This window comes from Coregonus lavaretus (assembly GCF_964263955.1).
Source record: "Coregonus lavaretus genome assembly, chromosome: 29".
Classification (NCBI taxonomy): Eukaryota; Metazoa; Chordata; class Actinopteri; order Salmoniformes; family Salmonidae; genus Coregonus; species Coregonus lavaretus.
The window spans coordinates 11,374,978-11,495,938 of NC_140016.1; the positions used below are offsets into that span (position 1 = coordinate 11,374,978).

General features: G+C 46.3%; 2 protein-coding genes and 1 pseudogene across 3 annotated transcripts in view; all 3 read left to right on the plus strand.

Annotated features, from left to right (window-relative positions):
* The first annotated feature begins 32,671 nt into the window (after positions 1-32,671).
* On the plus strand, positions 32,672-111,099 carry LOC311105019 (uncharacterized protein). Its single transcript, XM_084147000.1, has 26 exons — positions 32,672-32,974; positions 36,330-36,488; positions 68,464-68,522; positions 73,082-73,108; positions 73,313-73,587; positions 74,555-74,809; positions 75,582-75,983; positions 76,886-77,021; positions 77,885-78,057; positions 81,040-81,106; positions 81,772-81,822; positions 81,989-82,247; positions 82,837-82,951; positions 93,471-93,520; positions 94,160-94,452; positions 98,894-98,979; positions 99,072-99,112; positions 99,211-99,325; positions 99,553-99,681; positions 99,802-100,017; positions 101,385-102,464; positions 102,799-103,011; positions 105,942-106,052; positions 108,806-108,849; positions 109,234-109,340; positions 109,718-111,099. Exons 3-26 carry the CDS (start codon positions 68,513-68,515, stop codon positions 109,777-109,779), a joined length of 4,317 nt encoding a protein of 1,438 aa, XP_084003126.1. The 5' UTR covers positions 32,672-32,974; positions 36,330-36,488; positions 68,464-68,512; the 3' UTR covers positions 109,780-111,099.
* Positions 94,638-96,574, plus strand: LOC311104956 (sorbin and SH3 domain-containing protein 2-like; the record flags this gene model as incomplete). Its single annotated transcript, XM_084146946.1, has 3 exons — positions 94,638-94,656; positions 94,797-94,825; positions 95,030-96,574. The coding sequence occupies 3 exons, from the start codon at positions 94,638-94,640 to the stop codon at positions 96,572-96,574; spliced, it is 1,593 nt and encodes a 530-aa protein (XP_084003072.1).
* Positions 111,100-115,691: 4,592 nt separating the features above from the next.
* The window catches only part of LOC311104814 (PDZ and LIM domain protein 3-like), a 10,247-nt pseudogene continuing 4,977 nt past the window's right edge, over positions 115,692-120,961 (plus strand). The window contains exon 1 of the transcript in view: positions 115,692-115,784. The product of the transcript in view is annotated as a PDZ and LIM domain protein 3-like (transcript). The remainder of the gene's footprint in view (positions 115,785-120,961) is intronic.

Below are 120,961 nucleotides of genomic sequence, written 5' to 3' on the forward strand. Positions count from 1 at the left end.
CCCTCCCTCCGACACTCCCTCGTCAGATCACTGGATGGCTCTGATACCTTCTTACGGTCTGACCATGGTTGAAACTCCCCTCTGACGTCACTCCTCTCTTTCTCTATCCCTCCCCTCCTGTCTATCCCTCCCCTCTCCATCCCATAGCAACGTCTCTCTCTCCATTTCCTTATTTCTTTCTTTCTCCACCCCCTCTTCTCCTTTCTTCTCTCTCTTTCTCCTTGGCTCCCACAGCAACATTTGAGCCCCAGTGAGTGGAAGGTCGGTCGGTCCCACTGTGGTTCAGTAGAGCGGTCCCACCTGTGGTTCAGTAGAGCGGTCATGTGGAAAAACCACACCTTGCTAGCTTTGTCATTCTCTCCCCTTGGGCAGAGCGACTAGCAGCACAATGAGACTGCTGTCCTCATCATTTTCATTAAAATAATAAATGCACAGAGTAAAAGATGCATGTGGGGGGAAATGCTTCAAACTGAACTTGAATGTGAGGGGGGGGGGGGGGGGGGGGGCATCCTGTATACTTCCTGTAAGCACCATACACTACCACCCCCTAGTAAACGTGAACAAAATCCCTCCCGTGTGGTATGGATGGGAAAGGAAAACTAATTAGCGAGAGAGTGATGCAGGCGGCATTAACGGTTGGTGGAGGTCAAAGAGTAGGGCGAACGGCCCATCCAGGCAGCTCACATTTCCCTCACAGAGCAAATGCCAAACCAGCCGAGCACCACCCAGCCAACCTAGCCGACACAGGCTCATCAAACTTTCAGCAGCAGAATGGGTGCAGAAAGGCCCAGCTAATTGAAATGGAGTCGTTTTCTCCCAGGCCTTTGTGTGAGGCAACAATAGGACAGTGATTTCATAGGGCTTGAGCAACCCTCCCTGTGAGAATTCTGCTGCTCCATATCTGGTTTTCTGTCAATTGAGTGACCACCAAGGTTATTATAGTAAACAAAAACAAAAAACAAAAACGAATCATGAAAAACAACTTAGTAAACTGAAATAAAATGAACAAACCTGTTTGAAAAACTACAACTATACTGAAACTATTATCTTTGACTCCAAAACAACTAAAATAAAATAAAAACCAACATGAAGTATGTTCAGTTTTGTTTTGGGGGGGCAAAAATCGAATGGGGTTTTCAAGCTTCTTAATCTGGCGGGTCACATTGAGACTGACTTTATAATTTAAAGGTAGACAGCGTGATGACGTCAAAATAAACATGTATCTAACCCCCATATCACACACTCAAACTGAAATCATAATATTATGTGTGTACATTGTACAATCAATTAGTGAGAGAGCGCCTCAAATATTACATGTATTTGTATATATCCACTGTACACATAAATCCCTGCAAATGTGTTCTTGTTTCAGTCATGTATTTGGTCACGTTTGCATGGTTAAAACGAAAACACCCTAATGCTTGACAATAGAGCCTTCCACAATGCAGGTGATGGCTGCATGGTGCAGCTGGTGAGAAGCAACTGCAGACACTTGCAGTCGACTGCAGTCAAAACGTCATGACCTTTGATCACATGATTTTTGTCAAGTTCATGCAGTCGACATGTAGGTGTAAAGGATGTCACGCTGCTTGCTTAGTGAGTACCACTACCCCCTGATTCAGCTCACACCGAGGCTCGACCCCAGGACCTCTGCCTTGCTCGACCCCAGGACCTCTGCCTTGCTCGACCCCAGGACCTCTGCCTTGCTCGACCCCAGGACCTCTGCCTTGCTCGCACACGTGAACGCCCTTCTGGAGTGTCTTACCGGTCTGCGCCAGGCTAAACGCTCTTCAGGCTGAGGAGTACGTTTTTCATCCCCATGAGCTACATAGGCGTCAGTCTGACAATTCTTATCCCCAGAATGCAACACACCTTGAAAAGCGTTGATCGACGATGGTCATCGACCTGACAAAAGTGATCAGCTTGAAAGCTTGACCACTCCCGAGTGGCGCAGTGGTCTAAGGCACTGCATCGCAGTGCTAGCTGTGCCACTAGAGATCCTGGTTTGAATCCAGGCTCTGTCGTAGCCGGCCGCGACCGGGAGATCCATGGGGCGGCGCACAATTGGCCCAGCGTCGTCCAGGGTAGGGGAGGGAATTGCCGGCAGGGATGTAGCTCAGTTGGTAGAGCATGGCTTTTGCAACGCCAGGGTTGTGGGTTCGATTCCCACGGGGGGCCAGTATGAAAAATATAAAAAATAATGTATGCACTCACTAACTGTAAGTTGCTCTGGATAAACGCATCTGCTAAAATGACTAAAAAAAATCACCTTATGCATTACTTTCCAGGTAGCCTGGCGGTTAAGAGCATTGGGCCAGTAACTGAAAGGTTGCTGATTTGAATCCCTGAGCTGGCAAGGTGGAAAAATCTGCCGTTCTGCCCTTGAGCAAGGCAGTTAACCCCTCGCAACAACAACTGCTCCCCGGACGACGTCGATTAAGGCAGCGGAAGACACGTTTCGGTTGAAGGCATTCAGTTGTGCAACTGACTAGGTATCCTTCCCTTCACAGTGGCAAAACGTGACATCACAAAAACTATACAACACATAAATGGCTCCTCGCCTCTCACCCATAGGCTACTTTCTGTTAATGTGCATCATGATTTTAACCAATGATGAGTAGGCATTGCCTACTAATTGCCTTCTAATTGTCTACTAATTGGTTGATGATGTCATTGGAAACACTTATCTTCCTCTCTTTTTGATTGGGGTGTTGCTGGAGATCATGAAAATGAAGTTTTTTTAAACGTCCCTTTGAAGTTCAGAACCCTCATTCTCTGTTCTTTCCACCAGAGGTCACTAAAACACCATTTATCAAACTGCTGGAGCATCACTTTGCCAAATCCCTCTGCATTATGTTACCACACAAAATATAGCAGACATACACTACCAGGCAAAGGTTTTAGAACACCTACTCATTCAAGGGTTTTTCTTTATTTTTACTATTTTCTACATTGTACAATAATAGTGAAGACATCAAAACTATGAAATAACACATATGGAATCATGTAGTAACCAAGAAAGTGTTAAATATATTTTATATTTGAGATTCTTCAAATAGCCACCCTTTGCTTTGATAACAACTTTGCACACTCTTGGCATTCTCTCAACCAGCTTCATGAGGTAGTCACCTGGAATGAATTTCAATTAACAGGTGTGCCTTCTTAAAAGTTAATTTGTGGAATTTATTTCCTTCTTAACGCATTTGAGCCAATCAGTTGTGTTGTGACAAGGTAGGGGGGGGGGGGGGGTATACAGAAGATAGCCCTATTTGGTAAAAGACCAAGTCCATATTATGGCAAGAACAGCTCAAATAAGCAAAGAGAAACGACAGTCCATCATTACTTTAAGACATGAAGGTCAGTCAATCCAGAACATTTCAAGAACTTTGAAAGTTTCTTTAAGTGCAGTCGCAAAAACCATCAAGAGTTCAAGTAACAGACACATCTCAACATCAACTGTTCAGAGGAGACTGTGTGAATCAGGCCTTCATGGTCGAATTGCTGCAAAGAAACCACGACTAAAGGACACCAATAAGAAGAAGAGACTTGCTTGGGCCAAGAAACACGAGCAATGGACCTTAGACCAGTGGAAATTTGTCCTTTGGTCTGGAGTCCAAATTAGAGATTTTTGATTCCAACCGCCATGTCTTTGTGAGACGCGGTGTGGGTGAACGGATGATCTCCACATGTGTATTTCCCACCGTAAAGCATGGATGAGTAGGTGTTATGGTGTGGGGGTGCTTTGCTGGTGACACTGTCTGTGATTTATTTACAATTCAAGGCACACTTAACCAGCATGGCTACCACGGCATTCTGCAGCAATACGTCATCCCATCTGGTTTGGGCTTAGTGGGACTATCCTTTGTTTTTCAACAGGACAATGACCCAACACACCTCCAGGCTGTGTAAGGGCTATTTTACCAAAAAGGAGAGTGATGGAGTGCTGCATCAGATGACCTGGCCTCCACAATCCCCCAACCTCAACCTAATTGAGATGGTTTGGGATGAGTCGAACCGCAGAGTGAAGGAAAAGCAGCCAAGATGTGCTCAGCATATATGGGAACTCCTTCAAGACTGTTGGAAAAGCATGAGAATGCCAAGAGTGTTCAAAGCTGTCATCAAGGCAAAGGGTGGCTATTTGAAGAATCTCAAATATAAAATATATTTTGATTTGTTTAACACTTTTTTGGTTACTACATGATTCCATGTGTGTTATTTCATAGTTTTGACGTCTTCACTTTATTCTACAATGTAGAAAATAGTCAAAATAAAGTAAAACCCTTGAATGGGTAGGTGTTCTAAAACTTTTGACCGGTAGTGTACTACTGCCGTGATTTCCTTTAAATCCATAGTCAATGACAAAACATGTATTTTTACTGCTAATTACGTTGGTAACCAGTTTATAATAGCAATAAGGCACCTCTGTCATTTTGTGGTACATGGCCAATATACCACGGCTAAGGGCTGTATCCAGACACTCCGCATTGCGTCGTGCATAAGAACAGACCTTAGCGTGGTATACACACCCCCTCGGGCCTTATTGCTTAAATATAGCCCCACATTAACGTTCCTTTCAAATCAAATTAAGTGAATACAATAGCGGTCCCTCATCTCATTATCTGAGACAGAGAGCTACTCAGGGGGTATTTAAGCTGTAACTATGCCGTAATCATGCTATCAGGGTAGATGGCGCAATTAGATATAGTTGTGGCAAAGGAAAGACTACACCTTGATTCTCTGACATTGGCCCTGTATTAATTAGTCATATCAAGATGCCATTGAGGGAGAAAATAAATTAAATATTGAGAGCTGTAGGTCATCTCTCCCTTATTTATTATTTATTTGTCCAAAGGAATAAAACAAATCTGTAGAAAATTAAAGAATGAGTATCCTGCCTCTATTCCAATGTGTGTAAGACAACTCAACACTGAATAGATGGAGCAGATCAGTTGATGAGGAAATTAGTAAAGGGATCAGAAGATCTGCACAGTATTCCTTTTTTTCATTAACTTGACTTAGACAGGGAAGTGTCTGGCCAACGAGATAAGAAGTTCCATCAAGTTCCATCAAATACTTACACAGTGGAAGGTACGCATCAGAAAATGGTAAATAATTCCACAAAGCAAATATATTTTTAAAATTTCCAACTTTTGGTTGTGATAAATCTGGAAAAAAATGCTTAGAATTATGCATTTAGGGACAGGGGCGCAACTTTGGTTTAGAACTGGGGGGGACATTTTTTAAAAATATTATTATTTTATCCAGTCGGATAAACACCAAATAGCCTACCTGACCGCTCTGAGGCGTTTGCATGGTCCTAAAGCACACAGTTGCCCTGTTTTGTATCACATTCCAATGATAAAACTGAGGGGGCCAAAAATGCAATTTCAGAATGTCCCCCGTCCCCAGTGAAAGTTGCGCCCCTGTTTAGGGAATCTTACTTTGAACTGTCATCCTTCTGTTGCATCGGTTGCAGTCCGCTTGTGCTCGGCCTCTTCCATTGATATTGATCTCTGTCAAGCAGCAACCATTTCTCGGAGTTAGAGACATTATTTCTAACAAACACTCCATGGGCTATGGAGCCTGCAGATCCTTTTATCTGCATTGTCTGTGCCTGGACCGTCATGAAAAAGCCTAAGTTCGTGCTGGTGCCTACTTTCAACTGATCCCAGGTCGGCTTGGAGTCGGAGACGTAAACTCTGTGAATGGGAATGCGACAGCAGCCTCGCATCCTAAATGAACCGAGCCTGGCAGCGCGTGTGCCTGCCAGCTGCCAGCAGGTGGTTGCTATGCCAAACAATTATGGGGAATCTGATTGGACCAAGGAACTTGGCTACTGTATCAGTGCTTGATTTTCCTTATCTAGCCTACTACATCAAAGACTTTCACTGAATGTATTGCATACATTGCATTCAATATGTTAGTTGTAACCAAGGTTATATAGGACCATGTTGGTAGGCTATAAAGCAGACTAGTTATGTATTATTCCCATGTAGCTCAGTTGGTAGAGCATGGTGCTTGCAATGCCATGGTAGTGGGTTTGATTCCCACGGGGGACCAGTACGGAAATATATGCACTCACTATTGTAAGTCGCTCTGGAAAAGAGCGTCTGCTAAATAACTAAAATGTAAACATGTTTAGGGTAGGTCTATTTATAGGAAGTATTATATCATTTTCGTTTATATTTTACACTTCCAATGTGGGAGAATATAAGGCAGACCCAAAACCAAACAACCTCTGCTTTTACTATTAATGGTTCAAACAGTAGCCTACCTAAAATGATATGCAGCCCTCTGACCACCAGGTTGAGCTATAGACCTTTCTGTGTTTGCAAACATTGCTGCACGAGGGCGATGCGCACAAGTTGGTGGCAGAACAACGGGGAGTTCTTATAGAATCCCAGCAAAAAAAGCCTCTATTTACATGTTGCTTATGAGTGCATTTCACACTACTTTTGTATTATAATTGGATTTTAAGGCTCGTATGAATGTCCTGCATAATATAATGTTTGTGTCATCATCGCAAATCAACTGCATTATACTTAAAAAACACTTCAACTTCAACCAGTAAAATGACTATTTGGCTAGCTTTTTCTACAGCCTATATCAATGAGCGTTAGCATTCTAGCTAACAAATGTTGCATCCAAAATAGTTATTTTGCAAAGATCACAAACAAATATAACCTTAGCGACTGTTCACCCAAGAATCAAAACATAATTGTAAGCGTATGAGAACCCCCAAAAAAGTTATTTTGTTTAGAAGTAATAAAAACTTACATCTAGGCTATGTTGAATGGGTGCAGATGGCCAAACCATCACACTATGAGGTTCTTACTGTGGAATGCAGTGTTTGGTTTTCGCCAGACATAATGGGACCCATCTAGTCCAAAAAGGTAACACAAGTTTGCCAAAAAGCACCTGGAAGCACCTAGATGATCATCAAGACTCTTGGACGAATGTTCTATGGACAGATGAGTCAAAAGTATAACTTTTTGGACGACATGGGTCCCATGTCAGCAAATCAATCAATCAATCAATTTTATTTTATAAAGCCCTTTTTACATCAGCAGATGTCACAAAGTGCTATACAGAAACCCAGCCTAAAACCCCAAACAGCAAGCAATACAGATGTAGAAGCACGGTGGCAAGGAAAAACTATCTAGAAAGGCAGAGACCTAGGAAGAAACCTAGAGAGGAACCAGGCTCTGAGGGGTGGCCAGTCTCCTTCTGGCTGTGCCGGGTGGAGATTATAACAATACATGGCCATTAAGGCCAGACTTTTCTCCAAGATGTTCAAACGTTCATAGATGACCAGCAGGGTCAAATAATAATCACAGTGGTTGTAGAGGTTGCAACAGGTCAGTACATCAGGAGTAAATGTCACTTGGCTTTTCATAGCCGGGCATTTAGAGGTTGAAATAGCAGGTGCGGCAGAGAGAGAGAGTTGAAAACAGCAGGTCTGGGACAAGGTAGCACGTCCGGTGAACAAGTCAGGGTTCCATAGCCGCAGGCAGAAGAGTGGAAACTGGAGTAGCAGCACGACCAGATGGACTGGGGACAGCAAGGAGTCAACAGGCCAGGTAGTCCTGAGGCATGGTCCTAAGGCTCAGGTCCTCTGGGATGGGAGGGAGAGACAGAGAGAATTAGAGGGAGCATACTTAAATTCACACAGGACACCGGATAAGACATGAGAATAACACCAGATACAACAGACTGACCCTAACCCCCCGGCACATATTGCAGCATAGATACCGGAGGCTGAGACAGGGGGGGTCGGGAGACTGTGGCCCCGTTCGACAATACCCCCAGACAGGGCCAACCAGGCAGGATATAAACCCACCCACTTTGCCAAAGCACAGCCCCCACACCACTAGAGGGATATCAACAGACCTACTACCCTGAGACAAGGCTGAGTATAGCCCACGAAGATCTCCTCCACTGCACGAGCCCGAGGGAGATACAAACAGGACAGGAAGATCACATCAGTGACTCAACCCACTCAAGTGATGCACCCCTCATAGGGATAGCATGGAAAGCACCAGTAAGCCAGTGACTCAGCCCCCGTAATAGGGTCAGAGGCAGAGAATCCCAATGGAGAGACAGGAACCGACCAGGCAGAGACAGCAAGGGTGATTTGTCGCTCCAGTGCCTTTCCGTTCACCTTCGCACCCCTGGGCCAGACAACACTCAATCATAGGACCTACTGAGGAGATGAGTCTTCAGTAAAGATTTAAAGGTCGAGACAGAGTCTGCGTCTCTCACATGGATAGGCAGACTATTCCATAAAAATTGAGCTCTATAGGAGAAAGCCCTGCCTCCAGCTGTTTGCTTAGAAATTCTAGGGACAATAAGGAGGCTTGTGTCTTGTGACCCGTAGCGTACATGTACAGTGAGGGAAAAAAGTATTTGATCCCCTGCTGATTTTGTACGTTTGCCCACTGACAAAGACATGATCAGTCTATCATTTTAATGGTAGGTTTATTTGAACAGTGAGAGACAGAATAACAACAAAAAAATCCAGAAAAACGCATGTCAAAAATGTTATAAATTGATTTGCATTTTAATGAGGGAAATACGTTTTTGACCCCTCTGCAAAACATTACTTAGTACTTGGTGGCAAAACCCTTGTTGGCAATCACAGAGGTCAGACGTTTCTTGTAGTTGGCCACCAGGTTTGCACACATCTCAGGAGGGATTTTGTCCCACTCCTCTTTGCAGATCTTCTCCAAGTCATTAAGGTTTCGAGGCTGACGTTTGGCAACTCGAATCTTCAGCTCCCTCCACAGATTTTTTACGGGATTAAGGTCTGGAGACTGGCTAGGCCACACCAGGACCTTAATGTGATTCTTCTTGAGCCACTCCTTTGTTGCCTTGGCCGTGTGTTTTGGGTCATTGTCATTCTCACCCAAGATTTGACGGTACATGGCCCCGTCCATCGTCCCTTTGATGCAGTGAAGTTTTCCTGTCCCCTTAGCAGAAAAACACCCCCAAAGCATAATGTTTCCACCTCCATGTTTGACGGTGGGGATGGTGTTCTTGGGATCATAGGCAGCATTCCTCTTCCTCCAAACACGACGAGTTGAGTTGATGCCAAAGAGCTCCATTTTGGTCTCATCTGACCACAACACTTTCACCCAGTTCTCCTCTGAATCGTTCATTGCCAAACTTCAGACGGGCATGTATATGTGCTTTCTTGAGCAGGGGGACCTTGCGGGCGCTGCAGGATTTCAGTCCTTCACGGCATAGTGTGTTACCAATTGTTTTCTTGGTGACTATGGTCCCAGCTGCCTTGAGATCATTGACAAGATCCTCCCGTGTAGTTCTGGGCTGATTCCTCACCGTTCTCATGATCATTGCAACTCCACGAGGTGAGATCTTGCATGGAGCCCCAGGCCGAGGGAGATTGACAGTCTTTTGTGTTTCTTCCATTTGCGAATAATCGCACCAACTGTTGTCACCTTCTCACCAAGCTGCTTGGCGATGGTCTTGTAGCCCATTCCAGCCTTGTGTAGGTCTACAATCTTGTCCCTGACATCCTTGGAGAGCTCTTTGGTCTTGGCCATGGTGGAGAGTTTGGAATCTGATTGATTGCTTCTGTGGACAGGTGTCTTTTATACAGGTAACAAACTGAGATTAGGAGCACTCCCTTTAAGAGTGTGCTCCTAATCTCAGCTCGTTACCTGTATAAAAGACACCTGGGAGCCAGAAATCTTTCTGATTGAGAGGGGGTCAAATACTTATAATATAATATGCCATTTAGCAGACGCTTTTATCCAAAGCGACTTACAGTCATGCGTGCATACATTTTTGTGTATGGGTGGTCCCGGGGATCGAACCCACTACCCTGGCGTTACAAGCGCCGTGCTCTACTAGCTGAGCTACAAATCAATTGATAAAATTTTTGACATGCGTTTTTCTGGATTTCTTTTTTGTTATTCTGTCTCTCACTGTTCAAATAAACCTACCATTACAATTATAGACTGATCATTTCTTTGTCAGTGGGCAAACGTACAAAATCAGCAGGGGATCAAATACTTTTTTCCCTCACTGTAGGTATGAACGGCAGGTCCAAATCGGAGAGATAGGTAGGAGCAAGCCCATGTAATGCTTTGTAGGTTAGCAGTAAAACCTTGAAATCAGCCCTAGCCTTAACAGGAAGCCAGTGTAGAGAGGCTATCGCTCAAATTGTTTAGTTCTAGTCCAGATTCTAGCAGCCGTGTTTAGCACTAACTGGAGTTTATTTAGTGCTTTATCCGGGTAGCCGCAGAGTAGAGCATTGCAGTAGTCTAATCTAGAAGTGACAAAAGCATGGATTAGTTTTTCTGCATCATTTTTGGACAAAACGTTTCTGATTTTTGCAATGTTACGAAGATGGAAGAAAGCTGTCCTTGAAATATTCTTGATATGTTCGTCAAAAGAGAGATCAGGGTCCAGAGTATCGCAGAGGTCCTTCACAGTTTTTTTTTAGATGACTGTACAACCATCAAGATTGGCAGACCCCCTCCCCCTCCATGGTCCTTCAGAGTGCCCAAGTGACAGGCTTATTTATGTGGGCAGGTATAAATAGCGACAGAGGAGCCGTCCCAGCCAGCCGAGCCAGGCTGAAGCTAGCTGTGAATCCTGCCGGGGAGGTGGAGATGTGAGATGGATGGTGTCACCATGGAGGGGGGAGATGAGAGGTATAGAAAGGTCATGGTGAAATCAATACAGCCATAACTCAGCCCCGGGTGAGTATCCGTCCTGCTCCCTCCCTTTCAGGTGCTGTTGCCTGGCCTGAGTGGCCCCATTTTACATCTTTGTTAAGCCTATTCAGGAATTAGCATGGGAGAGACTGCTAGACTGACTCCACCCTGCACTGGGCTGATTGACACTTTGACTCCTGCTCACCTGCAGGCTCTATAATAGGTGTGTATTACATTTTTACATTTGACTTCTTATTCAGAGCAACTTATAGTAGTGAGTGCATACATTTTCATACATTTCCATACTGGTTCCCCATGGGAATCAAACCCACAACCCTGATGTTGCAGGTACCATGCTCTACCAACTGAGAAACCCAGGACATTATTCATTACTGGTCACATTCCAGGCTGATTACATTGCAGACTTTGTATTGCATCAACTATTGCTTGCGTTCCATGTCCTCGACTGCACAGTCGGGCACCAGATTGCTATAAATTATGATGTGATTAGCTGATATGTTAAACACATGTCTATCAAAGCGTTGAGAGATCTGGCATGCATCTGCAATGTAGTCCGCCTGGAACGCCACTGTTCAGGCTGTGAAACAATGAGGTGTCATCATATCAGATTCCTGTTTCACATTCAGACACTTTCTTGGTGGAATGACAAGATCAGGGGATTGACTTTGAGTGGATGAATGTGTCATGTCCAGTATACTGCTAGTGCATTGTAATAGATAGAGCCTATTATTTCACCATCACCAGTCGCCATGCGTTTCACTGAGCTGAGCACTGCCATTAGGCCTAATAACTAACCCCTCCTAATGTAGGCTATACCTCAATTATCTCGACTAGCCGGTGCCCCCGCACATTGACTCTGTACCGGTACCCCCCTGTATATAGCCTCCCTATTGTTATTTTATTTTACTGCTGCTTTTTACTTATTTGCTTTTATTTTTTACTTATGTATTTTTTACTTAACACTTTTTTTATTTTTTAAACTGCATTGTTGGTTAAGGGCTTGTAAGTAAGCATTTCACTGTAATGTCTACACCTGTTCTATTCGGCGCATGTGGCAAATACAATTTGATTTGGTTTGATTTGATATTCTACTGCCATCCCCACCTGCTTCGATTTAATTCCGGGGCAGCCAAGGCAAGAACTCTGATTGGTTTAGTGCTGGGCTAAGCCGCTGACTGCAGCTTATAGTATTTGTCAAACGTGAGACGTAAAAAGCACTTTTGTTTTGGTGCTGTGTCACGTGTCACCGCGTGTAGGCTACCTGGAGCCTCCAGAGTTTAGGCTCAGCAACCCCACACAGCCGCACCGCTCCGTGCCACAGCACTTCATAAACTAAAACAAACGTTAACTAAATGTGTGATGCGTTTTCATTTTAATTCTAGTGCACACGCCTAACATAGGGCAAACAAACTGGACATTGTGCACCCTTTTGGAGATAAACCACTGAAGGTTATAGACCTAGAAAGGAAACGCATTCCAGCGGCTGGGCGTAAAGTAGAAACCAATCAGAAGCAGCAGATTGGATTGCTATGGGACAGTGAGCGGAGCCCCCTCGTTGACCGTCGTAAGTGTTTGGGATACCATGCGCTCCCGTTCATATTAGATGACCAATGCACAATCGTTTTTTATCCATATGACTGGCTGTGTGGTATTGTTATTAGCAACGGCCAGAGGTGCTGAAATGAATCAGTGAAGCCACAGTGTTAAGGTAAGAGAATGCGCTGCTCCTGTGAAGTTAAGTCCAGCCAGCCGGGCGGCCATATAGGTAGATCCGGCTGGCCGGCCAGAAAGAAAGTTCCGGCCGGCTGGCCAGATACATAGATCCGGCAAGCCGGCCAGATAGCTAGGTCCGGCCTGCCAGACGGCCAGATAGCTAGGTCCAGCCGGACGGCCAGATAGCTAGGTCCTGCCGGCCAGAAAGAGAGAACCGGTCAGCATGTCAGATAGCTAGTTCCGGCCAGCCGGCCAGAAAGCAAGGTCCAGACGGCCGGCCAGATAGCCAGGAAAGCTATTTCCGGCCGGCCAGCCAGATAGCTAGGTCCGACCTGCCGGCCTACCAGATAGTTAGGTCCAGCCGGCCAGATAGCTAGATACGGATGGCCGGCCAGACAGCTAGGTCCAGCCAGCCTGCCAGATAGCTAGGTTCAGCCGGCCAGCCAGATAGCTGGGTCCGGCCTGCTGGCCTACCAGATAGCTTGGTCCGGCCGGACGGCCAGATAGCTAGGTCCAGCTGACCAGATAGCTAGGTCTGAACTGCCAGCCAGATACCCAGATAGCTAGGTCCGTCCGGCCAGAAAGCTAGGTCCGGCAGACCAGATAGCTAGATCCTGCTGGCTGACCGGCCAGATAAGTCCGGCCGGCCAGATTGCTAGGTCAGGCCTGCTGGCCAGATATCTAGGTTCTGCCGGTCGGCCAGAAAGCTAGGTCCGGCCTGCTGGCTGGCCAGATACTTAAGTTTATTTTAGCATTTACATTTACTTTTGATACTTAAGTATATTTAAAATCAAATACTTTTAGCCTTTTACTGAAGTAGTATTTTACTGGCTGACTTTCACTTTTACTTGAGTAACTTTCTATTAAGGTATCTATACTTTTACCAGATAGCTAAGTCTGGCCGGCCATCCAGGAAAGTAGGTCCAGCTGGCCAGATAGTTTGATCCGGCCAGATAGCTAGGTCTGGCCGACCGGCCAGAAAGCTAGGTCTGGCCTGCTGGCCAGATAGCTAGGTTCGGCCGGCCGGCCAACCAGATAGAAAAGTCTGGTCGGCCAGCCAGAAAGCTAGTCATCGGCGGGCCGGCCATACAGGTAGATTTGCCCGACCGGCCAGCCATATAAATAGATCCAGCAGGCCGGGCAGCCAGATAGGTAGGTCCGGCCGGCCAAATTGGTCCAGATTGGACCAGTTGGGCCAGCCAATTACTTAGCTCCGACTGGCCGACTGGCCAGATAGCTAGGTCCGGCCTGCCTGCCTAACAGATAGCTTGGTCAGGCCAGCCGGACGGCCAGATATCTAGGTCTGGACGGCCGGCCAAATAGGTAGGTCCGGCAAACCAGCCAGATAGCTAGGTCCAACCTGCCGGATGGCCAGATAGCTAGGTCCGGCCGGCCAGAAAGACAGAACCGACAAGCCAGTCAGATAGCTAGGTCCGGCCAGCCGGCTAGAAAGCTAGATCTGGACGGCCGGCCAGATAGCTAAGGAAGCTATTTCCGGCCGGTCAGCCAGATAGCTAGGTCCGGCCTGCCGGCTACCAGATAGCTAGACACGGCCGGCTGGCCGAACAGATAGCCGGACAGATTGCTAGGTTCGGCCGGCCGGCCAGCCAGATAGCTAGGTCCGGCCTGCAGGCCTACCAGGTAGCTTGGTCTGGCCGGCCAGATAGCTAGGTCCGGCCAGCCAGATAGCTAGGTCTGAACTGCCAGCCAGCCAGATAGCCAGATAGCTAGGTCCGTCCGGCCTGAAAGCTAAGTCCGGCCAGCCAGATTGCAAGGTCAGGCCTGCTGGCCAGATATATAGGTTCTGCCGGTCAGCCAGAAAGCTAGGTTATGCCAGCCAGCCAGATAGCTAGGTCTGGCCTGCCGGCTGGCCAGATAGCTAGGTCCAGCCGACCGGACGGCCAGATAGGTGGGTCCGGCCAGCCGGCCGGCCAGATAGCTAGGTCCAGCCGACCAGATAACTAAGTCAGGCCTGCTGGCCAGATATCTAGGTTCTGCTGGCCGGCCAGAAAGCTAGGTCCGGCCGGCCACATAGCTAGGTCCGGTCCAGAAGGCAGGCCAGATAGGTCCGGTCAGCCAGCCGGGTGGCCAAATAGGTCTGGTCGGGCGGCCAGGTAGGTCAAATAGATCCGGCTGGCCAGCCAGATAGGTAGGTCCAGCCGGCCGACAAATAGGTAGGTCCGGCAGGCTGGCAAAATAGGTAGGTCCAGCCGGCCAGGTAGGTCCGGCTGACCTGCCGGCTGGCCTGCCGGCCCGATAGGTAGGTCCGGCCAGCCAGATAGGTAGTTCCGGCCAGCCAGATAGATAGGTCTGTCCAGCCAGATAGGTCGGGTCGGGCCGGCTGGCCAGATAGGTCCGGTTCGGGTGGCCAGGTAAGTCAAATAGGTTCGGCTGGCCGGCCAGATAGGTAGGTCCAGCCAGTCGGCAGAATAGGTAGGTCCAGATAGGGTCGGTCGGCTGGCCCGATGGGACAAGTCAGAGCTGGTGTAGTAGGGTTCGATCTTAGTCCTGTATTGACGCTTTGCCTGTTTGATGGTTCGTCAGGATTTCTTATCTGCCTTATCTGGTGGATCTTTGACACTCTGTTGTTTATGGTGTATGGGGCCTTCGCGTATATCTTCTCCTCCGTGCCAAACCTCTCTGCAGCCAAGGTAACAATGATTGTTGTCATTGTCTGGAGACGTCTATCTGCTTCACCTTTTGGCTGTTGCTTCAATTAATTTGTTAGCATTTTTATCAAACTGGAGCCACTCTTTCTCCCTTTTGGCTAGAGACTACTTAACCTGCCGCTGTTCTGGTGCTCTGCATGGAGTTGAAGCTTTCAGCATTTGGAGGTTCTGGGCACTGTGGGGTGAGTTCGGGCCATGACTCCTCCTGCGTCTCAACAGGAGTGGTTCCTGTGCACTCTGTTGCATGCACCACCTACACGCATTTCATCCTGGCCTGGTGGATCTTGAGGCCACGCGGGTTCTTGCAGACCTTGCTGCAAACACATTCTGTACTCATAGTCATTATTCTTTTGCCAAGTGTCGGTGTCCTTTGGTTCGTCCGTCTGGGGTGCTCATCCTACCCCCTCTCGGGCACCCCTGGGGGTATATCTTCGTAAGTCGATCTGTAGCTTGGAGTGGGTTTCTTCCTCTCGGAAAATGCAGATCGGGCTGCCAACCCTTGCTGCCCCGGTTACCATCTTTCTGTGCTGTCTACTGTGTAAGTGTGTTTCTTTACATATATATGTATGTATCAATGTCTGAGTGTGTACAGTATGTCTGTGTGTATGCATTCTCACTGGCACCATGAACTATCAGAATCCTCCATAGTTGTTCAATTCCCTCTCCGACTGCTCTGTCTTCATCTTAATGTTGTTCTGTCTGCAGGTCAGCCTGGCTGCAGGTCATCGGTTTGACCGGGATGTTGAGCTGTTGTTGTATTACGCCCATCAGCCTACTGCTATAGTAAAGGCAGCACAGGCTTCTGCCAAGCGAGGTGAGGGGGTGGTGGGTGTACTCTGTTGTAGATTTGTGTATGTGGGATCGTCTGAAGATCTGTTGGGGCGGTATGTGAATAGGAGTGGTCCAGGGTTTCTGGGATGATGGTGTTGATGTGAACCATGACCAGCCTTTCAAAGCATTTCATGGCTACACATGTGAGTGCTATGGGATGGTAGGCATTTAGGCAGGTTACCTTGGCATTCTTGAGCACAGGGACTATGGTGGTCTGCTTGAAACATGTATGAATAACAGACTGGGACAGGGAGTGGTTGAAAATGTCAGTGAAGACACTTGCCAGCTGGTCAGCGCATGCTCTGAGTACACGTCCTGGTAATCCGTCTGGCCCTGCAGTCTTGTGAATGTTAACCTGTCTTACTCACATCGGCTACGGAGAGCGTGATCACACAGTCGTCCGGAACAGCTGGTGCTGTGTTACTTGCCTCAAAGCGAGCATAGAAGGCATTTAGCTTGTTATGTTGGCTCGCCTTACTGGGCAACTCGCGACTGGGTTTCCCTTTGTTATCCGTGATAGTTTGCAAGCCCTGTAGGATTCGATCTTAGTCCTGTGTTGACATTTTTTCTGTTTGATGGTTCATTGGAGGGTGTAGTCTGGATTAGTGTCCTGCTCACTGAAAGCGGCAGCTCTAGCCTTTAGCTCAGTGCAGATGTTGCCTGTGCGGCTGGACTTCTGATTGGGATATATACGTATGGTCACTATGGGGACGACGTCGTTGATGCGCTTATTAATGAAGCCGGTGACTGATGTGGTAAACTTGTCAATGCCATCGGATGAATCCCGGAACATATGCATGTGTGTGTGTGTGTGTAACCAATATGTGCTAGCAAAACAGTCCTGTATCTTAGCATCCGCTTCATCTGACCACTTCCGTATTGAGATGTCACTGGTACTTCCTGTTTGAGTTTTTGCTTGTACACAGGAATCAGGAGGATAGAGTGTTTGGTAAGATTTGCCAAATGGAGCTTTGTATGAGTCTGTGTAAAGGTGATCTAGAGTTTTTTTTCTCTCTAGTTGCACACTGGTAGAAATGAGGTAAAACGGATTTCAATCTTCCTGCATTAAAATCCCCAGCCACTAGGAGTATTTTCTTGTTTGTTTATGGCCCTATACAGCTCGTTGAGTGCAGTCTTAGTGCCAGCATCGGTTTGTGGTGTTAAATAGACAGCTATGAAAAATATAGATGAAAACTCTCTTGGGAAATAGTGTGGTCTACAGCTTATCATGAGGTACTCTATCTCAGGCGAGCAAAAGCTAGAGACTTCCTTAATATTAGAGATTGCTGGCCTCTCGAGTGGCGCAGCGCTCTAAGGCACTGCATTGCAGTGCTTGAGGCGTCACTACAGACCTGAGTTCGATCCCAGGCTGTGTCACAGCCGGCTGTGACCGGGAGACCCATGAGGCGGCGCACAATTGGCCCAGAATCGTCCGGGTTAGGGGAGGATTTAGCCGGCCGGGATTTCCTTGTCCCATTGCGCTCTAGCAACTCCTTGTGGCAGGCCGGGCGCCTGCAAGCTGACTTCGGTCGCCAGCTGGATGGTGTTTCTTCCGACACATTGGTGCGGCTGGCTTCCGGGTTAAGCGAGCAGTGTGTCAAGAAGCAGTGCGGCTAGGCAGGGTCATGTTCCGGAGGACGCATGACCTTCGCCTCTCCCGAGTCCGTAGGGGAGTTACAGCGATGGGACAAGACTGTAACTACCAATTGGATATCACGAAATGGGGTAAAAGTATAAAAAATACAGATCGCACAACAGCTGCTGTTGACAAAGAGACACACCCCAACCCCCGATCTTACCGGAGGCTGCTGTTCTGTCTTGCCGATGCACTGAAAACCCAGCTAACTATATATTATCCATGTTCTTCTTCAGCCACGACTTGGTGAAACATAGGATGTTACAGTTTTTAATGTCCCGTTTATAGGATAGTCTCGAATGGAGCTCATCCAGTTTACTCTCCAGTGATTGCACGTTTGCCAGTAGAACAGAGGGTAAAGGCTGATTGTCCACTCGTCAGGTATCCCGCTCACCGGCCTGTTCTTACGAAATACGTGATTTGGGCCTGGTCCGGGAACAGCAGTATGTCCTTCGCATCCGACTCATTGAAGAAAAATCCTCGTCCAGATCGAGATGATTCACTGTTCTGATGTCCAGTAAAACGGCGGCTATCCCCTCCAGCGCCATCCAGTGTTAATGTTGTTTCATGTCAATTTTCCAAAAAGAGTGTCCCAAAGGACACTGTTAATATCCTAACTTATTTGCAAGACAACTACTGTTATTCTTTAGTTACGGTCCATGTGTTTCACTCAAAACCTTGTATTTCCTCTTCTCTCTTTCTCTCTCTCAGTCTCTCTGTCTCTCTGTCTGTCTCTCTGTCTGTCTGTCTGTCTGTTGGTCTGTCTCTCTCTCTCTCTTCCTCTCTCAGAGCTCAGGGGATACAGAGAGCTTAGTGACCTGGTAAGCAGCCTGTTGAGAACCAGTTGAGCTTCAGTCTCAAGGTTGCAGGGGACACTGGATAAAATTAACTCAGTTTATACTGTTTACACTGTGCAGGCTTTGGTCAGATGCATTAAGGGAATGTGCCACCACTTACAGGCAAGAATGCCATGACACTCTAACTTAACAGAAACTGCGGCAACACTTCTAATGCATTTCAGCTATGTAGTATGATTTGATACATTTAGTAGGTATCCCCATCCCATCATCGACCCTCCTCTCCACCACTCTACCGTCTAAACCCCTCTCTCTCCCCCATCCTACCCTCTACCGATCCCTTACTCCACGTTCATCCCCTAACTTTCTCCTCTCCCCCACCCTACTCTCTATCTCGCTCCCACTCCCCCACTCCCCCACTCCACCTTCGACCTCTCTCTATCTCCTTTCTCCCACCCTACCCTCTTCCTCTCCCCTGCTCTTCTCTCTATCCCAGCGCAAATTAAGCGGTAACTGTGAGCTGCAGTTTTCCAGCTTTGCTAGTGTGTAAAATGTCCAATGTTTATCCATAAATGTGTTCTGTGGATGTACCAATGCTTTTTTCCCTTCTTTCTCACACTGTTAAATGGCAGCCCCATGCCCAGGATGATTGCATGTCGTATGGCTTTTAGTCATACGCCTAATTTTCAGTGGCAATTGACAAGACTATAACTGAGTAAATAGACCCAGAAAAACCTATAACTAAACAAAAATTATTTTTCCGTTCAGTTGACTAAAACTGGAGGAGCCTAAACTATCTCTGTGACTAAAATCTGACTACTAAGTGGACTGGACAAGAGTTTTTGGAGAGATTGAGCGCTTTTTAGCGATAAGCACAATTAATATTAGCAGCACAGATGCGCAACGCAGTTCTGTTCAGCAGTGGGAAGGACGCACCACAACCGGCACTGACAGCCTAGCCTACATCAGCTGGTGAGCTGTGGGGGAGCAAGCGATGAGAGTCAGCAGACAGGCTCCGCCTCCGCCTCCGATTATACACATGGCGATAATATTACCAGTAGCCTGTATGCAAACATTTTGTGGCACAGAAAGAAAGGAAAATGGATAGCAAACAATTTATTGACTAAATCCCTCTTGCCACTACACTATATCTTTATTTTGAGTTAAGGTGGACCCAGTGACTCAGCCTGGAGCACTTGGACCAGGACTCGAGCACGGGGACTTCAGCCATAGGGACTCGTAACTCAACTAGTGACTTGACCATTGGTGACTCCAACTTGGACTCTGACTCAAGCACAGGGGACTTGGGACTCCATTCGGACTCTAGGTTTAGTGACTCGACTACATAACTGGGCGAAACAGTCATTATCTCCCGTTCAAAGTCATTATCCTCTGTGCTACTTCTGGACATCAATGTGGCTGCGGCGTCTGTGGAACGTTGATAACAATGGCAATGACGTGACTGAGTAACGGAGGTGCAACCCATGCTACTTTGCCAATACTTTGCGACACCATCTGGTGTTGCGTTCTCCAGCAAGAAAACCAAAAATTGTTGCTCAAACAGAAAGGGGAACTAACAAAGAGTCAATGACAACAACCAAAACTAAACAAGTGGGGTTTTAGGAGGGTTTCGGAAAGACACTCATGGGGGTGTCCACTGAAAGTTGACTAGCAATAACAACTGGGAGCTAAAAGACACCCACCATGAGCACCCACTAAATTTGCCCAAGAAGAGGCGAACAAAAGAAAAACCCATTTCAAACTTAAAGACAGGAAGCAAACCAAAAAGTGGAGCAAAACAAAAACAAGGAAGATCAGATAAAGGATTGTTTGTATAGAAATCAAATAGGGAGAGCCAACTAAAGGTGTTAACCCATAAGAGTCTAAGCCCTGTCTAAGCCGGGGGAAAGGGGGGGTTCTACTAAGCTATACAGAATTGTTTTAAGTAGGTCATACTAAGGATCATTTAGCTATTTGATGTTGAATTTTAAGACCGCTTGAAGTATAAAAAATATATATATAAAAAAAAAGTATTTGATGAAAAATATTAGCCCATACAAATGGATTGAATAACAGATTCACTACATGGAACAATAGATAGTGCCCCCAAAAAATCTAAAAGAAGTTTGTTCGGAAGTGTCTGTCCTATATCTGAGAGATATAAGGAAGATCAGGAAAAAACCAATATATATATATATTTTTTTTACTGCCACCACCATGCTTCACTGTGGGGATGGTGTTCTTGGGGTGATGAGAGGTGTTGGGTTTGCGCCAGACATAGCGTTTTCCTTGATGACCAAAAAGCTCAATTTTAGTCTCATTTGACCAGTGTACCTTCTTCCATATGTTTGGGGAGTCTGCCACATGCCTTTTGGCGAACACCAAACGTGTTTGCTTATTTTTTTCTTTAAGCAATGGCTTTCTTCTGGCCACTCTTCCGTAAAGCCCAGCTCTGTGGAGTGTACGGCTTAAAGTGGTCCTATGGACAGATACTCCAATCTCCGCTGTGGAGCTTTGCAGCTCCTTCAGGGTTATCTTTGGTCTCTTTGTTGCCTCTCTGATTAATGCCCTCCTTGCCTGGTCCGTGAGTTTTGGTGGGCGGCCCTCTCTTGGCAGGTTTGTTGTGGTGCCATATTCTTTCCATTTTTTAATAATGGATTTAATGGTGCTCCGTGGGATGTTCAAAGTTTCTGATATTTTTTTATAACCCAACCTTGATCTGTACTTCTCCACAACTTTGTCCCTGACCTGTTTGGAGAGCTCCTTGGTCTTCATGGTGCCACTTGCTTGGTGGTGCTCCTTGCTTAGTCGTGTTGCAGACTCTGGGGCCTTTCAGAACAGGTGTAGATATACTGAGATCATGTGACACTTAGATTGCTCACAGGTGGACTTTATTTAACTAATTATGTGACTTCTGAAGGTAATTGGTTGCACCAGATCTTATTTAGGGACTTCATAGCAAAGGGGGTGAATACATAAGCACGCACCACTTTTCCGTTATTCATTTTTTAGAATTCTTTTAAACAAGTTATTTTTTTCATTTCACTTCACCAATTTGGATTATTTTGTGTATGTCCATTACAAGAAATCCAAATAAAAATCCATTTAAATTACAGGTTGTAATGCAACAAAATAGGAAAAATGCCAAGGGGGATGAATACTTTTGCAAGGCACTGTACTTTCCAAAGGCACTGTATATAGGCCTATACACAGTGGTTATGATTTGAAGATGGTGTGTGGGCTATATAGAGGTCCTGCTTTGGGAAGTGATTGTACAATTGAATCAAAACTCAATTCAAGATCCAAACTTGGGAACTTGTTGTGTAACCCATCAGAAAATGCACCTGTCATGATGAATGATAACAATCAGCAGGTGGACACATTGGTGTGCAGTAGTACTGGGTTAGAATGTGCTGCCCAGCTGGTGCATCCTTGGTTTAAAATGGTGCTAGTTATTTGAGGGGAGGATAACTGGCATGAAGGACATATACACTGAGTGGACAAAACATTAAGAACACCTTCTCCTCAATTCGACGGGGCATGGACATTTACAAGGTGTCGGAAGCATTCCACAGGGATGTTGGCCCATGTTGACTCCAATGCTTCCCACAGTTGTGTCAAGTTGGCCGGATGTGCTTTGGGTGGTGGACCATTTTTGATACACACAGGAAACTGTTGAACGTGGAAAACCCAGCAGCGTTGCAGTTCTTGACACAAACCGGTGCGCCTGGCACCTACTACCATACCCCATTCAAAGGCACTTAAATCTTTTGTCTAACCCATTCACCCTCTGAATGGCACACATACACAATCTATGTCTCAATTGTCTCAAGGCTTAAAAATTATTATTTAACCTGTCTCCCCCCCTTCATCTATACTGATTGAAGTGGATTTAAGAAGTGACATCAATAAGGGATCATAGCATTCACCTGGTCAGTCTATATCATGGAAAGAGTTCATAATGTTTTTACACTCGGTGTATAACTGACTTTAATATCTGTCTTCAAAACAAGGAAGAGACAGAGTGTGGCTAATTGAGTGGACATGTATCCAGGGAGAGTGATCATCCAGCCTCTTTACGTTCCTAACTTGTTTACCCTTCAGATTACTGAGCTGTCTAACATTATTACTGTCTAGATGGGCAGTGAACTGAAGTCTATAGGATGAGTGAGTGAGAGTGTTGGACGTATAGGGGGTATTACTGGGACTCTTAGGCTACATCCCAAATTTACATTTACATTTACATTTACATCATTTAGCAGACGCTCTTATCCAGAGCCACTTACAAATTGATGCATTCAACTTATGATAGCCAGTGGGACAACCACTTTTTAAAAAATTATGGGGGGGGTGGGGTATGGGCGGGGTTCGGGGGTGGATAGAAGGATTACTTTATACTATTCCAGGTATTCCTTAAAGAGGTAGGGTTGGCACCCTATTTCCCAAATGGCACCCTATTTCCTTTGTAGTGCTCTACTTTTGACCAGGGCCCATACGGTTCTGGTCAAAAGGGGTGCACTATATAGGGAAGAGGGTGCCATTTGAGACGCATTCTTACACCAAGCTGAGCCGGCTTTCGCTCCCTAAGACACGTGTCAAACTCATTCCACGGAGGGCTGAGTGTCTGCGGATTTTCGCTCCTCCCATGTACTTGATTGATGAATTAAGGTCACTAATTAGTAAAGAACTCCCCTCACCTGGTTGTCTAGATCTTGATTGAAAGGAAAAAAACAAAAACCTGCGGACACTAGGCCCTCCATGGAATGAGTTTGACACCCCTGGTCTAAGACCTGGCCAGTCTTCTGGTGCCAAGGAGGGTGAAGCTGACAACGTCATGCAATAGTTACATCTTCTTAACGCACAGTGTTAAAGTACCACTTCTTTTAAACAAATTTCATTCAATTTTTTATGTATTGTGCTTTTCTCACATAGAATTGTTGCGAATTGCAGTTTGCAAAACAAAAGTCATGAAGGTCGTTCACTGTTTTGATTGAGGTATTGTTCATATTAGCATGATTTAGTATCCTACTAACAATCGGTGATGCATTGTTAACTTTTCTAGTTGGATCTGTGATATAGCTTCCAAAATGCTCACAGTCAAGATAGGAAGACTACCTGCTAGGTATAAATGTGTCAGCCCTCAAACAGACTCTCAGCGCCCTCTCTGTTCCTCTTCCCAGAGTACAGTACATGGTGTCCATATCACAGAACATGACCTCCCTGCTGGGCTGCAGGGCTACAGGAATGAACCAGCCACCATGTCCCTATCACATAACATGACCTCCCTGCTGGGCTACAGGAATGAATCAGCCACCATGTCCCTATCACAGAACATGACCTCCCTGCTGGGCTACAGGAATGAATCAGACACCATGTCCCTATCACAGAACATGACCTTCCTGCTGGGCTGCAGGGCTACAGGAATGAATCAGACACCATGTCCCTATCACAGAACATGACCTCCCTGCTGGGCTACAGGAATGAACCAGTCACCATGTCCCTATCACAGAACATGACCTCCCTGCTGGGCTACAGGAATGAATCAGACACCATGTCCCTATCACAGAACATGACCTCCCTGTTGGGCTGCAGGAATGAACCAGTCACCATGTCCCTATCACAGAACATGACCTTCCTGCTGGGCTGCAGGAATGAACCAGTCACCATGTCCCTATCACAGAACATGACCTTCCTGCTGGGCTGCAGGAATGAACCAGTCACCATGTCCCTATCACAGAACATGACCTTCCTGCTGGGCTGCAGGAATGAACCAGTCACCATGTCCCTATCACAGAACATGAAATCTCTGCTGGGCTGCAGGGTTGCAGGAATGAACCAGCCACCATGTCCACCATGTAGTCCAGGTTGCCATTTGATTAGCTATTTAGCACACTTGTTTAGAAGTCTTATGGCTTGGGTGTAGAAGCTGTTCAGGGTCCTGTTGGTTCCAGACTTGGTGCACTGGTATGGCTTGCCGTGCGGTAGCAGAGAGAACAGTCTGTGGCTTTGGTGGCTAGAGTCCTTGACCATTTATGGGGCCTTCCTCTGACACCGCCTGGTATAGAGATCCTGGATGGCAGGGAGCTCGGCCCCAGTGATGTACTGGGCCATACGCACTACCCTCTGTAGCGCCTTGCAGTTGGATGCCAAGCAGTTGCCATACCAAGCTGTGATGCAGCCAGTCAAGATGCTCTTGATTGTGCAGCTGTATAACTTTTTGAGGATCTGAGGGCCATGCAAAATATTTTCAGATTTGGCAGATTAGCACTGGGACTAATGTAGCCTTGATGGTATGAGTCACTGTAGGCAGGTACCTGTTCAGTGGGTCATAGAGACTCGAGAAATACTCCAAACACAGACACTTCAGATTACCCTGTATAAACATAGCCATTGTGCGGAGAGGGCTGTGGAACAAAGGTATTACTTGTTTGACAAATAGCAGGTCAGATGCAGCAAGGAGAAATCAATAACCAGATTATTTGCCCCTGCTGAGATGCAGGCTTAGTTGTTGTTTTTTCTTCTATTTGATGTATTTATTTAACCTTTATTTAACCAGGAAGTCCCATTGAGGTCAGAAAGGGTGACCTGGACACAGGACACATTTAAAACGTCAAGGCGTTATGACAAACAGACATGTCTACCTGTTTAAACCTAATTAACAACTCACAGATCGATAAGACGTGTATGTTTTACGTCATTGCAATTCATTTGGTGTTTTTCATATAATCATATACAGTAATCCCATCTGAGAGACCACTCAGTGACCCTTTTCAATCACTGCAGTGAGCACAGTTAACCTCTTAAGAATCTGACAATTTTTTTCAATTTTCGCCTAAAATGACATACCCAAATCTAACTGCCTGTAGCTCAGGACCTGAAGAAAGGATATGCATATTATTGATACCATTTGAAAGGAAACACTTTGAAGTTTGTGGAAATGTGAAAGTAATGTAGGAGAATATACATGTAAAAGATAATACAAACAAAAAAACGTGTTTTCTATTTATTTTTTGGCTCCATCATCTTTGAAATGCAAGAGAAAAGCCACAATATAATATTGCAGTTTATATTTTGGCCACTAGATGGCAGCAGTGTGTGCAAAGTTTCCGATTGATCCAGTGAAGTATTGCAATACTGGACTATTTTGTATCAAGTCTGCCCAAATGTGCCGAATTGGTCAATTTATATATTTTCAAGTACATAACTATAGAGAGCATACTAAAATGATATGGTAATACAAAATGTAAGTTTACACACTCCCAGGAATGTCATACATGATGGATCATTAGCTTATACACTAACTGTGGAGCCAGAGACAGCAGGTGTTCAAACTGTAGAACAGTCATGCTAATCACATTAGCACACATTAGCTCAACCATCCCGTTTACGGGACACTGATCCCGTAGAGGTTAATGGTTAAGTGATGTCAAAGTACAGTGATATTGTACAGTATCCAACATTAGTCATGTGTAGACATACAGATGTAGGATCTTAATTTTATCACTCTTTGGTTGTTGAGGATTTTCCTGTACAGCAGGAAATGCAAACTTGTAGTGTATTCAAGGTTGAAAAAGGCTTCTAAAGTTTGTAATTTCCAGTTTTAAAAGTTTGCCCTACTAAAAATGTGCATGGATTATAATCCACATATTAATTCACATTTCCTGTTGCTGCAGGATTATTTTCCTGCTGTAGCAAACTGGCTCAAATTAAGATCCTACATCTGTAGAGTAGACATGTATTTTTTCTTTGCGCTGTGTATCTCGACTTGAACAAAACATTTAAAGGCTGATACATCGTTTTTTACCATCCTGTTTATCTAAAAACCTGGAGAACATTTTCAGATAACAGTGCAAGTATATATTCACAAGTGGGCCTCCCTAGAAACATGAGAGAGCGTGTGTCGCAATAATTTCTGAAACCCTATCCTACCAGTGAAAGGTTTCAGGAGCTTTGACTGACTTTGGTTTCCTGTGCATCCCTCCTGTGGCTCTGTATGGGGCAGGGGTGGGCATTGTGTGTGTTGATTCACATCCAGGTATGACCTATTTTCACAGCCAGTGGCTCCAAAAGTAGTGCTGCTTTCCCATTGTCATTGTGTTCTGTGTAGCCAGATTCCAATTACATTTGAAGAGACTGTGTGTGTGAGTGGTGGGGTGGACAAATGGGAGACAGCCATGACGCTGTGAGGTGGACAGAGGATTCTCTGTCCTGAGGTAAATTGATCCTCTTTTGGGGGTCCCTTGAGATTACTGAGCCCCCATTGCTCTTTCAGGACTGCACGAGGGTGGGAACCTGCCTCCCACAACATTTGCTCTGCTGGCCATACAGACACACATAAAGACTCCCACCAAAGTACAGCAGAGCAGCAGACAGTTATTACATAGACATTTGCATTCTATCTCTCCACAAATTATGTTTTATTAAATGCACAGTTTGCCCCCCGGACAGATTTATGATCAGTCGGCTCATTATTTGATAATAGACCAGAGAAAAAAAGAGAATTCTCAAAAGAGATTGTCTTCAGCTATAAAGCAGTGAGTTAATGAAGTAGATACACTTTTTGGAATGCTGACTTCAGAAGATAGATGCATATACAAACTCTAATGACTGTTATAGATTACACTTCTTACGCTGCTGACTTCAGAAGATAGATGAAACTATAATCTGCTCTTTGATAGATACAACGCTGATGACTGTTAGATATTAGACATCTCAGTGTGGATGGCCAGCAAATACACTTTTTAAAAAATGTCTACTCCTATGCTGAAAAGAATGCATAGTGCTATGGAAAAAGCTGTTATTCTCTATTTAGTTTCCCCCTTTGCCATAGATCAATAGCAATAGATAGATGAGGCTCTCTCACGGACAGGTCTTCACAGAGCTCCACAGGGCTCCACAGGGCTCCACAGGGCTCCACAGGGCTCCACAGGGCTTCACAGGGCTTCACAGAGCTCCACAGGGCTCCAAGGGCTTCACAGGGCTTCACAGAGCTCCACAGGGCTCCACAGGGCTTCACCGAGCTCCACAGGGCTCCACAGGGCTCCACAGAGCTCCACAGGGTGCCACTGGTTCAACTGCCAATATTGATTTCACTGATGGATGTTTATTCATTCTTCTTCCATAGTTTTTTTCCCTCTTGCACTGTTTAAGTCTAATTATATTTTTAAAAGTGTACATTCACATACATACAGTGGAGAGAACAAGTATTTGATACACTGCCGATTTTGCAGGTTTTCCTACTTACAAAGCATGTAGAGGTCTGTCATTTTTATCATAGGTACACTTCAACTGTGAGAGACGGAATCTAAAACAAAAATCCAGAAAATCACATTGTATGATTTTTAAGTAATTAATTTGCATTTTATTGCATGACATAAGTATTTGATCACCTACCAACCAGTAAGAATTCCAGCTCTCACAGACCTGTTAGTTTTTCTTTAAGAAGCCCTCCTGTTCTCCACTCATTACCTGTATTAACTGCACCTGTTTGAACTCGTTACCTGTATAAAAGACACCTGTCCACACACTCAATCAAACAGACTCCAACCTCTCCACAATGGCCAAGACCAGAGAGCTGTGTAAGGACATCAGGGATAAAATTGTAGACCTGCACAAGGCTGGGATGGGCTACAGGACAATAGGCAAGCAGCTTGGTGAGAATGCAACAACTGTTGGCGCAATTATTAGAAAATGGAAGAAGTTCAAGATGACGGTCAATCGACTCGGTCTGGGGCTCCATGCAAGATCTCACCTCGTGGGGCATCAATGATCATGAGGAAGGTGAGGGATCAGCCCAGAACTACACGGCAGGACCTGGTCAATGACCTGAAGAGAGCTGGGACCACAGTCTCAAAGAAAACCATTAGAAACACACTACGCCGTCATGGATTAAAATCCTGCAGCGCACGCAAGGTCCCCCTGCTCAAGCCAGCGCATGTCCAGGCCCGTCTGAAGTTTGCCAATGACCATCTGGATGATCCAGAGGAGGAATGGGAGAAGGTCATGTGGTCTGATGAGACAAAAATATAGCTTTTTGGTCTAAACTCCACTCGCCGTGTTTGGAGGAAGAAGAAGGATGAGTACAACCCCAAGAACACCATCCCAACCGTGAAGCATGGAGGTGGAAACATCATTCTTTGGGGATGCTTTTCTGCAAAGGGGACAGGACGACTGCACCGTATTGAGGGGAGGATGGATGGGGCCATGTATCGCGAGATCTTGGCCAACAACCTCCTTCCCTCAGTAAGAGCATTGAAGATGGGTCGTGGCTGGGTCTTCCAGCATGACAACGACCCAAAACACACAGCCAGGGCAACTAAGGAGTGGCTCCGTAAGAAGCATCTCAAGGTCCTGGAGTGGCCTAGCCAGTCTCCAGACCTAAACCCAATAGAAAATCTTTGGAGGGAGCTGAAAGTCCGTATTGCCCAGCAACAGCCCCGAAACCTGAAGGATCTGGAGAAGGTCTGTATGGAGGAGTGGGCCAAAATCCCTGCTGCAGTGTGTGCAAACTTGGTCAAGACCTACAGGAAACGTATGATCTCTGTAATTGCAAACAAAGGTTTCTGTACCAAATATTAAGTTCTGCTTTTCTGATGTATCAAATACTTATGTCATGCAATAAAATGCAAATTAATTACTTAAAAATCATACAATGTGATTTTCTGGATTTTTGTTTTAGATTCCGTCTCTCACAGTTGAAGTGTACCTATGATAAAAATTACAGACCTCTACATGCTTTGTAAGTAGGAAAACCTGCAAAATCGGCAGTGTATCAAATACTTGTTCTCCCCACTGTATATACATTTGTGTGATATAGCCTAGTCAATGACACTCAGTTACATACACATAAGTGTGTGTGTAAAACTGTACAGTAAATGTCTTCTCTGGCAAACAGGCAGACGGACCAACCTAGATGTCCAGCATCAGAAAAGGCAGAAAATAAATGTTTCATATCCATGTGAGAGAGATTAACACAGAAAGGATCCCCAAAACGCCCCAGAAAGATTTGGCTGCTAATCTCCACTTTTAATGTGTCTGTATAATTTACACTGTCCTTCCTATGCTTTTATGCTTTATTTCCACAGCTCACAGCTCACACTAAACAGGACGAACAAAATAAGTGCATGTACATATATCTGCCGTGGTCTGCTTTCATCAGATCTAATCTGATATAATCACAGGCGAAAGCACGAAACAGCCTTAAATCTGCTGGGACAGTGAGCGGGCTGCGGGACAGAGTGCTGTAAATCCAGGGTGGATGGATAGGATGTTGTTTGGCCAGGGGTCTGTGGCAGTCTGTGATTAACGAGAGGCCGCGTCTGCGTCCCAAATGGCACCCTATTCTCTATATAGTGCACTACTTATGCCCAGGGCCTATAGAGCTCTGGTCATAAGTAATGCACTATGTAGGGAATAGCGTGCCATTCGGGACGCATCCCTGGCTTAGCACTTCAGGGGCGGTGTGAAGTGGAGAGGAGATAACCATGGGGCGGCACTGAACCTGTCAGCTGGCCAAGGCAAGGCCGCCCGCCCAGGGCCCCGGCGCTAACTGGCACCAGCCACGTCTCTCTCAGCCTGAAGAATTCACTTTTGTGTCTGTGCCAGCCAAAGAGTTGGAGAGCTTGCTTTTGAAACTGAGAAAAGGGGGTATTTTTCAGAGATGCTCCTCCATTCTGTTTGTTGCAGTAAATAAAGATGTAGTCATTTATTTCTCTAAATTGACTCTTCGCGCCACAAGCCTTTGAAGTGTAAGTGAAAAATTGCAATAAGTCAGTAAACATTCACCCCAGAGTATTCCTGTTCTAGTTTCATTTTCTGATCTTACAGAGACGATCTCTTGGCAGGACATAGTATCCCCTCTCTGTAGACATGGTGTTGCAGGAGACACAGTTGACAGCGTGAAGGATAAATTTAGATGTGTGGTTGAATCTAATCTGATAGGCGCTGCAACAGCAGATACCAGGATACAGTATACCCAAAATGCAAATTAGCAATAAATGGGCAAATTATTTGCCCAGAGTAATAAAACAAGCAAATATTGCAGAATTATCCACCTGATGCAATCTGAAGTTCCGAATAGTCCAATTTTGTCCTCTTAGGTTCAGTAGCTATGGTTGTTGACCTCTGTATAAATTCAATAACCTGGAGTCAAGGACAATCTCTGGCAATATTGACTCCATTGTTCACTTCAGGTCATAGCCACTCACGTGCGATTCAGCAGATATGCATATTGAGTAACTTAAACTCGAACCCCATACTGACATTAAGGAGAAGAGCTCAAAGAGTTGAGCATAGCAAGACCGATTCTAACACAGCCGCCATGTTTTGATCAGTAAGCTGCTCTTTAACTGGACATTATCTCCTGTCTCAAGTGTATCACAACTGTCCGGTGCACTTTGATACATGGCTGTCCCAACATCACCCTCCCTCCACTTAACTTACTGTAGGTAGTACCGTAGGACTACCTACTTTTTCAATTGAACAATAAGGTTGGCAGTTCAATAGAATAAAGAGGAAAATGTGTGATTGACTTTAGTATTTCAGCATGATTACTCCCACTCCAAAACAAGTCTATTTAGAATTGTGATAAGGGCTGTTATCAAATGAACGTGGCAGTTAGGAGTCTGAGAAAGGCGCAGATAACAACATAGATTTTTTCCAATAGCATTTTATCAGCTAGTTACTTGTCACACGTGCAGGTTGAATAGCTCTGAAGTGGACCAGGGGAGAGGCATTATTATAGGCTGTATTTTGAAACAGGACCAGATACTGAACCACTAAATGATATGGCAGATCAGTCACCTGTCATCACAGTCACACTATGTCTTCAGTAGGACAGGCTCACCAACACTGTGGTGGGGTAGGGCTGGGAGGGCTCACCAACACTGTGGTGGGGTAGGGCTGGGAGGGCTCACCAACACTGTGGTGGGGTAGGGCTGGGAGGGCTCACCAACACTGTGGTGGGGTAGGGCTGGGAGGGCTCACCAACACTGTGGTGGGGTAGGGCTGGGAGGGCTCACCAACACTGTGGTGGGGTAGGGCTGGGAGGGCTCACCAACTCTGTGGGAGAGTGGAGAATAGACAATCCACAGAGTTACAAAAATAACATTGGGTTCTGGGCACTCGTTCATATGATACATCATCTTGTGATGTGCTTTGCAAATATCTTATTTTGTTCACGTAATCAGCAGTTGAATGGTTGTTATTCATTATTGTGGTTATTGTTAGTGGTTATTGTTATATCGGTTACTGTTATATCGGTTATTGTTATATCGGTTATTGTTATATTGGTTATTGTTATATCGGTTATTGTTATATCGGTTATTGTTATATCGGTTATTGTTATATCGGTTATTGTAAGTATTGTGAAGCCCAGCCCTACTGTTTCCAAGTATTCCCACAAATCAAAAAATTGACATATGTGATCGTGTCTCAATGTAATCAAGGTGTGAAATGATTGTTATTTTCAAATTCAATCTCTCTTTGGGCTTAGTTGTGGTCAATTTATAGTATACAAATTCATTCACTCTGACAAAAAAATGTCACATGTGGAGTTTTATTCCATGTGAACCTGCAAATTCAATTTTTTTACATTATTGAATCTCATTACATGTGGGGTTGTTTTAAATGTGAAACGGCAAATGTTATTTTCACATGTGAAAATGCAATTCAACTTGTGAAAGTGAGATTTTCAGGTGAACATTTTTCACATGTGAAACTGCATATCCGATTTTCACATGTGGACATTTTGAACATGTGAAACTGCAAATTTAGTAAGTGTAAGTGATGCTTCATGTTGTCTGGTCTATTATTATAATTATTATAATTTTGTTCTGGCCTCCCTACCATTTGCTCAGACAAAAATTGTCCCGCAGCTGAATAGTTGCCTACCCCTAGTCTATTTCAATCACATTGAAATGATTGACCTTGTCCCAAAATATGACCTTGTTCTAAAGCTCCATGAGTAAAGAATGAAAAGGTATGGGTATATGGTGCACACAAAGTAAAACTGATTGCCTGATAGGCTACTGTGCCTGTGCATGAGAGAAATTGGATTAATTAGGCCGAATTCATAGTCAGTGACAGTGATGCATGCATTAATTAGTAACACAAACACGTTGGTTTCTTGAGGGGGTGAAATGTTGAGAAAACATGCCCCTTTAAATGCCCTGAAAGGAAGTGGATTTGCTCCATTCAGGAGGACCTCGTGTTCATGATAGGCCATGCATGCCTTCCTTACAAATTGAACTGTTGGTTGTTTCCATGACTACGAAAACCCGCGCTGCACCAATGACTGATCTTGTGTTGGGCGACAGCCATTTTCGCTCTCGGGGGAATATAATATTGTACTGCGGTATTGAAACAAGGATTCTATTCTAGAAAGACACACGGGCATACAGGTTGGATAGCAATAATGTATATGGTGTGTTGCACAGTTTCCCGACCGTGCACTGCATTTACGGTTGGGGAAAACTGATTATCTTCTGTGAAGCGTTTGTGGAGCTGCGTATTGTATTGCGAGAGCTGGCTTGGGATGCTGTCGGAATAGATATCGAACTCATCCCATACTAGGCAACTGATCCAACAGCAGTGTTTGCGCTCTATGGACTGACTCTTCAAAAACAGGTGCATATAGTCTATGAATCATTTGTGGGGAAATATTTGCGCCTTTTCTTTCAGGGTCAAAAGAACACGCGGTGGCAATTATTGGTAAGTATATGTATTGTGGCAAAAGGGCACGAAGGAGGTAGGCTAAACGTTCTGTATCACACGTACTTAACTAGGCTACTGACTAATCACGCGCTGGAAAGTTATCTAATGATACATTCTTTTTGCACTGTTATTTTGTATCACTGTGCTCAAAGCTGACACAGTTGTAACGAGTTAAAATGTTGTAACATTAAGGGAAGCGTTGTTATAACTGTAGCATACGGTCATTCACGTGACGCATTGTCCCATTATACATGGGATTAAAGGGGTTCATTATGTTCAGAACAGTTGAAGCGATGTGACTTCAAATAATTAATTTTGAATTATCAAATAATAACACTGGTAGTACTGTTAAGTTGTAAACAAAGGGATTGTTATTATACCCTATCAAATGTTCATTTTAAAACGTGTTCATTTGTTATGTTCGCCCAGTGTTCTTCTGCATCAAAATAATCGAACTGCCTAAAGACTGGGTCATGCATTACATTAGACCTAGGTGATAAAGTGAAGTGACAGCTAGGCCTATGCTATAACAGTGAATCCAATTCAAATGTTTAAAATGTAAACTATGACTAGAACATGCCAGAGATGTCAAACATTGTTGCGTTCTATTTCTAATCTTCAACGATCAAGAATGAGTTGATTCCAGGTAAGATTCATATCATACATATATTATGGTATATGGTATCATACAGCACACTAGAATAACCAACATATTTTCTATGTTAAGCCCTATGAGAATAGAATACCAAGGTCATTGAATTAAACTACTATTATACTGTATACAGATGTATAGGATCAAATTAGACCAAACTTGAATTATAGCACTCACAATGTGTGAAGCTACTTCAACTCCCAAGTTACATCCCAAATGGTACACTCTTCCCTTTGTAGTGCACATCTTTCGACCAGGGCCCATAGGGCTCTTGTCGAAAGTAGTGCACTATATAGGGAATATGTGAAGCATTATTGATTACCACAGAGTCATACCTTCCATTCGTAGGTTTGGCCATACAGTGTCCTATAACACAGGCACACTCAGAACTGGATACACATCAGCCTTTGACTACCAGATATCCAACTCCTCATAGTGTTGTCATATTCCTACACATGAAATGAAAACAATTTGTAGCTTTTTTTTATTATCATCAGGAAGTGATCATCACTGTTAATGATCAATAAGTCATATAAATGATTTCTCCCTTAGGGGCTGTGTGGAATGAAACAGCTGCCACTTGATAATATATACAGTACTGTAGCTCTCCCCTGGTACTTGCTGTCAGCCAGTTACTTTGAATAGTGTGTGTGTATAGATCAGGGGTGTAGATGGACAGGGCATTAGGGGAAAGAGCAATGTCATACGCCTGTGTGCTTATTTATGTATTTTTTTCCTCCGCCATTTTGAATGCCAGTAGGTTAATTTACCTTGGCTCGAGTAGTCGAGTAGAGAAAGTTAACCTACATTTCTATGCTGTTTGAAGTCCAAACACAGATAATAATTCAATTTTTTAAAAGGGCAATGACGTTTCACATTGAGAATGTTATTCATTCATGCTGAATTCCCAAAGGTATAAACTGACAAATGCCTATACTGCTACAAAGAGCCATCCACTTGTATGGAGTCACTGGTAGGCTAGCCTACTTCTTGGCTCTGTACCTGCTTATGCCTAAAATATCAGTGTGTCCTGTGTCGTAATGGTGTAGCTATCCTCGTCAGGAGAATATGAGTGATGTTGGTTTTATTGCACAGGTTTCTTTGGAACATGTTTGTGCTGACACCTTCAGTAATGACACATTCTGTGACCTCTTGGGATGAAGGGGGAGTTCCTCTTCCAGGAGACGTCTGTCATTGCCCCGCCATGTCCAGGCTTGTCGGTGCCACTGCCTGAAGGGCTGTGTCCCAAATGGCACCCTATTCCCTACACAGTGCAAGCCTTTTCACCAGAGCCCTATGGCTATGTACCCTATTCCCTATGGGCCCCGTTCAAAAGTAGTGCACTACATAGGGAATAGGGTGCTGTTTGGGACACACACAAGATCTATCCAGGCATATTTCTATCCAGCATTGAGTTATTGGGGAGCACACTTACTTTGTGGACTGTGAGTGATACAGTATCCTTGCAATCATATTTCAAGTTGCAATACATTTAGATGTGACTTATAGATAACTGTAGGTTAGTGTCCTCACTGCCATGGAGACTATTTGGTTTAAAGCCATCAGTTTATACCTTTGGGAATTCAGTATGAATGAATAACATCCTCATTGTGAAACGTCATTGCCCTATTTTGAATTTTAATAATGATCGGTGTTTCACTTCAAACAGCAAATAAATGCCATCCGAGCCACGGCCTGTTCACCCCGCTACCGTCTAGAAGGCGTAGACAGTACAGGTGCATCAAAGCTGGCACCAAGACACTGATAAACAGCTTCTATCTCCAGGCCATCAGACTGTTAAATAGTCACCATTTCGCTGCACCTGCAATAGCATCTGCAAAATATGTGTACGCGACCAATAAAATTGTATTTTATTTGATGATTTGATACAGTGCTGGCCAACAGTCGCTTGAAAAGCTGTCAGCCTCCTGACATTTGTGTCACCTTTTTAGGGGTCTAACCTGTCTCCCTTTAGCCTGAACTGTGGTAGTCTCCCTGACGGATCGCCACTGTCATCAGTCATGAACGTCACTTGTAAAAATAGATCTGATGTAATACGGTCAGCCTTGAAGAAATACTGCATATCACCCACATATAAGTTTCCTTTTGGCTTGACAAGAAATTGCATTCCGGCATTCCTTTTAATTGCTTCATTTCCTCACTTTGTGTGTGTGTGTGCGTGTGTGTGTGTGTGTGTGCGTGTGTGTGTTTGTGTGTGTGTGCGTGTGTGTGTACGTGTGTGTGTATGTGTGTGTGTGTGGGTGTGTACATGAACTGTTGTGTGTGACTGTGTTGCCTCCGGAGGTTCAGCACCTGAATCTCAAGACCTTGAAATCCCTCTCTGTTTGTACCTGGGCTACTATCTTTCACAGGTTCCAATGGTGTTCATTTACCAAAAATGCCCCATAACCTGCATAGCTCAAATGTTTGTATACCCACACAAATGTGTTCCTGTGTATATTCTGTGGTATGCTGTGTGTCACTTTTCCCCATAGAGAGCCCCAAGAGTAACTTTCCAGCCCCTAGACGTACATGTCTGCATCTGAAAATAGCTCAAACCGCAGCAGCGCTGCTTGGACAGGCAGGGGTTGACTCTGTCACGTCTTTTGCCTCCAGAAACCAGGATCACACTTGTCGGACCTTAACCCTGCAAGTCGATGCGGTGAGATCTGCTGTGCCGCCCGTCCAGAAAACAGATATAGGGAGAGGAGCTTCATAAAACATCACGGATGTGTTTTCATTCTAACACCTGGCGTGTCTCGCTCTTCATGTCTGGTGAGATATGTTTCTTCCTTCTCTTTGAGTTATGTATTAGATACATGCTGCTGCCTCATGGCAGGTTAGCTTGCCTGGCTGGTTGTTCGCGGCAGGTAGCCTAGCGGTTAGAGCAGTGGGCCAGTAACCGCAAGGTCGCTAGTTTGAATCCCCAAGCAGACAAGATGAAACATCTGCCTACGTGCTCTTGAGCAAGGCACTTCAACCTAATCGCTCCAGGGTCACCGTTGATAATGGCAGACCCTGGCTGTGACATTACTCGCCAAGGGTGTCTCAGGGGGAGTTGGGAAATGCAAAAAACACATTTCCAATTCACTCATGCGTATTAATATACATGTGAGATATAGGACAGCTATAAGCGCCCACCTAAATATAAATTTTTATCTCAGCTGAATGAGGAGGTGATAAATTGTATATTGTACCATTAAGTCAACACAGGGGGAAAAAATAGTATGGAGTCTTCAACTCTCTTTCTTTGACCAATTAGAGTTATTAATAGTTTTTTTAAATGTATGAATTAGAATAAGCTACTAGTAATTATACTCGAGACTGTGAGAAGATTGGTGTGGTGTTATGGAATACGTAATGTAGGCTACTCACTGTACATGGCACGCTTCATTATGCTACATGGTACATGGCCTTGTACAGTCTTATATGATATAAGTATGAGTAGTCATGTTCAAGGTTTCCTTTGACCTCAAAATATGTCATTACAGATATGCCACGCTTCCGTAAATCAACTTTGTGTGACTGCTGAAGCAGTGGCTGACAAAACATGGTTACGTCCCAAATGGAATCAAAAGCAGTGGACTATATAGGAAATAGAGTTCCATTTGGGATGCCACCTCGGTTATGGATAATGGGACTCTTCACCTGGAAAGCAAAAGAGTCGCGAGGTCTGGGATGGTTTGACTGACAGGGTTGAGGTTGAGAGACCTTCGGAGAACTACCGTAGAAAGTGATGAGGGCTGAGCAGTGATGATACAGGCAGGAGAGGGGACATCATTCCATAGGGCAGGCTGGGTGTCTTCTAATGGGAAGGAGACCAGATAAGTGCAGGGTGAGTAGAGTTCATCCACTGATATAGTGTGATATATACTGAACAAAAATATAAACGCAACATGCAATTTCAACGATTTTACTGAGTTACAGTTCATATAAGGAAATCAGTCAATTGAAATAAATTAATTAGGCCCTAGTCTATGGATTTCACATGACTGGGTAGGGGCGCAGCCATGGGTGGGCCTGGGAGGGCATAGGCACACTCCCTGGGGAGCTGGCCCAGCCAATCAGAATGAGGTTTTCTCCACGAAAGGGCTTTATTACAGACATAAATACTCCTCAGTTTCATCAGCTGTCCGGGTGGCTGATCTCAGACGAACCCACAGCTGAAGAAGCCGGATGAGGAGGTCCTGGGCTGGCGTAGTTACACGTGGTCTGCGGTTGTGAGGCCGGTTGGATATACTGCCAAATTCTCTAAAATGACATTAGAGGCAGGTTATGGTAGAGAAATGAACATTTAATTATCTGGCAACAGCTCTGGTGGACATTCCTGCAGTCAGTATGCCAACTGCATGCTCCCTCAAAACTTGAGACATCTGTTGCATTGTGTTGTGTGACAAAACAGCACATTTTAGAGTGGCCTTTTATTGTCCCCAGCACAAGGTGCACCTGTGTAATGATCATGCTGTTTAATCAGCTTCATGATATGTCACACCTGTCAGATGGATGAATTATCTTGGCAAATGAGAAATGTTCACTAACAGGGATGTAAACAAATTTGTGCACAACATTTGAGTGAAATAAGCTTTTTGTGCGTTTGGAAAAGTTCTGGGATCTTTAATTTCAGCACAAGAAACTTGGGACCAACACTTTACATTGCGTTTATATTTTTGTTCAGTATAGTATGATATAGTGTGGTCTGGGCTTTAGCCCTCTGATGGTATAGTTTTGGGTTATAGCAGTGTACTTTGCCAGGTTTATATAGGGTTTGCATAACATTTTTCTCTTCGATGTTCAGTAAGGTATAGTGGATTAGTCAGTGCTTAGTTTACAGTATGGAGTGCTGCACAAGTCTGTAAAAGATAATCACTATTGACTTTCACAGTAATCATTTTTCCATTAAGTTTTCCATCTGTGGAAACTCTGCTCGCTCCACTGTTTGATTTTGGTCCTTTAGCACACGGTGTACACGACACAATAATTAAAAGGTGCAAAACATTAAATGGAGCTGCCGACAGATGCAGGCTTGCGTCAGGTGGAATGGCGGACTTATAACTCAAGTCCGTGAAACCACAAGAAGGAGCGCAAGGCTGTGTGAAAAAGGTGATTGCGCAATATGTATAAGATTGTCAATCAACAGCGGGCAGGAAAGAGTTCCTTATATGAGCATGGCAAAGCCTTTCAATACCTATTTTAATGCAGAATTCTGGTACCGATTATAAAGAGCTGGTGTTTCACATTGTAGGCATAATTATACTAAAAGTTAAACAAGACTCAAGTCCTGTATATCAGGGCAATATCTGACACTTATGCTTAATGTATGTATTTATAACTGCATAAAAGCTGGAAATCCATAATCCATCAGCAGATAGTTTTATTAAAGTAAATAGAGTATAGAAATAATATGGTAAAAATACATATAATAGCATTTAGCTTCCACCCTTCAGTGAATATTATCCTGTAGTTCATAGCCCTTGAATGCACTTTTGCATAACAATGAGTGCTATCCAGGAACAGGGACGAGTTCCATTAATTCCTGCACCATTAAAAAAGTCAGGAAGGCAGTCCTACAGTAATTCATAAGGTGGTGGACCATGTAGTCAGTGGCCTTAAAGATCAGAACCCTCCCTCCCAGGAGAAGGAGGCAGAGACTGGCAGCTAGCATCTCTCTCCAGACTATCTGGCAGCTAGCCTCTCTCTCTCTCCAGACTCTCTGGCAGCTAGCATCTCTATCTCCAGACTCTTTGGCAGCTAACCTCTCTCTCTCCAGACTCTCTGGCAGCTAGCCTCTCTCTCTCCAGACTCTATGGCAGCTAGTCTCTCTCTCCCCAGACTCTCTGGCAGCTAGCCTCTCTCTATTACCAGACTCTCTGGCAGCTAACCTCTCTCTCCCCAGACTCTCTGGCAGCTAGTCTTTCTCTCTCCCCAGACTCTCTGGCAGCTAGTCTCTCTCTCTCCCCAGACTCTCTGGCAGCTAGTCTCTCTCTCTCCCCAGACTCTATGGCAGCTAGCATCTCTCTCTCCAGACTCTATGGCAGCTAGCATCTCTCTCTCCAGACTCTATGGCAGCTAGCATCTCTCTCTCCAGACTCTCTGGCAGCTAGCCTCTCTCTCTCCAGACTCTCTGGCAGCTAGCATCTCTCTCCCCAGACTCTCTGGCAGCTAGCCTCTCTCTCTCTCCAGACTCTCTGGCAGCTAGCATCTCTCTCTCCAGACTCTTTGGCAGCTAGCATCTCTCTCCCCAGACTCTCTGGCAGCTAGCCTCTCTCTCTCTCCAGACTCTCTGGCAGCTAGCATCTCTCTCCCCAGACTCTATGGCAGCTAGCATCTCTCTCTCCAGACTCTCTGCCAGCTAGCCTCTCTCTCTCCAGACTCTCTGGCAGCTAGCATCTCTCTCTCCAGACTATCTGGCAGCTAGCATCTCTCTCCCCAGACTCTCTGGCAGCTAGCCTCTCTCTATCCCCAGACTCTCTGGCAGCTAGCCTCTCTCTCTCCAGACTCTCTGCCAGCTAGCCTCTCTCTCTCCAGACTCTCTGGCAGCTAGCCTCTCTCTCTCCAGACTCTCTGCCAGCTAGCCTCTCTCTCTCCAGACTCTCTGCCAGCTAGCCTCTCTCTCTCCAGACTCTCTGGCAGCTAGCATCTCTCTCCCCAGACTCTATGGCAGCTAGCCTCTCTCTCCCCAGACTCTCTGGCAGCTAGCATCTCTCTCTCCAGACTCTCTGGCAGCTAGCCTCTCTCTATCCCCAGACTCTCTGGCAGCTAGCCTCTCTCTCTCCAGGCTGTGCTGGAGGGCTTGAATGACCGGGGTATTTTTAACTTTGTCTTAACTTTGTACCACCGTGAAGGAGTGACTTTTCTGTGACTGTACCGCTGTTTCCTGAAACATAGCTCATGTCTCATGTGTTTTTGGTTGTATTGTGAGGAAGTGTTTGGTATCTTCTGTGGTTGTTTTTTGAGGATTAGTGTTTTTGAATTGACTATTAAATGGGTCTTAGTGCATTATAATGTGTTTCATGTTTACTACTAAATTTGAACACATCTAGGCTCTAATCATTATATCTGTCAGAGATCTCATGAGCAAGCTGTTTGAAGCTCCCAATTTGAAACTGTTATCTGAGAGATGATCTTGTGTTAGAAGCCTTCTTAGAATACTCGTCTTTCTTAGCTTATTAGTTGATGATCAGCAGGGGATTTCGCCAAAGGTTAAACACCCAATTAACAGATGCTTCTCAGACCCCAGGGACTGGCCACTACTGGAAGGAATTTAGGGTGCGTACCAAATGGCCCCCTATTCCCTTTATAGTGCACTACTTTGGACTAGGGCCCATAGGGCTCTGGTCCAAAGTAGTGCACTATATAGGGAATAGGGTGCCATCTGGGACACGTCCTTAGCCGTGCTGCCCTGCTGCAGAGCGGAGGCGGCTGTGAATCTCCTTCCCAGGGAGATATTTGTTTGGTAACATTAAGGAGAGAATTCCGGCACCATGCCTGCTATGGGATGCTTGTGTATGCATTGCCTGGCTCCCACTTAACCCTGGTTGGCACTGTGTGCGAGGGGGTAGGAACCCAACCCACTACCCTCATTGAGACAGTCTGAGAGACACTGTAGCATTTTATTACTGCCTGCTGCCTGTCTTCATCTGACTCCTCTTCATACAGTATGTGTTAGAATGTGTAGAATATAGAGCTATTGACATGGATGTGTAGAATGTAGAGCTATTGACATGGATGTGTAGAATATAGAGCTATTGACATGGATGTGTAGAATGTAGAGCTATTGACATGGATGTGTAGAATGTAGAGCTATTGACATGGATGTGTAGAATATAGAGCTATTGACATGGATGTGTAGAATGTAGAGCTATTGACATGGATGTGTAGAATGTAGAGCTATTGACATGGATGTGCAGAATGTTGAGCTATTGACATGGATGTGTAGAATGTAGAGCTATTGACATGGATGTGTAGAATATAGAGCTATTGACATGGATGTGTAGAATGTAGAGCTATTGACATGGCTGTGAGTGAGAGTGTATGTGGAAAATCTGCCAAGCTGGGAAACAGCCAATTGGAGCCAGTGCATTCCCCTTGAGGATCCATACTGAACGAGTCTTTGACGTTTTAAGGAATGCATTCTGCCAGTGCCTGCACAGCAAGAGCAGTGCAGGACTTTAACATTTACCCCCCATTGCTTGGAATGACAGGGTTCTGAAAATGCAAGGTTTTCTCCTGTGCTGAGTTCTGCATTATCCTTGTTGTACCTCTACCTACTGTAGGTAGGTGCTGTGGCAAAGAATGAAACCAGGTTAAATAGTAGTAGCAGAGGTTGGTGTAAAATAGGCGTATGCTCCATCGTCCTCTCACTCTCACAGGTACACACTTGGAGCGGTGCTGTCAAACTGTCATCTTGCCAGCTCACAATTTGTCAAGGTCGAGGTAAGGAGTAGACCAAGGCGCAGCGTGATGAACAAACATGACTTTAATTAGTTAAAGCGTCAAAACACAAAACAAAACACGACTCGTGACGTCCACGGTATCAATGACCGAACACGGAACAAAAACCCACAACCACAAAGGGAAAACATACAGTTTAAATATGGCTCCCAATCAGAGACAACCAGCCAACAGCTGACACTCGTTGCCTCTGATTGGGAGTCACTCAGGCAAACATAGAATACAACAAACTAGAATGAACACCAACATAGAAATACACACATAGAAATGAACACACCCTGGCTCAACATAAAGAGTCCCAGAGCCAGGGTGTGACAGTACCCCCCCCTAAAGGCGCGGACTGCGACCGCGCCTCAACTAAACAAACCAAGGGAGGGCTGGGCAGGCATACCTCCTCGGCGGCGGTTCTGGCTCCGGCCTTGACCACCACCCTCCAATACACCCCCCATAGTACCCCTGGTCCAGTCTGGCCCCGCCGGCTGGAGCAGGACTGGACTTAACAGGAGCGATCCTTACCAGGCTGTCGACTCGCACCCCTGGCTTGGTGCGTGGAGGAGGAACGGGCCTTACCAGGCTGACGACGCGCACCCCTGGCTTGATGCGTGGAGGAGGAACGGGCCTTACCAGGCTGACGACTCGCACCCCTGGCTTGGTGCGTGGAGAAGGAACGGGCCTTACCAGGCTGACTACTCGCACCCCTGGCTTGGTGCGTGGAAGAGGGACGGGCCTTACCAGGCTGACTTCTCGCACCCCTGGCTTAGTGCGAGTGGCAGGAACAGGCCGGACCGGGCTAGCGACGCGCACCGTAGGTTTGGTGCGAGTGGCAGGAACAGGCCGGGTCGGGCTGGCGACGCGCACCGTAGACTTGGTGCGGGTGGCAGGAACAGGCCGGACCGGGCTGGCGACGCGCACCGTAGACTTGGTGCGGGTGGCAGGAACAGGCCGGACCGGGCTGGCGACGCGCACCGTAGGTTTAGTGCGTGGAGCAGGGACAGGCCGGGCTGGGCTGTCGACGCACACCGTAGGCTTGGTGCGTGGAGCAGGGACAGGCCGGGCTGGGCTGTCGACGCACACCGTAGGCTTGGTGCGTGGAGCAGGGACAGGCCGGGCTGGGCTGTCGACGCACACCGTAGGCTTGGTGCGTGGAGCAGGGACAGGCCGGGCTGGGCTGTCGACGCACACCGTAGGCTTGGTGCGTGGAGCAGGGACAGGCCGGGCTGGGCTGTCGACGCACACCGTAGGCTTGGTGCGTGGAGCAGGGACAGGCCGGACTGGGCTGGCGACGCACACCGTAGGTTTAGTGCGTGGAGCAGGGACAGGCCGGGCTGGGCTGTCGACGCACACCGTAGGCTTGGTGCGTGGAGCAGGGACAGGCCGGGCTGGGCTGGCGACGCACACCGTAGGCTTGGTGCGTGGAGCAGGGACAGGCCGAACCGGGCTGTGGAGACGGATAGGAGGCCTGGAGTGAAGAGCGGCCACCACCCGTCCTGGCTGAATGCCTACCCTCACACACTCTGTGTGAGGCATCCGCACAGGACGGTGAACCCCTGGCCTGGTGGCCTTCTGGATCCGCCCCCTTTTCTCCTCCGTCAGCCCCGTCGTCCATGCCGTGTGCCCCCCCCTAAAAATTTTCTGGGGTTGCCTCACGACCGTCCGACGACGACCCTGATCACGCCGTAGCTCCTCTCTACGGCACGCCTCCACCGTCTCTTCTCCCGGCGCTTCCTCCCATGTCCAGCCCAAGAGCTGCCCCTGGACACGCTGCTTGGTCGTTGCATGGTGGGTTTTTCTGTCAAGGTCGAGGTAAGGAGTAGACCAAGGCGCAGCGTGATGAACAAACATGACTTTAATTAGTTAAAGCGTCAAAACACAAAACAAAACACGACTCGTGACGTCCACGGTATCAATGACCGAACACGGAACAAAAACCCACAACCACAAAGGGAAAACATACAGTTTAAATATGGCTCCCAATCAGAGACAACCAGCCAACAGCTGACACTCGTTGCCTCTGATTGGGAGTCACTCAGGCAAACATAGAATACAACAAACTAGAATGAACACCAACATAGAAATACACACATAGAAATGAACACACCCTGGCTCAACATAAAGAGTCCCAGAGCCAGGGTGTGACACAATTCAATATAACCTTTTCTCTTTCCCAACAACAATGTTCTTATAGTGACACGGAGTACCAAAACACATGGGAGCAGTTAAGTGAATTATCTCTGGTTCTTAACATATAATCCCCAGAAATGCCCTGTGTACTGTCCTCCAGAATTAATAAACAGTAGCTGAACAACACTTAAACTGGCCTGTCCTTCACTTAATGGGATTGTGGATCCAGATCCAGAAATCAATTTTTAGGTCGCATAAGACTTGTTTGTGTTCACATTCTTTGTTCACAAATATACTTTACATAAATAGCCTGAATCTAATTCAGTAATTCAGTAGGGAAGCAGAGATTTTGGATGCCTTTTTTCCAACGCTTTCTGCATTCTCTGTGCAGAGAGCAGTCTCTTCTCTCAGTCCTGCTGTAGCTCAGATGCTGTGTGATTTCAGCTGGGAGAGAAGCTTGTTGAAGATTAAGGTAGATTTTGGTTGGTTGAGAACCCCAGAGGCCTATCATAATCTGCACTTCTTCCAGCTCTCCAACTGCACTAGATTTAGACTAGACAGGTATTTTATCTAACAACCAACATCATCATCAAACAAGGCAACCCATTTACACTTTTACAACAACAGGTTCGTAATGTGTGTTCTTTGATAGCAGTTTTTGTGTATTTTGCGTAATAGGCTACTTTATATTATTATGGTTTGTTATGTTGCTTGCTGACTGTGCTGCCTATTCCAATCACACCAAGTGACAGTTTATGATGTGATTTATAGCCATGTTTATATATAGGCTCTGAACCATCTAGATGCATCTGTAGAAGAGCCTGTTCCTCTAGCTCGGTCCCAAATGGCACCCTATTCCCTATAGGGCTCTGGTCAAAAGTAGTGCACTATCAAGGGAATAGGGTGCCATTTGGGACACAGCCTCAGTGTGGAGCAGCTTGGCTCTGACTTCTGAAGGACAAGTGAAGTGCAGGTTGTTATACTACTGTATCTACACTGAACTAAAATATAAACGTGCAACAATTTCAAAGATTTTACTGAGTTACAGTTCATATAAGGAAATCAGTCAATTCACATGACTGGGAATACAGATATGCATCTGTTGGTCACAGATACCTTTAAAAAAAAGTAGGGGCGTGGATCAGAAAATCAGTCAGTATCTTGTGTGACCACCATTTGCCTCAAGCAGCATGACACATCTCTGTCAGAATGGTGTGTGTAGATGAGTGGAAGGAATCAAGCGCAGGATCCAGGATGACTTCAATAGTCTTTATAGTACGTTCAACACGTGAACAAAAATAGTCGCCAACCCAACCGGGTGGCGCAAAACAATTACGCACAAAACACAGTGCGTAAAACACAAGAAAAGCGCACGCAGTGCGAACTCTCGGGACAAGCCAAACAACGAGAGAAAATACCCTGACGAGGCAGTCTGACAATAAACAATCACGCATAACACCTGACCCAAACACACAAACTAAATAAGGGAAACAATTAAGACACAAATAAGGGACAGGTGTTATGAAACAGACAAAACCAACAGAACATGAAACATAGAACGGTGGCAGCTAGTACTCCGGAGACGACGACCGCCGAAGCCTGCCCGAACAAGGAAGAGGAGCAGCCTCGGCCGAAACCGTGACAGTACCCCCCCCTTGACGCGCGGCTCCAGCCGTGCGCCGACCCGGAGCTCGGGGACGACCCGGACGACGCGGAGCAGGGCGCGCAGGATGACCCCGATGGAAATCGGTCAGTAGGGACTGGTCTAAGACGTCCCTCCTTGGCACCCAGCACCGCTCCTCCGGGCCGTACCCCTCCCACTCCACGAGATATTGAAGACCCCCCATCCGGCGTCTAGAATCCAGGATGGACCTCACGGTGTACGCCGGAGCCCCCTCGATGTCCAACGGGGGCGGAGGAGTCTCCTCAATCTCAAAGTCCTGGAGTGGACCAGCTACCACCGGCCTGAGGAGAGACACATGGAACGAGGGGTTAATATTTTTGTAATCAACAGGTAGTTCTAACCTATAACTCACCTCGTTCAATCTCCTCAGGACTTTAAATGGCCCCACAAACCGCCGACCCAGCTTCCGGCAGGGCAGGCGGAGGGGCAGGTTTCTGGTTGAGAGCCAGACTCGATCTCCAGGTGCGTACACTGGCCCCTCACTGCGGTGTAGGTCGGCGCTCGTCTTCTGTCGACGTATGGCACGCTGCAGATGGACGTGTGCAGCGTCCCACGTCTCCTCCGAGCGCCGCACCCACTCATCCACAGCGGGGGCCTCGATCTGGCTCTCATGCCATGGTGCCAGAACCGGCTGGTACCCTAATACACACTGAAAAGGGGTTAGTTGGGTGGAGGAGTGGCGAAGAGAGTTCTGTGCCATCTCGGCCCAGGGCACATATCTCGCCCACTCCTCCGGCCGGCCCTGACAGTATGACCTCAGAAACCTACCCACATCCTGGTTGACACGTTCAACCTGCCCATTACTCTCCGGGTGGTACCCCGAGGTAAGGCTTACCGAAACCCCCAACCGTTCCATAAATGCTCTCCACACCCTAGAGGTGAACTGGGGGCCTCGGTCAGACACTATATCCTCGGGTACCCCGTAATGCCGGAAGACATGGGTGAACAGAGCCTCAGCGGTCTGTAGGGCAGTGGGTAGACCCGGCATGGGAAGGAGACGACAGGCCTTAGAGAACCGATCCACAACGACCAGGATGGTAGTATTCCCCTGTGAGGGGGGGAGGTCGGTAACAAAATCCACCGAGAGGTGGGACCAGGGTCGTTGTGGAATAGGCAGGGGTTGTAACTTACCCCTGGGCAAATGTCTGGGCGCCTTACACTGGGCACACACCGAACAGGAGGAGACATAAATCCTCACATCCCTAGCTAACGTTGGCCACCAGTACTTCGTGCTAAGGCAGTGCACTGTCCGGCCGATACCCGGATGGCCAGAGGAGGGGGACGTATGAGCCCAACAAATGAGGCGATCGCGTACCTCGAGCGGAACGTACGTCCGACCCACAGGACACTGTGGAGGACTCGGGTCGGTGCGTAACGCCCGCTCGATCTCACCATCAACCTCCCACACCACCGGAGCAACCAGACAAGACTCCGGTAGTATGGGCGTGGACTCAACTGACCTCTCCTCTGCGTCATACCGCCGAGACAGAGCATCTGCCTTCCCGTTCTGGGACCCAGGGATGTATGTGATCTTAAACACAAACCGGGCTAGGAACATAGTCCAACGAGCCTGGCGAGGATTCAGTCTCCTAGCTGCCCGGATGTACTCCAGGTTACGATGGTCAGTTAGAATGAGGAAAGGGTGTTGAGCCCCCTCGAGCCAATGCCGCCACACCTTTAGGGCCTGTACCACGGCTAACAGCTCCCTGTCTCCTACGTCATAATTCCGCTCCGCCGGACTGAGCTTCTTAGAGTAGAACGCACAGGGACGGAGTTTAGGTGGAGTGCCAGAACGCTGGGAAAGAACGGCCCCTATCCCGGCCTCTGACGCGTCCACCTCTACTTGGAACGGTAAAGAAGGATCCGGATGCGCCAACACCGGCGCCGAGGTAAACAGGTCCTTTAGTCTCCCAAATGCCCTGTCCGCCTCAGCTGACCACCGCAAGCGCACCGGACCCCCCTTTAACAGAGACGTTATGGGAGCTGCCACCTGTCCAAAACCCCGGATAAACCTCCGGTAATAATTCGCAAAACCCAAGAACCGTTGCACCTCCTTCACAGTGGTTGGGGTCTGCCAATTACGCACAGCTGACGCCCGGTCTACCTCCATCTTCACCCCTGACGCAGACAACTGGTAACCCAGAAAGGAGACCGACTTCTGGAAAAACAGACATTTCTCTGCCTTGACATATAGGTCATGCTCCAACAGCCTCCTCAATACTCGGCGCACCAGGGCTACATGCTCAGCACGGGTAGGACTATACACCAGAATGTCGTCGATGTACACAACTACTCCCTGTCCCTGCATGTCCCGGAAAATCTCATCGACGAAGGATTGGAAGACTGAGGGAGCATTCATCAACCCATATGGCATGACTAGATACTCGTAGTGTCCGGAAGTCGTGCTAAACGCTGTCTTCCATTCATCGCCCGCTCGAATGCGTACCAAGTTATATGCGCTCCTAAGATCCAATTTTGTAAAGAACTGCGCACCGTGCAGTGACTCCGTCATAGTCGCAATCAGAGGAAGTGGATAGCTGTACTTCACTGTGATCTGATTGAGACCGCGGTAATCAATACACGGGCGCAGACCTCCATCCTTTTTCTTTACAAAAAAGAAACTTGAGGAAGCGGGTGAAACGGAGGGCCGTATGTATCCCTGTCTCAGAGACTCAGAGATGTATGTCTCCATAGCCTTTCTCTCCTCTTGAGACAAGGGATACACATGGCTCCGCGGGAGAGCTGCTCCTGACTGGAGATCTATCGCACAATCCCCCCGTCTATGAGGCGGCAGCTGCGCCGCCCGAGTCTTACTGAACGCCAGTGCCAAATCCTCATACTCGGGGGGAATCTGCAGTGCTGGCATTAGATTCGGACTCTCCACCGAGGTCGCCCCTATGGAAACACCCAGACACCGCCCCTCACATCGAGCAGACCACCCTTTAAGAGCTTTCTCTCGCCACCTAATAATAGGGTCATGAGTCATCAACCAGGGAAGACCCAGCACTACCGGATACGCAGGAGAGTCAATCAGATAGAGCTGAATTCTCTCCTCATGACCCTCCTGCGCCGTCATCTGAATGGGTGCTGTGACTTCCCTAATCAACCCAGACCCTAACGGACGGCTATCTAGGGCATGGACGGGGAAAGGTTTATCCACTGGAAGGAGGGGAATCCCTAACTCTATACAGAACTGGCGATCTACAAAATTCCCAGCTGCGCCTGAATCTACCAGCGCCTTATGCTGGGAACGAGGTGCAACCTGTGGGAAACAAACAGGCAAGGTTAGGTGCACGACAGAAAGCTCTGGGTAAGCAGGGCGCCTACTCACCTGGGGGGACCCCCCAATGCGTGACCTGCCATCTCCCTCACTGGAGGACCCGCCCCAACACCTAGCCGCGGTGTGTCCTCCACGACCACAGTTGGTGCAAGGGCCAGGTCCCCTCGGGCTCCTCCTCCTCCGTTCCCTAGCGCCAGCACCTCCGAGCTCCATAGGGCTCGGCTCGGAGGTGCTGGAGAGTGGAATGGGCGAACCCCCCCCTCCGGGACGCCCACGGGTGGCGAGCAGGGTATCCAGCCGGATGGCCATGTCGACCAGCTGGTCGAACGTCAACGACGTGTCCCTGCACGCCAACTCTCGCTGGACGTCCTCCCGGAGGCTGCAGCGGAAATGGTCGATAAGGGCCCGCTCATTCCACCCTGCATCAGCCGCTAGGGTCCGGAACTCTAAGGCAAAGTCCTGGGCGCTCCTCATCCCCTGTCGGAGGTAGAACAGACGTTCCCCCGCCGCCTTCCCTTCCGGTGGATGGTCGAACACAGCACGGAAGCGGCGGGAGAACTCCGCATAGTTCGTAGTAGCGGCGTCCATTCTCCTCCACTCGGCGTTGGCCCACTCCAACGCCTTGCCGGTGAGACAGGAGATGAGGGCTGAGACGCTCTCGTGTCCCGAGGGCGCCGGGTGGACGGTGGCGAGGTAGAGCTCCACCTGCAGCAGGAATCCTTGACACCCGGCAGTGGAGCCGTCGTACGCCCTCGGGAGCGAGAGCCGAATCCTACTAGGTTCCGGAGATGAGACGGGGGGGCTGGCCGATGGGGCTGGTTCGGTTCCTGGAGGTGTGGGAACCCCGCTGGTCTCCCATCGGTGCAGAGTATTCATCACCCCCTCCAGGGCATGACAGACCTGGTTGATGCGGTCCTCCTGACCACGAAGACGTTCAGCCATCTCGGCCGTCGGCGCGGTCGCTCCTGCTGATTCCATGGTGGTGATGCGTGATTCTGTCAGAATGGTGTGTGTAGATGAGTGGAAGGAATCAAGCGCAGGATCCAGGATGACTTCAATAGTCTTTATAGTACGTTCAACACGTGAACAAAAATAGTCGCCAACCCAACCGGGTGGCGCAAAACAATTACGCACAAAACACAGTGCGTAAAACACAAGAAAAGCGCACGCAGTGCGAACTCTCGGGACAAGCCAAACAACGAGAGAAAATACCCTGACGAGGCAGTCTGACAATAAACAATCACGCATAACACCTGACCCAAACACACGAACTAAATAAGGGAAACAATTAAGACACAAATAAGGGACAGGTGTTATGAAACAGACAAAACCAACAGAACATGAAACATAGAACGGTGGCAGCTAGTACTCCGGAGACGACGACCGCCGAAGCCTGCCCGAACAAGGAAGAGGAGCAGCCTCGGCCGAAACCGTGACAATCTCCTTCACATAGAGTTGATCAGGCTGTTGATTGTGGCCTGTGGAATGTTGTCCTACTCCTCTTCAATGGCTGTGCGAAGTTGCTAGATATTGGCGGGAACTGGAACACGCTGTCGTACATGTCGATCCAGAGCATCCCAAACATGCACAATGGGTGACATGTCTGGTGAGTATGCAGGCCATGGAAGAACTGGGACATTTTCAGCTTCCATGAATTGTGTACAGATCCTTGCGACATGGGGCCGTGCATTATTATGCTGAAACACGAGGTGATGGTGGTGGATGAATGGCACAACAATGGGCCTCAGGATCTCATCACGGTATTTCTGTGCATTCAAATTGCCATCAATAAAATGCAATTGTGTTTGTTGTAGGTACAGTAGGGAAAAAAAGTATTTAGTCAGCCACCAATTGTGCAAGTTCTCCCACTTAAAAAGATGAGAGAGGCCTGTAATTTCCATCATAGGTACACGTCAACTATGACAGACAAATTGAGAATTTTTTTTCCAGAAAATCACATTGTAGGATTTTTAATGAATTTATTTGCAAATGATGGTGGAAAATAAGTATTTGGTCACCTACAAACAAGCAAGATTTCTGGATCTCACAGACCTGTAACTTCTTCTTTAAGAGGCTCCTCTGTCCTCCACTCGTTACCTGTATTAATGGCACCTGTTTGAACTTGTTATCAGTATAAAAGACACCTGTCCACTACCTCAAACAGTCACACTCCAAACTCCACTATGGCCAAGACCAAAGAGCTGTCAAAGGACACCAGAAACAAAATTGTAGACCTGCACCAGGCTGGGAAGACTGAACCTGCAATAGGTAAGCAGCTTGGTTTGAAGAAATCAACTGTGGGAGCAATTATTAGGAAATGGAAGACATACAAGACCACTGATAATCTCCCTCGATCTGGGGCTCCACGCAAGTTCTCACCCCGTGGGGTCAAAATGATCACAAGAATGGTGAGCAAAAATCCCAGAACCACACAGGGGGACCTAGTGAATGACCTGCAGAGAGCTGGGACCAAAGTAACAAAGCCTACCATCAGTAACACACTACGCCGCCAGGGACTCAAATCCTGCAGTGCCAGACGTGTCCCCCTGCTTAAGCCAGTACATGTCCAGGCCCGTCTGAAGTTTGCTAGAGTGCATTTGGATGATCCAGAAGAGGATTGGGAGAATGTCATATGGTCAGATGAAACCAAAATATAACTTTTAGGTAAAAACTCAACTCGTCGTGTTTGGAGGACAAAGAATGCTGAGTTGCACCATACCTACTGTGAAGCATGGGGGTGGAAACATCATGCTTTGGGGCTGTTTTTCTGCAAAGGGACCAGGACGACTGATCCGTGTAAAGGAAATAATGAATGGGGCCATGTATCGTGAGATTTTGAGTGAAAACCTCCTTCCATCAGCAAGGGCATTGAAGATGAAACGTGGCTGGGTCTTTCAGCATGACAATGATCCCAAACACACCGCCCGGGCAACGAAGGAGAGGCTTCGTAAGAAGCATTTCAAGGTCCTGGAGTGGCCTAGCCAGTCTCCAGATCTCAACCCCATAGAAAATCTTTGGAGGGAGTTGAAAGTCCGTGTTGCCCAGCGACAGCCCCAAAACATCACTGCTCTAGAGGAGATCTGCATGGAGGAATGGGCCAAAATACCAGCAACAGTGTGTGAAAACCTTGTGAAGACTTACAGAAAACGTTTGACCTGTGTCATTGCCAACAAAGGGTATATAACAAAGTATTGAGAAACTTTTGTCATTGACCAAATACTTATTTTCCACCATCATTTGCAAATAAATTCATTAAAAATCCTACTATGTGATTTTCTGGAATTTTATTTCTCATTTTGTCTGTCATAGTTGACATGTACCTATGATGAAAATTACAGGCCTCTCTCATCTTTTTAAGTGGGAGAACTTGCACAATTGGTGGCTGACTAAATACTTTTTTTCCCCACTGTAGCTTATGCCTGCCCATACCATAACCCACCGCAACCATGGGGCACTCTGTTCACAACGTTGACATCAGCAAACCGCGCGCCCACACAACGCCATACTCAATGTCTGCCATCTGCCCAGTACAGTTGAAACTGGGATTCATCCGTGAAGAGCACACTTCTCCAGTGTGCCAGTGGCCATCGAAGGTGAGCATTTGCCCACTGAAGTCGGATACGACGCCGAACTGCAGTCAGGTCAAGACCCTGGTGAGGACGAGGAGCACGCAGATGAGCTTCCCTGAAATGGTTTCTGACAGTTTGTGCATAAATTCTTCGGTTGTGCAAACCCACAGTTTCATCAGCTGTCCGGGTGGTTGGTCTCAGACAATCCCACAGGTGAAGAAGCCTGATGTGGAGGTCCTGGGATGGTGTGGTTACACATGGTCTCTAAAACGACATTGGAAGCGGTTTATGGTACAGAAATGAACATTTAATTCCCTGGCAACAGCTCTGGTGGACATTCCTTCAGTCAGCATGCCAATTACACACTCCCTCAAAACTTGAGACATCTGTGGTATTGTGTTGTGTGACAAAACGGCACATTTTAGAGTGGCCTTTTATTGTCCCCAGCACAAGGTGCACCTTTGTAGTGATCATGCTGTTTAATCAGCTTCTTGAGATGTCACACCTCTCAGGTGGATGGATTATCTTGGCAAAGGAGAAATGCTCACTAACAGGGATGTTAACAAAGGTGTTTGATGGGGTTGAGGTCAGGGCCCTGTGCAGGCCAGTCAAGTTCTTCCACACCAATCTCAACAAACCATTTCTGTATGGACCTCGCTTTGTGCACAGGGGCATTGTCATGTTGAAACAGGAAAGGGCCTTCCCCAAACTGTTGCCACAAAGTTAGAAGCACAGAATTGTCTAGAATGTAATTGTATGCTGTAGCGTTAAGATTTCCTTCAGTGAAACTAAGGGGCCTAGCCCGAACCATGAAAATCAGCCCCAGACAAATTATTCCTCCTCTACCAAACTTTACAGTTGGCACTATGCGTTGGGGCAGGTAGCGTTCTCCTGGCATCCGCCAAACCCAGATTTGTCCGTCAGACTGCCAGATGGTGAAGAGTGATTAATCACTCCAGAGAATGTGTTTCCACTGCTCCAGAGTCCAATGGCGGCAAGCTTTACACCACTCCAGCCGACACTTGGCATTGCGCATGGTGATCTTATGCTTGTGTGCGGCTGCTCGGCCATGGAAACCCATTTCATGAAGCTCCCGACGAACAGTTATTGTGCTGACGTTGCTTCCAGAGGCAGTTTGGAACTTGGTAGTGAGTGTTGCAACCGAGGACAGATAATTTTTACGCGCTACGTGCTTCAGCACTCGGCGGTCCCTTTCTGTGAGCTTGTGTGGCCTACCATTTGTTTGTATGTGGCTGCTATGAAAGTCAACTGTTTGAGTGTGATCAGGGTTGTATTCATTCCGCCGATTCTGTTGAAAAACGTTTCTTAAATGGAAGCAAAAGGAACAAAACGGGGATAAACATACCTGAATTTGTCCAATAGAAACTCTCGTTTGCAACTGTTCGACTAATGATTACACATAGGTCAGCTAGATGCAGGCAAGAGTGTTCAAGGCGGTATTGAATGTGTCACTGTCTGTCCATGTGTCACTGTCTTTCACCTTCAATCTTTCTCTCGACCTGTGTGCACCTACGTTGAATTCATAGGTTGTAGCAACCTCATGATGGGTATAGGTACAATTTTAGTATCATGTAGTAGCCTAAACCTATCGACGTTAAACTGGGTGAATGGAATATGAATGACAGTCATCCAATATGCTGTAATAGAAATAAGGCCATGCGCATTTAAAAAATGTATCGTCCTCCCTCATCTTAAACGGCACTGACCGCCACTGATTAGGATGGGGATATTACTAAAACAACCATATACTGTAGTAAGTAGCTATCAATCTGTGTACCATTTTATGGATGTCTGAAATTCTCATCTCTGTTAGGGCCAATGGGTAAATACATGGTTTATTGTCCTGAATGGCCACTCTGCATTGAGCAAATGTTAGTTGTTCGTGACTGGTAACCAACTTCCTATAGACATATTATACAAATGATAACGGTATTTTAAGCAACTTGCTGGAAAGAGCAGAGAAATCCCCTCCTGGAACTCCTCATTGTCATGCCTGTAGAGATAGTAGTATGTTGACTGTACTGTGAGGGAAAAAAATATTTGATCCCCTGCTGATTTTGTACAATTGCCCACTGACAAAGAAATTATCAGTCTATAATTTTAATGGTAGGTTTATTTGAACAGTGAGAGACAGAATAACAACAAAAAAATCCAGAAAAACGCATGTCAAAAATGTTATAAATTGATTTGCATTTTAATGATGGAAATAAGTATTTGACACCCTCTCAATCAGAAAGATTTCTGGCTCCTATGATTCAGAGGAAAACTGGGTGAAAGTGTTGTGGTCAGATGAGACCAAAATCAAGCTCTTTGGCATCAACTCAACTCGCCGTGTTTGGAGGAGGAGGAATGCTGCCTATGACCCCAAGAACACCATCCCCACTGTCAAACATGGAGGTGGAAACATTATGCTTTGGGGTTTTTTTTCTGCTAAGGGGACAGGACACCTTCAACGCATCAAAGGGACGATGGACGGGCCATGTACCGTCAAATCTTGGGTGAGAATCTCGTTCCCTCAGCCAGGGCATTGAAAATGGGTCGTGGATGGGTATTCCAGCATGACAATGACCCAAAACACATGGCCAAGGCAACAAAGGAGTGGCTCAAGAAGAAGCACATTAAGGTCCTGGAGTGGCCTAGCCAGTCTCCAGACCTTAATCCCATAGAAAATCTGTGGAGGGAGCTGAAGGTTCGAGTTGCCAAACGTCAGCCTCGAAACCTTAATGACTTGGAGAAGATCTGCAAAGAGGAGTGGGACAAAATCCCTTCTGAGATGTGTGCAAACCTGGTGGCCAACTACAAGAAAGGTCTGACCTCTGTGATTGCCAACAAGGGTTTTGCCACCAAGTACTAAGTAATGTTTTGCAGAGGGGTGAAATACTTATTTCCCTCATTAAAATGCAAATCAATTTATAACATTTTTGACATGCGTTTTTCTGGATTTTGTTGTTGTTATTCTGTCTCTCACTGTTCAAATAAACCTACCATTAAAATTATAGACTGATCATGTCTTTGTCAATGGGCAAACGTACAAAATCAGCAGGGGATCAAATACTTTTTTCCCTCACTGTATACCATGTTGGAACCATAGAAATAGAACCAATCTAGGCATTCTAATTCTAATCATTCTAGTCATTCTAATCATACAGTGCCTTTCAAAAGTATTCTTCCCCCTTGCCATCCCCCTTGGCGTTTTTCCTATTTTGTTGCATTACAACCTGTAATTTAAATGGATTTGTATTTGGATTTCTTGTAATGGACATACACAAAATAGTCCAAATTGGTGAAGTGAAATGAAAAAAAATATTTAAAATAAAAAACGGAAAAGTGGTGCGTGCATATGTATTCACCCCCTTTGCTATGAAGCCCCTAAATAAGATCTGGTGCAACCAATTACCTTCAGAAGTCACATAATTTGTTAAATAAAGTCCACCTGTGTGCAATCTAAGTGTCACATGATCTGTCACATGATCTCAGTATATATACACCTGTTCTGAAAGGCCCCAGAGTCTGCAACACCACTAAGCAAGGGGCACCACCAAGCAAGCGGCACCATGAAGACCAAGGAGCTCTCCAAACAGGTCAGGGACAAAGTTGTGGAGAAGTACAGATCAGGGTTGGGTTATAAAAAAACATCAGAAACTTTGAACATCCCACGGAGCACCATTAAATCCGTTATTAAAAAATGGAAAGAATATGCCACCACAACAAACCTGCCAAGAGAGGGCCGCCCACCAAAACTCACGGACCAGGCAAGGAGGGCATTAATCAGAGAGGCAACAAAGAGCCCAAAGATAACCCTGAAGGAGATGCAAAGCTCCACAGCGGAGATTGGAGTATCGGTCCATAGGACCACTTTAAGCCATACACTCCACAGAGCTGGGCTTTACAGAAGAGTGGCCAGAAAAAAGCCATTGCTTAAAGAAAAAAATAAGCGAACACATTTTGTTTTCGGCAAAAGGCATGTGGGAGACTCCCCAAACATATGGAAGAAGGTACTCTGGTCAGATGAGACTAAAATTGAGCTTTTTGGCCATCAAGGAAAACGCTATGTCTGGCGCAAAACCAACACCTCTCATCACCCCGAGAACACCATCCCCACAGTGAAGCATGGTGGTGGCAGCATCATGCTGTGGGGATGTTTTTCATCGGCAGGGACTGGGAAACTGGTCAGAATTGAAGGAATGATGGATGGCGCTAAATAAAGGGAAAGTCTTGAGGGAAACCTGTTTCAGTCTTCCAGAGATTTGAGACTGGGACAGAGGTTCACCTTCCAGCAGGACATTGACCCTAAGCATACTGCTAAAGCAACACTCGAGTGGTTTAAGGGGAAACATTTAAATGTATTGGAATGGCCTAGTCAAAGCCCAGACCTCAATCAAATTGAGAATCTGTGGTATGACTTAAACATTGCTGTACACCAGCGGAACCCATCCAACTTGAAGGAGCTGGAGCAGTTTTGCCTTGAAGAAAGGGCAAAAAACCCAGTGGCTAGATGTGCCAAGCTTATAGAGACATACCCCAAGAGACTTGCAGCTATAATTGCTGCAAAAGGTTGCTCTACAAAGTTGTGATGAGGTGTGAATGAAGGAGTCAGGCGCAGGAGGTTAAACACCGAAGTCCAGAGTTTATACCATTTACATAAATAAAACGCACAAAGCATCAAAACGAAACTATCACAAGGGAAATATTCCACCTTGGCAATAACAAATGGAAGATTAGCTCAATCGAGCTACTCGCTCTCACAATGAAACAATCACTCACAAAGACAAGGGGAACAGAGGGAACACTTATACACATACTACTTAGGGGAATGAGCAGCAGGTGTGTGTGATTGACAAGACAAGACATGACAAGTGGAGTGATGAGAATGGGATCGGAAGTAGCTAGTAAGCCGGTGATGACGAACGCCGAAACCTGCCCGAACAAGGAGGGGAGGCAGCCTTGGCGGAAGTCGTGACAGTACCCCCCCCCCTTGACGCGTGGCCAGGAGGACGCGGAGCAGGGCGAGTCGGGTGACGACAGTGGAAATCCCTCAACAGGGAGGGATCGAGGATGTCCCTCCTTGGGACCCAGCACCGTTCCTCCGGACCGTACCCCTCCCACTCCACGAGATACTGAAGGCCCGACGCCTCGAATCCAGTATGGGATCGACCGAGTATGCCGGGGCCCCCTCGATGTCCAGAGGAGGTGGAGGAACCTCCCGCTCCTCAGACTACTGGAGCGGACCAGCTACCACCGGCCTGAGGAGAGACACATGAAACGAGGGGTTAATACGGTAATCAGGGGGGAGTAACAACCTGTATGTAACCTCGTTTATCCTCCTCAGGACATTACACGGCCCCAAATACCGCGGGCTCAGCTTCCGGCAGGGCAGGCGGAGGGGTAGATTCTGGGTTAAGAGCCAGACCCGATCCCCCGGTATGAAAACCGGGGCCTTCTGCGGTGGCGGTCAGCGTTCGCCTTCTGACGACGCACGGCGCGCTGGAGGCGAACGTGGGCAGCATCCCAAGTCTCCTCCGCCCGCCGAAACCAGTCATCCACCGCAGGAGCTGGCTCTGGTGCCACGGTGCCAGGACCAGTTGGTAACCCAAAACACATTGGAAGGGTGTTCGGTTAGTGGAGGAGTGGCGGAGAGAGTTCTGAGCGTATTATGCCCATGGCAGGAACATCGACCACTCCCCCGGCCGGTCCTGACAGTAGGTCCGCAGGAACCTACCCACATCTTGATTCACCGTTTCCACCTGCCCATTACTCTTGGGGTGAAATCCAGAGGTCAGGCTGACCGAGACCCCCAGACGTTCCATGAGCGCCTTCCAGACTCTAGACGTGAACTGGGGACCTCGGTCGGACACGATATCCTCTGGTACCCCGTAGTGCCGGAAGACGTGAGTAAACAGAGTCTCCGCAGTTTGTAGGGCCGTGGAGAGAGCGGGCAGAGTTAGGAGGCGGCAGGACTTAGAAAAGCGATCCACAATGACCAGGATAGTGGTGTTACCTTGGGAGAAGGGAAGATCAGTAAGAAAATCAATACTAAGGTGAGACCATGGTCGTTATGAAACTGGTAAAGGTTGTAGCTTACCCGCTGGGAGGTGCCTAGGTGCCTTACTCTGGGCGCACACTGAGCAGGAGGAAACATACACCCTCACGTCCTTAGCTAAGTTAGGCCACCAGTACTTCTCGGTCAGGCAGCGCATTGTACGATACCTGGATGACCAGAGGAGGGTGACGTGTGTGCCCAGTAGATCAGACGATCACAGAAAAGCGCAGGCATGTACTGCAGCCCAGCTGGACACTGCGGTGGAGATGGATCTGTGCGTAATGCCTGCGCTATATCTGTGTCCATCGCCCATACTACCGGCGCCACAATGCATGAGGCCGGGAGTATGGGGGTGTTGTCTCTGGGCCTCTCCTCTGTGTCATACAGCCGAGACAGTGCGTCTGCCTTCACATTCTTCGTACCCGGAATGTATGAGAGTGTGAAATCAAACCGGGTGAAGAAGAGGGCCCACCTGGCCTGGCGAGGTTTCAGCCTCGTCGCTGCCCGAATGTACTCCAGGTTATGGTGGTCTGTCCAGACGAGGAAAGGGTGTTTCACCCCTTCAAGCCAATGCCTCCACACCGTCAAAGCTCGGACAACAGCCAGCAGCTCCCGATCACCAACGCCGTAGTTCTGCTCCGCCGAGCTGAGCTTCTTCGAAAAGAATGCACAGGGGCAGAGCTTGGGTGGCGTGCCCGAGCATTGGGACAAGACAGCGCCTATCCCTACCTCGGACGCATCCACCTCCACTACGAACGGTAGTGATGGATCGGGGTGAGCCAGTACCGGGGCGGAGGTGAACAGACCCCGCAATCTACTGAAGGCCAAATCAGCCTCAGCAGACCAGCGGCGCCGGGACGGCCCACCCTTCAACAAGGAGGTAATGGGAGCTGCGACCTTGCCAAAGCCCCGAATAAACCTCCGATAGTAGTTGGCAAAGCCAAGGAAGCACTACACCTCCTTCACCGTGGTTGGAGTCGGCCAATTACGCACGGCTGAAATGCGATCTCCCTCCATCTCCACACCTGTGGTAGTAATGCGGTATCCGAGGAAGGAGATTGACTGCTGGAAAAACTCACACTTCTCTGCCTTGGCATAAAGATCATTTTCCAGCAGTCGGACCAGTACCTTGCGAACCAGGGACACATGCTTGGCGCGCGTAGAGGAATACACCAGGATGTCATCGATGTAGACCACCACACCGCGACCAAGCACGTCCCGAAACACCTCGTTCACAAAGGACTGGAAAACGGATGGAGCATTCATCAAACCGTAGGGCATCACCAGGTATTCATAATGCCCCGAGGTATTCATAATCCTCCTGCGCTCTCTCGACCGGCGGCTCCCCCCAGCTCCATCTGCTCGGGGTCAGAGTCGTCCGGAGTGGGAACGGGCAGACCCCTACCAGGACGTCCTCTGGCTGCTAGCAGATTGTCCAGCCGGATGGCCATGTCCACCAGTTGGGAGAACAATAGCATGGCATCACGGCAGGCTAGCTCCCATCGGACATCCTCCCTTAGGTGGCACTGGAAATGGTCGATCAGGGCCCGCTCGTTCCACCCGGACCCCGCTGCCAGCATCCGGAACTCCAGCGCGTAGTCCTGTGCGGTCCTTGTCCCCTGCCTCAGATGGACCAGTCGTTCGCCCGCCTCTCGACCCTCAGGCGGGTGATCGAAAACGGCCCGAAAGAGGCGAGCAAACTCCCTGTAGTCCTCCAACGCGTCACCTCCCTCGTTCCACACCGCGTTGGCCCACTCCAGGGCTCTCCCACAAAGGCAGGAAACGAGGACAGATACCTTCTCCCGCTCCAGTGGCGCCGGCCTGATGCTGGAGAAATACAACTCTAGTTGGAGCAGAAATCCCTTACATCGCACTGCCGTCCCAGTGGCCGGGATATCTGGATCCCTCCAGGGGCTGGGGTGTAGGTGGCTGGATCCGGTTGACCAGCTGGTCTCGATAGATCAGGTCCTCTCTTCTCCAGGCGTTGTACTACCTGAAGAACCCGATCCATCGCTCCCCCCAAGCTGGCCAGCATCGAGGAATGCTCCTGGACCCTTGCCACAACTCCAGGCATGCGGTCTTCTCCTGCGGACTCCATTCAGTGGGTGAGTGATTCTGTGATGAGGTGTGAATGAAGGAGTCAAGCGCAGGAGGTAAAACACCAAAGTCCAGAGTTTATTCCATTTACATAAATAAAACGCACCAAGCGTCAAAACGAAATTATCACAAGGGAAATATTCCACCTTGGCAATAACAAATGGAAGAGTAGCTCAACCGAGCTACTCGCTCTCACAATGAAACAATCACTCACAAAGACAAGAGGAACAGAGGGAACACATATACACATACTAATTAGGGGAATGAGCACCAGGTGTGTGTGATTGACAAGACAAGACATGACAAGTGGAGTGATGAGAATGGGATCGGCAGTAGCTAGTAAGCCGGTGACGACAAACGCCGAAACCTGCTCGAACAAGGTATTGACTTTGGGGGGGTGAATAGTTATGCACGCTCAAGTTTTCTGTTTTTTTGTCTTATTTGTTTCACAATAAAACATATTTTGCATCTTCAAAGTGGTAGGCATGTTGTGTAAATCAAATTATACAAACCCCAAAAAAATCAATTCTAATTCCAGGTTGTAAGCAACAAAATAGGAAGAATGCCAAGGGGGGTGATGTCACACCCTGGCTCTGGGGACTCTATATGTTGAGCCAGGGTGTGTATATTCTATGTGTTTTTTGTTTCTATGTTCACAGTCTAGGATTGTATTTCTGTGTTGGCCAGAGTGGTTCCCAATCAGAGGCAACGAGTGTCAGCTGTTGCTGGTTGTCTCTGATTGGGAGCCATATTTATACAGGCTGTTTTCCCACAATGGTTGTGGGATCTTGTTCCAGTTGGTTTTGTGTTTGTACCGTGGACTTCACGTATCGTTTATTGTTTTGTTTATTGTGTGTACACTTAATTAAATAAGATGTACAAATCTCACGCTGCGCCTTGGTCTACTCAATTCGACGATCGTGGCAGAAGATCCCACCATACCAGGACCAAGCAGCGTGTCCAGGAGCAGGCAGCCTGGACATGGGAGGAGATATTGGACGGAAAGGGTCCTGGACTTGGAAGGAGATACAGGCCGGGATGGATCGGCATCCGTGGGAAGAGACGGTGGAGGCGCGCCGTAGAGAGGAGCAGCGGCGCCAAACGGGTCAACGTCGGACAGGCGAGAGGCAACCCCAAATAAATTTTAGGGGGGGGCACATGGCATGGACGACGGGGCTGCTGGAGGCAGATAAGGGGCGAGTTCAGAAGGCCACCAGGTTACGGGAGCCATTGGTGAGAAGAGGGAAGGAAGATGTAGAGGCACGGCGAGAGGTACTGAGGTGTATTGCCAGTCCGGTCCGGCCCGTTCCTGATCCCCGTTTAAGGCCAGTGGTGTGTGTTCCCAGTACGGTCTGTTCCTGTCCCTCGCACCAAGCATACGGTGCGCGTCGCCAGCCCAGCCCGGCCTGTTCCTGCCCCTCGCACCAAGCCTACGGTGCGCGTCGCCAGCCCGGCCTGGCCTGTTCCTGCCACTCGCACCAAGCCTACGGTGCGCGTCGCCAGCCCGGCCCGGCCTGTTCCTGCCACTCGCACCAAGCCTACGGTGCGCGTCGCCAGCCCGGCCCGGCCTGTTCCTGCCACTCGCACCAAGCCTACGGTGTGCGTCGCCAGCCCGGCCCGGCCTGTTCCTGCCACTCGCACCAAGCCTACGGTGCGCGTCGCCAGCCCGGCCCGGCCTGTTCCTGCCACTCGCACCAAGCCTACGGTGCGCGTCGCCAGCCCGGCCCGGCCTGTTCCTGCCACTCGCCCACCAAGCCTACGGTGCGCGTCGCCAGCCCGGCCCGGCCTGTTCCTGCCACTCGCACCAAGCCTACGGTGCGCGTCGCCAGCCCGGCCCGGCCTGTTCCTGCCACCCGCACCAAGCCAGGGGTGCGAGTCGCCAGCCCGGCCCGGCCTGTTCCTGCTCCACGCACCAAGCCAGGGGTGCGAGTCGTCAGCCTGGTAAGGCCCGTTCCTGCTCCACGCACCAAGCCAGGGGTGCGAGTCGTCAGCCCGGTACGGCCCGTTCCTGCTCCATGCACCAAGCCAGGGGTGCGCATCGTCAGCCCGGTACGGCCCGTTCCTGCTCCACGCACCAAGCCAGGGGTGCGTATCGTCAGCCCGGTCCGGCCCGTTGCTGCTCCACGCACCAAACCAGGGGTGCGCATCGTCAGCCCGGTCCGGCCCGTTCCTGCTCCACGCACCAAGCCAGGGGTGCACATCGTCAGCCCGGTCCGGCCCGTTGCTGCTCCACGCACCAAGCCAGGGGTGCGCATCGTCAGCCCGGTCCGGCCCGTTCCTGCTCCACGCACCAAGCCAGGGGTGCGCGTCGTCAGTCCGGCACAACCCGTGCCTGCTCCACGCACCAAGCCAGGGGTGCGCGTCGTCAGTCCGGCACAACCCGTGCCTGGGTCACCGGTGCCTGATCAGGTACCGGTCAGCTGCTCCACACCGGAGCTTAAGCAATCCGCTCCTTCGATGTCCAGTCCAGCTCCAGCCAGCGGGGCCAGACCGGACCAGGGCCGTTACGGGGGGATTATTGGAGGGTGGTGGGCAAGCCCGGAGCCGGAACCGCCTCCGAGGAGGAATGCCCACCCAGCCCTCCCCTGTTTGGTTTATGTGGAGGCGCGGTCGCAGTCCGCGCCTTTGGGGGGGGGGGTACTGTCACACCCTGGCTCTGGGGACTCTATATGTTGAGCCAGGGTGTGTATATTCTATGTGTTTGTGTTTATATGTTCACAGTCTAGGATTGTATTTCTGTGTTGGCCAGAGTGGTTCCCAATCAGAGGCAACGAGTGTCAGCTGTTGCTGGTTGTCTCTGATTGGGAGCCATATTTATACAGGCTGTTTTCCCACAATGGTTGTGGGATCTTGTTCCAGTTGGTTTTGTGTTTGTACCGTGGACTTCACGTATCGTTTATTGTTTTGTTTATTGTGTGTACACTTAATTAAATAAGATGTACAAATCTCACGCTGCGCCTTGGTCTACTCAATTCGACGATCGTGACAGGTGAATACTTTTGCAAGCCACTGTACTAGTTCTGTGGTTGGAACATTGAGTCCCTGTCTTGTCTCCATGGCTCCTTGTCATTGAGGTGCCAGGCATAGGTTTCATGGGTTTGCCACGCAAGAGTGTGACTTAACATCAAGAGTGTGAGATGATTCCTGTCTCTGTGTCTGGCCAAGCCCATCATGAGTTGCCCAAAAGAGGACATCAAACAGGCATCAAACAAGGAACAGTCGAGTCACCAAGATGGCCGCCGCCACCGCCGCTAACAAACAAAACAATCGGGGCTCTCCCATTTTATATTGATTATGTAAAACACACATTATGTTATAGGCTAGGGGCTAAAATTATCATCATTCATCACCTTCTTAGACTTAACTCTTTTTTATGTAATTTTTTGGGGAATCCAGTCCACATTTAAAGGATGAACCTTACAGATATTTTCTATGCAAGTTGTACTAGTTGAGAAGTAAGAGGTGGAAGGGCTTGCATTTAAATATCTCATTATGCTGTATTGTGATACAGTACAATGCTTCTCTACTACTGTCTGGGAAATGTAAGATCTCGTGATTAGATTCTTAGAGGAGCTGTACAAATTGAATATCAAAGGGAACACTCTGTCTGCACAAAAGTATCTGATTAATCTAATCTACAGTACAGTGTGTCTCACCCGTGGTACTCTGCACTGAGTCAGCCAGGTCAGGATGTCCCTGTGTGTTTACGAGCTGTGTCCCCAGTCAGTCCCCATTAACGTAAGTAATGACATTTGCCTCTGCCTAGCCATCTGGGTCCTGGCTCTGCCTCCTAAGGTTGCCTCCTGGAGTAGGATCATTAAATGGATAGTATGAGGAAACTTGCTATAACTCTTGCAGACAAGATCGGAGATACTCCCACTGCCACACCTCCTACTGCCACACCTCCAGGCTATACCATCCTCAGGGTGTCCTGTGATATTCCGTGCTCATAGGGTGCTGGCTGGCTGTCTGACTTTCTGGCTGGCTGGTTAGCTGGCTGCTCCAGCCTCCAGGGTTTCTCAGGCTGGCTAGTTGGTGTTGGTGTGTGGGTCCAGCCCTGATCAGGCTGGCTGGTTGGTGTGTGGGTCCAGCCCTGGGACCCTCCCTCCCCTTTTTACCTCTCCCTCCAGCTGCTGTGTCGCCATGAGTCTGCTCCCTTGAAATATAATATCCTCATCTGTGCCTCATTTATCGCTGGCAGGCCATTACAACCCCTGTTTAATCCCTGCTACATTTGTGTCTTTGAGAAACGGAACCCTCTGATGACTGGCTTTATGAGAGGGGAGATGTGTGTAGATTTATTTGGGGTGTGACTTTAGGAGCCCCCTTTTTTATTAGGGCGCCATATTAAGTAACACCCGCCCCCCCCCCTCTCTGGTTTAGATATATGACTGGGAACTGTACATGACTTTAGATGTTCAGCTGATCACGTTGCATGTTTGTGTTGTTGTAAGGCATTTCTAGCATGGATTGGTACGGTTGGTATATTTAGCTGCCTGTAAATAGGAGTGTTCTATAATAATAATAATATAATATGCCATTTAGCAGACGCTTTTATCCAAAGCGACTTACAGTCGTGCGTGCATACATTTTTGTGTATGGGTGGTCCCGGGGATCGAACCCACTTCTGAATTGATCAATCAGCGTACATTGGTCCTGCTTCTGCTGCTGCATCCCCATGAAACTTGATAGGAGAACTACATGTGATGCATCATTCCTCATCATTCCATTATGCATCGTCTATAGCTGTCTGCATTTACAAATAAAATGATCACAATCACAAAAATCGCTTTGCACTAATCATGAGGAATAATCAATCAACAGTTTACACAGTTAATCAGTGGGATACATAATTCCAATTTTTTAAACAATGCGCAAAGATGGAGCAGGTGCTTCTGTTTTGTCCACAGCTGTCCCCTCCAGTGTGTGCCAGCATCGACACGTGTATGTCAGGCATGTGGCCAACAGAAGGCAGACTGTCTACCATGATACATGTACTGGTCTGCATGAGGTCTGTGCCAACATTTTGCAGGACAGTCAAATAGTGTGAGTCATGAGATCATGTTGTTGTACAAAGGAACTAATACACCATTTAAACGACCTAGATAAGCATTGTCACCAGGAGAATAGAAGGGTGTACGCCATAGGAGGAAGCAGGCAGCAGCGTTTATACCGTCAAGTATTTGGTAAATATACTGCATCTATCATTCCACAAGGCTGTAGAGCAGCAGAGCTCTCTTCCTTCACATAAATCCTTGTGCAGCGGTACATTACGGCCTTGCCTTATTACATGCCTTGCTAAGCATTGACGCACGGAGAGTGATGGATAAGAGCAGGCAGACCAATAGGTGTGGTTTCTGAGGCCTGGCTGGAGGTGGATTTGAATACAGCGCTGCCTGACTGCGTGTTTCTGTGGCAGAACTCGGTGCAGGTATCGCCTTTCACAGCCTGCCTGCCTCAGATCCATCCGGATAGGCAAGGGTGAGGCTGAGGGTGTATCCTAAATGGCATCCTGGTCAAAAGGAATGCACTAAATAGGGAATAGGGTGCCATTTGGGATTCATGCTGATGTTCAGGTACAGTGCCTTGCAAAAGTATTCATACCCCTTGGCGTTTTTCCTATTTTGTTGCATTACAACCTGTAATTTAAATTGATTTTTATTTGGATTTCATGTAATGGACAAACACAAAATAGTCCAAATTGGTGAAGTGAAATGAAAAAAATTACTTCTTTCAACAAATTATACAAAATAAATAACGGAAAAGTTTTGCGTGCATATGTATTCACCCCTTTGCTATGAAGCCCCTAAATAAGATCTGGTGCAACCTACCTTCAGAAGTCACATAATTAGTTAAATAAAGTCCACCTGTGTGCAATTTAAGTGTCACGTGATCTGTCACATGATCTCAGTATATATACACCTGTTCTGAAAGGCCCCAGAGTCTGCAACACCACTAAGCAAGGGACACCACCAAGCAAGCGGCACCATGAAGACCAAGGAGCTCTCCAAACAGGTCAGGGACAAAGTAATGGAGAAGTACAGATCAGGGTTGGGTTAGAAAAAAATATCCGAAACTTTGAACATCCCATGGAGCACCATTAAATCAATTATTAAAAAATTGAAAGAATATGGTACCACAACAAACCTGCCAAGAGAGGGCCGCCCACCAAAACTCATGGACCAGGCAAGGAGGGCATTAATCAGAGAGGCAACAAAGAGACCAAAGATAACCCTGAAGGAGCTGCAAAGCTCTACAGTGGAGATTGGAGTATCTGTCCATAGGACCACTTTAAGCCATACACTCCACAGAGCTGGACTTTACAGAAGAGTGGCCAGAAAAAAGCCTTTGCTTAAAGAAAAAAATAAGCAAACATGTTTGGTGTTCGCCAAAAGGCATGTGGGAGACTCCCCAAACATATGGAAGAAGGTACTCTGGTCAGATGAGACTAAAATTGAGCTTTTTGGCCATCAAGGAAAACACTATGTCTGGCGCAAACCCAACACCTCTCATCACCCTGAGAACACCATCCCCACAGTGAAGCATGGTGGTGGCAGCATCATGCTGTGGGGATGTTTTTCATCGGCAGGGACTGGGAAACTGGTCAGAATTGGAGGAATGATGGATGGCGCTAAATACAGGGAAATTCTTGAGGGAAACCTGTTTCAGTCTTACAGAGATTTGAGACTGGAATGGAGGTTCACCTTCCAGCAGGACAATGACCCTAAGCATACTGCTGAAGCAACACTCGAGTGGTTTAAGGGGAAACATTTAAATGTCCTGGAATGGCCTAGTCAAAGCCCAGACCTCAATCCAATTGAGAATCTGTGGTATGACTTAAAGATTGCTGTACACCAGCGGAACCCATCCAACTTGAAGGAGCTGGAGCAGTTTTACCTTGAAGAATGGGCAAAAAACCCAGTGGCTAGATGTGCCAAGCTTATAGAGACATACCCCAAGAAACTTGCAGCTGTAATTGCTGCAAAAGGTGGCTCTACAAAGTATTGACTTGGGGGGGCGGGGGGGGGGGTGAATAGTTATGCACGCTCAAGTTTTCTGTTTTTTTGTCTTATTTCTTGTTTGTTTCACAAGAGAAAATATTTTGCATCTTCAAAGTGGTAGGCATGTTGTGTAAATCAAATGATACAAACCCCCCAAAAATCAAGAAAAATGCCAAGGGGGGTGAATACTTTCGCAAGCCACTGTAGGTCTTCCTGCCAAGCTGGCTGCTCCAGTGACAAATTCACTACATTGGGGACAGCCTACATTGCACCGTGTTTCTAATACTACGGCAGTGCTGACACAGGCAATGTCTACTGTATAGTGTATATCAAGACTATTTGTTTTGTAAATACCAGAACAACACAATTTCATACTGTACTGTATAGAATAGGATATAGGATCTTTTGAACAGTCAGCCTCAGATACCACAGTGTGCCTTTAATATGTTTAGGGTGAAACTAAAGAGTTGTCTTTCTGTTTTACAGGTTAGTGTGATTGTTTGAAACGCTGCTGCGACAAGGAGAGATCTTCAACATGAATACAGGTGTGTATCTGCCGGTGGACAGTTGTATTGCTCTTCTTCAAAGGGTCTCTTTTGAATATCATTCAATCGTTCAGCCTTTTCTTTATTCAAAACAGCCACACAAAGCAGTCCTCTCTCTAGGCCTTTGTCCAACAGAGCTGGAAGTGACTGGGCATTCATCTCATGGCTCTGGTAAACCGGGCCTGTTTGTGAGTCTCATTTTGTGGGCTTGACTTTTCTCCAAGATATTAAAGGAAGCTCCGCGGCTTACAAAATAACTGGCCATTCCACACCCCAGAGATGCAATGAATAGAACAAAAAAAAAAAAAAAGTAAAGTAACTCTGATTGTTTACCCATGTCTACGTCCCAGCCAGACAGCTCTTCCTGTAAGCGGCAGGCCCTAGCCAGGATGCTTTTTGTATGAGTCATGAGGAAATTATAATTCTGCCTCTCTTCTTATTGCAAGGCATTGTCCGTGTTGGCATTTGGGATAAAATCTATTTTCTCAGTTGCATGTGATTTCCTCGCATTCCTCATATTAAAGCACTGGAATAAAAGCGGGCAGATCACTTTTCAAAGTTTGCCCCATTGAAATAATGCTGTATTAGGCCTACATAGTTTCTTATGGAACAATCCTCAAATATTTGCATTGTGCATGCAGTCACTCCCGCTGTGTGAGATAGGCCTGCATTATGCACCGCCATGCTACGCTTTCTGATGAGTTTTCTGTGAGAGCTGCTCGAAATGATCCAGGATACGTTTCCTATTATCAGCCCATCAAATCTACAATAGAAATTGAACCTATTTCAATGTACTATACATACAGTTGAAGTCGGAAGTTTACATACACCTTAGCCAAATACATTTAAACTCAGTTTTTCACAATTCCTGACATTTAATCCTAGTAAAAATTCCCTGTCTTAGGTCAGTTAGGATCACCACTTTATTTGATGAATGTGAAATGTCAGAATAATAGTAGAGAGAAGGATTTATTTAAGCTTTTATTTATTTCATCACATGCCCAGTGGGTCAGAAGTTTACGTATACTCAATTAGTAGCATTGTCTTTAAATTGTTTAACTTGGGTCAAACGTTTCAGGTATCCTTCCACAAGCTTCCCACAATAGGTTGGGTGAATTTTGTCCCATTCCTCCTGACAGAGCTGGTGTAACTGAGTCAGATTTGTAGGCCTCCTTGCTCGCACACGCTTTTTCAGTTCTGCCCACACATTTTCTATAGGTTTGAGGTCAGGGCTTTGTGATGACCACTCCAATACCTTGACTTTGTTGTCCTTAGGCCATTTTGCCACAACTTTGGAAGTATGCTTGGGGTCATTGTCCATTTGGAAGACCCATTTGCGACCAAGCTTTAACTTCCTGACTGATGTCTTGAGATGTTGCTTCAATATATCCACATAATTTTCCTTCCTCATGATGCCATCTATTTTGTGAAGTGCACCAGTCCCTCTTGCAGCAAAGCATCCCCACAGCATGATGCTGCCACCCCCGTGCTTCACGGTTGGGATGGTGTTCTTCGGCTTGCAAGCGTCCCCCTTTTTCCTCCAAACATAACGATGGTCATTATGGCCAAACTGTTCTATTTTTGTTTCATCAGACCAGAGGACATTTCTCCAAAAAGTACTATCTTTGTCCCCATGTGCAGTTGCAAACCGTAGTCTGGCTTTTTTATGGTGGTTTTGGAGCAGTGGCTTCTTCCTTGCTGAGCGGCCTTTCAGGTTATGTCGATATAGGACTCGTTTTACTGTGAATATAGATACTTTTGTACCTGTTTCCTCCAGCATCTTCACAATGTCCTTTGCTGTTGTTCTGGGATTGATTTGCACTTTTCGCAGCAAAGTACGTTCATCTCTAGGAGACAGAACGCGTCTCCTTCCTGAGCGGTATGACTGCTGCGTGGTCCCATGGTGTTTATACTTGCGTACTATTGTTTGTACAGATGAACGTGGTACCTTCAGGCATTTGGAAATTGCTCCCAAGGATGAACCAGACTGGTGGAGGTCTACAATTCTTTTTCTGAGGTCTTGGCTGATTTCTTTTGATTTTCCCATGATGTCAAGCAAAGAGGCACTGAGTTTGAAGGTAGGCCTTGAAATACATCCACAGGTACACCTCCAATTGACTCAAATGATGTCAATTAGCCTATCAGAAGCTTCTAAAGCCATGACATCATTTTCTGGAATTTTCCAAGCTGTTTAAAGGCACAGTCAATTTAGTGTATATAAACTTCTGACCCACTGGAATTGTGATACAGTGAATTATAAGTGAAATAATCTGTCTGTAAACAATTGTTTGAAAAATTACTTGTGTCATGCACAAAGTAGATGTCCTAACCGACTTGCCAAAACTATAGTTTGTTAACAAGAAATTTGTAGAGTGGTTGAAAAACGAGTTTTAATGACTTCAACCTAAGTGTATGTAAACCTCCGACTTCAACTGTATTTCATGTCCATATATTCAGTACCAAAATTCTAATGACATTTTTCATCAGATAATCCTGCCTTGCATGCACAATGACTTGCATTATGTGACAGAATGCTTTATTTAATTTCATTGGGATCAGGCATGATTTGGGTTAATCTTCTTCATATGCTTAATCTTTTTTGCCATGATGCCATATTTTTATGCATTTGCTTTGGGGGGCTTGTCTGTCTGTTGGGGGGGCTTGTGTCTGTGTCTTTGTTGGGAGTCTGTCTTTGTTGGGGAGGCTTGTGTCTGTGTCTTTGTTGGGGGGGGGGGGCTTCCCTGTCTCTCACTCTTAACTCCCCATAGCACTTCCCTGTCTCTTACTCTAATTCCCCATAGCACTTCCCTGTCTCTCACTCTTAACTTCCCATAGCACTTCCCTGTCTCTCACTCTTAACTCCCCATAGCACTTCCCTGTCTCTCACTCTAACTCCCCATAGCACTTCCCTGTCTCTCACTCTTAACTCCCCATAGCACTTCCCTGTCTCTCACTCTTAACTCCCCAGGGCACTTCCCTGTCTCTCACTCTTAACTCCCCATAGCACTTCCCTGTCTCTCACTCTTAACTCCCCATAGCACTTCCCTGTCTCTCACTCTTAACTCCCCATAGCACTTCCCTGTCTCTCACTCTTAACTCCCCAGGGCACTTCCCTGTCTCTCACTCTTAACTCCCCATAGCACTTCCCTGTCTCTCACTCTTAACTCCCCATAGCACTTCCCTGTCTCTTACTCTAATTCCCCATAGCACTTCCCTGTCTCTCACTCTTAACTTCCCATAGCACTTCCCTGTCTCTCACTCTTAACTCCCCATAGCACTTCCCTGTCTCTCACTCTTAACTTCCCATAGCACTTCCCTGTCTCTCACTCTTAACTTCCCATAGCACTTCCCTGTCTCTCACTCTTAACTCCCCAGGGCACTTCCCTGTCTCTCACTCTTAACTCCCCATAGCACTTCCCTGTTCTCACTCTTAACTTCCCATAGCACTTCCCTGTCTCTCACTCTTAACTTCCCATAGCACTTCCCTGTCTCTCACTCTAACTCCCCATAGCACTTCCCTGTCTCTCACTCTTAACTTCCCATAGCACTTCCCTGTCTCTCACTCTTAACTTCCCATAGCACTTCCCTGTCTCTCACTCTAACTCCTCATAGCACTTCCCTGTCTCTCACTCTTAACAACCATGAAGAGAGTCCAGAGCTCACCAAACCTATATGGGGCAGCAGGTACTCTATTCACTCCACTCAACTCAAATATACACCTCTAGTTTCTTCAAAAATAATAATACCATTTGAAAATGCCCGCTTTCCAAATTCAATATTCCTCCCATCTGGGATGTCTTCACAGCCTTTCCATCCTTCATCTCACAGGTTTCTCATCCTCCTCTCTCTCTCTCTCTCTCTCTCTCTCTCTCTCTCTCTCTCTCTCTCTCTCTCTCTCTCTCTCTCTCTCTCTCTCTCTCTTTCTTTCTTTCTTTCTTTCTTTCTTTCTTTCTCTCTCTCTCTCTCTTTCTTTCTTACTCTCTCTCTCTCTCTCTCTCTCTCTTTCTTTCTTACTGGCTCAAGCAGCATAGAGTCATGTTGATTACAGATACTGTCTCTTCGACTTCTGAACAGTAGCTGGATTGTTGCCATAGTTGTGCCAGAACCATGGTACTTTTTCCCACCTCATTCTCAGCCTTGTTTCCTCTTGAGCATGACCTCCTTTTTGACCTGTGACTTCACCCAAACATAGAGCCATTGTTTGATCATTCCATGGACTGCAAGGTACCACAGTGTTGGGTTAAGAGTTTATGATCTGGCTAAACAAACAGTTTCTATTCATGGTGCTGTTAGGACTTGCTTTCTGTTATGTGTGCTGCTGCTTTGATCTGTCGTTTTCAGTGTCCCTTCTTCATCACCCTCTACTCTCTGATCCATGGGGCTTTAAGTGGATTTGTTTATTCTCTTGCTTGTAATACATGAAGTTAGATCAGTCATCATATTTGATGTTTTTCTTGACACGTTTTAATTCGTTCCTGCCTTGAGGAAGATTACTAAAATGATTTCATCAGTTCCATCACACACATGAAATACCAACTTTTTTAGTTTCTTCCATCTAGGTAATGAGTCTCACCTGTCAGATTCAGGTAAGAACTCCATCATTCATTATTTAATGATTTTTCATGACTTAAGTTGTTGATACTCAATCAGTGAAATCCTCAGTATAGAGCTGAGGCTGGATCAAATAACTAATATTGGTCCAGTTACCATGGCTACAATAAGCAGGAAAAGGCACAGGGCGTTGGGGAAGCGGACACTCAGATGCTATTTGTGCTGTGATTGGCTGTTAGATGTGTGGCAGTCGTACAGCGCCACAGAGAGCCTGAGGAACGGCGACGTCACCACTTCCTCCCTGGCCGCCAAAGGCTTCAGGAGCGTCAGACCCAATCTGCAGGACAAGAGGTCTCCCACACCAGTGAGTCTCGTGGCTGGCGTTCAGTGTTTGTTTACCCCACAGTTGTTTTCCTCCCAGCACTGCTGTCTCCTGTCTCATGTCTCTTGTCCCTGCCTGGCCTTTTCCTTCAACAGGAAATGGAAATGGAAACGCCCCTGGTCTCCGGACTGCGTCTGAAATAGTACCCTGCCTATAGTGCACTACTTTTGACGAGAGCTCTAGTAGTGCACTGTATAGGGAATAGTAGTGCACTGTATAGGGAATAGGGTGCCATTTGGGACGTATCCCAGGTTAATTAATGGTTTAATTCAACAGCTGACGTCATTCATTGATCTCCATGAAGAACACTGATAGTCTTTTTCTGATGTGTTGTATTGTTTTTTTGTCGGTACTGATATAATTTTTCCATTGCCGAGCTTGAATGATCTATTGAGGCATCAGAAAGGCTCTGGGGAGCCCTTGAGAAAAGGTTCTGTTTTATCTGGAAGCTGTTGTGCATTCTGTACTGCCTATTGCTTTTAGCTGGTCAAGGCCAGGCATCGCTGCTAAACCGAGCTAGTTTTTGTTTACAAAACCACTCTCTCAAATGGACTACTTGTTGACATATAAGGGCAAATGCACTGTATAACCACCCAACCTGTTAAGGTTAGAGAGAATGTTTGCTGCCATAAAAAACATTCTGACTCAGACTCAGATCGCTGAGAAAAAGCTTTCTCTTTATAGAGTATATTTTAATAGTCACAGTACAGGGATTATTTGTCTCAACAGAAGATATTACAATGCCTTTAATAATGGATTTGTATGTTGTCGTCTGTCTCTCTTCTGTGAATGTTTTGGAATGCCTTGGCTGAGTAAGGCCCCACCTCCTCCCAGTCATAGCTCTCACCTGAGCCCTGTTGCCAGTTCCCCCCCACCCTACAGCCCTCCTCTGCCTGGACCTGGTGAATGTTCCTCACTGGTCCTTAGGCACCGGTCCCACTCCTCAGAATCCATGTCCTCCTATTCACACTACCCAGAGAACACCTCTCTCAATCCCAACACCAGGTTAACTATACCAAGCACCAGTAGCTCCTCCCAAACTGTCCACAGTCAACCACAGGGATCCGACATGGTCTCCCCAAGACTAACCCCGTTGCAGGCTACTGAGAGCGCTTACCCCCCTGGTGCACAGTCACACCCCCACCATGAGCCTGTCATTAAAGACAAGCCACCCCTCCCCCAGAGAGAGAGACACACCTCCTCCCTGTCCATCCGCATCACCCCACCCACCCCCCTGGTGGTCACAGTGCCCCTGCTCTGCCAGTACCCCCTCCCCTCAGCAGGGCCCCTGTGGACAGGACCCCAGGACACAGGGACGGCTCTCCTGCTCTCGCCCCCTGCAGGCCGACAAGTGGTATAAACATTTTCTAGTTTTTACTGACTGAACCATCCCATTTTCCTCTGTAACATATCAGTACCAGACACTCTTCACTAATCATTAGAGTAGTTCATAGTAGCTAGGTTCTCCAGCACTGGAGTTATTTTTGTGTCTGACAAGTAGTTTATCATTTCTGCCCTGGAGGACTCTGAGGTTTGAATAGCTCATTAGCAAGTGATTATGGTAATTCGCCTTTGAAAATTATGGATTTATTTATGATAACCCTTAGGAAATTGCAAATAAATGATTTGCATGTCTGTGTCTGAGATCTCGTCCTTGCATTAATGCACCATTACTATATTTCTGCAGCAAAGGATTTTGTACGAAACCAAATGTGTTATTATTACAACTGGATCAGTTCCCCAACATTAACTAGGAGACAGTACCTTTATTTCTACTCTCAGGAACCAGAGCTCCACCTGGCTTTACTCAAACATCACCTCTTCTCTCTCTCCACCTGCCATCTCTCTCAGGAACCAGAGTTCCACCTGGCTTTACTCAAACATCACCTCTTCTCTCTCTCCACCTGCCATCTCTCTCAGGAACCAGAGTTCCACCTGGCTTTACTCAAACATCACCTCTTCTCTCTCTCCACCTGCCATCTCTCTCAGGAACCAGAGTTCCACCTGGCTTTACTCAAACATCACCTCTTCTCTCTCTCTCCACCGCCCATCTCACTCTACGAGCCGCCACTGCAGTGTATGTGCTGTGTTTCACTCTTAACTCTTCTCTCCACATTCAACTCTAGCTTCAGGTCCCTCCGAGACCGCCACACAGGCAGACATCTCCTGAACTGACACTGCCAGCCTACCAGCCCCCCCTAAACAGGCCCTTTCATATCCATCTCTCATCTGACCCCTCAAAGTCCCCCAGCCTCCCCCCACCAGTCCCGGTGGGCCCCCGGACCCCCTCCCTGCCCCCCCAGGGCCCCTCCACCCCTGAGCCCAGCCAGAGCGGGGCCACCTCAGTCCTCAGCTGCTCCTACAGTGATTTGTCCACTGCCGTTCTGGAGGAAGAGCTGCAACACTGTGCCCTGCTGTGTGCCACCGACAGGAGCTCCCAAACGCCCTCGCCCACCCTCAGCCAGACGTCGGCCATCACCGACAACACTGCACTCACTGCCACTACCTCTACCACCGCCGCCGCTAATGTAACTATTCACCTGCTGTCTACCTGACCTGAGCTCACCCCTCTCCCTGTAACCTCTCCTCCCTGACTGTTTCAAATCTCTCTTCTGAAACGGGCCTGAGTTCAGTCCTGAGACACTAACCAGACTCCATCCTCTTGGGTTGATTGGTTGATATTCTCTCCCCTCTCTTCACCTGATGTGAGCTGTTGTGCCTCTCCATCCTAAACAGCAGCTAAACAGCTCCTCTGCTTTGTCTTACTGTATTTAATGCTTTCTCTCAGGTTAAGGACTAATGACATTAGTTCCACAGCTTCTCCCTACTTACTATAATCGATCAATGTTATAACACAATATCTGAATGTGCCAGACACTATGGGTTCATATCATGGTTTTATTATGGCCCATTATGTTACGTCTTCCCTTGTTTTCCCTTACCCAACTAACAGTTACAGTAGGTGGAAAGCAAGTCAACTACAGTGTAACTAAACCATACTTACACCAACCTTCTTAATTCCATGTTTGTGGATGGTTATTCTATTTTCCCTTTACTGTGTTGGTACCATTTTTAATGCTGTCCTTTTTATAATCAACATGACAAATAACCACACACTGTTTGTCTATGCCAAATTCTCTGTCCCTGACTTCTTTAACGGCGATGGATTGGATTTCAGTCTCTTCATTTCTTTCTTTCTTTCTTTCTTTCTTTCTTTCTTTCTTTCTTTCTTTCTTTCTTTCTTTCTTTCTTTCTTTCTTTCTTTCTTTCTTTCTTTCTTTCTTTCTTTCTTTCTTTCTTTCTTTCTTTCTTTGTCTGTTTGCTGAGCTACTGATGATGATACTATTGTATATTCATTAATTCTCTCTCTCTCTCGCTCTCTCTCTCTCGCTCCCTTTCTCTCTCTCGCTGTCTCTGATGTGTCTCTCAGAACTACATGACAGTGAATGGGAACAGAGGGATCACGGGTAGCTCCTACAGTCACCTCCAGAGGCCCTTCTCCCCCATGTCCTACCCCCCTCCTCCCTCACTCAGCCTCGGCCTCTTAACACAGGCCAGGAGTGCAGGTGAGTACTGCTTGATAGCTCTATCAGTTTACTTCCCGTCTTGAAACCTGCTGTAAATCAGTGATTGACTTAGACACACACACACACACACCTCTCTAAGGTCATTTGCCCCTTGGCAAAATAGCTTCAGTCTACAGTGCAGAAGAGTGTAGCCTGTGCAGGCACTAGTAAGCCTACAGCCTCTCACTCACTCCCATGGCTAACTGAGTGTGTCAGTCCTGCTGGCGCTCTCATGCACTAATACACCTCTAACTAGAGAAGAATCACAGCCCGACGCTAGCTGGAGCATCTAGGTGCTTTGGCGTGTGTGTGAGAGAGTGAGGTAGAGAGCGAGGGGGAAGAGGGAAAGAGAGAGGGGGAAGAGGAGAGAGAAGAGAGGTGGAGCTCACGGCTCATTGAGGCGCTGGTGGGGGTGTGTGCTCCTGGTTCGTCTGCATCCAGTGATCTCTGTAATCCCGGTGGCCAAGTGACGCGGATTAAAGCCTTAATCTGAGGGAGGGGATTAGAGTGGCTGAGACCAGGCTCTCTCTCTGTTTTTTTCCTATCTCTCTTCACTATTATCGTCTCCTGGGAAGGATCTAGTTCAACATGTTTCTAATCACTCCTATATACTATAGGTCCTAGAAGAGATAAGAGATGTGTTTTGCTCTGTGTGTGTGGGGAGGAGGTTTTCTTTACCAGAGAGTGGTTGGTTTACCCAGTCTTTACCCACCAGTGTTTACTGTTTACCAACCTCACTCCCTGTCTGTCTGTCTGTCTGTCTGTGAGATGACCTGGTCTGCAGTAGTGTAGAGTCTCTTCTTTCCCACTCCTCCCTCCTCCTCATCGTTTCTCTCCTTCCCCATGGCTCTCCTGTCTGGCAGAGGTCCGCTCCCCAGTCTACCCCCGTATGAGCCGCCCGCCCCCCACCACCCCAGCAGAGGAGGGGTACCAGGAGGTACCAGGAGCCCCAGGGGGTGGCGAGGGGGGGAAAGGCCCTCACTACGCAGGCATCGGCCCCGTGGATGAGTCTGGAATCCCTATCGCCATCAGAACAGTGAGTTGACAAAGCCTGTGTCCCAAATGGCACCCTATATAGAGAATAGGATATATAGGGAATAGGGTGCCATTTGGGACACACAGAGTATACTGCTACTAGACTAGAGCATGGGGCTTGTCTCTATTTCATACCCCTACTGCTAGGTTTGACCATTCAACCTGGATTTTACTATACTCAGGATTCACAAGGCACTTGAGGTGCTTATAGTACTTGAATTTGGCACCCTGAAATTCAAATTCAGACATTTTCTCAAGTCGGTACTTGAAAAGTGCTTGAATTAAAATGAGAAGAGAACAGAAAATGATAAAATATGTTAATATGAAAAATATTAGAAAAATGTATTGGGCTTGCAAATTAATTTCCAGGCAGACTACCGAGTTTTATTTCCTCACATGTTTTGCGCTCTGGTTGTGAGGCGAGCTCGCTCATTCCACTCACACTGCCACTCAGCCAGGCAGGTACAGAACTGACTGATTCAAGCCTGCCTGGCAGGATATTGATGTTTATGAATGGGTTTTGCCAGACCCAACCAGGTTTTGCCGTTTACGCACCTTTTTATTTTGTTAATTATCGTTTACCCACTTATTATTGCGTTCCCAGTGTTGATCAACGCTCAGAAGGCTTCTTGATCTGAGTTCTAATCGTTGATCAACGCTCAGAAGGCTTCTTGATCTGAGTTCTAAGTTGGCAGAGCATGGCGCTTGTAACACCAGGGTTGTGGGTTCGATTCCCACGGGGGGGCATGGGGGCCAGTATGAAAATGTATGCACTCACTAACTGTAAGTCGCTCTGGATAAGAGCGTCTGCTAAATGACTAAAATGTAATCGTTGATCAACGCTCCGAAGGCTTCTTGATCTGAGATCTAATCGCGACTACCTCTGCGAACGAGTGGAATCATGAATGATTCATGTATGCTCGTTATGTTTGCGTGCTCCCCCGGATTTGCCTTGTTAGCAGTGCATTCATTCACCACTCTGTCCAACGGGAAACTCTGCCCACAACATAGGCCGACAGGTGAAACTAACTACCTCAGCCCAGACCTACAGTGGCAAGTAGCAAAGAGACGCCGCGACAGTGGGAATCCTTTTAACATCCCTTGACTCCTGCTGTGTCAACAGACATCCTCCAAACAAACCCCCCCCCTCTCGGGGAATGAGTGTACAACTGGTAAATAGTCGCTGATATTTCAGTCAGATGTCTAGCTAGCTAGGTAGCTCAAGGGCTCTGGCTATTAGCCAGTTAGCTAGCTATAACTAAATGGCTAGAAGGATGAAGTTAGAAGCTAATGTTGAACGGAGCCTGACCTCAGCAGGAGCAGTTGACTGAAATTAAGCTAGCTATAATCAAATGATGGGCTACTATAAGTTCTCATAACAAAATACATTTTCTTTACAGTGAGACAGACACTGGTGAGACAGTCTGCAATGAAGGAGGCAAAAGAGATACACAGAGAGAGGAACCATTGAAGCAAGCAGGGAGAGAGATTAGTAGCACAGTGGTTCCCAAACTTGGGGTCCAGGACCCATGTGGGGTCCCCTAAAATGTAAATAGGGTCCCCTGAGAGAGTCTTTAATCTTATCAAACACAATAACTTGTTTCTCTTTAAATGGGTATAGAACATTTTAGAGTCAACTAAGGGCCTTTTACTCTGTCAGAATTCACTGTCATGTCGTTATGTGTTGGGACAGCCTGTGGGACTTAACATTTTGTGAAATATAAAGTTAATTTAAATATAAAGACAATTTAATATTATTCATACTGAACAAAAATATGAACGCAACGTGCAACAATTTCAAAGATTTAACTGAGTTACAGTTCATATAAGGAAATCAGTCAACATCATCAGTCCTGACTTACCACTCATGTATGTACATTTACATTTACATTTTAGTCATTTAGCAGACGCTCTTATCCAGAGCGACTTACAGTTAGTGAATACATATTTTTTTATACTGGCCCCCCGTAGTAAATAAGTAGTGAAACACGTATTATTGAGGAGAGCTTGTGAGGTAGTGATGAATAGTAAGTAAGTAATTTTTTTCTCATGAGGTTGTGCCGATATACTGCCATCTGGTGGCGACTAAAAACAATTGCATAATAGGAGCTATTACAAATTGATGGCCCTTGAAAATAAATATTAGTGCTTGAAAAAGTACTTGAAAGTCCTTGACTTGCCGCTGTCTGTACGAACCCTGTACACTGTATTTGTTTGTATTGTCATGATGTGGGGTGTATTATGCAGTTAAACTAGACTAGAGATGGAGCTTAGTGCATTAGGCCTATATCTTGTTTTGTATTGATAATCCATTAGGGCTTCTCTGCCAGCTTGTGGTTAAGGATATTTCAGGAAAAAAGCTATCTTCTGAGCAACAGTGTAGCTTTGGTTCTCTCCCACCACCAGAGAGATTTTTGCGTAGATGAATAGAGGCTTATGTTGGTGTAAAACACAAAAGGTCAAATGTTATAGTGTTTTGTTTAAATCCAGGCTCCCTTGGACGCACAGTGCAGGTAAATGCCTGGGCCCTATACACCATGACTGTGTTTCTAATCTCCAGTCAATGCAGGTCATCTGTGCCAGGCCGTCCCAGGACTGTATTGTGGGAGGAGAAATTGATTTTCTGTCCCTGGTGTGTTTTATGTAGCCCTGGGAAAAAGCATGCCAACTGAGGTCAGCTTCATTGGCAAGCCTGCAGACAATTACTATGGCTGCGTCCCAAATGGTATCCTATTCCCTTCATAGTGCAATACTTTTGACCAGGACCCTGTAGTAGTAATGTACTATGTAGGGAATAGGGTGACATTTCGGACACATCCTATATCTCATTGTGTAATGGTAACCTGATCTAATACATTGATATGTACACTAATAATGTGGATGTCTCTTTGTGTCCACATCTCACTACTGTGTTTTGTGGGTGTTATTTTTGGTAAAATGGTGCAGTGGGGGTTTATGATTTTGTTGTATGTTTTTCTTAAAGACCGTGGACAGACCAAAGGACTGGTATAAGTCCATGTTCAAGCAGATTCACGTGGTACACAAACCAGGTAAGAGCTCATTTCCATAATAACTACAGGATGTATTTCCACCTTACCTATCTCTCCACTTGGCCAGGCCCTGAGGAGAAGGGATTCTAAATGGGATTGTTATAGTGCTATTGTGACATTGACCTCCATTGAACTACATACATAGAGAGAGAGCTGACAACAGCTGACGATTTGACAATAGAGCAGCTTTGCTCAGCAGTCTGCAGTTTAGAGAAATGTCATTACTGGGAATCTGACAGTGCAGTTCCTGCATAATGTGAGCCAGCTAGTGTTGACCCCACAGGGATTACACAGTTCACTGGGTCACACACATTGACAACAATGACATACAACCATATGCTTCATATTTTTTTAATTATCTCAGCAACACCTGCACACACTGCATTGGTGGTGCCTTTTGTAATACCCATATTGCATTGGAAAATATGTTATGAGCAGTCATTGGCTCCTTATAGCAGCCTATACAAATATGATAATTCCTGTAATATATTCATAACGCATTACACATAGATGGTGTTACCATTTTCTTTGACTACAGGTAGAATCGTCTTACAAAGAGAACAGCTTAAGAAATGAATCAATGTATGAAAACAAACAAAACAGTCATTGCTTACACGATGAGTTGGAGTACACTGCTAATCATCTTACTTTGGTGTTTATCACAGAAAATGAACATGCGGACCCATATAATACCACCCACACAGTAGTGAATACCGGTAAGAAATGTATTAAACATTTCATCACATGAATCACACATGAATCATAAGTATTGTGTGCTGAGTGCCTGGAATATGATAGAGATACATATGTCACAAATTTCACCATTGAATTCATGCCTACATTCTGGATTGCATCTGTCGCATGCATCTGTTGTTATTACAGATAGCCGTCATCGCTCAGCCCCAGACTATCGGCCAGCCAAGTCATTGCAGACCAATGCTCCGCCCCAGACCCACACGTACCGGCCAATGACCAAGAGTGTGTCCGACAACGGCATGTGCAACGTCTTCAGGAACACAAATTCCTTAACCTCGCCCTCACCCGTGCCCCCCACACCCCCTCCCATACCCTCATCAGCACATGTTCGAGACAGGGAGCGCGAGAGGGACAGAGGCACAGTAGACAGAGGCACGGTAGACACGTAAGACAAAATTATATTAAAATTCCTTTCAAGGGCCTCCTGAGTGGCGCAGTGGTCTAAGGCACTGCATCGCAGTGCTTGAGGCATCACTACAGACCTGGGTTTGATCCCAGGCTATGTCACAACCGGCCGTGACCGGGAGTCCCATAGGGCGGCGCACAATTGGCCCAGCGTCGTCCGGGTAAGGGGAGGGTTTGGCTGGGGGGGACTTTACTTGGCTCATCGCGCTCTAGCGACTCCTTGTGGCGGGCCGGGCGCCTGCAGGCTAACTTCGGTCATCAGTTGAGCAGTGTTTCGACCGACACATTGGTGTGGCTGGCTTCCTAGTTAAGCGGGCGGGTGTAAAGGAGTGCGGTTTGGCGGGTCATGTTTCGGCGGACGCATGACTCAACCTTTGCCCCTCCCGAGTCCGTTGGGGAGTTGCAGCGATGAGACAAGGTCGTAATTGAAATTGAAATTGGGAGAAAAAGGGGGTAAAATAAAAAAAATATATATATAAACACCAAAACTAATTAAAATGATTTGGCATGGTAACTTTTGGAACAAGTGGGCCAGTACCTAATAAAATGTCTCTGTATCCTCTAACAAGAAACCAATATGGACCCCCTGACAGAAAGGTGGACACCAGGAAATACCGTGCAGAACCTCGGAGCATCTTCGACTATGAACCTGGGAAATCCTCTATTTTGGAGCAGGAGAGACAGGTAAGGCCAGTCAGTCGCCACTAAACTCATCCCAGCAAACCAAAATTAGTTCTGTGAAAGTTCCCAGAACATAACACAAAAACTGTCTAGTTGTGCTGATAAATATATAATGTTTGTATAAAACATTTGGCTGGTGTTCCCAGAACAAATTTAGTCTGTTCTTTACCTGGAAAAGTTTGGGCAGTGTTCTGTGGTGGTTGTTACAGATGTTGTGTACAACATTTTAGTGAATGCTAGGAGAACATTCCAAGGATATTTAATTTGAAACATACAGTACCTTCGGAAAGTATTTAGACCCCTTGACTTTTTCCACATTTTGTTACATTATAGCCTTATTCTAAAATTGATTAAATATTTTTTTTTTTTAGCAATCTACACACAATAACTCATAATGACAAAGCGAAAACAGGTTTTTAAATTTTTTTTGCAAATGTATTAAAAATAAAGAACAGAAATACCTTATTTACATAAGTATTCAGACCCTGTGCTGTGAGACACAAAATTGAGCTCAGGTGCATCCTGTTTCCATTGATCATTTGGTATTTGGTATTTTATTAGGATCCCCATTAGCTGTAGCAAAAGCTGCAGCTACTCTTCCTGGGGTCCACACAAAACATGAAACATGACATAATACAGAACATTAATAGACAAGAACAGTTCAAGGACAGAACTACATACATTTTTTTTAAAGGCACTTTTTGCACATTTCTGCAGCATGGAAGGTCCCCAAGAACACAGTGGCCTCCATCATTCTTAAATGGAAGAAGTTTGGAACCACCAAGACTCTTCCTAGAGCTGGTCGCCATGCCAAACTGAGCAATCGGGGGAGAAGGGCCTTGTTCAGGGAGGTGACCAAGAACCCGATGGTCACTCTGACAGAGCTCTAGAGTTCCTCTGTGGATATGGGAGAACCTTCCAGAAGGACAACCTTCTCTGCAGCACTCCACCAATCAGGCCTTTATGGTAGAGTGGCCAGACGGAAGCCACTCCTCAGTAAAAGGCACATGACAGCCCGCTTTGAGTTTGCCAAAAGGCACCTAAAGACTCTCAGACCATGATAAACAGGATTCTCTGGTCTGATGAAACCAAGATTGAACTCTTTGGCCTGAATGCCAAGCTTCACGTCTGGAGGAAACCTGGCACCATCCCTACGGTGAAGCATGGTGGTGGCAGGATCATGCTGTGGGGATGTTTTTCAGTGGCAGGGACGAGGAGACTAGTCAGGATCGAGGCAAAGATGAACGGAGCAAAGTACAGAGAGATCCTTGATGAAAACCTGCTCTAGAGCGCTCTGGATCTCAGACTGGGGCGAAGGTTCACCTTCCAACAGGACAACGACCCTAAGCACACAGCCAAGACAACGCAGGAGTGGCTTCGGGACAAGTCTCTGAATGTCCTTGAGTGGCCCAGCCAGAGCCCGGACCTGAACCCGATCGAACATCTCTGGAGAGACCTGAAAATAGCTGTGCAGCAACGCTCCCCATCCAACCTGACAGAGCTTGAGAGGATCTGCAGAGAAGAATGGGAGAAACTCCCCAAATACAGGTGTGCCAAGCTTGTAGCGTCATACCCAAGAAGACTCGATGCTGTAATCGCTGCCAAAGGTGCTTCAACAAAGTACTGAGTAAAGGGTCTGAATACTTATGTAAATGTATTATTTCAGTTTTTTATTTGTAATAAATTAGCAAACATTTCTAAAAACCAGTTTTTGCTTTGTCATTATGGGGTATTGTGTGTAAAAACAATTTAATCCATCTTAGAATAAGGCTGTAACGTAACAAAATGTGGAAAACGTCAAGGCATCTGAATATTTCCCAAAGGCACTGTATAATTCTTTTTTTTTTTTAAGTGTTATAAAAAACATTATTTGAATGTTTTTGGGATGTTGTCATCCTAATGTTAGATAAATCCCAAACTAGAACTTAATGGGAATCTTAGTTATGTTCAGGGAATGTTCCTGTTTTGCTGGGACGACATTTGAACTCTCCTAAATGACCTTTGTTGATATCACTCCTCCTAGCAGGTAATTAGCAGTGGACTATTTCAGCAGCAGACCATGTGCCCTGCAGGGTTCATCTCATTAGCTGAGCTGTTTGAAATGCACCATTGTTCTGAGGCACTTACGTGGAACAGGCCCATAGTTTATTTTGTGGCAGCAATTCATTTCAGTGGCAGTGCAATTAGACTACCAAAGGTATTTACTGTTTTCCTCTTTCCAGTAGGGGACAGTGGGGTAAGTTGGGCCATTTGTTACATTCAGCATCACTCCGTCAAGGGAAATATAGTATTATTTCTAACAAAGATATCTACATATATTTCAGGATGTTGTGTATCCCTGGAAATAATTCAGAATTAATGTAAACATTACAGTTTTTAAAACATAGCTTGTCCCAAAAAAGTGGTCTCTTAGCACAACTTACCCGGGTATGGGGTAAGTTGAGCCGCGGACAGGGTAACTTAAGCTGCCTACAAATTTCTGTACTGAATGAAATATTACCACTACCTATTTTAAACCATGTCTGTCTTTATTTCCCAAACACAACTCAACACATTCACAATCGCTTTTTTGTCTTTTAATCATTTTAAGTATCTTTTAACAAAGGCTTAACACTGAACAAACACTTTGTACTTTTCTAAACACTTTTAACATAGGCTAGACCCTGTTGTTACCTCATATCCAGGTCGTCATTGTAAATAAGAATTTGTTCTTAATTGACTTGCCTGTATAAATAAAGGTGAAATAAAAAATGAAATATAGCCCAGCGATAATGCCTTGCATTACGCCTGGGAAGAAAACGCTTCAATTTGCTAAATTTGCCATCGGCTCAACCATTGGCTCAATTTACATTTTAGTCATTTAGCAGACGCTCTTATCCAGAGCGACTTACAGTTAGCACATACATTATTTTTATCGAACCCACAACCCTGGCGTTGCGAACGCCATGCTCTACCAACTGAGCTACATCCCCTGCCGGCCATTCCCTCCCCTACCCTGGACGACGCTGGGCCAATTGTGCGCCGCCCCATGGGTCTCCCTTACCCCAAGGCAAACATTTTGACTATATTAGCCCACAAAGCTACAAGGATGCACTTTCATGCTAGGTTTAGGACCTCATATTGAAGCTTATAGAGACCCCAACTGATGTAATGAACAATCTTAAAACTGCCTACGTTGGTTTAGATACAAGCATCATGAAACCTCTTAACACAATAAATTAATTTGACTTGATAAAAATCTGTTTTTTGGACCTAACTTGCTTACCACTTTTTCCATGTGGTTTCTTCCTTCACAGACTCCATGAAATGATGATCTCTTCCTAAATATTTGGTCAAATTATTAATTTTGTATTCCTAGAAACAAGGGTGGCTCAACTTACCCTTTACCTCAACTAAACCTTGACCTCAACCAGCCCTTTACCTCAACCTACCCTAACCTCAACTAACCCCAGTCTCTCCTAAGCTATATTACCTCAAAGCTTGCTTGAGACTGCGGACAACTACCATTGCAGTTCAGACTGAGGGTCTGTGTTATTGCTTTCAAGAAGTGTATTTGTCTCTGAAGGCTGAGATGATTCCCAATGAGTGTTGCTGCAGTGCATTCAGGCTCTGTTTCTCAGTGACAGTGTACCCTACTGCTCTGTGGATAGATCAAGGTTCATGTTGTAAATGTAAATGTTCATGTTGTAAATGTAAATGTAATGTTGTGGTGACTTACTGTCCTCTGCTGGTGTGTTCGTGAGGTTACCTTGTGAATGTATGAATTAGGCTGGTTACGATGGTTTGAATCTTAAGCAACCTGCCTACACATTGTTTGAAGTACAATAGACCAACATAGCTACTGTAGTAGGTCAATGCTGTGTGCTGGAAAACGTTGGTAGAGCATGGGTGAAGTACGCATTGTGGTGCTCATATGAATTTCCTTTCTTTTTCGGCTTGAGATCAATGACTACTTCTCACTTAAAACATAGTTTTTTGTTTCTAATTATATATTACTTAGTACCTTTTTGCAATTGTTTTCCCAATGTTGTTGTTCATTTGCATCCATTTTACTCTGCTGTTTATCATGGATCATTCTCACCCTTACTCTGTCTGTGTTGATTCTCCTCCTTCCTTCCTTCATCCCTCCCTCCCTCCTCTCCTCTCCTCTCCTCTCCTCTCCTCTCCTCTCCTCTCCTCTCCTCTCCTCTCCTCTCCTCTCCTCTCCTCTCCTCTCCTCTCCAACCTGTCAATCCAGAATACTAGTAACTCAAACCCTGCTGAGGTAGATTTAGAGGATGAGCCTTGGTATAAGTTCTTTGCTGAGCTGGAGTTTGGACGTCCGGTAAGTGAGGGCCTCTGTGGTTCTCTCCGTTAGCCGGCGCCATTAGGTGCTAGTGTATCGCCCCCTGGCTGCGGCTGCTAGCACTGCAGCCCCATGGTGGGGAATGTGTGGCCCTGTGCTAGACGTGTGCCCCAGTGGGATGAACGTGTTGTGCACTATTAGCATAATAGCATGTCACAGGCGTCCCAAATGACACCCTATTCCCTTTATAGTGCATTACCTTTGACCAGGGTCCATAGGGCTCTGGTCAAAAGTAGTGCACTATACAGGGAATAGGGTGTCATTTGGGACGTAACCACAGTGGTTGTGTTTGTTCCACTGATGAGGAAAATGCTTGACCTCTGTCTGAAGAGAGGCCAGAAATAACTGGCTGAAATGACTGGCTGAAATGGCTGGCTGAAATGACTGGCTGAAATGGGCAAAAAATATATATATAATTGACAATGATGATGATGTCGGTCCTCAGATGGGGATTGAAAATGTTATATTTCTGCTCAGTTCATCCAACATTTTAGCAACGTGTTGTGCCACCGACCTGTGGTGTGATTAGGCTTGTCGTTGTTTTACATGCTTGACTGGACCTCACTGCAGTAGGGTAGAGGCTGCACTGTTCACTGATGTGGAACGCATGTTTGCAATGATGTTGTCATTTAGCACAAGAGTGAATCACATGATCTATGGTGTGTAAAACTGCTTGTCATATACTCTTTGGACCTGCCTCATAGCAACCACTTGAGCACTCTGACAGCTTTCACCACAGAGATTGCATTTTCAATGTTCATTTGATTGCTTATGCATGTTTGACAGTAGCTTTTGATAGATCTTATTCATCCTTCCTTTTCTTCCTTTTGCTGTGTTTGGTGTGTGTGTGTGTGTGTGTGTGTTTGTTCACATTTGGACAAGCATTCACAAGTGTTTATTTCTTTGTACACACAAGAGTTGTGTAGGTGCAGGGCTTAGTGTGTGAGTGATCAGATCCTCTGATCTATAACCATGTAACTCTCTCCACATGTTCCTTCTCATTATGCCTCTGCCTCCTCTTCCTCCTCCTCATCTCCTCATTCTCTGCCTCTGGATTCAGCCTCCTAAAAAACGTCTGGATTATATAGTTGAGGTAAACACCATGCCACTGCATGCCTGTTATTCAGCCCCTACTGTTTCTGTGGAGAGTTACAGCAGCAGCAGTACATTAGCAGTAGCAGTAGTACTAGAAGTACAGCAGTAGTAGTAGAGGTACAGCAGTAGTAGTAGAGGTACAGCAGTAGTAGTAGAGGTACAGCAGTAGTAGTACAAGAGGTACAGCAGCAGTAGTAGAGGTACAGCAGCAGTAGTACAAGAGGTACAGCAGCAGTAGTAGTAGAGGTACAGCAGTAGTACTAGAGGTACAGCAGCAGTAGTAGAGGTACAGCAGCAGTAGTAGAGGTACAGCAGCAGTAGTACAAGAGGTACAGCAGCAGTAGTACTAGAGGTACAGCAGCAGTAGTACTAGAGGTACAGCAGCAGTAGTACTAGAGGTACAGCAGCAGTAGTAGAGGTACAGCAGCAGTAGTAGAGGTACAGCAGCAGTAGTAGTAGAGGTACAGCAGCAGTAGTAGTAGAGGTACAGCAGTAGTAGTAGTAGTAGTACTAGAGGTACAGCAGCAGTAGTAGAGGTACAGCAGCAGTAGTAGAGGTACAGCAGTAGTAGTAGAGGTACAGCAGCAGTAGTAGAGGTACAGCAGCAGTAGTAGAGGTACAGCAGCAGTAGTAGAGGTACAGCAGTAGTAGTAGTAGTAGTACTAGAGGTACAGCAGTAGTAGTAGAGGTACAGCAGCAGTAGTAGAGGTACAGCAGTAGTACTAGAGGTACAGCAGCAGTAGTACTAGAGGTACAGCAGCAGTAGTACTAGAAGTACAGCAGCAGTAGTACTAGAGGTACAGCAGCAGTAGTAGAGGTACAGCAGCAGTAGTAGAGGTACAGCAGCAGTAGTAGAGGTACAGCAGCAGTAGTAGAGGTACAGCAGTAGTAGTAGTAGTAGTACTAGAGGTACAGCAGTAGTAGTAGAGGTACAGCAGCAGTAGTAGAGGTACAGCAGCAGTAGTAGAGGTACAGCAGTAGTAGTAGTAGTAGTACTAGAGGTACAGCAGTAGTAGTAGAGGTACAGCAGCAGTAGTAGAGGTACAGCAGCAGTAGTAGAGGTACAGCAGCAGTAGTAGAGGTAGTACTAGAGGTACAGCAGTAGTAGTAGAGGTACAGCAGTAGTAGTAGTAGTAGTACTAGAGGTACAGCAGCAGTAGTAGAGGTACAGCAGCAGTAGTAGAGGTACAGCAGTAGTAGTAGAGGTACAGCAGCAGTAGTAGAGGTACAGCAGTAGTAGTAGAGGTACAGCAGTAGTAGTAGAGGTACAGCAGCAGTAGTAGAGGTAGTACTAGAGGTACAGCAGCAGTAGTAGAGGTACAGCAGCAGTAGTAGAGGTACAGCAGTAGTAGTAGAGGTACAGCAGCAGTAGTAGAGGTACAGCAGCAGTAGTAGAGGTACAGCAGTAGTAGTAGAGGTACAGCAGCAGTAGTAGAGGTACAGCAGCAGTACTAGAGGTACAGCAGTAGTAGTAGAGGTACAGCAGTAGTACTAGAGGTACAGCAGTAGTAGTAGAGGTACAGCAGTAGTAGTAGAGGTACATCAGTAGTAGTAGAGGTACATCAGTAGTACTAGAGGTACATCAGTAGTAGTAGAGGTACATCAGTAGTACTAGAGGTACAGCAGTAGTAGTAGAGGTACAGCAGTAGTAGTAGAGGTACAGCAGTAGTAGTAGAGGTACAGCAGTAGTACTAGAGGTACAGCAGTAGTAGTAGAGGTACAGCAGTAGTACTAGAGGTACAGCAGTAGTAGTAGAGGTACATCAGTAGTAGTAGAGGTACAGCAGTAGTAGTAGAGGTACAGCAGTAGTAGTAGAGGTACAGCAGTAGTAGTAGAGGTACAGCAGTAGTAGTACTAGTAGTAGTAGTAGTACTAGAGGTACAGCAGCAGTAGTAGAGGTACAGCAGCAGTAGTAGAGGTACAGCAGTAGTAGTAGAGGTACAGCAGTAGTAGTAGAGGTACAGCAGCAGTAGTAGAGGTACAGCAGTATCAGTACTAGAGGTACAGCAGTAGTAGTAGAGGTACAGCAGTAGTAGTAGTGGTACAGCAGCAGTAGTAGAGGTAGTACTAGAGGTACAGCAGTAGCAGTACAGCAGTATCAGTACAGTAGTAGCAGTACAGTAGTAGAGGTACAGCAGCAGTACAATAGTAGCAGTACAGTAGTAGCAGTACAGTAGTAGAAGTACAGCAGTAGCAGAAGTACAGTAGAAGTACAGCAGTAGCAGTACAGCAGTAGCAGTACAGTAGTAGCAGTACAGTAGTAGATGTACAGTAGCAGGGGTACAGTAGTAGATGTACAGTAGCAGGGGTACAGTAGTATAAGTACAGTAGAATGAGTACAGTAGTAGAAGTACAGTAGTAGAGGTACAGTAGTAGAAGTACAGCAGTAGAAGTACAGCAGTAGAAGTACAGCAGTAGAAGTACAGTAGTAGCAATACAGTAGTAGCAGTACAGTAGTAGCAGTACAGTAGTAGAGGTACAGTAGTAGAAGTACAGTAGCAGAAGTACAGTAGTAGCAGTACAGTAGTAGCAGTACAGCAGTAGAAGTACAGTAGTAGAAGTACAGTAGTAGCAGTACAGTAGTAGCAGTACAGTAGTAGCAGTACAGTAGTAGAAGTACAGTAGTAGCAGTAGAAGCAGTACAGCAGCAGCAGTACAGTAGCAGCAGTACAATAGTAGAGGTACAGCAGTAGGAGTACAGTAGTAGAAGTACAGTAGTAGCAGTACAGCAGTAGTAGTACAGCAGTAGAAGCAGTACAGTAGTAGAGGTACAGTAGTAGAAGTACAGTAGTAGAAGTACAGCAGTAGAAGTACAGTAGTAGCAGTACAGCAGCAGCAGTGCCCCAACTGGCGCTGGAAGTACTCTCAGGAAGGGCTGAAACTACCCTCAGGAAGGGCTGAAAGTCTATTTTACTCCAAAGAACACAGTCACCCATTGTTTGTTTTGTTTTTCATTTTCATAGCATTTCATAGTCATGTCATTGATTCATAGCAGTAGCTTAACAGGCAAGTCAGTTGTTAAGGCAACAGCCATTGTCAACAGAATGTCAACTGCCATGTTTGCTTTTGAGAATATTACATTATATCGTTTGATAATGTTTATAGTCTATATGTCTTAGCTAGAGACAGTATTAGTTATAGCTCAGCATTTAGGACCTCTGCTTTGGTTCAAAAGGCTCTGACAGAGACCTTTATGTGGACATGTTTCCTACAATATCATGTTACATACTGAACAAAAATATAAACGCAACATGTAAAGTTTTGGTCCCATATTTCATGAGCTGAAATAAAAGATCACGGACATTTTCCATACCCACAAAAAGCTAATTTCTCTCAAATTATGTGCACAAATTTGTTTACATCCCTGTTAGTGAGCATTTCTCCTTTGCCAAGATAATCCATCCACCTGACAGGTGTGGCATATCAAGAAGCTAATTAAACAGCATGATCATTACACAGGTGCACCTTGTGCTGGGGACAATAAAAGGCCACTCTAAAATGTGCAGTTTTGTCACACAGCACAATGCCACAGATTATCAAGTTTTGAGGGAGTGTGCAGTTGGCATGCTGACTGCAGGGATGTCCACCAGAGCTGTTGCCAGAAAATGTAACGTTAATTTCTCTACCATAAGCCGCCTCCAACGTCATTTTATAAAACTTGGCAGTACGTCCAACCAGCCTCACAATCGCAGACCATGTGTAACCACGCCAGCCCAGGACCTCCACATCCGGCTTCTTCAGCTGCGGGTTCGTCTGAGACCAGCCTGCCGGAGAGATTATGAAACTGAGGAGTATTTATGTCTGTAATAAAGCCCTTTTGTGTGGAAAAACTAATTCTGATTGGCTGGGCCTGGCTCCCCAGTGGGTGTGCCTATGGCTGCGCCCCTGTCCAGTGATGTGAAATCCATAGAATAAGGCCTAATGAATTTATTTTAATTGACTGATAACCTTATATGAACTGTAACTCAGTATAATTGAAATTGTTGCATGTTGTGTTTATATTTTTGATCAACATATTTCCAGTTTCACCCACATTTTTTCTGACGAGGTAAAATAGCTTATTTTACTCTTTTGTCTGCCAGTGAATGTTACGGTAACTTCTTTGAGATAACATCACAAATAAGGATTTAAAGACTGTAAGGTAGGATTTGTTTATTTGAAATGTCAGTTAGGGGGAAAGTACTACATAGGTACATTGTTGATTTGCCATATGCAATATCGTACTACACAGGCAGTGTGGTGAATATCACTCCTGAGTATACAGCGTTGTCTGTTTTCTGTATATAGACCAAGATTTCTATGTATCTCATACCTTACAAAGTAGCTATTGTATTATACGAATATATAAGTTACACACTCATCTCAAATAATACCAATTTACATGGTCATTAAATGAATTATATGTTGAATATATTGGAGGAAGGCACAGAAGTTATGTCAGGAGGTAGGTAGCTAGGAGGCTGTATAATCAACCATAGCGCTTCCTGGACCTGAGACAGATCATCATGGGGATTCCTGGCCCGTCCAGTGACGTGTTTGCCTGTGAGGTTGCTGTCACTTAGAACAGTATTTATGTTTACCGGTCACCAATCTGTCACAGCGATGCTCCATTCCTGGCACCCGGCATCAGGTCTACTTTAAAAAATGAGCGGGGCTCTGTTGGGCAGAGAGAGAAAGAGACGGCTAATGAACTATTACGAGGCTTCTGCCTCAGTAGCAGGGAGAATGGTGATCTTCTCCAGCCAGGCATATAAGGAGTTCCCTGCCTTGTTCGATATTGAAACTCTCGTAAGTGAATCATCGCTCTAGGTTTTTGACAGGGAAAGATACCCTTTTCACAGTGACAGAAACCAAAGAAAAATTGTAAAGGTTGAAGTTGGAGGGTGTTTAATTCAGTATTTCATGGATGTTTCCAAAGTTGCATTTGAGAGGTGGATTGTTGTCATCCAGCGTAGCTGGTCACTTCTCCCCTGCAAGCCTTGTGTTCTCAGACAGAGGCTGCTGGGTATAGTAGGTTTCTGAAGGAGCTCTGTTTGTTTTCAGTCTGTCTGTTCACTCGAGCTGCTCTCTGCTCACTTTCAGAGTTCCCACCAACACGCCTCTGCAGACAGAAACACGGACAGGCCGTCAAGGTAAGTCAGATCCCTCCCTCTCTATTAAACAACCATTGATTCTCGAGAGTCTATAGCAAATTACGATGACACATTTTAAACCAAATGAACCAGATTCTTTGCTTTACGTGGAGTTTGTCAGGCAGCACCGTACTCAGTGTACTGTATATATGGAGCGGTGTGCTCTGAGTGGGACAGCTGGAATAGCCATGCCCTTGAGTGCTGTCAACTCAGACATGAATCTCAGCCCCCCGCCACCTCTTCCACTGTGACCAGCCAAGGCCAATCTATACTTGTCATGACTCCACAGCTCTCTGTGGGTGTACTGTAATACATATTAACTGTAACTGTATGCATACAGTCAGCAGACAACTGTTATCTGAAGAAGAGTTGTTGATGAGGCTCACATTCACAGCCTCATAGTGGAGAATTATGTTTCATCCCATGGGGAGGATTGGTTTGTGTGTGGACTACTGGTCATTTTAAAGACCCATTAGGGGGCATGTTGTTGTTGGGCAAAATAACAGTAAACCGAAGTTGATGATGTATGAAAAAAATAATGTAAGCACTTTACTGTTGGTCTATTTTGATTCCAATACCAGTTAGCTTGAATGAATGTGTGACAGACTCAGGACCTAACCTATCTATCTGTGTCCACAGCTCAACCAGTGACTACAGGAAGAGGAGGAAGTCCGAGCTAGCGGCCCAGCAGCCAAGACCAGCCATCATCCTGACCACCAGCCACAGTACATCCAGCAGCCTGCCAGGGCCCAATAGTACCACCAGCCAGAACCCAGTCTCCTGGCCTGTAGAACCCCCCCGTAGCAGCAGTTACAGCAGCGGCCTCAACTCCTCAGGACGGCCCTCTGAACCCCCACGTAGCAGCAGTTACAGCAGCGGTCTCCGCAAGCCTGTGGCAAGCTCCTCCCCTGCCTCCCCCTCCAGAGCCAAAGGTAGGTCCCAGCAACACACCACTTCTGAACCACACTGGTTTGGTAGAACTGGGAGAAGACAGATACTGACACAGACAGTATCAACAGTCACTTAGACTGTTTTATTTCTTTCAATTCAAAAAGCAGTGTAATGTTCGGCTTGAATGAGAAGTTTAAAGTGTAGTGCATGCTTTGTGCGTTAATCTATGAGTGCTATAGAACAAAGTACTTTATTTCCTCTGTGTACTATTTCCTCTCTGTGGCTAACAACTGTCTGTCACCCTGCTATGTATCGACATTAGATTCTTATCAGCCTTTTTTTATTGTGTTTCTCTGAGTGTCTCTCTAACCCCCTCTGTCCTCAGCTCTTACTGGCTGGTTTCCACATGAACCTGTTAATGTCTTCTCATGTCTCTCTCTTACCATGCTGCTCTTGGTGGATATACCTTAAGGTGGGGATATTAGCAACACATACTCAGCCCATTTCAGTTGTCCAGGTTCCAACCACAATACCTCACATGACTCAGTGTTTCCTTGTCTTAATGATGAGGCTGTTGACTGTGTTGAGCCTCCTGAGGGCTCTGGTGTGTGTCTGAAGAACGGCTGGCAGGCTCATGACCAAATCCAGAACGTTGAGGCCTGGAGCTCTGCCGAGGAAAAGCCAGCCTCTCCCAAACTCAAGTCCTGGAGCTGTGACAACCTCCTGACGGAAGATAGAGGATGTCCAGGAGGTTCTGTAGGTCCACAGGTTCGCTCAGAGAGTGTAGACTTCCTGTCACGTGAGCAGAAGGAGGGCAAGGATCACAGCGTCTGTGACAGCCCCCAGAAAGAGCGGACCCAGCACCACTCGGCCCATGATGCACCAGGCTTCCTCAAGCTGTACAAGAAGATGCACCACATCAACAGGCAGGATCTGATAGGCTCCCAGAGCTCCCAGGTCATCTGCTCTGTGAAAGCCCGGATCCTGGAGTACGAGAGCGAGCTGCACAAGGACCGGCTGACCGGCTGGAGGGGCTACAGCGAAGAAGTGCCCCAGGACATGGTGCACGACAGGATCTCTGAGTTCGAGAGTCTCATCCAGAAGTCCAAGTCCATGCCCAACCTAGGGGGTGGGGGTGAGGGTGAGGCTACCCCAGGGGGCCCGTCGGGGAGGGGCAGCAGCCCCCAGCGACGCTTCTCCATCGAGTCCCTGCCCGACAAAGACCCCCCTGCCAGGAACCCCCCTGAGGGCCAGCCACACTACCCCAGGATCAACGCCCACACTACTCACAACACCCACAACTGTGTGCCCATCCACATCCAGATCACTGGAGACCACCACCACGTCTACCCCCAGAGACCAGCCTCCCAGCAGGAAGTGTACTCAGACAGTGACCACGACGCTATCAGGTCCAACCTCAGTGACTTCATCCAGATAGAGGGATCTTCCTTCTGTAGCGAGAGTGACTACGACCGCTGCTCTCGGACGTCTTCTGAGAGCCCTTACGGCTCAGGCCACCATCACCATCACCACCACCGTCATCATAACCTTAACCATAACCAGCAGAAGCACCTGGTCAGCAACTGTAAGGGCCGATGCCCTGCCTCCTACACACGCTTCACCACCATGCTCAAACACGAGAGGGCCAAGCAGCTAACAGCCGAGGACCCAGAATCAGCTCAGTCCAAGCTGGCCTTCCTGGTGAGTCCGGTACCGTTCAGGAGGAAGAGGGGCTCCCCTCCGCACAGCCACAGGCAGGCCGGCTCCACCCGCAGCAGGCCCCCTCCCCGCTATAAGAGCTCCATGTACGAGGCGCTGGACGAGGCCCTGTGGGACATCTATGAACACATCCGGGCCGAGAGGAGGAGGGGCAGCCTGCCTGACAACAGTATCCTCCACAGGCTCCTGGACGAGCTGCTGCCAGACATCCCAGAGAGGAGCTCCTCCCTCAGGGCCCTGTGCAGACGCAGCCCCATCCCTGGGCCCCAGAGTCTGGAGCAGGAGCAGCCTTACTCCTCTCAGCCTGATGGCATGCCCAGCCCAGCCTGCTACCAGCCTGAGTATAGCCGCCTCTCACACAGTGCCTCCTATCACCTCACAGACCCCAACAACAACAGCCATGTCTGTGAAGAAGACTGCTACCAAGGTGGATGGTTCTCATAAACACACCTCCCACCTCCCATCTCCCCAGACCCACCTCTTTCTCACCCTACGGGTCGTTGTAGAGTGCTGTAGTTTGAGTTCATTCCATTTCCACTCCTGTCCCCTGCACCACTACCATTCTCCACCCGTCTTGTGAGCATTGTTCTTGAGTAGTGACCTGTCAGTGGTTCCATCTTCTGGAATGTCTGAGAAGCATGATTCCCTCCAGCAAGTCATCCCACCCTAACTCTGTTGTATTCATCAAGTCATCCCCCCCTAACTCTGTTGTATTCATCAAGTCATCCCCCCTAACTCTATTGTATTCATCAAGTCATCCCCCCTAACTCTATTGTATTCATCAAGTCATCCCCCCTAACTCTGTTGTATTCATCAAGTCATCCCCCCCTAACTCTGTTGTATTCATCAAGTCATCCCCCCCTAACTCTGTTGTATTCATCAAGTCATCCCCCCCTAACTATGTTGCATTCATTCTTGCAGGTTATTCATATTTTCTCATATGATGTTGGTTATTTTTTCTCCCCAACATTTGTCTTTTTTTAAATGTATTCTGCCATCATTATTTTATGTCATCATTGGAAGTTAGCCTCTTCGCTCCAGGAGAGCTGTACACATGGTCTGGTCTCTGGTTGACCTATTTCTGAGAAACATTTCCCGTCACCTAGAATCTGGAATGCCGTACCAGTCGGTACGGGCGATACAGTGTGTGAAAATAAACCTTTATAAGGCATTCGTGTGCTTGAGTCTTTGTCCACAGCTCAGTCAACATGAAGCACACCACAGGACTACTCTATAGAGATGCATCCGTGTGTCTCGTCTAAAAACTTCTGCTAATAGAAATAGCAGGGGACATGTGACTGGAGAGCAGCTGAGGTGGGCAGTCTAAAAAGGGTTCTGTGGGATGTTGGTATGGGGAGAGACAGAGACTCCTCTCCTATAAATGTGCATCTGTTTTTTCTCAGAGGAGAGATGGGGTATATCAATCTGTGTGTCTGCTTTATAGCACGTAGTAGGATTATTTTTGTCTGTATCCTGTCTGTGGTTTTGGCACAGCACATAGTGTGTCTGTTCCTACTGGTGGGAGAAATATCTAATAGCTGTTGGCCTGATTATTGAAACTCCATTTGCAGGACCATTGAGCAGAGTATGCAGGCCCACTTTTACTTGACAAACGATCCCAAGCAGAGAGAGGTTTTCTGGCAGCAGTCCCCACTAAGACCACATCAGCACCCAGAGCTGAGCTGCAGTATAAATACTTGTGGGTGGCAGGTGGCCTAGCGGTTAAGAGAGTTGGGCCAGTAACTGAAAGGTTGCTGGTTCGAATCCCTGAACCGAATAGGTGAGAAATCTGTCGATGTGCCCTTGAGCAAGGCACTTAACCCTAATTGGTCCTTTACACGGAGTGTACAAAACATTAGGAACACCTTCCTAATGTTGAGTTGCACCTCCCCCCTTTTGCCCTTAGAACAGCCTCAAATCGTCGGGGCATGGACTCTACACGGGGTCGAAAGCGTTCCACAGGGATGCTGACCCATGTTGACTCCAATGCTTCTCACAGTTGTGTCAAGTTAGCTGGATGTCCTTTGGGTGGTGGACCATTCTTGATACACACGGGACTGTTGAGCGTGAAAAACCCAGCAGCGTTGCAGTTCTTGACACAAACCGGTGCGCCTGGCACCTACTACCATACCCCGTTCAAAGGCACTTAAATATTTTGTCTTGCCCATTCACCCTCTGAATGGCACACATACACAACCATAGCTTTCACCTGGATTCACCTGGTCAGTCTATGTCATGGAAAGAGCATGTGTTCCTAATGTTTTGTACACTCCGTGTAAGTCGCTCTGGATAAGAGCGTATGCTAAATGACTAAAATGTAAATGTCCATCCAGGGTGTTTGTTTCTGCTGGATATAAATGTTATTGTTTAGATGGAGCTTTGGAGTCATTGAGAGAGACAGGCTCGCTACGGAAAATAATGTACGTCAACATAACTGGATACATTTGTATGGCACCCTATACCCTACTCATGGTCTACTGGCCTTAAAGAGAGCTGGAGGGAATACAGTAGAGGACAGGGCTCTATACCTTTCTGAAGTGGAGGGTGGTCGAGTTGACAGTCTGTTACCCATACCATACAGTAGGTTAGATAAGTGTTTATATTTTTTCTGTCGTTTTATTTTGATTAATCTCATTATTTAGCTAAGAGACCTCTTTTTGATACTCTCATACCCTTGCCATCGACTCCTCCCTTGCATGTTAAGTGTCTGTAGCGTCTGTTCCTCTCTGTTCCTCACTGTGGCCTTCTCTCCCTCTCTCACAGACCAGGAACCCTCCAGGGGCCACTCCTACGCTGATGGGGGCCGCCACCCCCCCCAGAGCAGGATGCCAACCCCTGAAGTCAGAGAGGTAAACAATTATATTTGGCCTCTGATTATATTCAACACTGATAGAGGGATGCAATGATTTATTGTTTCTTTCCATGCCCTCAACGGAAACAGCCAGCCAGAGCCATATATGACTTCAAGGCACAGACAGTGAAGTAAGTACAGATCAAACACAACATTTGCTAGTATTTCAGATGAATACAACAATGGCATATCCCTCAGCCATGACACTAATGGTCCATGTGTTGTGCAGGGAGCTGTCGTTCAGGAAGGGGGAGACGGTGTACATCGTCAGGCAGATCGACAACAACTGGTATGAAGGAGAGCACCGTGGACTGGTGGGGATCTTCCCCATCTCCTATGTGGAGGTTAGTGTCTGCTCTCTACTCTCCTCTCCTCTTGTCCTCGCTCATCTCTCCTCTCTTCCTCTCTCCTCTCCTCTCTTCCTCTCTCCTCTCCTCCTGTTCTCTCTCTTCTTCTGGCTGTCTCAATGTGGGTTTTCAATGCACACTATTGAATAACTTTGAGTTCATATTTGTCCCATATCCTGAACCCACAGCCTATCTCTCTCTCTCTCTCTCTCTTTATTCTTTAGAAAATCCCTGTCTGTAAGAAGCAGCAGCCAGCCAGACCTCCCCCGCCAGCCCAGGTCAGAGAGATTGGTGAAGCAGTGGCTCGCTACAACTTCAACGCTGACACCAACGTGGAGCTCTCACTGAGAAAGGCAAGTCTCTCCGCTGTCACTGCATAACTTTGACTCTCAAATAGTCTGACTGTATATAATTCTCATCCCCTCAGTGTCTACAATTAAACAGACTTATATCTGTGTGTGTCTGTCTGACAGGGTGAGAGGGTGATTCTGCTGAGCCAGGTGGACCAGAACTGGTATGAGGGGAAAATCCCAGAGAGCAACAAGCAGGGCATCTTCCCCGTGTCCTACGTAGACGTAGTGGTCAAGAAGTCCCCCGCCGCCAACAACCCCGCCCACCACTACCTAGAACCCTCCTCTTTACCCCAGAGCCTATCCGCTGACAGGATTCACCCTGTGGGCTCGGCCAAGGTACAATGATCCCAAATGGCACCCTATTCTGTATATAGTGCACTACTTTTGACCAGAGCCCTATAGGCCTTGGTCCATAGTAGTGCACCGTAAAGGGAATGAGGTGCCATTTAGAAGGCATACAATATATCCACTTGGCATTTACAATCTACCGTCAGACTACCGGTCTTATATAGCTCGTGAATGTACTGCATGTGACTTTTAGTAAGTGATCGGTTTTGAAGAGAGGCATAGTAGAGTACTTTGTCTCAGTTAGAACATTCTAGAACTAAGGGTGGTCTTCTCAGCTGTCTTGTTATGCATATATTAGCATTGGGGAGCTGTTGTCCTAGCGTGACAATAGGATACGCTTCTTACACCAGCCACCAATCCATCAGGCTTCTTACACCAGCCACCAATCCATCAGGCTTCTTACACCTGCCACCAATCGTTATGGTTTAGTCTAACTCAATCCTCGACAAACCCACACTGTACACACACTGAGTTTCTCTACGTTTAAAAGGGCCATAGGTTGAGAGGGGAGATTTGTGATGGCGACACCATGACATTCATTGTGGAAGCCTTGGTTTCCATTAACCTGCTTAATAGAGACCTCTGTGGGTGGGAGAGCTACCAGCTGCTGCTTCTCCAATAAGACGTGACAGGCCCAGTTCACATTTCACACTTCATCCACAGACTTGGCAGCAACAGGGCAGGCTGCACTAGTTTAGTCACACTGTCATTGCTATCTGGGATCCTTGGGATGTCCCAACCCCATTGAAGTTGACATTTAAAATGGTTACGGTAAGGGTTAAGTTTAGGGTTACGTAAGGGTTATGGTTAAGGTAAGGATTAGGATAAGGGTAGGGTTTAAGGTTAGGGTTTAGGGTAAGGACCAGGGTGGGAAATTAACACCAACCACCAGCCACCAGCCAAATGCTGGTAGATTTTGGCATTGGCTGGTAGAATGTCTATGTTTACCAGCCACATTGGCGAGTGGTCACAGAGCATTTGGGAGCATCTTTCTCCAATCCAAAATTCCACATGTATAAAAGTGTGTGTGTGTGGGAGCTCTGAAAGAGAGAATCTCAATGCTACAGTGGTGAAAACGGAGTGGCGTACAGTGTTTTCTGGGATTTATCTTAGTTATTTATTTTTGGTCAAATTTGGGCATCAGATAGCACTAACCCCCAGGTAAGCCTCTGTATCTTTAGCACCTGTCTCTTTATGTGTCAGTGACCTCAAATAACCTGACTGGAGTAGAGTCAACATTGGTAAATAGATTTCAGAAACAACAACAGTCTCTGTCCTATACATTCTGACCTGGCCATTCCCCTCACGTTCTGTTCTGCCATATGTTTCTGTACTCTCTCTCTTTTTCTCCCAAGCCTTCATCCACGCGCTCTCGCTTCAGTCCCTCCTCGCCTTCCCTCTCCTTCAGGACACCCCGCTCCTCCCTGTCCTCATCCCCCTCCCCCAGTACCCAGAGGGCCCACCTGCAGGCTATCACCAATGATTGGATAAACCTGACCCTGGGCCTATCCCCTTCCTGCACCCCAGCCCCCACTCCTCCCCCGTACCCTAACAGCAGCCTGCTGGCCGACCTGGAGGCCCTCAGCACCCTGGTGTCCCCCTCCCCCTATCCAGCCCCCGGCCATCGCCTGGTATCCCCCTCCCCAGCCCCCACCTTTGGATCCGTCCCCTCGACACCACGCAACCTCACCCCTTCCCTCAGAGAGGGCCACTTTATCCCCATCACCTCCCCCAAGGCTCCCATCTACCCCTGCTCCCCAGAACCCAGCCCCTCCCCGCTACCCTCCCTCCCCACCACCTCTGGCGGCACCTCTTTCACCTCATCACCCACCTCTCCCATGTTTTGGAGCCCCAAGTATGGCAGCGTGGTCGACTTGTCTCAGATTCAGAACAACACCAGCATCAAGCCAATAATAGACTCACAACAGGAGAAACCGTTCGACCCCCTCTCAGACCCAGCGGCCCTGTCGCCCACCTCCCCAAAGGCCTGCAGTCCCATCAATCTGGTGGTGTACGAGCCCAGCGACTGCCCCTCTCACACCGACCCCCCATCTCAACGCGAGAACATAGTAGAGCTAAATCAGTTTATCTCTACGGAGCACAATCTCTCCACTAAAGAGATTAATCAGTTCATGGATAACAACCTCTCCACTAAAGAGATTAATCAGTTCATGGAGGACTCCATTAAAGACCAGGTAGTGGACCAGGAACAGGAAGATGACCTTTGTGAGGAGCTGGTGTCCATCATTCAGGGGGGTGACCAATCCAAAGGGGACTTTTCTTCCCAGGGGGAGGGGTTTTACAGACAAGCATCAGACGTGACGGAGGAGCTTCCCAAGCTCTTCATAGAGGAGGAGCCTGCTGAGAGCAGGCAGATGGCCCCACCTTATAATACCTTTACCCCTGTGTGTAGAGAAGGGGCAGAACAGGACAAGGTAGAGCCCTCCCTGGTGTGACCTGTGTGTCCTAACCTGACAATGCTGTGCAAACGTTTTTGCTTCCACTAACCCAACATTAACTTATTTTAAATTTGAGGCAACTTTTTTCCAACTGATTTTTTTCTGAAAGAAAGAATGGATTCTTGTTATGTCTGGTTAGCCAGATTGTTATGTCTGGTTAGCCAGATTGTTATGTCTGGTTAGCCAGATTGTTATGTCTGGTTAGCCAGATTGTTATGTCTGGTTTGTTTGCCACTCTCAAAATATAACTTAGATGGGTGTGTGTGTGTAGCCCGTAACACACTTTTCCTTTTGGTCTCTCTGTCACCAGGCCGATGTTTCTCAGGGTGCCTCTGTACGCCTCACCTCCCCTCCCTCCCAGCAGTTCACCATCTCCACCCTCCCCACCTCGACCACCTCACCCAAAACCTTGTCTCCCCTCGACTCTCCCTGCACCACCCCTCCACTTCCGGGGGTGCTACACTCTCCCTCTCCCTATAACAAACAGTACCCCCGCCTGGAGCCTAGGTCCCCCAAGGTCAAGGTAAAGACAAGGTGCCTGTTTGACATCATGTCATGACAACTAACTCCTCCCCTTCCCCAAATTCTCCTCTCTAACAATAACATACTGTAACATCCTCGCTAAGTTACTGACTACGCCTATAACCCTTACTTCACTCTATTCTCTGTGGTACTGATACTGTCTTTAGTTTTTAGTTCTCTTTACTTTACACTGTCATCTTTGGTCAGTACTGCTATTGGTTGGTTCATAAATACAGGACTATGTTACAATACTACTGTAACATGCTTAGTCTAGATAAATGAATCACTGTATGTTAGGTAACAGATCTTTAAACAGTTGCAGTTCTATAAAATGGTTGAAAAGTAAGTAACATGGCTGCCAGAGAGTCCTTGTATACTAATTTTTGTTTTCACTCCAAGGCCGTATCCACAAAGCATCTCAGAGTAGAAGTGCTGATCTAGGATTTGTCCAGATAATCTGATTTATTATTAACTTAAAGGCAAAACTGATCCTAGATCAGCACTCCTACTCTGAGACCCTTTGTGGATACGGGCCCAGGTCTCATACCAGTCTCCTCCTAGCATAGATATTACTCTTACTGTCATTAAAGGTAGACTCAGCGATATGAAGTAGATCCGTAATGTAAACGGCATAGTGGGTCAACTCTAACAGCGTGAAGCGAACACGTGCACATGCGCAGATACTGTGTTTGACTTGTGAGAGCGAAGTCTTGCATCTCGCTCATTTCAATATCTGCAGTGCTGCTCGTGAGTCTACCTTTAAATTAGCTTTAGAAGCTTTCCTTTCTCACCCCTTGCAGACGGACTAAATACAGTTGAAGTCGGAAGTTTACATACACTTAGGTTGGAGTCATTAGAAATTCGTTTTCCAACCACGCCACAAATGTCTTGTTAACAAACTATAGTTTTGGCAAGTCGGTTAGGACATCTACTTTGTGCATGACACAAGTTATTTTTCCAACAATTGTTTACAGACAGATTATTTCACTTATAATTCACTGTATCACAATTCCAGTGGGTCAGAAGTGTACAGACACTAAGTTGACTGTGCCTTTAAACAGCTTGGAAAATTCCAGAAAATGATGTAATGGCTTTAGAAGCTTCTGATAGGCTAATTGACATCATTTGAGTCAATTGGAGGTGTACCTATTATTATAATAATAATAATAATAATAATAATATGCCATTTAGCAGACGCTTTTATCCAAAGCGACTTACAGTCATATGTGCATACATTTTTACGTATGGGTGGTCCCGGGGATCAATCCCACTACCCTGGCGTTACAAGCGCCATGCTCTACCAATTGAGCTACAGAGGACCACATACCTGTCGATGTATTTCAAGGCCTACCTTCAAACTCAGTGCCTCTTTGCTTGACATCATGGGAAAATCAAAAGAAATCAGCCAAGACCTCAGAAAAAAATGTGTACACCTCCACAAGTCTGGTTCATTCTTGGGAGCAATTTCCAAACGCCTGAAGGTACCACGTTCATCTGTATTAACAATAGTACGCAAGTATAAACACCATGGGACCACGCAGCCGTCATACCGCTCAGGAAGGAGACGCGTTCTGTCTCCTAGAGATGAACGTACTTTGCTGCGAAAAGTGCAAATCAATCCCAGAACAACAGCAAAGGACCTTGTGAAGATGCTGGAGGAAACAGGTACAAAATTATCTATATCCACAGTAAAACGAGTCCTATATCGACATAACCTGAAAGGCCGCTCAGCAAGGAAGAAGCCACTGCTCTAAAACCGCCATAAAAAAGCCAGACTACGGTTTGCAACTGCACATGGGGACAAAGATCATACTTTTTGGAGAAATGTCCTCTGGTCTGATTAAACAAACATAGAATTGTTTGGCCATAATGACCATTGTTATGTTTGGAGTAAAAAGGGGGAGCTTGCAAGCCGAAGATAACCATCCCAACCGTGAAGCACGGGGGTGGCAGCATCATGCTGTGGGGGTGCTTTGCTGCAGGAGGGACTGGTGCACTTCACAAAATAGATGGCATCATGAGGAAGGAAAATTATGTGGATATATTGAAGCAACGTCTCAAGACATCAGTCAGGAAGTTAAAGCTTGGTCGCAAATGGGTCTTCCAAATGGACAATGACCCCAAGCATACTTCCAAAGTTGTGGCAAAATGGCTTAAGGACAACAAAGTCAAGGTATTGGAGTGGCCATCACAAAGCCCTGACCTCATTCCTATAGAAAATTTGTGGGCAGAACTGAAAAAGCGTGTGCGTGCAAGGAGGCCTACAAACCTGACTCAGTTACACCAGCTCTGTCAGGAGGAATGGGCCAAAATTTACCCAACTTATTGTGGGAAGCTTGTGGAAGGCTACCCGAAACGTTTGACCCAAGTTAAAAAATGTAAAGGCAATGCTACCAAATACCAATTGAGTGTATGTAAACTTCTGACCCACTGGGAATGTGATGAAAGAAATAAAAGCTGAAATAAATCATTCTCTTTACTATTATTCTGACATTTCACATTCTTAAAATAAAGTGGTGATCCTAACTTACCTAAAACAGGGAATTTTTACTAGAATTAAATGTCAGGAATTGTGAAAAACTGAGTTTAAATGTATTTGGCTAAGGTGTATGTAAACTTCCGACTTCAACTGTATACTGCTGCTTCATACAGAGCTGGGAGACAGAGAACACCAAAGATGGTTACATTTCAAACTTATCAGTTACACAGTAAGATATATATGATCTGGTTTAATGCACAATATAATTTTATAGAAATAGTGTTTAACTTTGATGACAAGTTTGGTTCCCCAGTTGTTGCCTGTTAATCCCCTGGTATGTCCTTTTGTGTGAGTGTGTGAGTGTGTGTGTGTGTGTGTGTGTGATCAGAGTGGTAAGAGTGTATGTTTGAGTAGTCTTCTCTGATTGTAACTCCTGGTTGTGGTCCTTTCAGCCTGTAAAGCGTGAGGTTGTTGTTGTGGGTAAGCCCCCTCGTAGCCCTGTGATGTCTCGGAGGTCCTGCGGCTCGCCCAGTAGAGCCCAGAGCTATTCCCCGTCTCATAGGGTAGGGCTGCTACCCACTATGCACCTTGTGTGACATCATCGTACGTTTGAGTTACTAGGAAACAGAGTCCTCTTTAAAGTTCATTTATCCCGTCGTTACTGTTCATATTTCATCAACATATCTACCACATATATACAACACTCTCACACATATGGTCTGTAAAAATACAACCTCCTAGATATGAAGAGATTAATACAGTGCCTTGCAAAAGTATTCATCCCCCTTGGCGTTTTTCCTATTTTGTTGCATTACAACCTGTAATTTAAATGGATCTTTATTTGTATTTCATGTAATGGACATACACAAAATAGTCCAAATTGGTGATGTGAAATGAAAAAAATTACTTGTTTCAAAACATTCAAAAAAATTAATAACGGAAAAGTGGTGCGTGCATATGTATTCACCCCCTTTGCTATGAAGCCCCTAAATAAGATCTGGTGCAACCAATTACCTTCAGAAGTCACATAATTAGTTAAATAAAGTCCCCCTGTGTGCAATCTAAGTGTCACATGATCTGTCATATGATCTCAGTATATATACACCTGTTCTGAAAGGCCCCATAGTCTGCAACACCACTAAGCAAGGGGCACCACCAAGCAAGCGGCACCATGAAGACCAAAGAGCTCTCCAAAGTTGTGGAGAAGTACAGATCAGGGTTGGGTTATAAAAAAATATCAGAAACTTTGAACATCCCACGGAGCACCATTAAATCCATTATTAAAAAATGGAAAGAATATGGCACCACAACAAACCTGCCAAGAGAGGGCCGCCCACCAAAACTCACGGACCAGGCAAGGAGGGCACTAATCAGAGAGGCAACAGAGAGACCAAAGATAACCCTGAAGGAGCTGCAAAGCTCCACAGCGGAGATTGTAGTATCTGTCCATAGGACCACTTTAAGCCGTACACTCCACAGAGCTGGGCTTTACGAAAGAGTGGCCAGAAAAAAGCCATTGCTTAAAGAAAAAATAAGCAAACACGTTTGGTGTTCGCCAAAAGGCATGTGGGAGACTCCCCAAACATATGGAATAAGGTACTCTGGTCAGATGAGACAAAAATTGAGCTTTTTGGCCATCAAGGAAAACACTATGTCTGGCGCAAACCCAACACCTCTCATCACCCTGAGAACACCATTTCCACAGTGAAGCATGGTGGTGGCAGCATCATGCTGTGGGGATGTTTTTCATCGGCAGGGACTGGGAAACTGGTCAGAATTTAACGAATGATGGATGGCGCTAAATACAGGGAAATTCTTGAGGGAAACCTGTTTCAGTCTTCCAGAGATTTGAGACTGGGACGGAGGTTCACCTTCCGGCAGGACAATGACCCTAAGCATACTGCTAAAGCAACACTTGAGTGGTTTAAGGGGAAACATTTAAATGTATTGGAATGGCCTAGTCAAAGCCCAGACCTCAATCCAATTGAGAATCTGTGGTATGACTTAAAGATTGCTGTACACCAGCGGAACCCATCCAACTTGAAGGAGCTGGAGCAGTTTTGCCTTGAAGAATGGGCAAAGATCCCAGTAGCTAGATGTGCCAAGCTTATAGAGACATACCCCAAGAGACTTGCAGCTGTAATTGCTGCAAAAGGTGGCTCTACAAAGTATTGACTTTGGGGGGGTGAATAATTATGCACACTCAAGTTTTCAGTTTTTTTGTCTTACAAGAAAAAAGGTTTTGCATCTTCAAAGTGGTAGGCATGTTGTGTAAATCAAATTATACAAACCCCCAAAAAATCCATTTTAATTCCAGGTTGTAAGGCAACAAAATAGGAAAAATGCCAAGGGGGGTGAATACTTTGGCAAGCCACTGTATCTAGGAGACAACAGATATGTTAAGAATGGCCCGCTGTAAGCAGACGCATGCCAACCATGTCAACAAACACCAGAGGGATACCTTCAACTTTTATGCCTGACCGTCTGTCCAGTGTGCACTGCAGCTTGGCATTGTGTGGGAACAGGAATCCCCAGTTGTGTCTGATGATCCGACAATGTGTCCCTGTTTCCCTGTGGCAAAGGATGTGTACCAAATAGCACCCTATTCCCTATAGAGTGCACTACTTATAGGGAATAGGGTGCCATTTGGGATGCTGGCATAGTGTCTAGTTTTTGCAGTGTGCTGCCTTGACAGCATCGTCTGTGGTTTAACTGCATGCCCCTCTGACCCTGATGGTTCTGACCCTGACGACTGACAGTTTAATTCAGGAGAATGGAATGGACTCCCCCCTTTGACCCATAATTGTCTGCCCAACCTGTTAGTGTGGAATGAAAACAGGCAATGCTTGTGGACTTGCTGCTTGCTAGGATGGCTTGTGTTAGCTTGAGTGCCAGTCTCTTTGTGCTATCATGTCAACTCATTGTCACTCATTGTCTTGCCAATGTAGTTGGCAAGAGTACAAACTGAAATGAGACCAGTCTAGGCTTGTGTGCTGTGGAATAGGTGGACGTTAGGAATTAATGTTAGGATCTGAAATACTTCGTTGGTCTCCGTCTTCTATTCTGTCTCTGAGGGATGTACCTCCCAGGAAGGCCTTAGTCCCCAAATCCCCTTCAACCAAGCAGAATACAGTCACCTCTTTGTCAAAATTGTGGTTGTAGCACATTAATTAAAGCAAAGCTGGTGTTGTGTTGGCTCAGGCACGTTGTTGCTACAGTGATGGACGCTGATGGTGGTAAACATAAGGCAGAGGAAGACAGATAGAAACATGACATGCCTACTGTATAACACTGCATCTCTCTTCTCTCTTCTCAGCGGCCAGCGTTTACCCAAGATGCACTGAATTGTGGTGGAGAGCCGTAAGTCTGTCTTCTATTTCCATGACGATTTGTTTCCCCAACTTGACTGTTAAAGCTACATAGAGCTTGAAAGCTTATTTGAAGTGAAGTCTCTGATTGAATGTGTCTAATTTGTATTATAAACTGGGTGGTTCAAGCCCTGAAAATTGATTGGCTGACAGCCGTGGTATACCACGGGTATGACAAAACATTTATTGTTACTGCTCTAATTATGTTGGTAACCAGTTTATAATAGCAATAAGGCACCTCAGGGGTTTGTGGTATATGGCCAATATACCACGGCTAAGGGCTGTGTCCAGGCACTCCACGTTGCGTCGTGATTAAGAACAGCCCTGATGATGTGACTGTATAATCCTCACTGATGACAGTTATTATGGTCTGTAGGTTCCAGGTCCTGTATAACTATGCTCCACGTAATGAGGATGAGTTGGAGCTCAAGGAAGGAGACGTTGTTGATGTGATGGAGAGGTGTGACGATGGCTGGTTTGTAGGTAGGTCCGACATTGTATTTATTCACTCTATTAATATCCAAAAAGATATAGACATTCATTATACAATAATTCCTTTGTAGGGGCTCTGCATGGCCGTTGCCCACCCCTGTTCCGCCAATCATTCAGAGCATTTAAAAGTTGTACTACTTAGCTGCTGCCAACAGATGGCATCCCTCACCTTGAATTGAGTCAGTAAACCTATCTGTGCTCTGTTGAAGTTGTCCTTTATTTAGATGTGTCAATAGTCACATATCCTCAGCCACTGTTCCATAAACCCAAACAAAAACATAATGCTTTACCCCACTGAAAATGCTTGCAACAAACTATATCGTTGAGATATTTCCTTTAATGCCGCTATATGTTTGTTATTTTTCAAGGTACATCCAGAAGAAGCACGTTTTTTGGAACCTTTCCTGGAAACTACGTGAAGCGGCTATAACCTTTTCATACAGAATTCTCATGATGTCCCGCAATGGTTGTATAACTCAGTGGGTGAATAACCAATATATTCAGACTGCACAAAAACGTTACCTTCAGCTATGACTAGTTATTTTCATAAAAAAATGTTTCCAGGGAGTACCCCTGAAGCACCTAGTGTTCCAGTCATGAGAAGAGAAGTGACAATACATTTACTAATATGATGAACGGGAGAAGTTATGGACCGTGGCCTTGAAGGAATATGTTTCATGTTTGATTTAAGGGTATTTTACTCTACTAACTGTGTTGATGATGTCTCAATGTATACAGTGGATGCAACAAATGAGGTTGAAAGCAGATTTGGTCATAAACAAATGTGAGTTATTAGTGCGTAATGAGAGTTATTTACAGTGATGGGCTGCCTTATAGACTAATGGGCTTCACAATAATGAAGTAACCAAGTACCCTATTTACCATGTATTTATTTATGCATAAATATATATTTTTCTTGTTCTGGAAGTACTCTATAATTGATTATGCTAATTTACATTAGGAGAGAGTGTTGTTAACCTTTTTGGAGAGGGGTTGTCCTCTTGCTTCATACAGTTAAAGTGCACAGATCTGCGCAGGCAGAAAGAGATGAGTGTTGCTGTGTTAGTTATATACAGGCTATTAGGGTTCCTCCTAAACGCATCCGTTAATACATGGCTTTGGACAGACTGTTGCTGCTCTGGTAATGTGCACATTGTTAATGTATTCAGGCAGTTACCTCTGACTGGAGCTAATGTCTATTGACTTGTCCGGTTTTGTTTTTCTCTCCTGACATTCCTATAAGTATTAATAAAAGGAAAGAGAAGACTTTTATGTAATTGGACAAGATATTTTAAAAGATGCGATGTCTTCTTTTTACAAGTAGGGTAGCGTGATCTGTTATTTAAGATTGTTCTTTAATATATGGTCATTTTACAATATTCTTCTTATTGCGAACTGTCAAATTAGAATTATTTGAAATTATTTAAATATCATAGGGATAACTCACCTGCCACAAATCCTGTATAAAAGTGTTAAACATATTTGATGTCATTTACTTTACTGTCTGGATACATTCAGCTGACTCCAAATCAGCTTTTGATTTATGCAATAACCATTCTCCCAAATACCTGCCTTTCTGTTCTAGAACACAGGGCAACAAAATGACAGAAGAATTGGAAGTGATGATGATGATGATGAGACATGTAATAATGTCATCATGTAACTTTGTGTTCATTACTGCCTAAACGCACCATACCGTATAGTCTGTCCTGTACAGTGTATGTCCCTGTGATTAAAAAACATCCACTGCCTCGATCAGTCATTACCATGTATTTTCATTTATTGCATCATTTCAGCAATAGCAGGTATGCCGGAGCAAAACTTTGCAAACTAGCATTTGGTCAACATATGAAGTCATTGTCTAAAGAAAACCAATACCAGCAAAAAGGAGAGAAATATGAAATGTAATTGTATATAAATCAGTACATCAAAAAGTCAGTAGGAAGTATATATTGTAAGTATACACAAAAACAGTGAACTATTGATATGGTGATCAAGGATCTACATCAAGGAGGTGTGAGGAATTTGGACATGGCGTCAACTAGCTCTGGTCCAGAGCATTAGTGCGACTTGCTAACTCTGGGCCTTGAATGCTCAGCATTAGCAAACCACTCTAACACCCTGTTTGCAATACACAGTCACCACCCTTACAATACCTGGAGACCACGTTCTGCCCAAGGGACACAGGATGAGGTGTGGAGGCACAGTCACCCTCAAGGACAACATGTCTGTTTTTCTTTCTGTAATATTGTTTATCCAATCAATTCTGCAGTTTTTCTAATTGAATGTTTCCCTATGTGCTCATTGTCTGAGGATTTTATTTCTCTGGAATGTATTCTTTAATCATTTTAGTCCTGCAATCAGCCTAATATTACCATGGTAATAACATTACCACTGACACAGTTACAGTGTGTAATGTGAAAAAGGTCCACCACAATTCTCCATTACATTTCTTCTGGTATTGTGAAAATACCCTGGTTATTTCAGCTCTCAAACTATTGGCTGTTTAAATAAATGTGAAACCAGGCTCCATCCTGTAACCTACTGCAGTAGCTGCTAGCCCGATCCTCAGCCTGCCTACTATATAAACAGCCAGTAGCTGCTAGCCCGATCCTCACAGCCTGCCTACTATATAAACAGCCAGTAGCTGCTGGCCCGATCCTCAGCCTGCCTACTATATAAACAGCCAGTAGCTGCTAGCCCGATCCTCACAGCCTGCCTACTATATAAACAGCCAGTAGCTGCTGGCCCGATCCTCAGCCTGCCTACTATATAAACAGCCAGTAGCTGCTAGCCCGATCCTCACAGCCTGCCTACTATATAAACAGCCAGTAGCTGCTGGCCCGATCCTCAGCCTGCCTACTATATAAACAGCCAGTAGCTGCTAGCCCGATCCTCACAGCCTGCCTACTATATAAACAGCCAGTAGCTGCTGGCCCGATCCTCACAGCCTGCCTACTATATAAACAGCCAGTAGCTGCTGGCCCGATCCTCAGCCTGCCTACTATATAAACAGCCAGTAGCTGCTAGCCCGATCCTCACAGCCTGCCTACTATATAAACAGCCAGTAGCTGCTGGCCCGATCCTCAGCCTGCCTACTATATAAACAGCCAGTAGCTGCTGGCCCGATCCTCACAGCCTGCCTACTATATAAACAGCCAGTAGCTGCTAGCCCGATCCTCACAGCCTGCCTACTATATAAACAGCCAGTAGCTGCTGGCCCGATCCTCAGCCTGCCTACTATATAAACAGCCAGTAGCTGCTGGCCCGATTCTCAGCCTGCCTACTATATAAACAGCCAGTAGCTGCTGGCCCGATCCTCACAGCCTGCCTACTATAGAAACAGCCAGTAGCTGCTGGCCCGATCCTCACAGCCTGCCTACTATATAAACAGCCAGTAGCTGCTGGCCCGATCCTCACAGCCTGCCTACTATATAAACAGCCAGTAGCTGCTGGCCCGATCCTCACAGCCTGCCTACTATATAAACAGCCAGTAGCTGCTAGCCCGATCCTCACAGCCTGCCTACTATATAAACAGCCAGTAGCTGCTGGCCCGATCCTCAGCCTGCCTACTATATAAACAACCATTACCGTGTCCTCAAGTTGTCCCTGGCGCCTCCATGGCAACTGCATAAATAAAGCCCCTCGTTCAGTCAGCGTCCAAGCCAGGGCAGGCCAAGGTTTCTATAGTTATGATCCTGGACCTAGGGGCAGACAGGCTGCTGTGTTTTCTTTCAAAATGAAGGAATCAGGAGTATTCCCCTGGTGCTGTTCTAAAACAAAGCCAGGGGAGAACTCCTAAAGCCTTTTTACTTGTGCTCCCTTATTTAACGGATGATTTATAAATCACCCAGACATATCCTCCCAGCTGGTCTCTGATCAGTGGCGCTTTATCTCAGTAAGTTACTCACAGTTGTGTGAATGCATCAGAAGTGTGGTCATCCTTGGGAAGAGTGATAAGCGTAAGACTAAAGAATAGAGAGAGTGAGAAACATACTTTTGAGCTGGGGAAGGAAAGGGCTCTGTGGGTTTCCTCCAGGGCTATAAAAAGAGACTGTAATAAACGGACCCTCACTCTAACCTTAATCAAACCGTTAACCCTAACCTTTAACCCTCACCCTACCACTAACTCTAACCTTAACCAAACCCTTAACCCTAACCTTAACCAAAGCCTTTACCCTGACCTTTAACCCTGACCTTAACCCTAACTCTAACATTAACCTAATTTTAACCAATTCTGAAATTAAATATCAGTTAGCAGGTCTGGAGTGTCCATATAGCCTTTTCCTTGTGTATTGAAGGCCTGCTCAATCTCAGGGGCTCAACCAAGCTTTAAGTCCCCACCAAATAAGGGGGCAAGTTGTCAAAGCATGCAGGCCAAGTAAAACAGGTGATTTCTGACGGATTGCTTTGGCTCTCTAATGAGACAAGCACAGACTGCACGCAAACTGTAAATGGACTCTTGGACAGAATGGACTGTTGGACAGAGTGGAAAGTCAGCCTTCTACATCTGCTTAAAGCAAGGCCCAGGCAGGCACTTATGAGCCCTGTTGATACCTGGTTCTATCATGCAGCCTCTGTCCTGATCTTGTCCACATTCTGATTGTCCCCACATTTTTAGACAAGCGTAGATGACTAAAAGACACACTGTGATCTGATTGTGATCAGATCTTATAAGTGTAAACAGACAAGATCAGGTCAAGATCAGGACGAAGGACGTATGTTAACGGCAGATATAAACAGCGCAATGTTCAAGGATTCAATGTTTTGTTTAATCGTAGCAAATAACTTTCTCTGAGTCACCTAAAATAATAACCCAGTTTCCTCATACTCCTCCCCGATAACTAATCCCAAGGTGAGCTATAGTCTGCCTCCCAAATGACACACTATTCCCTTTAAGTGTACTACTTATCACCATTTTGTCTAAAGTAGTGTACCAAATAGGGAATAGGGTTCTATTTGGGATACACATTATATAATTGTACGTTCTGTAATACATCACCCTAGTATACTGAATCAAGACTGTTAATAATACATCTGAGTTTAGGAAACAGCCTCAAGGCTGTTAATAAGACATCTGAGATTAGGAAACAGCCTCAAGGCTGTTAATAAGACATCTGAGATTAGGAAGCAGCCTCAAGGCTGTTAATAAGACATCTTAGTTTAGGAAACAGCCTCAAGGCTGTTAATAAGACATCTTAGTTTAGGAAACAGCCTCAAGGCTGTTAATAAGACATCTGAGATTAGGAAACAGCCTCAAGGCTGTTAATAAGACATCTTAGTTTAGGAAACAGCCTCAAGGCTGTTAATAAGACATCTTAGTTTAGGAAACAGCCTTAAGGCTGTTAATAAGACATCTTAGTTTAGGAAACACCCACTAGGCTGTTAATAAGACATCTGAAGTTAGGAAACCGCCTCAAAGCTGTTAATAAGACATCTGAGTTTCGGAAACAGCCATAAGGCTGTCACTAAGACGTCTTAGTTTAGGAAACAGCCACAAGGCTGTTAATAAGACATCTGAGTTAAGGAAACAGCCACAAGTCTGTTAATAAGACATCTGAGATTAGGAAACAGCTTCAAGGCTGTTAATAAGACATCTGAGTTTAGGAAACAGCCTCAAGGCTAAAGCCTCAGCATCAGACTGTTTACCTTCCTGGTATGGTGGGACTACGAAACAGCTGTGGCATCTCCTTCCCCTGCAGCGCATCTTGGCAGACAGGTCTTGTGGTACCGCTGTTATCAGCTCCAGAGCCAGGTCTGTCCATCAGCCACCCGGGTCTGGATGCCTGTGTCATCTATGTAATATTTGCCTGCGTCTCTATTTGGGCACTGGTTTGGCCTGCTGACTGACGAGGGTGGGTCATCACACAGCTGTTGGCGAGCCCAACCAACAAGGAGCAGAGAGAAAGGGGGGAATAGAGAGAGAGAGAGAGAGAGAGAGAGAGAGAGAGAGAGAGAGAGAGAGAGAGAGAGAGAGAGAGAGAGCGAGAGAGAGAGTAAGAGAAACTGAGAGGGTAAGTTCTAGCACTCTGCCTCAGAGGTCCTCAGACAGCCGGATGACTTCACTCTGAGGGCGGGGCATCCTCCTAACATGCCCAGCGGCCTGTTATAAAGGCTCCAGGTCAGAGAGAGGCTGCCAATCAGCTCTGGAAGAACAGAGGCAGAGCAGTGAGAGAGAGAGAGAGAGAGAGAGAGAGAGAGAGAGAGAGAGAGAGAGAGAGAGAGAGAGAGAGAGAGAGAGAGAGAAAGAGAGAGTGAGTGGAGGGTGAGGCATACTGTAGATTAGCCTACTGCTGCTGCGACTGCTGCTCTACCAGAAACAGGGTGACAGCCAGGGAGATAATGCCCCAGAATGTGGTCCTGGATGGGCCAGCCCCCTGGGGCTTCAGGCTCACTGGAGGGAAGGACTTCAACCAGCCCCTGACCATCACCAGGGTGAGTGACCACTGACCGGCCTTAAATGTGATTAATACCATTTTAAAATCTATTCTAAAATTGACTCGTAGCGAGTGTAGAGAAGTAAAAATAGGTGTGATATGATTACATTTTCTGGTGCCTGTTAAAAGCCGAGTGGCAGCATTTTGAACTAACTGTAGACGATGGAGTGATTTCTGACTGAGATATGTATATAAAGAGCTACAGTAATCTAGGCTTGAGGAAATAAAAGCATGTATAACTTTCTCCAGATCAGTGACAAATAAAAGAGTTGACTTTAGCTTTATATATAGATGATAAAAGCAGACTGGACAAGGTGGGGGTCAAATAAAACAACCTCTGATTTCATATCATTGAGCTGGAGGAAGTTGTCAGACATCCAACATTTGATGTCAGCAAGATACTCGTGAAAGGTTTGCTACGCTCGTTTGATCACTTGGTCTGATTGGTAAATAAAGCGGCATGTCATCTGCATAGCAGTGAAACTTAATTTTATGATTACGGATAATGTCACCCATGGGACTCATGTACAGGGAAAAAAGGATGGGGCCCAGAATTGACCCCTGAGGGACACCATATTAAATAAGTGCTGGGGATGAAACTGAACCACCCATGGTCACTGCGAAATGTCTGTCACATAGACAAGACCTGAACCAGTCGAGGGCACTGCCGTAGATTCCCACCCACCTCTCCAGCCTGTTGACAAGAATGTTATGATCAATAGTATCAAACACGACACTGAGATCCCAAAAAACTAGGATAGAGAACTAGGATAGAGCATTCACCGTATTGGCAGCCAACAGAAAGTAATTACTGACTTTCAATAAAGACGTTTCTGTGCTGTGAAGTGATTTGTTGTTCATACTCATACTCAAATAAGCCACCAATTGCTTAAAAACAACTTTTTCTAAAATCTTGGATAAAAAAGGAAGTTTAGAGATGAGGAGGGGTCTAGATTGGGCTTTTTAAGGAGAGGTTGGACCAGAACAGTTTTAAAATAGGCTGGAAAGGAGCCAGAGGTCAGGGAGCTATTTACAATAGACAGAACGATGGGGTCATAAGTAGGCATAACTTATTTTAGTAGTGTAGTAGGGACCATGTCCAAGGTGCAGGGGGAGGTCTTCATATGAGGAACAGTATCAAGGAGGGACTCAAAGGAGCAAAAGGAAGCAGTAGTGTCTCAGAGTAGTTGTCTCAAGTGCCTCTTGACCAGAAACACTGGTATGGGGTTGGCTACTGTCAATCTGGGATCTAATATTTTCAATTTTTTCTGTAGAAAAGAATCGTAAAAACTGTTCGCAGAGATCAGGGGATGCAAGCATGTCACTATCCTGAGTGGCGCAGTGGTCTAAGGCACTGCATCGCAGTGCTAACTGTGCCACTAGAGATCCTGGTTCGAATCCAGGCTCTGTCGCAGCCGGCCGCGACCGGGAGACTCATGGGCGGCGCACAATTTGTCCAGGGTAGGGGAGGGAATGGCCGGCAGGGATGTAGCTCAGTTGATAGAGCATGGCGTTTGCAACGCCAGGGTTGTGGGTTCGATTCCCATGGGGGGCCAGTATACCTCAACTACCTCAACTAGCCGGTGCCCCCGCACATTGACTCTGCAACGGTACCCCCCTGTATATATAGCCTCCCTACTGTCACTTTATTTTACTGTATATATAGCCTCCCTACTGTCACTTTATTTTACTTCTGCTCTTTTTTTCTCAACACTTTTTTTGTTGTTGTTTTATTCTTACTTTTTTTGTTTAAAATAAATGCACTGTTGGTTAAGGGCTGTAAGTAAGCATTTCACTGTAATGTCTGCACCTGTTGTATTCGGCGCATGTGACCAATACAATTTGATTTGATTTGATTTGATTTGATTGATAAAATAAACCAAAAAAAAAAAAAAATGTCTTATTAACAGCCTTGAGGCTGTTTCCTAAACTAAGATGTCTTATTAACAGCCTTGAGGCTGTTTCCTAAACTAAGATGTCTTATTAAGTCGCTCTGGATAAGAGCGTCTGCTAAATGACTAAAATGTAAAAATGTCACTGTTAAGGGGGCCAAAAACAACACGCTCAATTGTCTTAAACAGAATTTTCAAGTTTCAGAGAAGAGGGTAGAGAAGTAGTTAGTATCTTTAACAGCAAAATTGTAATTTCTCATCAGATCCTTCATTACTGTACCTCATAGAATACTTGGAGTTAGCAGGCCTTCCATTTATGTTTAGCCTTTCCAAGTTCCCTTTTTAAGGCACGAGTGTGGTCATTTAACCAAGGTGAGACTAGCAGACAGTCACTTTAAGGCACGAGTCATTTAACCAAGGTGAGACTGGCAGACAGTCACTTTAAGGCACGAGTCATTTAACCAAGGTGAGACTGGCAGACAGTTTATTCTTGGTTTTAACTGGTGCCACTGAGTCTAAAGTAGCCTGACATTGATTATGTTCGGCAAATCAGCGGTGTGATGACGAAGAACAGGATCATTAGTAGAGGATATAAAAGCATTGGTAAATGTAAAAGCAGTTGTGGAGTTGATGATGCGAGAGCGATCAGGGGCAGTCATTTTTAGGAGAAAGCATTTTAAAAACAATAGTGAGATGGTCAGAGACAAACACATCAATAGTTTCCAAGTGATCAATATTCAGACCATGGGACAGCAGGATATCAACACTATGGCCTTGGTAGTGTGTAGGCCCTGTGGCATGTAGCACAAGTTCAAGGATTCTAACTCTCCCCAGCTAGTGCATTCTTTGAATAACCCTGTCATATTTAGACATGACCAAAGCTGGTCAGAGAATCCTGCAATGAACAAACTATTAGGTTAATGTTGAGGAGGGCAGTACACTAGAATGTACAAAAGTTGTCTGTTGCTTGTTCAAGCGAACGATTAGACTCTCAAATTAGGAACATTCGCCAAATGACAGAGGGCTACGTACAGTATATGCTTGTCTCTATGAATGATGGATACCCCCCACCATGACCAGACGGCCTGGATGTCTAGTGAGGCACCATGGAGATCTCCAGTCACACCTGTCACAGCAGGAGCACATATCCTCTTACCCCTCTGCCCCCTGGAACCCCCTTCGGCCCCTGGAACCCCCTCTGCCCCCTGGAACCCCCCTTGGCCCCCTGGAACCCCCCTTTGGCCCCCTGGAACCCCCTTCGGCCCCCTGGAACCCCCTCTGCCCCCTGGAACCCCCTTGGCCCCCTGGAACCCCCCTTCGGCCCCTGGAACCCCCTTGGCCCCCTGAACCCCCTTTGGCCCCCTGGAACCCCCCTTGGCCCCCTGGAACCCCCTTCGGCCCCCTGGAACCCCCCTTGGCCCCCTGGAACCCCCCTTCGGCCCCCTGGAACCCCCCTTGGCCCCCTGGACCCCCCTTCGGCCCCTGGAACCCCCCTCGGCCCCCTGGAACCCCCCTTGGCCCCCGGAACCCCCTCAGGGCCCGGGTCCGTAACGAGCTGCTGAAGGAGTAGATGGGGATAAGACTGAGACTCTTAGCAGGACTGTTAGTAGTGTTGGACTGAGACTCTTAGTAGACTGTTAGTAATGTTGGACTGGAAGAGTCTGGGCTCCTTGACCCAAATTACACCCTATTCTCTTGTAGTGCACTACTTTAGACCAAAAGTAATGCTTTATGTAGGGGATAGTGTGCCATTTAGGACACATGCTTGTAGTGAGTGACTAGAGCTAGGATGAGGGGGTTACAGGTTTACTTAAGAGACATGCAGCAGGCCTTGGAGAATACTTCCTCCAGCATTCCTGCTGACTGTAGATCCTTGAGCTGCACTTTCATATTCTGGCTAATATTTGAAATCTTGTCAGGACTGGTGCTAATGGTATATAATAATAATAATAATAATATGCCATTTAGCAGACGATTAAGCGACTTACAGTCACGTGTGCATACATTTTTACGTATGGGTGGTCCCGGGGATCGAACCCACTACCCTGGCGTTACAAGCGCCATGCTCTACCAATTGAGCTACAGAGGACCACAATAATATAACCCAGCATTGTAACCCAGAGTAATTTGGCCCAATGAAAAGCTGGTTATTTTGCATTCCTCCCTTCAAGCTCATGTCCTTGTTACTTAACTGTGCTCCAATGCTACTTCTTGGAGGTTTTGAATGATCATTAGCTGGATAACTTTAACATGAACTATGGGCTAGAAGAGAGCGGTCCAGAGTCAGATCTGACCCATAATGACACAGGCTCCTGCAAACCAGTATGATTTTGTTCCACATCGCTCTGATTAAGACCAGAACCTAAATTCTGATTAAGATAAGACCAAAACCAAGCAGAAAGCATATCCATGGCATAGTCATGGTCTGGGAATACAATAGTGATCTACAACTGAGGCCAAATGTGTCGTATCTTAACCATGGTTATTTCAATGATGCCCAATTGTTTCCTCTGCTGATTAGGTTTGTGACGTCTAGCCAACAACAACATTCTGCAATGTTACTGCTCAAGTCCCAGCTGTTATTCTATTAAAACCAACAACCCAACAATCTTGTTGTATTGCTCATACAAAAAGAAGTGATAAGCAACGGAAGACCATGCTTATATACTGTAGGGATACATCCCAAATGGCACCCTACTCCTTTTATAGTGTACTACTTTTGACCAGGGCCCATAGGGTTCTGTTCAAAAGTAGTGCACTATGTAGAGAATAGGGTGTCATTTTGGACGTATCTCAGTGTTATAATATGAGCCCCATCTGTCTGAACAGGATTGGTCATAAGGTGCCAGGAATTGTCTGGTAATGATATCTTCATGTGGGTAGCATGTCCTCACTTGTGCAGTGCTCTTCTCTGAGAGGTGTCATCTTTGTCTTTTCACAACGTTCTCAAAGCCATTACTGATGATGCCTACACAGGAAACAGGTGTTCCAGTAGGTGACTAAACTGCAAACAGTCTGCTTCTGCTTGTACTGTGTGCCTGTCTGCTTTTATCTTGTAATCATGTGTGGTTATGACTGCTATGTAATTGTGTTCTGTATGCCTACAGGTTTGAATAGTATGAGTGTTTATGTGATTCTAGAGGATGTGTATTAGTGTGAAACTGAGACTGTGTTTGTGGCTGACCTATTGTAAGCCCCTCCCTCCCGGATGGCTTTTACTTCGTGTCCTGTCATGGTGGTTCCTCTGTGTGAGAGGTGTCATGGTGGTTCCTCTGTGTGAGGG

Bases quoted from the DNA above. Each gene is read 5' to 3' on its own strand.
- LOC311105019 (XM_084147000.1), top strand. The intron at 106,053-108,805 runs GTAGGGCTGCTA...CTCTCTTCTCAG, and splicing joins GCTATTCCCCGTCTCATAGG to CGGCCAGCGTTTACCCAAGA. The intron at 109,341-109,717 runs GTAGGTCCGACA...TTATTTTTCAAG, and splicing joins TGACGATGGCTGGTTTGTAG to GTACATCCAGAAGAAGCACG.